Source organism: Amphibalanus amphitrite, unplaced genomic scaffold, assembly GCF_019059575.1.
Source record: "Amphibalanus amphitrite isolate SeventyFive unplaced genomic scaffold, NRLGWU_Aamphi_draft 000628F_arrow, whole genome shotgun sequence".
In the NCBI taxonomy this organism is placed as follows: Eukaryota; Metazoa; Arthropoda; class Thecostraca; order Balanomorpha; family Balanidae; genus Amphibalanus; species Amphibalanus amphitrite.
The window spans coordinates 2,207-144,906 of record NW_024882122.1 but is presented as its reverse complement, the minus strand read 5'-3'; the positions used below and the strand labels follow the sequence as shown (position 1 = coordinate 144,906).

Below are 142,700 nucleotides of genomic sequence, written 5' to 3'. Positions count from 1 at the left end.
CCAGAGCCCAAAATGTGAACAAGCCAAACTGATGAAATTAGGTTTCGTTCGACAGTTTTTCCGGGGGCTATCAATGCCTTTTGAATTTTGACGATCGGCCCAATAGTTTCAGAGTTAGCAGGGGGGGGCTATGAATAGCCCCCCCCCAGTAGGGCGCGTTATACACAGAACCCAGTGGGGCGCGGGTTAAGGCGCTTGGTCATTGGTTGACCTTCCAGGTCAGGTCAATGACTCGAAAGTCGGGACCTGTTAAAGCGTCGTAAAGTGTGGCTGGCGCTGCTATGGGGTTCTTCGGGCTGCTGACCACGGATATAATGCAACTTTTGATCCCAGATGATGTCTTCTCACCTTTGATGACCTTGGTTCACTTTTTCGAGTTTTACAGGGTGTCCCATAAGTTCGTTCTCACCTACATTTTACGTTTAGAGCCTCTCTTGCTTAAAAGCACGCCGAACTTTGTTCCTAACTGAGCTTATGTGGTTGCCATGGCTGGTAGCAATATGCTCCACACAACATACTCTGTTTTACATGCAAATATAATGTGAGAACGAACTTATGGGACACCCTGTACATGTTTCTAGGCTAGTTTTTGTAGCTCAATTTAGCAACTATTTGAGCATGAACGAAGTGGTTTTGATGCCTTCGTAACATGTTAAGAAGCTGTCAGAGGCGGTTGACACCAACTACCAATGCCCGGCAGGACCCCTACTGGTTGACTTGACCTGACCTGACCCGACCTGGTCTAAATACATGAAGACATCATCTGTGATCAACACTAGCAAGATATTCGTGTTCAGCACCCCGAAAACACCCATAGTAGCCACTACGACGTTCTCACTGGTCCCGATTTTCCCGACTTTTGGGTCATTGACCTGACCTTGAAGGTCAACCAATGATCTAAGACATTAAAATTGAATACCATCGGCTTCCTTTCGTCACGGGCAACGCGCTCGTTTTTTCCGCGAAACTCTAGCTCGATCGGGGGCGAAACGGCAAGGGGGTCCAACGGACCCTCCCCCTAACCCGCGCACCGACGGTGGGGGGGGGGGGGGGAACAATCGCCCCCCCCCCCGCGAAATTTCGAATGACTTTTCTCTCATCGATTTTACACATGGTGTGCAAGTTGAACCTCCTACCTTTTAAGGTCAGGTCACCAGGTCAATTCGAACGACCGAATCTCAAATCACTTATTTTTGCAACTTTGTCACCGTGTCAGAGCTACAGTAGATGTCGGAGGCCTTGGAATTTGAAAGTCCCAGGATGTTATAAGGTCATTAGTAGCTACAATTTGTATATCTCGGAATCTTGATATCGATGACCTAAGGTCAGATCAATTTCTTGACCTCCCCATTATAAGTCAATGAGGAGAAAATCAACGATCGTTTTTTTTTTCACTAAAACGCGTCGGAATGGGCCAATATACCAGGAATGATTTCATATAGGTACGATCAACCTTGAATACCTTGATATTTTTTTTTTGTTCTTGGGCAACTGTCAGGCCATGTGACGTCATCAAGAGTCACCAAATGTTTTTTTGATAATAACTTCTTACACTCAGGAACGAGATACAGCCGCGCAGATGGTTTCATTGTGTTCAGCTTGTCAAGGCGCATCGAATGATATACATGATGACCTTGAGGTCACGTGACCTGAGGTCAACCTTTGACCTTGACCTTTCGAGGTCATCACATAAATGATTCGATGTGGATTAACGAGTCGAGAGGATCACGATGGTGCCATTAGTTGATTCCAAAAAATATGGTTACTTTAACCCGCGCCCTGATGGGGTCTGCCGAGCAACACGGTCTGATGGGGGGGAGGGGCCATTTTGGCCCCCCTAAGATCTCGAGAACCAACATAGCGACAAGCGGTAAACGGCGTTGGATAGCCCCAACGGGGAACTACCTTGTGACTCAATTTCATTGACCTCGGTCAAACCGATGACGTCACAGGTCAGGTCAAAGGTCGAATTTTCACCGTTTACAGGCATTTCAAGAAATGCGTTGTAAAATCGAGTAAAATGCATTTCATTGAAAATCATCGATGGGGAAATGTTCTTCAAACACATATTTTGCTATTTGAGGTCACTGATACCAGGTTAGGTCACAGAGGTCAGGTCACTGGGGGGGGTCACAATATGAAAGTGTCGTGTGATACATGTTTTATGGTCCATTTTACATGACAAATGCGATTATGTGGGTCAGGCAGACTTTAGGGCCAGCTTAGGTCACGTTTTGGTCAAGGTCAGGTCAAGGTCGGGTCAAGGTCAGGTCAAATTAGGTCAAATTTCAAAGTTGCTATTTTTGCATAAAATGGGTATCGATTCGATGCAGTTCGTCACGAGGAGTTCAATGGTGGTCTCCGTTTTGCGCTACGAGGTCTAGAATTGCTAAAAAAAAAAATGAGTTCAAAAAGTTGACGTCATCAATTTTAACAGTTTTTTCGCTATAACTTGGCCAGTTTTTTTCCATTTATAACTTGGCAAAAAAAGAGGTATCGATCTAACATTTGGTATGTATATCAAAGAGCGCAGGGACTATCACATATATTCCGGTTTTTTCGAAATTCGAAAAAATGGAAATGTTTTGAGTTTTTCTAAAAAAAATCAATTTTTTATTGTTGGGGGTCAAAATCCCAAAATTTCGAAAATCCGAGATAGCAGTTTTGTAGCGCCGTCTTTTTCTACACAACCACACAAAGAACTTTAAAATTGCTTGTTAACTGTAGAATTGGTGAGCGTTTCAAGATGTCATCTTTTTTGCTCATTTTTACTCGAACATGACCTCAGTTTGACCTCAATAACTCCTGACCTGAGGTGACCTGTGACTTGAAATTTTGTGTGAAGGTGTCAAATTGATGCCCGGTAAGGTATGTACCCAAAATTTGGCGGCGCTGCGCGCCGCCGTTTTCTCGCTATTTAAGAAAAACCACAGGGAGCCAGGGGCCCCCATCAGGGCGCGGGATAACCCTCGCCGGCACAGGGGGGTTGATGCAGCCCCCGTAAGGTTTTTCGCGAATAACTCGCGTAAAAAGCGGCCGATTGCGGCGAAACTTTCAGTACCCTTGCATCGATCAATTTTACACCTACCCTGAAAATTTCATGACCCTGACCCAAATGACCTTTGACCTGTGACCTCTTTTCCGAGACCATGTTTGGCCGGAATCGGGATTCGGCGTATGTCGGCACGCATTAGCCGCGCGTTTGCAAGCTTTTCGTGGTTTCAAACGTTCAAACATGTGATTTGATGTTGCTCCCATACCTTAAGGTGGGTTTCAAGGTCACCTGAAGGTCAGGTCAGGTCATTGACCTTTGGTGACCTCGGGTGACCTCGGTTCACTTTTTCAAGTTTTACATGTTTCTAGGCTAGTTTTTGGAGCTGAATTCGAATTTAGCAACCATTTGAACATTTGCGACGTAGTTTTGGTGCCTTCGTAACATGTTACGAAGCTGTCAGAGGCGGTTGACACGTATTACGAATACCCGTCACAACCCCTACCGGTTGACCTGACCTGACCTGGCCCGACCTTGTCTAAATGCTTAAAGACATCATCTCTGATCAAAACTAACACGATATTCGTGATCGGCACCCCGGAAAACCACATAGCAGTCACACTTAACGACTTTCTAACTGGTCCCGATGTTCCCGGTTTTCGGGTCATTGACCTGACCTGGAAGGTCACCCGATGACATTGAACCTTAAAATTGGGTATCATCGGCTTCCTCTCGTGACGGGCAACACGCTCGTTTTTTCCGCGAAGCTCTAGCTCGATCAGGGGCCAAACGCGAGGGGGTCGTACCAACCCCCACTTGTGCCGTCGAAGGACGCCAAATGGCCTGTGCCGGCAAGGGTTAAAAGTTATTCGAGAAAAAAAAAACTATTCATTTCTAGCGCCTTCATTTTGACTGTTTTGACCCCTGTGACGTCACCTTTGACCTGACCTGAAAATTACCTGAGTATAAATTGCAGACCTTGTCCGTGCGTACCCCGTGCTGTTTACCGCTTGTAGCTATCTTGCTTCGTTTTCGAGCTCTCAGGGTCAACCGCCCCCCCCCCCCGTCGGTTTTAAGTCGGTGCGCTGGTTAAGGCGGGTTGACCTCGTATAATGCGGGACCTCGCACACTGGACCTCGCATGCGGGTTGCGAGTTTCTGGGTTTTCGGGTTTCTTCAAAATCAAATAATATAATCTAAGCTGAGTGACCCACACTACCATCTAACAATCGAGTCTGCTTGTTTTTAGCTTGCGAGCCCCTTGCATTGCATTCCAAAAGTTGATTTTGAATCAACTTTCGATTTTCCTCGCTGCGAGGTATGCGAGTTCTGCGAGGTTGGGGTTCTTCGTTGGAGTCCAGTTTCGGTTCGTTGCGCTGGTACACTGAAAACTTTTTTACACCTTTCCTGGGTGTAAACACCCGAGGAGGGTGTAGCTGAAATTCTGCGTTTTTTACCCTCGTCTGAGGTGTAATATTGACACTCAAATAAAGTGTAACAAGACACTCGCCCGGGGCGTTGACTTTGCACGTTTACACTCTCCAGGCGGATGAAGAAGGCGGGTACACTCGTGATTGACCTTTTACTGTAGTGTTACACCTAGAGCAGAGCACGCCTTCCGAGTGTATATATCGATCCGATTTCGGGTGTTGTTGATTCCAGATCCCCTTCCCCTTTCCTCCCCCTTTCCCCTGCGCCGGTCGCGCTCACGCTCTTTACGAAGAATAAACACCAGTATAATGTCAAAATATTTTAACGTTTATTGAACGTTGATCCGTGCAACAAGTACATGAAACGGCGAGTCCCCTGCAGGTATGAACCGGGGCTAGGCGTTCGAGTCCAGCGCCTTCGAGCGCGCTCGAAGAAGATAGCGATGTTCGTGATGTACAGCTCGTCCTGCATGTTCGCCATTTTGTTTGAAATTCGGCGATCTTCCCCCTTTCGACGCAAAGTGCGCCATCTGCGATGGTGGACGGTCCGTTCGTTGTCGCAGCGCGCCAAAAACGACCTGCTCCTCACGCATCTCGAGTAGAAGGTGTTCGAGTTCCTTCTCTGAAACACACATGGGAAGCGAAATGACTCATACTTGCCGCTGCCAGAAATTTTAACCCGCGCCCGGGTGGGCCTCTCAGCCAACTTCGCCATGGGGGGAGGGGGGCACACCAGGTTATCTAAGAAAGTACCTATATAGCTAAGACGCAGACAAAAGCAACAGATAGCTCGTTATAGATCGTTCAGAATCATTCAGATCATTTTTTTGATCAGGTCATTGCTGAGGTAACTGCAGGTCTCCAAACGTAAAAATTTCACGAAGTTCTAGTATTAAATAAGGATGAAGCAAAAACCAATAATCCTAGTGCCATAGATATCATAAAGAGAAGCAGAGCAGAGCCAGCACCACGGCGCGCCTCATTTTTCCCATCCCTGCATTACAAATTAGCTTTGGAAATCACGCACGTCCTAATTTTTCGAGAAAAAGTATAATCTCGAAAATGCTGTCATCTACTTACCCGTTCCGGAGCAGGTGGGTCTTCCTCAATGCTCAATAGTCACACCAGCTCAGCACACTAACAACCACGTTCGTTGAAGCACAATGGCGCACTGAAAGCCGCGTGGGTGCGAGCGGCGTCACGCGCATGCGCCTTTGCCGTCCGGTACATTACACTTCAGAGCAGTGTTGAGCCAAGACAAAAATGCGGCAATCGCAGATCAAGGATCCTTTGTCAATAACACAGCACACATGAAGCGCGATCATCTTCACTACAGGAAGGTGTTATTCGTAAATGAACAAAAGCTAGGTGTTAAAGTTCAGAATTGCACTTCCATAAGGTGTTGTATGGGTGTGATTTGCACACCAACGAGGTGTAATTTTGCTTTGATCAGTTTCTAAGCGTAATTGCCGTGTTATAGACCTGCGTATAGTGCTCAGTCTGCTATTTACACCTTTAGGTGGTGTTAATACGGCGATGTGAGCGTAAAAATGCTTTCAGTGTATTGTGACTTTATGTAATTTTCTGAAGGTGTACCGGCTTCACTGCCTTCATGAAGTCACCATAACGATACGGTCTAATCACTCTATGAATTAGTATTATGCCCGCAAACTCAAAACCCGCAAACCCGCAACCCGCATGCGAGATCCAGTGTGGGACGGCCTTTAACGTTCGCGGCTGGCAAAACACCAATACGGGGGTGAGGGTGAGGACCAATACTTGCAAGCTCTTATAGAGACCCATGTCAGGCAAGAATTGCGATTCGACGCATGCTGGTGCACATTACATTTCAGTAGAAGTGAATGTTAATGGCTTATTATAGCATTGTAAAACTGGTAGACACCATGCGTAAGAGAAAGCATGCGTTGGATATAATCACCTTATCAGTTTAAAAGGCCGCGAGAGTAAATCATCCTATCATCGTTTGAAACGAGACGTTGCATAACAGGCGGCTCTGGTTCCAAGCCAGATGCTCCTGCGACTGTTCCGTCTAATGAAAAAACCTGTTCAATTTCAGATGTTAAAATGTCACTTCAAATTCGAAGCATGCAAGGGTTTCAGTCATGGACAGTGACGTTCCGACTCTGAGTTATCTTGAGGCTTAACTTCTGGTCAGAAATCAAGCCAGATTATGTCAGGTCACGGAACTAACACATAATATGATGGGCCGGTTCCAACTACGATCACCTGTGGCCCAATCAGGCCAGATAATACCTAATCATCTCCAAAACGGGCAAGGCTTGAGGAGGCACACGGCCTGACGGCATTTAAATGCGAACCGAAACGCCTGATCCGGCCCGGGACCTCCTCTAAGGAATTTTCTCTGGTCGAGGGGGGGGGGGCAGAGGCTCAAGGAGCGAACTGTCAAATCCTGTTTTCTCATCGGATGTAGGCCACTTATTTTTCGTCGCAACACAAAACGATCATGTTTTGAAAATTCAAAAGAAATAAATAGAGAAATGGTAGACCACCTGAACCATGCTTTTATAAATATTAGGTTATCGCCCCCTCATGTTGCCACACCAAACGGGGAAAAAACTCCGAAAATACACGCTTTCAATCTTAATGTTATCTTGCGAAACATTTTGCGCTGAATCTGAATCCCCTTTTAGTACTTGGGTAGGACGTGTCAGCTCAGGTCAGGTCAACAAGTACGTGTCCCGCCGGCCAGCCAAAGTAGGTGTCAACCACCACTGAATGTTTCGTAACATGTCGCATTGGCACCAAAACTACTTCTTAAATGCTCATTGGGTTCTAAATTCGACATCATCTCAAAAAAACCTGGAGGGCTACCATAACGTTACATGTTTGCACGTTTTTTAGACTCAAAAAGTCTGGAAACGCATAGACGCAATGTGCGCTGACATATGTAAATATGTTATAGGTGCGCCACATCGCAATTCCGGCCATGGTCTCGAGAAGCAGGCCACAGGTGAACAGTCATGGGGTCAGGGTCATACAGTTTTCATGGAATGTGTATGCAATTATCTCGAGACTACTAAAAATTTCGCCACGATCGGCTACTTTTTACGCGAGTTATTTGCGAAAAGGAAGCGCTTGGTCTATACCGACCCCCAATAAGTACGAGCCCTACCCTCCGATCGCGCAATTCTGGTTCTATGGCAGAATTTGGGAGTCCAAAGTTTACCGTGCGCACATAGTCGCGCACGGCCGGTCCCCTCACTGACTTCGCCTGGCTACGGCCTGCCACCAACCGCAACCATACCTGTCAGGAGGCCCATAAATGTCAAGCGCCCGTCGCGCTTTGACCGGGAACGCGTGCTCTCACCACGCAGAGTCCAACGCTCTACCGACTGAGCTATGGGACCGGCACATGCTTGAATTATTTTGCATCGTACACACAATCCAAGACTCAAACGTGACAACTTGCGTTTAAAATCCACCATGCACCTGCAGGAATACGTATTGGGCTATTGCAAACAATTTTACGGTCGCTAGCTTAGCTTATTCTGAAATCGATGTTTAGATTTATTAGGTAGTTTGGTGCAGGAGGCCTCTGGAGGCTAAAACGCCAACATGTACGTAGTACCTACTAGCCGTTTTCACGACGGCTATCTGGTACATATTTGATGCAGATTAAGTGCAAAATTGATGAGGATTTGGTTCAAATCAGGTTCAATGAATTTCGTAGTAGCTATCGCCTATCAGCTAGGGTTGCACTAATTGCTCATATTGCCTTATTATTATTAATTGCCTTGTGATATCATCAGACATTGGCATCGATTAAAACCGTGAAATAAACTAATTATATGAAGGTATTCGTTATCAAAGAGATTAGGTGCAGATTTGGGGAGAATAAGAGCATTCGCCAGATAGCCCGTCGTGAAAACGGCTTATATTGGTCTATTACTACCCAATCAACCTGCCGTTTCATTCATGAAGCATCATCCTTCTTTACAACTTGGACATTTAGTAGCACCCACACATGCACAAATAGATGGGATATTGAATATTGATACAAATGTGACCGCACCTTATGAGATGCTGCGAACATCACAATCAATTAGGCTGTTCAGCTCGTAAGAAATTTATCCTTCGCCCTGGTGGGGGGGGGGCCATTTTGGCCCCCCCCCCTGTGGTTTTTCAGCGATAACTCAGAAACCACTTGAGTTAGCGCCCTGAAACTTTGTATAGCTGTTTATTCAACATTTTTACATCATGTCCTTTTTTTGGGGGTTCGGGTCAGGTCAGGTCAGGTCACAAGGTCACCAAAACTGACACCACCTCTAAAAAAGTTCAAAGCTCTCTCAAAGGCACAGCTTTTATCCGATCGATGTAAAATTTACAGTACTTGAAGATGTCACCCAGCTCTACAAAATGGCTATCTCGGATTTTTTATAAATGTGACCTAAGGTCAGGTCAGGTCATCGCTGCTCCCCATTATAAGTCAATGGGAGAATCGAAAAGTAGTTGTTTTTCAGCTAAATCGGGCGTGATTGTTCCTATATTTCGTTATTGAAGTGTCTTGGGTCAGCAAATCACAGCCCATGTGAAACCATTTGCTTGTGACCTCGCTGAGGTCACGCTAGGTCATCTCCCTGGTCACCAGAGGTCACCAGCGGTTTTTCTGCACTTACTTGTTATTGAATAGAGATAGAGACTCCGTTCGACGTTTATCGTGTTTGTCTCGTCAATGCGGATCGAATGATATGCAGCATGACCTATTTCGGTAAGGTCATGACCTTGACCTGAGGTCAAATTTTCAAAATGACCTTTCGAGGTCAAACTATATATCATTCGACGCGTCTCGACGAGCCAAGCACGATGGTGCATGAATCGTTTCTCTATTTTCTCGTGAATGCATGCTATAGTTAAAAACATTTTCAACGAAATTTGCCAAGTTGACCTTGCATGACCTCTGTAGGCCAAACCGTTGAGCTGAGGTCAAATCTGACGAACTTCGGCGAAAGAGCTTGAAAAGAGCTATCGATTGCTTTTTTCCGCGGCTCTCTAGCTCTTCTAGTTTCCGAGCTACAGCGGAATATGTCCGGCAACACCGAAAACACTGAAATTTGACCTATGATGACCTCTAGCGACCTCAATATTGACCTTAGCGAAAAAATGACCGAAATACTTTCGAACGTACTTGTTATGGGCTTTCGTTTGCTTTTTTCCGCGTCTTCCTAGCCCTCTTCGTTTTCGAGTTAGACGGGGGGGGGGTCATTTTGGCCCCCCCCCCCCCCCACCAGGGCGAAGGTGGCTCAGACCCACACCAGGGCGCGGGTTATAGCAGTTCGGTCACGAAGGAAGCGCAGTGGAGTTAAGTATATAAAGCACCACCCCTGCAGCATCTAGATTCCCGTAATGGTGCAAAAGGGGTCCCGTATATAAATGAGCCACCTACGTTAATGAAAAAGCTTGTCATGAGTCAAAAAGTGCTGGCCGTGTTACACACCAAAGACACTAATCTCAGCGGGCACGTAACGGCCCTCCCTTATTATATAACAAAGGATCCTAACGCCTGCACTGGGCAGCCTACACACTCTTTCGAGAGGACATTCGCCGTCGTCCCGACAGGCCAAAACCGTTGTTCAAAAATATGACGCCTGTTCTGGAGGGCTCTTCGCCGGCCTCTACAGAAAATCTCGCACTAGTGTCAGAGGACCACGCGCCACTCGGAAAGGGTCGCAGTGAACTAGCTAGGCTACAGTTCTGATCATCTGAGCATCAACTAAATACAACTTATGACATCAAAGGAGCATGATGTTTTTATAGAGCTATCCATTAACCCTTGCCCGTACCTATTGGTGCTTTGCCAGCGTCTAGCGCATAGTAGAGGGGGGTCTTAAAATTAAGTACCTATCATCGGCTTCCTCTCGTGACGGGCAACACGGTCGTTTTTTTTCTGCGAAGCTTTAGCTCGATCAGAGGCAAAACGGCAAGGGGCAAGGTTCAACGGACCCCCCCCCCCCCTATACGTTCGCGGCTGGAAAAACACCAATGCGGGCAAGGGTTAACCCGCGCACCGACCGGTGGCGGATATCCGCCCCTCCCCCTGAGGTTTTTCGCGAATAGCGGGAAAACCGCTATTCATCGTTCAAGGTTAAGTTTGGTACGACTGTTTTGTCATCAATATTCCACATGGTGTGCAAGTTTGAACCTTCTAACTTTAAAGGTCAGGTCACCGGGTCACTTTGAATGACCCAACCTCAAGTCACTTTTTTGCAACTTTGTCACCGTGTCAGAGCTACAGTAGATGACGGAGTAAAAGTCAGAGGATATTATAAGGTCATTGGTAGCTACAATTTGTATATCTCGGAATTTTGATATCGATGACCTAAGGTCAGCTCAATATCTCGACCTCCCCATTATACCTAAGTCAATGGGGGGGGGGGGAAATAAACTCCCTGTTTTTTTCCCCTAAAACGCATCAGAATGGCCCCATATGCCATACCTGACTTCATATACGATCAACCTTCACTACCTTGAGGCCTGTTTTGCTGTTGGGCAGCTGTAAGTAAGGTTATGTGACGTCATCAAAGGTCACCAAAGTTTTTTTTTGCCAAAAACTCCTTACGGGAACAAGATACAGCCGCGCGGGTGGTCTCATTGTATTCAACTCGTCAAGGCGCATCGAATGCTATACAATATACATGATGACCTCGAGGTCACGTGACCTGAGGTCAACCTTTGACCTTGACCTTTCGAGGTCAACATATATATGGTTTGATGCGGATTGACGAGAGGATCACGACGGTGCCCTTAGTTTGTTCCTAGCTTGACTAATTCGAAAGCTATTCGAGAAAAACTCCCTCCATATCTAGCGCCGCCATTTTGACTTGTTTGACCCCTGTGACGTCATCTTTGACCTGACCTGAAAATGACCTTTGTAAAAAATTGTTGACCTTGTCCGTGCGTACCCCATGCCATTTACCGCTTGTCGCTATGTCGGTGCGCGGGTTAGGATTAGTGTGTTACCCCCTCACATTGCCCCACCAGACAATGATAAACAGGGTAGCCTGGGGCAAGACGCCCGATAATCTATTTTGCTACATATCTCTTGTCCCACATCATCTGAAAGGTCAAATTTGTACTCAATGCGTTCTTTGGACATTTTACTTTAAATTCCACCCCTCAAATTCATTTACTTATGATTGGACTCCCAGCTAGGAAGTGATTTCTGAAACAACTGCAAATGGGGCATTTTGCCCCAACCCCAGGGCAAAACGCCCCACGGCCAGGGGCAAAAAGGCCCATACTCTAAATTAAAGGTTGAACATTAGTTGACGAGAGGTTCGTTAGTAGAGGTGGCAAAAGATGAAAATTTTGGGAACCAGACTCGAACCAGACCCGGCTGGACGTTTCTGGAACCAGTCGGACCCGGTCTTAGTTGGAATCGGAACCAGTTGGACCCGTTCCCCAAAACTCAATCAATACAAACTACTTGTAGGTATCATTAGTTGCATCATGTAAAACAGCCTATTTCCAATTGTTAATACTCATGAGCTACTCTGTGCGAAGAAACATTCACTTAATTCACTTCATATTTTGCAATAATGTGTAGTGTGCAAGATGTATAGTTTATGGTAGGACCCGGTTGGACCCGTCAGAAAATTTCCAGGAACCGGTCTGGACCCATATGGGTCCAGACTGGTTCTTTGGACCGGGTCCTCGGGTCCACATTTTGCCATCTCTATTCGTTAGACCTCTGGAGGCACGGCACTGAAGTTAGCACCTTCTATCCTATCAGGTGTTCATTTATGACGCTATTGTATGAGCAGGTTTTTCACCTGCCTCATATGGCCAAATAATAAATTATTGCAATGCAAATGTTAACAAAATACTTTCTTTGCCATCCAGTTGCTGAGAAAAAAATGCATATAAATGCAAAGAATATAAATATATATGTAAAGCATATCAATGCAGTTCGCCAGCTACCGAACATTAGAAAGTGGGTAGTCCGAACAACACGTGAGGTAAAACGCCCCATGGGGCTTTTTGCCCCGCGACCTTCTGGGGCGTTTTACCCCATTACGTAGTTCGGTCAGAGAACAACGCCTTGCGCTCAAGCAAGACATAATTTAACCCGCGCCCCACTGGGGGGGCTATTTATAGCCCCCCCCCTCCCGTTTTTCTGCAATAACTTCCAAACCGCTTGACGGATCGACGCCAAACTTTCAGTACCTTCGGCTGCATCAATTTGACACCTTGTGTCAAAATTTGAACTTCCTAGCTACCATAAGTCGGCCGGAAATGACGTCAGAGTTACGTCATGTTCGTCCGATTTCGACGCAAAACATTGAACCACGGCAATCGCTCCCAAGAGCTCAGTTTTTAAGCTGGATCCAATTTCTTTGCATGAAAGGACTCCGAATTGACGGCGCTATCAAACTGCTATCTCGGATTGTCAAAATTTTGAAAGTTTCGAAAAATATTTACATATATAAAAATCAAAATGTCTGTACGTATGTATGTATGTAACGCGTCAGTCACGCTTGGCGGGCTATTGCCCCGGAACGGTGCGGGCTGCGGGGGTGAAATTTTGGACTTAAGTCGGACGCGTGCATCTGTTTGTCGTATCAACTTTTCGAGGGGGTGCGCTCGCCGGTTTGCACGTGGCGGGCGCATCTTTGCGGGATTTTGGGCCGCGGCCGGCGCCGATCAGACGGCACGCGCCGTAGGCTCAGTTTCTTCGCTTGCTAAACTGAGCAAAATCAGAGCCGGCAGGTCACTGACCTTTGGCAATGAATACCGGAACAGGGCACCGCCGGCCAGGAGGAGACGCCAAATTTATTCTGGCCATAACTCGGCCGCTACTGGGCCGATTTTAAAGAAAATTAATTTATTACGCTGCGCGTAATGCTGTCCCTCTTTACGCTGCGCGTAATGCTGTCCCTCTAGTATATAATAATATTCAAAATTTATATTTTTATATTTTTTTCAAAAAGTTTTTGACTTTTCGAAAAAACCGGAATATATGTGACAGAACGCAAGATTATGACTAACTCTAGCAAGTTTTAGCTAAATATCTTCAAAAATGGCCAAGCTATACGCATTATTGCAAAAAATTCACAATTATTAATTTTTCAAATCAAATTTTCAGTACGTATTTGACATCGTACACCAATATAAATGGCACCATCGTGTTCCTGAGCTCAAGCTGCATCCAATAGACATCTTTTGTGTTGAAAAATTTTAACTTCAAAATTTGACCTTTTTTGACCTGAAAGTGACCTGACCTAAGCTAAATTCGACTCAAAATGACCTCGAATGACACAGACGACATCAAATTCGAAATCTATGGCCTAAATGGACCATAAAACATGTGTCACGTGACCGACGCATGATATAATATTTCCGTGACCTGTGATGACCTGACCCTGACCTGAAAATCAAAGTACAAGTTTGGTACCCTCAAGGTATCTAGCTAGAGCATCTGTTCACAAGTGTGGAAACCAAAAATGAGCCTGATCTGACTTGTAAGACGGCGGCCAGAGCCCAAAATGTGAACAAGCCAAAATGCTAATAATTTTTACTTTGACCTGACCTGTGACGTCATCGGTGACCTCGAGGTCAATGAAATTAGGTGTCGCTCGACAGTTTTTTTCGGGGCTATCAGACGCCGTTTGAATTTTGACGATCGGCCCAGTAGTTTCGGAGTTAGGAGGGGGGGGGCTATGGCTATGGCTATAGCTATGGGGGGGGGGCTATTCATAGCCCCCCCCCCCAGTACGGCGTGTTATACACAGACCCCAGTGGGGCGCGGGTTAACACGAACCAACCCGGCATTATAAGCGTTAGACAATAATTGTTCAAAATACATAAAAGTCGTTAACCTGATGTGGACCACAAAAGACATGAAAAACAACATGATGCATAATCAACAAAACATAAAAATCACTCTTAAAACACATTTTTGGCTATATATTCCAAAAGAGTTCACAATTTCTTTCCAGTCTGCTCAGATAATGATCATATAGTGCACGTTTTATTGAAGAGAGGATGTTTCCCTAGAACCTTGCCAGTTCCGAGAAACATCGGTGAGGCTTTTACCTCGGCGGGGCGACTTGCCCCGGTCTACCTTACCTACTTATCCGTGTTGGACGTTTGATTGAGTGTGGGGGGGGGAGGCAAACACGAGTTGGGTCACTGGCCAGCTGCTAATTGACAATTTGCTACTTGGCGCTCTCAACTCTGAAAATCACTAAACTCTGGCTTTTCTCGTAGCCATGAACAGTTTTTCAACAAATTATTTTATGTTTCTCGGTAAATCCATGTAAGACTTCTAACAAAAACGTATTGCAGAGAAGGTAACTTTGTGAGAAGTTCACGTTTTGACTGGGGGGGGCAAATGTTGGCCACTGGGGGGAGGGGGCAATCCGCTCGACTGGGGAGGCAATTGCCCCCCCCCCCCCCCCAGTTAACATGTTAGACGAGGCCCTGTTCGCTTACCAGTTTTTCTGTCGTGTTTATCATTGAACCGTGCCTTCTGTCTTTGATTTAATTAACGATTCTTTGAATTATCTTTTTTGGAGTTTCCCTCGGGTGCAATCCCTCAGACGTGCAGAAACATCTTTTTGTTTGCTTGACGGACTGGGTTAAATTATACAAATTACGCATTTTTACTTTTTGCTGCACTGTGTACATCATGAGCGATACATACAGACCAGACCAAAACAGAACAAAACTTCATAAAATTTTCAACCAACACGTGAAATTTCACGCGCAAATATGCAATCCTCTTCTCAAGAGAGATCAACTAAATAGGTCACACGGCTATGAATCACCCGGTATATATAATGTATCTACTGTTGCTACTTGCTATATAGCAAAACTGGGTATATAAACACCATTTCCGGCCCTTCCGACACTATCATGAAGCCAGCAAACGACAGGCAAGATTAAGTGGTTGTTTGTAAGTACATACGACAAATAGCGATATGTTTCCGTCGTGCCGTGCGAGATTTTTTTGACATCTTTGTACAATGTAGTGTACATATTAGTATGCAAGTGCAATTTTGACATTCGCTGCTTCGCACCCAACCAGTTCCAGACCAGCTTTCTCTTATATAATAATCTTGCCGGTCCGGGTGATCTGTTGTGCAGTGTTCAGCCACGGGTATGTGATGCATGTTGCATGTTTGTCAATACATACTTGCCAATTGCAGAAGCTATACAATCCCTCTAGGCAGGGGCGGATCCAGAAAATCTCCAAGGGAGGGGCCATTAGAAACCAGGAGGCCCCCCCCCATAATCCCACCTGTTGGAGGCCCCATCTTCCCACTTGTTGGGCCCCCCCAAAAAAAACTGCGTCTATTGAGCTTATCTAGCTGTTCAGGCAACATCTCAACATCTGTGCAGGCTTGGAGGCCCTCTGTGCAGGTTAGGAGGCCCTGTAAAAGTGGTCATCTCTGTGAGTATAAGAGACCTCCAAGTTATGAAAAGCTTTACTAATCTTCTAACAAAGAAGTCTTCTCAGCTAGTCTTTTAAGAAATAACTAAGTGGGTAGGTTAAAAAAACTCATCGGATTTCGGCCACTTTATTTTCAGGAGGCCCCCTTTTCAGCTTTTTAACTTTTTAACTTTTTATTTTATTTTTGAAAAAAATCGGCCAAGGGGGGGCCATGGCCCCATGGCCCCCCCCCCCCTTGTATCCGCGCCTGCCTCTAGGTCACCGCGCCGTGTCGCCACTGTACGGCGAGGCGGGCGCCTCTCGGCACATATATGCAGAATAAACTGAAGTTGGGGCCTCTGCAGACGTCAGCCGTCGCTTGTGCCCCGCGAACCGTGCAGAATCATACCGCCAGGTGAATCCATGAATGGCGCCCAATGCTGGCGGGTCGGCGCCCGCGCGGTCGCCAGCGCTGGGATGCGGCACACGAAATTATAGTTCGTTTTTTTTTCAAAAGGACTCTGGCTCCAAGTACGTTTTTCGAAAAAGCACGCGTTTTAGCGACCAAAACGAGCAAAAACTGAACCTGAGAAACTCGAACGTCGCCTTATTTTAACATGTGAAATATTCCCAATAATTTTCATACGTGCATTTTGGAACCAGATATGGGAACAGTGGTGACGTCATGCTGTCAAACTTGTATTGCAATGTAACGTATAACTATCATGGACGAAACTGCTTACTCGATTATAACCTCGGCAACAGTGAAAAACGAAGTTTCCCCCAAAACCGTCGAAACTTTGTCCCATCGTACGGGCATTGGGTGCCTGCTGCCGCCAGTGACGTCATCATAGTATGCTAATTTTTCAAGACACAATTTCCGGGTACTTACCGTGCACAATTTGAAATCGAATATTTTTTCGGTAAGAAATTCTTGGCCAGACGCTGAAGCTGCCAAAACTCACGTGAGAGGTTCGATGAGGAACTTGGAGCCAGCGTCCTTTTGAAAAAACGAACTTTTTATAGTTGCCAGTCGGCGGCTCACCCGACGAGGTGACGATGGTCAAGTTGTATCGTTAGCGCTGCTATCGCGGGTGTGTCAAGCCAAGTGGTTGACTGCTGAAATACTCTTGCTAAGCCAAAAAGTGAGCCAGTGTAGGTACTGACTAGCCGCCGCAGTAGCCTTCGACAGATCAGGAAGCCAAAAACAATTAACGATTACTCCACGAGCGAGGGTGTCTTTGATGCATTTTGTGAAATTTGAACACAAAAGTCGCGATACAGAGACGCTTCGTGCCTTTAGCAGGCCTTGCTCAAACAAATGCTTCTTGAAATCAAGCGCATTAATCGATAGCAAAATTCAAATAATCAAGATTGGTCCACTTCAGGACCGGTGTAAGTGTATATGTTACTATATGTTACATATCAGCTCCATTGCTCAATCTGACAAGACTACATAGAATAAATAAGCACAATGTTGTTTCTAGTGGCACACTAAATGCATGAAACAATATTTTGTAATAAATGAACACTACCTTTCTATGAAAATAGAGATAACATTGATATCAATGCGGGAACTGATATAGTGAAGTGAAGTGAGACTCCATCGACAGTGAGTAAAGAATGGAACAGAGGGATAAATTACTTGGCAAAATAAAGACGTGCCAGTCCGGTAAACTCGCATTCCCTCGTCGGTATATAGATTCGTGTTATGCATGGTGTATTGAAACGGCTGAAACGCGTGTTGCAGTGTTGGCCAGGCTAAGCGGCGATAAATTAGTTCGATAGACAGCTGTTTCAGAAACTAACGACAATCTTCCACATTTATCATGCCGTCAGCTTACCGCGGTGCAGAAGCAATGAATCGCTTTTCAATTTACTGCGCTTAATCGCAGTCCAAAAAGTTGTTTAAAACTTGTTTTATTTCACAATAGGTATGTCTAGAGTGATAAGTTGTATTTTTCTGCTGGCGCAATACATGCAATCCGTAATCCATCAGGTTAGAGCGATAATTGATATTTAATGAGCGATTAATTATTGAGTAATTAATTAGCACTGCAGCCTGGCAATAATCAAAGTTATTACAAGTACACAAGATGTCAATTGTATCTTGCTTATGAAACTTTGGTCAGTAATACCATGTGATATTGCGATTTTGACGTGCTTAATTACATATGTGCTGTATTTACCCGTGTATGTAGGTATAGGTATCATACATAGTTATCCTGACTATTCAATCTCTTAGTTATTCATATAGCCTATAAACAAGCACTTCTAGACCTTCTCGATATTATTTCATCATAAGCAGTCAACAAACGTCACAATCAGTTACAATCAGTCACTGTTCATGAGTATTGAGTACGTATTGCACATTTTGTTTGCCCTGCACCTTTAGGACGACTCTGGCACGAAATTCTGAACCTCGGATATCGGGAAATATATATTTTTTTTCTTCAATATTCCCCGGCGACGTGTCAGGTCACTGGGTCCACATACACCACTGCAGCGGCAGTCGCTCAGTTCCGGCTCCGATGCAGTTGGCGGCGGCCCGGACGGGTCTGTGACTCTGGTCGTTCGCCGGTGCTGGTGGGACCCGGTGGGACCAGCCATCGGGTATGGCGGGTGCGACGCGCCGCCCCCCGGCCGGCGGCGGCCGCCCAGTAATCCCTCCCCGGTCGACCAGCGGCCGGTACTGTGCGCTACATCTGCAGCGGGGACCTCCACCCGCCAGCAGACGGCTAGGCCAGGCCGCAGACTGTTGCACGGCATGTGAGAATGCAACACCAGAACGACTTTCTCTTATCGCTATCTGATCGTTAGAGAGTATATTTAACGGCGTCTCTAGACCACAAATTGATTGGCAGCATACGGGTATTGTGAAACTGCTAAATATCAAATAAACCGGTTATAACCTTCACCCGGTTTAATCCTCGCATTGCTACTGTGTTGCTTCGCTTTGAGGACCATATACGCACTATGCAGTGATATTATACATTTACAATTGGCATTGATATATGATTATTGAATATGTAGCAGGGGAGGATCGGGCACCGGCGCGGAGGGGAGGCTATGGGGTCTCCAGAGAATCATTTTGAACCTGAGGAGTGTAGCTCCCTCTCCTAACTTTATTCGGGAGTACGAAATGCATTGAAAGCCAGCGATACACCGTGAAAGCGCATACAAATAATTTTTTTTTTCAAAGTGTCATACACTGAAAACAAATCGACACAGTGAGGGCATGTTCTGTACTGGTAACACATCAGGCATGTGTTAATCACACCCAAAACACAATAATGCTGAGTATTCTCACGCTGGGCGGGACCTTCGACACGTTTGATAACACATAAAACAGAAAAATGACACAGTTTTCTCGTGCCAAGCACGCTGGACGAATGTAATGCATCAGTCACTGGCGGATCCAGGGGGGGGGGGCCACGGGGGCCATGGCCCCCCCAAAGGCCTAAAGTGGCCTGTTTGCCCCCCCCCCAAAACGTCAGAAAAATTGCTAAGAAAATATATCTTGATGGAGGTTTTTAGCACACTTGGTGAAGTAAAGCTTTCCACAGCATAATATGGAAGCAATATGGTAGCAGTGAGGGTCAGTCAAAAGTTGCGCGAGTGGAGTCGACCTTCAAAAAAGACTGTTGTTGGCACGTGTTTATGGCGCGGTAGCTGGGAGTTGGCGGTGTTTCGCGTGGTGAGGCATCACTGGCGGATCCGGGGGGGGGGGGCACGGGAGCCTGAGGTGCCCCTGACAGGCCCGTGGTGCCCTTGCTAGGTCTGTGGTGCCCCTGGACCCTGGCAGGCCTGTGGTGCCTCTGGTGGGCTTAGGGTGCCCCTGCTAGGCTGCTGATGCCCCTGGGACCTGACAGGACTGTGGTGCCCCTAACAAGCCTAAAGTGCCCCTAACAGACCCGTGATGCCCCCGACAGGCCCAAGGTGCCCCTGCGTGATGCCGTGTTGTCTGCGAGGCCGGTGGTGCCCCTGCGAGGCCGGTGGTGCCCCTGCTAGACCGGTGGTGCCCCTGGCAGGCCTGTGGTGCCCCTGCTAGGCCGCTGGTGCCCCTGGGCCCTGACAGGACTGTGGTGCCCCTGACAGGCCCAAGGTGCCCCTGCAAGGCCGGTGGTGCCCCTGTAAGGCCTGTGGTACTGGTACCCCTGCTAGGCCTCTGGTGCCCCTGACAGGCCCATGGTGCCCCTGCGAGGCTGGCGGCGCCCCTGGCAGGTCTCTGGTGTCCCTGACAGACCTGGGGTGCCCCTCACAGGCCCGTGGTGCCCTTGCTAGGCCTGTGGTGCCCCTGGCGGGCTGGTGGTGCCCCTGCTAGACCGGTGGTGCCCCTGACAGGCCTGTGGTGCCCCCGGGCACCAAGGGGGGGTCATGACCCATGTGGCCCCCCTTGGATCTGCCACTGATACATATCATATTGATTAATAATGGCGTTATGGCTTATGCAATATGCAATGGCAGGCACTAGGTATCCCTCACTTATCCCTCATTGGGGGCTCTGGCGGGCTCCTGAGGGCCCACGTCTATCTCCGGGAGCCCTAGACAGGCTCCTTTGGGTCCTTTCAGTCCACTATAGCATAAGAGGTCTCCATGCGAGTCCTATACATCTGAGGGCGTACCCTGACGTCTGAGGTACCCAACTGCAGCTCCAATGGTCTCTTATACTGGCGGATCCAGGGAGGGGGCATTTACGGCCATGCCCCCTTCCCAGAGGCCTAAAGTGGCCCGTTTGCCCCCTCCCCCAAGCGATAATGAAACATAGTTCAATCAGTGCCTGGCCCAGGAGCCGAGTTAGACAAGAGGTGTTTTACCACCTCCCGGCCCGCAAAGGGACCCAAGCACTGACTCGAAGCGGGTTAACTGGTCGACAAAAGCAATGGTAAGTGTTTACAAAGTAATATAAAGGCATGGGTCGGATGGGCTACCATTTATATATTTTTACTTTTAGTTTAAAAAAAAATATTCATAGTGTCAGGGCTGTGACGAAAAATAAGTGGCCTAAATCCGATGAGAAAACAGGATTTGGGGGTACCCTAGGTTTGGCTCCTGCATGAGTTGGCCCCCCCCCCAAAACGCAAGCCTGGATCCGCCAGTGGCATCAGTGTATCGAAATCATGTGTTGTCGGGGATGGTAGACGTGTACCCTTGCACAAATACACCGTGTCATCCACCAGTGAGCGACCTCTGAACCTTAACTTCAGATGGGGATAATAGAGGGCGTTTTTCGAGCACCGACTTTTATGCTGGGTTTTTGTAAAAATTTGCCAAAGTGTTTTAAGAAAGGTCAAAATGCACAATACAGCCGAGGGAGTCGATACATGATAAATTGTTTAGTGCAGAGATGCTACCTGAGCGGTACTTAGGTAAATGGGGCACGTGCTAATTACTGAACAGTGCTAATTAGTTTAGGTGCCATCCTATTGTTACTAACGGGCATTTAAGATGATTTGGTCATCGTTCTAATACATGTTTCACGAACGAGGAGTTTCTTCATGACCAAATCATCTTAAAAATGTAAACTTTTAGTAAAAGCCGGCTATTGATTCTTATGAGACAAAATGGTGATCGTGACCTGCTCAGTGCCGTCATGCGAATTTCGTAGTGACGATGTATCGGAAGCCCTAGCCATCGCCATCCTCACCAATCATGGCCTAGCTCACCAATCCAGATCGGAGACTGCTCGCGCGCCCGTCAGACAAGGACCAAAGCTCGAGCGCCCGAGAGTGGATGTTGGCGTCACCACCGAAGAATGGAACGTGTTTGTTCGGCGGTGGGATGTCTTCCGGACAGGGTCTGGGATAGATGACGCATCAGCGCCATCGCAACTCTTCCAATGTGCCAGTACCGAGCTTGGCGACAGCATGCTGAAAGCAAATGCTTCAGTCGTGAATGGGTCGCTGTCCGATGTGCTCGAGTGCATGCGGTGTCTAGCAGTGATCCCTGTCGCTCTTGGAGTCTTGCGCTCAGAACTGCTGCAACTGCGACAGGAGCGCGACGAACCTTTCAGATCGTTCGCTGCGAAGGTACGCGGTAAGGCTGAAACGTGTAACTTCAAGGCTGACTGCAAATGCGAGCGTCAGGTGGACTATACCGATCACGTGATCCGGGACGTCCTTCTGAACGGAATATCGGACTGCGACATTCGGCGCGAGGTGATAGGCGATCGCACAAATCACTCAATGGCCGTAAATGACGTCATCGCGCTGGTGGAAACCAAAGAAATGGCCCGCAACGCTCTTCCCCCGTCGATGTCAGCGGTATCGACCCTCCGACGGCAGCGCAGTGCCCCAGGGCCTCAGGTGTCGACACCTGTCCCATCTGCTGCAGATCGGACGAGACAGGTCAACTGTCCAGACTGCAACAAACGCTATTGCGTGTTCACTGAAGGCCCTCGTGGGTGGAACGCAAAACCTCACCCTCGTTGTCTGGATTGTTTCCGTGCAAAACGTCGAGATAAACGCTCACCGACGGCCCAGCCTCAGACTGAGCTTGCCGCACAGACGGTAGAGACCGACACGGTCTCTCAGATGACCACTGAAGAAGCCTGCTCAGTGGGCCGGGAAGCACAAAAAACAGGACGGAAGAAACCTTCACACCGGAAGAACACTGTCAATAGCGTCGTCCTGGACCACCATATCTTTAACAAAGGAGAATGGAAGAAAGCACGTTTCCGTGACCACCCCCGGGTCAACATAACGATCTCTGCTGACATGTCCGCCAAGCACCGACCTCGGGCTCCCCCGGATCCATCGGTCCGGGCTCAGGTATCTGCAGTAGCAGACACAGGTGCGCAGTCTGACTTGTGGTCTCTTAAAGAGTACTTGGCCCACGGGTTCTCTCGGGACAGTCTGTTCCGTGTCAAGCTCGGCATGTCCGCGGCCAACAGATCGCCTATCCCGATAGAGGGTGCGTTCTTCGCAAGGATAACTAGCCACACCTCTGGGGGAGAAGTCACCACCTGCCGCTCGATGATTTACGTCAGCAACGCTGTACATTCAATGTATCTCTCATATGAGACCATGCTAGAGCTTGGCATGCTGTCGGCGGACTTTCCTGCCGGGGGTGCTAAGTCAAAAGCCAGTGCAGAAAGAGGGACACTGGGCACTGAAAAGCAGGGCCTAGCCGCGCCGGACAGAGAGGACGGCATCTCAACTCCATCCCCCAGCACATTACGCTCGGTCAATGGTGGATGCAACGTGACAGAGACGGTCGGAGAAGCGCCCTGCTCGTGCCCACTACGTACGTCAGTACCGCCCCGACCAACCTCCCTACCGTTCGATTGCACACCAGACAACAACGAGCGGATGGCGGCCTGGTTACTGGATCGGTATAGCGCGTCCACTTTCAACACCTGTCCCCATCAGCCCATGCCATGCATGGAGGGCCCACCGCTAGAAATCCACATGGACCCAAACGCCACTCCACGGACGTGTCATACCGCGGCTAACATACCTCTGCACTGGCAGAAACAGGTCCATGAAGATCTACTCAGGGATGAAGCACTGGGTGTCATCGAACGTGTCCCCTACGGCGAACCAGTGTCATGGTGTCATCGGATGGTCATTACTCGGAAGCATGACGGATCTCCGCGACGAACGGTGGACTTGTCACCTCTGAACAAGTTCTGTCGTCGAGAAACGTTCTCTGCAGAGTCTCCGTTCCACCTAGCCAGGCGTGTCCCCGGTAACACGTGGAAGACAGTGACAGACGCATGGAATGGCTATCATAGCGTCCCACTTCGAGAGACCGATCGCCACCTCACCACGTTCATAACGCCGTTCGGCAGGTGGCGCTACACCCGTGCACCTCAGGGTTTCCTCTCGTCTGGAGATGGATACAACCGCCGTTTCGATGCAGTGTTGTCAACGTTCCAACGGAAGGAACGATGTGTCGATGACACCATCCACTACGATTCCAACCTGGAGGAGCACTGGTGGAGAACGATCGACTTCCTCACTCGTGTGGGAAAAGCTGGCATAGTCCTCAACCCAGAGAAGTTTCAGTTCGCCAAGCGGTCAGCTGACTTTGCAGGCTTCCACATCTCTGAAACGGACATCGAACCGCTACCAAAGTACCTCGATGCTATCCGGGACTTCCCAACGCCAACGTCAACCACTGACGTAAGAAGCTGGTTTGGTCTCGTGAACCAGGTAGCCAACTATGCGCAGCTGCGCGATGCCCTTGCATTGTTCAAGCCATTCCTCAGCCCACGCCACAAGTTTGTGTGGTCTCCGGAACTGGAAGAGGCGTTCCAAAAATCAAAAACAGTCATAGTTGATGCGATCAGACACGGCGTCAAGATCTTCGACGTGACAAAGAAGACGTGCCTGCGTCCTGATTGGTCCTGCCGAGGGATTGGGTACTTTCTCCTCCAGCAGCACTGCAGTTGTCGGTCAGACGAGCAATATGCGCTGATTACATTAAGGGCAAGCTGAAGCATAGCTAATTAACGTCTGCTTGGAGGAAGAAACTCCTCAGTCTATATAGGATATATTTGAAAAATCGGTGGCCGTAAGTTTTTCACACACAGGCTAAGGTGATCGTTGACTTGCTCCGGCAGTTAGCATTTCACGGGTTTGTTTGAGAGCTCTTCCTATATCTACCTACCCACCCACTTCAATCCAGTTTTTCCCTACTGTCCCAACCCTTGTACCCTCACTGCTCACACCCACATCCCATTTGCCCCATCATGGGGAAGCGGCGCCGTCAGCGCCCGCTTTCTGACTCCTACACCGACTCCGACTCTGACTCCCCTCCAATCTCTACTCCTGCTCCTGACCCAACTCCCGCCTCCATGGATACCGACTCCCACCCAATCGTCACCCCTCCCTCCTCTGCCCGCCCCTCGACTGATCTACCCGGTACCGACCCTCGCTCGTCCACTGACCACGCCTCTGACCTTCGCTCGACCTCTGACCCCGCCCGGCACTCTGACCCTCGCTCGTCTACCGACCTCGCCCGGAGCCATGACCCTCGCCCGTCCACCGACCACTCCCGGAGCTCTGACCCGCGCACGAACTTAGACAACGCACCTGCCTGTGATTCGGTTGATCGCGCTCCGCTCGAGCCTTACTTGCCTCTCCACGGTTCTTTTCTGGTCATCAAGCCCTGTGACGACGACGTTTCTTTCCGGAAGATGAACGTTTTTTGGCCTAGGAAGCAGATCGCTGCTATCACTGGTTCCATGGATCTGGCTATCGAGGCTCCGGCAAACGGCACTCTGATCGTAAAAACAAACTCCCGAAAAGAAACCAAACCGCTTCTGAAGACCACGACTTTCTGCGGCAAGAAGGTGACAGTCTCGCTCCACCAAAGCCGAAACTCTTCCAAGGGCACGATTTTTGCTCCGGAACTCCGTCATATGTCTGAGGATGAGATTCTGTCTGAGCTGAGGGGTGGTGGTGTAACACACATCCGCCGCCTGACCACCTTCCGCGATGGGCAACGGCGAGACACTAGTCTGCTAGTTCTCACCTTTGACACGACGACTCTGCCTGAGAAGATCATGATCGGCTGGGTTAGGAAGGACGTACGAGTGTTCATTCCCAACCCCCTCCGCTGCTTTAAGTGTCAGCGTTTCGGTCACGGTAGTTCTACTTGCCGCCAGTCCGCCAGATGCCAGAAGTGTGGAGAAGCTCCACACGAGGGCTCAGCATGCTCCACTACAGTCAAATGTCTGAGCTGTGACAGCACAGATCACTCTGTCTCGTCCTCACAGTGCCCTGTCTGGCAGAAGGAAAAACGCATCTGTGAAGTGAAAGCCAAAACCGCCTGTTCCTATCCCGACGCACGACGCCGGGTAGAAGCAGAGAACGCCACTCCGACTCCGGGCAAATCCTATGCAAAAGCCGCCAGCACTCAAACTGTCTCATGCAGCACTCAGACCGAGCCGATCGCTGCGCTCCCTCCCCTGGAGCTTCTCAAGCCTCTCGCTCCCAAACCGGCCGCATCCACAAGCACGACCCAAACCACCGAGGCTATCGAGATCGATGAGCCAGTGCCCTCGCCTGACTCTCAGCCAGCTGTCTCTCCTGAGATCGCCCAGAAAACGAAACCGACCCCAGGAACAAGCCGTACTACTGATTGGACCAGAGTACAGGGGCGCAGCGGTGCCCATCCCCAAGCCTCCTCTCCTCGCACAGGGGATCGCCAACCACGTCCACCGATTCGCGTCTCGATGGGTAGAAACCGCGCGTCGAGCTGGGCCTCGCCCAGCCGTGGAAACTTCTCTCGTCGACAACCATGAATACGCACACCATGCTACAATGGAACTGTCGAGGCCTGCTTTCTAAGTGGGCCGAACTAAAAAACTTTTTCTCTGTATTAACCAGGGGGATGTCGTCCCGGTTCTCCCCATGTATTATTCGCCAATCAGCTTAACACTACCAGTGACGTCACTGGTGGACTGCCAATCGGGGCCGGCCGGCCGGCCGGGCCCGTGGAAGGCCAAACGCAGACGTTTTCAGAAAAGCGTAAGCCGTATAGATACAGTCGTGGATGGAGTTTTGCTGTAATTCGGCTATCCAAGAGTGCGTCAGGGTACCAGGACCCGGATAAAGGTCATAGTGAACCGGCATCTGATAAAACCCGCTCACGGCTTAGCAGCCGACTTCGACCCTTCGCCCTCGTAAAGCACAAAGGCTTGCCGGTCATCAATCCACCTGCATCTCCTCATCTGCTTACTGCCTATATCGACCAGTTACTGCAGCCGTTTTGGAGCGGCTCACACCATTGAGTGCGCGTGGCCGACTGCCGCCCCGATGCCATCCCCGGCACCGACAACGGCGCGGCGAAGCTGACCCATGAGGGGGGGGGGGGACTGCTAATTAGTTGAGCCGGAATTGGGATAGAAGCCGGTATGGGATTGGGATAGCAACTCAGCGAGACTAAGGGATTGTGTTGTGCCTTCGGTAGGCCCCCAAAATCACCGGTGTAGTGCCCTCAGGGCCGCCGGTTATGAAGCCTTTGGAGGCACTGGTGTGGGCACTCACAGGTTGAGGTACCGGTGTGAGGCCCTCAGAGGCATTGGTGCGGGGCCCCCGAGGTGCAATGTAGGCCCTCTGAGGTGCTAGTGTGTGGCCCTCAGAGGCGCCGGTGAGGGTCCTCACAGTTGCCTTTGTGGGCCCTCAGAGACACTGCAGTGTGGGGTTATTACAATCGGGTGTGGGACCCTTAGAGCTGCTTGCTCGAACCCTTTATAAGCCGACAGGGGCTCTCAGAGACCGACAAGGGGCCCTCAAGAGGTCTGCGGTGTCTTCAGTAGCCCTGTGGAGTCCTCAGAGACCAGCAAGGTACTCTCAGACGCCGGTGGGGGCCCTCAGAGTCGTCGGTGTGGGGCCCTCAAAAGTCACCGGTGAGTGGCCACTGGCCGTCCGATGCGAAGGTCCCGTCTGGGGCCGTCAGAGGCTCCGGCGTTGAGCCCTCAGAGCCGCCGATATATGGCCTTAAGAAGCACTGCTTTGGGCCTTTAGGACTTCATTCAGGGGTGCCGGTTGAACTCAGAGGTGGCAGTGTGGGGCCCTCAGCTGGGCACCGTTTTGGGGCTTTCACAGCCGCCGGTGAGGGCCCTCGCAGGCGCCGTTGTGGGGGCCTTCAACCATTGGTTTATGGGGTCATCACAGGCGTGTGTGGAACCCTTAGAGCTGCTGGTCCCTGATAGGCCGGTAAGGGCCCTCAGAGGTCGCCAATGGGCCCTGAGAGGCCGGCAAGGGGCCCTCAAATGCCGACAAGGGACAATAAAAAGCCGGTGTGTGACTCTTATGGAGAGAAGTGTGGCTATTCGGAGCACATAAGGTGTTCTTTCGAGCCCTGTGGGGCCCTTCTGAGTCGAAAATGCCAGCGTGGACCCTCAGCCGCCAATTGGCGTTGCAGGGCTCCTCGGGCCCGAGAGGCCCCCTGATCCGATGGGGGCACGTGCCCCCTGCTCCCCCCCTCCGGGTGCAGATAGAGAATGCAATCGGCGGTGCGGGACACAACAACTGCAATCGTTCCTTCTCCCGTCGCGAGGTCGCCCATCCGACCCATATCCCCAGATTGTCAACCCTGGGGCTCGGGTCGGCAATGTATCGGCAAGGAAATCAGCTTTAGGTGGGTAAAAAAGTTATTAAGAGTCATTAGTTGTCGTTACGTTCAATAATAACAACGATAAAGTGCCAAATGTACCCGACATACGGCTTGGAGCCGGGCGCCGCGCGGTCTCCACCAGTGACGTCACGCTAATGCTTAGCGACCGGTCCATTGGAAATTGCGGGATGATTCTACCTCTCTTATACGGCCTTGGTATTAACACCTGTACTCATTGCTCTCCAGGAAACTTGGTTTTTACCAACTGATCAGTACAATTTCAATTTATCAAACTACACTTTATATATGTTACAGGGAGTATGCGATTTCAGTTAGTTTGCAACGACCCTAGGGTGGTTGTAACCTCCCTGAACGATCAGTTTGTTTGCAACGACCCTAGGGACGTTACAAAATAACTGCTCGTTCCGGGACGTTGTAACGAAACTAGGGTCGTTGCAACCTCCCTAGTTAGTATGCAACGAACCTAGGGTTGTTACAAAATAACTAGGGAGTTTAAGAATTCATCGAGTCTTGTTTCACAGGAGGGCCGTCAACAATCTTGACCAATGAAAATTTTGTTCAATCTACATAGTTCAGTTTAAAAGAAAAGGAGAACAAAATTTGAACATTCAGCCAAGGAGTATATGTGGTGCCCGGGACAAAGCACGTAACTGTGATAATTTTGGCTGCATTATATCGCCAGCATATGCTTACATGTAGAAAATATAGTTACTGGGGTAGGTGTGATGGATGTCCGTCGCTATCCGTTTGCGGGTTATCCCTCACACTTTTAGGGGTGCGGGTCGGATAAAACCCCTCGTTTTATTTCGCGATTATCTCGCGTTAAAAGCGGCCGATGGTGACGAAACTTTGAGTTTCCTCGAACTTATCTACGTTACTGGTTACACATTCCCTATACAGTTCATGATCCTGAAACCAATGGCATTTGATCTTTGATCTGATTTCTGAGACCATGGCAGACCGAAATTATTTGCCATATACATATGTTAGCGCACATAAAATTGCGTTTCCGGACTTCTATTGTGATTACATATAAACGTGCCAACATGTGAACTGATGGTTGTCCCATGCATCATGATGGGTTTCAAGTTGAATTGTCAGTTGTCGGCCAGGTCAAGGTCATTGACGTTTGGTGACTTCGGGTGACTGTTTCAAATTTTACGATTTTAAGGGAATTTTTTAGCTTATTTTGAATCCAGCATTCGTTGAGACATTTGAGAAGTACGTAGGTATAGTTGTAACGCCAATGCAACTTGCTACGAAGCTGTCGCTGGTGGTTTAGGTACACCTGCTAATATAAACAGGTTGTGCGGGTGGGACGCTTCTACTTGACCCAAACTTACCCAACCCAGCCTGGCTTTATCCTCGCCCCCCCCCCCCCCAAGTTTTTCTTCGCGATAGCTCCGAACACGCCAGCAACAGAGAGCTGAAACTACGCATACCTGACTTTGATTCAAGCCAGATCTCGTGATATCAACCAGATTTTCAGGTCAGGTCAGGTTACTGACCTATGACGTCATAAGTGGACGGTCCTCAGATGCCGCAACTTCGCAACGCCCTCAGTCCCAGAGGAGTTTTTACAGGGTGATGAAGCTTACAGTACCTGCATCTTCTAGAAGTCTCACATTGTACCTCTAGGATTTTTCCTAAAGATCACATGAGGTCAGGTCGGTCACGTGACCTCACCACTAAAAGTCCATTGAGAAAAATGAAAACTGCTATTCTGGCGCCGGGAACGATCTCAAACTATCTCAAGCACACGGATCGTGATTTAATGCACTCCTTGCAAGGTTAGATGCTTCAATTTTGCATTGTTGACGTTGCATGACGTCATTTATGACGTCACTAGGGTCATACGAGCTTTTCGTCAATAACTCCCGATCAAACTGAGCTAGCGAGACGGTTAAGCCACCGATGGACACAGGAAGACCTGCCGAATCGAATAATATGCAACATGACCTTTGACCAATTTCGCCACCTAGGGGTCTTTGCCCTGACCTTGACCCGAGGTCAACACCTCAAGTTGACCTCACCCGAACAAAAAGTATACCATTCGATGTGCGTAAGCAAGGCGAGCACGTTGATGCTAAAATCGCGCTCAGCGACTGTTTTTTAAGAAGTTATTAATCAAAAACCGAACCCGTGTCTTGGGTCACTTGACATGACGGTCACCGGTTGACCTGAGACCTTAAACTCGGGTACTAGTTGCTGTGTCTCCTAACGGCACACACGCTCGTTTTTTCCGCGACGCTCTAACTCCATCAGGGGTGAAAAACGACGAGAGGGTCGTACCAACCCTCCCCCCGGCCGGCGCGTATGTAGAAAACCAGGTCCTGCGGTGTTAACTCTCGCCCTTATTGGTGTTTTGCTAGCCGCAAACGCACAGGGCGGGGATAGGTTATGGGTTGACCTTCCAGGTCAGGTCAGTGACTCAAAAGTCGGGAAAATCGGGACCTGTTAAAACTTTGGAGAGTTAGGTTGTTACGAGTTTTTTCGGGGCGCTGATCACGAATTTCATATTAGCTTTGATCACCGATGATGTCTTGATGTTTTTAGGCCAGGTCGGGTCAGGTCAGGTCAGGTCAACCAGTAGATGTCTTGCTAGCTGTTTATTGTTTATTAGGCATTGTCAGCCACAGGCAAAACCCAATGACGGCTGAGGTCAAAGTAAAATATAAACACGCACACGCACACACGCACACACACAAGACACATACTATTTCATCACACCTGCCTACGCACATGCATATGCCTATACCCACCACAGACAAAAACCGCGGGACACTTTAAGACAGCAATAGCTCGTATAAAAGTGGCAAAAGGCCAAAACACTGAGATACAATAAAAAAGGAACAATAAAATGACACATGATCTGTAAAAAATGCAAAAGATAAAAGTAATGCAAACAATAGCAGCCTACGTGACTACGTCATACAAGTACCAAGGCCTCGTGCGTAGGCACGGATGCGCGCGGTGCAGTGGAGACTAGGCTGAAAGAAATCCTCGTCTGGATATTTGTTCAGGAACTCATTCACTAGTTTCGGGACTCGTACGCCGAGGCCGTTCTTCACCGTATCAACCCGTCCAAAAGGTACGTTGAACAAGCCCGTCTGCCTAGAGCGCCGGCCAGGAACACGCAGCGAAAACATAGTCACAAGTAGCCCACAGTCCAGTCGGCCGGCAAACACAGAGCGTATGAACTTCAGGTCGGTCTGAACAAGTCTAGCTTTGATGGACATACAGTGAAAATGTTGGAGGAGAGACTCATAGTCCATCGAGCACCGGCTATGTGTCTTGGCGCCTAACCACATCAGGTAACGGTGTTGCAGTCTCTCCAATCTCGCAAGGTGAGTAGGTGCTGCGCCACTCCAGACGACACTCGCGTATTCCACAACCGATCTGACATGGGCATTGTACGCCGCCATGACTGCCCGGTGATCGAAGTACGGCAGCCGGGTACGGTGTGAGACCTGCATGCTGCGCATAAGTAGACCTAGCATGCGGTTGGCCCTGCTCACACAGGCGTCAACATGCGCGCCAAATGTTAGCCTGGAGTCTAGGATCACACCCAGATCTCTGATCTCCGTACACCGCTCGAGTTCGTGACCATCTAAAAAGTATGATGATGCGATGGGAGATATACGTAAAGTAAAGGTGATGGTCTTGCATTTAGCCGGATTGAGCCTAAGATGCCATGTTTTTGACCAAGCTCTCCATAGTAGGTGTCAATCATCACTGGCAGCTTCGTGACATGGTACAGGGACCCGCAGTTGCTTCTGTACACACTAGTATTTCAGCGTATTCTTTGCCTGTGACACCGTTGGAGGCGAATTGGGAAATGATTGTGTGCTTATTAAACCCACCATCTGAAGGGCTTTAAACTGATGTGCTGCTCTCCTAATTCAGTGAACTTTTTATGGCTATATCAGCAAAACATTGTTTTCAGCGCTTTTTCCTGCCCCATTCCTTCTGAAACCTGGAACCGCTTATTCCATTTACTCCTGCCATCTGACGATGGTCGTGCTGACTACTAGTTCCGGCGCTAGTTACTGCTCCAGTTTTGCACCCGGCACAAACTCAGGCGGCACCGGGCCGTGGCTCGACCATGGGGAGGGTCGGACCGAGCCGACTGCCTGGGGCGCGGTTAGATCGGACGCCCTGCTGGGGAAGGGGACGGGAGTGAGGGGGAGTGGAGGAGGTGGTCACGTGGTCCGTCCAAGCTCGCAGACGACCTGACCTGTCCTGCGCCCAGCCATGTTCCGTGATCCAAAATGGCACGAGAGCTGTGGAATGCCTGGAGGAGACGCTTCGAAAGCGAACTTCAGCAGCACTAATTTACGATATTCTGTGGAGATAAATTAATAATATAATTATTTTAGGGACTTATAGGTTTCGTATACACAGTGAATTGTGTTACAATAAGCCGTTTCGCTGTTGTGGTTACTAACTGAAGAGTTATCCTTTTTTCTCACAGGGAATGACAATACAATAACAAATAACAATACGAATAAAACCAGACGTTTCGCACAAAAAAGTGCCTCCGTCAGTGGCAAGAAATAAGTAATTAGGAATACATGTTTTCTTTCGATAACACCGATGAAGTAGTTATCTTTATTTTTTTAAAGATATATTTTCAGCAGTTTTTTTAAGCACATCATGGAAGCTTATAAACATTTGTGTATTTTATCGGCAACCCGGTTGGCCAGACCGAGACGGTGCCGCATTTAGTTCTCATCGATGTTAAACCTATACACTCATTTTTCTCCACTGACGAAGGCACGTTGTTGTCCGAAACGTTTGGTTTTATTCGCATTGTTTTTTATATTGTCATTGTCCGTGAGAAAAACATACTCATATGGACTTGTCTCAGTTCATATAGAAATTATTGCACATTCATCAACACAGATAAAATGAATATTAGCCCTCACCACACATAGAAGTAGAGGTAGGTAAGTAGACCGCGCCCGCTGTTTTACACCAATAAATCGCGGCAAAGCGAAGGATTGCGACGATTCTTTGGTGCCCTGGAGTTAATCAATTTTACAACTTCCCGGAAAATTAAATAGCCCTTATCATTTTTGCATCTTGTCTGAGAATTTTAATCCCTAAAAATCCCTAAACCAAATTACCTTTAGGGGAGAGTGGGGCAATGGCGACACCATAAGCATTTTGCTCAATAGCTTAGCTATTTGAAGCTATTTTATGGTGATTTTGACTGTGGTTATAGCCAGAGGAATAGGCTTTCAGATAACACCCAGTTTTAGTATCTCAGATCACTGATGACAGATTCAGAGCCTACGCGAAAATGTGGTGAAAAATGGAGGTGCAAAAAAGCGAGGGGTAATGCCGGCCACTAAGTGCAATAGCACAAAAAGTCGAAATGTCGTCACTGGTATTCATCCTTAACCCGCGCCCGGCTGGGGGTCCTGGATTTCCACGCCCTGCTGGGGGGGGTGTTTGAACACCCCCCCCCCCCTTGTAACTCGGCTCCTGGGCTACGTAGCGATACGCGGAAGGCGGCGTTCGAAAGAGCGTCAAAAATAATGACGAAATCACCTCGGTCAATTTTTTGGTCAGGTCAAAGGTCAGGTCACCAGAGGTCATTGAAGGCAAAATTTCGCCGATTTCTATGTCGGTCGAATGTCGAAAATTTCCAAGAAGCCAACGCATAACTCGGGAACCAATAGAGCTACAGCGCCGCGGAAAAGCGCATTCGATAGCCCTATTAACGCCCTTTCTGAGTAATTCTCTCAGATTTGACCTAACGTCAACGGTTTTGCCTGCAGGGGGCAAAAACTGCAAAAATAGCCGATTTTTTCGAAAACAGTTTTTCTGCAATAACTTTTGACCCAAGCCTTGTACGAGCTTACTTTTACCGGCATCGTGTTCCTCTCGTCAAGACGCATCGAATGAACTATAACTTGACCTTAAAAGGTCAACTTGAAAATTTGACCTCAGGTCAAGGTCATGACCTGACCGGAAAGGGTCATGTTGCATATCAGTCGATCCGTATCGTCGAGCTGAACACATCTAAGGCGTTTTCATCGCTCTAGCATGCCTCTATCAAAAGTTATTTGCGAAAAACTGTTAGATACCATTCGTGACCTAAGATGACCTCAGGGCATAAACAAGGGTCACGGACACCATTTTCATGTTCAGTGTGTCTAAACCACTTGTAATTCGGTGGTTGGGAGTGTTTATAATGTCTTTCATCCAAAAGACGCGCATTTCAATTTTCTCCCATTGACTTATAATGGGGAGGTCGCAAAATTGACCTGACCTTAGGTCATCGATATCAAAATTCTAAGATAAACATTTTGTACATGCTATTGCTCTTAGCAATCGCTGAAAGTTTCAAAGCGATCGGTCACTCGGTGTAGCTATGACAGACATTGAAAGTTTTTATGAGGTGAGGTCACTTCAAGTGACCTGGTGACCTGACCTTGAATGACCTTGGTCTGAAATTTTCACAATATGTGTAGAATTGATGTATGATAAGGTGTACCAAAAACGGCGGCGCTCCGCGCCGCCGTTTTTGAGATATTCGCGAAAAACCACAAGGGGGGGGGGTGTTCAAACACCCCCCCCCCCAGCAGGGCGCGGGTTAAACCGTTCTTTCGATGGAAATTTAAGTGAGAATTAAGAAACGACAACTGTAATCAGCAGTTAACAGTGCACTGCACTGCAACACAGCATTGCACTCGCTGCAACACAACAGCGCGGCACCAACAGAGCAGCAAACTAACACAACCGTAAACAGCAAGCAAACTATAACACAGTTATATAACACAATTATAACACAGCCGTAAACACAGCAACCCGAAACGCTGAGCTTTAACGACAGAAGTCGCAAACAAAACCGCGTGGAGTCATTCCGGACACGTGTCCGGTATTACCCCGAGGTCAGCTTTATTTTGAAAGCAGGCAGCAGTCAAAGGCATTGCGTCGCAAACGCCTCACATCCAGCAGTCGCCTAAGAAAGGCTTAATTGAAGGTCATTGCAAAGCAGCACTTCTGAAAATGCGTTAACACATTTCACAGTCAGCAAATATATGCAACAAAAATTAAAAATCAGATACGAAAAACACATTTAACGCTATAAAAATGAAAATAATGGAGCTACCGTGACAAACTTGCACCACGTGCTAGAATGGCGCTCAACTGAAATGTAAACAACATCAGCTGATTTGTGATGGACAAAGTACTCACTAGAGATGGGTGGCCGGCATTACCCACCGTCCGCCATTGCCCCGCTCTCCCCTAACCTGTGATTATTTTTCTCAAGATCATGTCAGGCCAGAATAGCAATTGAAAGTCAGCGCACATCTTCTGTGTGTTTCCATAGTCGTTTCGTGATTAGCAGCGTGACAACAGGTGAAATATACTATCTAATGTTTGTCTCATTAATTGTTGTGGGTGCCAAGGTCACGTGAAACTCAGGTTAAGGTCATTTACTTGAAATGATCTCGGATAACTTCCTTAAATTTACACCTTTTTACTGTGGTTTTTAGGAAGTGTTGGTTGGAAATTTAGCACCCATTTTAGCATCTGAAAACTAGGCATACTTAGGTATCAGTTATAGTGCCTATGCAATATGTTGCAAGGCTGTAAGTGCTGGTTAACATTCTATATAGCCGGCAGAACGCCTAATGGGTGATCTGGCGTGACCCGTCCTACCCCAAATGCTTTGATACATCATCTTTGATCAAAGCAAGTGCAAATTCGGAGTCAGAAGCAAGCCAAGTCCCAGCAAACTTCACTTGTAGAAATTCTAGCAGGACCCAATTTTCCGTGCTTTTGGGTTATTAACCTGATCTGGGAGGTCAACCAGTGACCTAGGATCTCAGCATTGACCAGGACATAAAAATAATTGGTTTATTCTCGTCAGCGATGACCAGGATTTCAAATCATCGGATTTCTCTCGTCACGAGCAGCACGCTCTTTTTTATTTTTCAGCGAAGCTCTGGGTCTTTTTATCAAGGGCAGAATGGCTGAGGGTTTCTACGCCCCTCCGCTACATGTAAGACGCTGAAAAGAAATGCCTAAATAAGTGAGGGTTAAATATCGATTGCTTTTTAAGTGCCTAAGCCCGAAACACTTTACTTCGATAGCAGTTTTTAAGACCAACAAGCTCGAATAATATAACTTCTTGAACAATGTAAGCACCACATAAAATGAATCGTGAGAGAAGCGGCTCAAGATTAAGGAACTATGAGACACTTAATAAAAAACGGCATAGATTAGAAACTGCACCTAACTTGCACTGGTTTTTAAACCTTTTCGTTGCAGACTGGTAGATTAAATTTTAGGATTGATTTCAGCTGATGCTCAAATGGAGCTATTCATTCGTTCATTCATGCGACCATCCAATTCCATTCATAAAAGAAGCCAGTGACAAAATTGTTCATTTTAGATAAGTGTGAAATACAAACTCAATAAAAGTTAAATGATACGGCCAATTTGACAGCTTTTAATTTTTATAATGAACAGACAAATAGCTTTAACGAATCAAGGTTGCGAGCCCCAAATAGGGGAGAGTGAGGTATAGATGAGCCAAGGGGCAAGTTTAGCCACCCCATGTTTCTCAGCTCCTATGGCGCTGATTGACTTGAGCTTCCATGTGCCGTTCGCTTACGATGCTGCAGTCTTTCACGTGAGACGGCAACGTTCTCACGCTCAGCACCCGGTAAGATGTGGTATCGCCCCTGATAACTAAGACATGTTTTGCCTTTAAAATGAGATGGTTGTTATCTGCGGTGCATGGTTATTTTCCTTAGCGGGTGTCATTAATCGAAAATGGCCACGGGTGGGGCAAGATGAGCCATTTTCACCTGGGGGAAGATGAGCCGGATAAGCCATTGTTGTCTCCGCTGTCGAAAACCAAACTGAGCTGCGCTTGTTTCTGCTGAATAAACATGGTAGGAAATTGTTTTTCTTTGTTGATTACACAAGTTGTAAGTGATTTGCAGATTATCTGAAGGATAAAATGATTTCTTCCGTGATAGAAAACTTGACGAGTTATTGGAAGGCTTAAAACAGCTTAAAACATGGTCCTTTTTGATGGAGGAAAAAAACTTTGCCATAAGTATGTATGCCATGGAGTAAATAAAAGAGCCCACTCTTCCCCGGGCCTGGGAAAAGAAGAGGTTCGCTTTTTCCATCCATGCTCAACTTTCCCCACGACGTGTCTCAGCTTACCCCGCCCATGGGGTAAGATGAGCAACGTGCAAGATGATTTTTGACGTAGCCTTTCAGTACAAAAATAAGCGGTATGAAACATTTCTGGCCACCATTACATGCGCAATGACCACTCTGTCCGTCCAAACCGTAAACGCAGAAAAATGATCAGTAAGTTAGCCTGTAGCTTACGAAAAACAAAAGCGGCTCAACTTACCTCATTCTTCCCTTATACGTTACACAATTGAGGGCATTTTTTAGGCCATCACAGTATTTGTCAACAATTGTTGTTTGGGGGGCTGGGGAGGGTGGTTACTGGCTCATAAACTGTCCCCCCCCCCCCCAAATAAAAGAAAACGAAACCGATCATCCGCGAAAACAACTATTGAGCTCGAACCAAGGTGACGAATCGATTTATAGGTATGCAGTATGACTAACGATGCCACTTTTTGACTTCTTGTGTCAAATAAATTCCATCATCTGGATAGCACGTCAACATTCTATTTGACATTTTACAACACGCGACTAGCCTGATAAATGTTCTGAAACTAAAACCGTATCTTCGCAATTAACTTGGACCACGTCATCCCAGCTCATGCACGACAAAAATAAAATAATGCTTCAGGATCACTGGCCTGAATTCGAATGCTTAAAGTTTACTCAAAACCGGTGTGGCTGAGGCACTCTTCGCTACATCTCGTGACGGCCACCATTGTGTTGCATTTTTCGGTAAGCTATAAGTTAATAAGGAAAGGATTGGTGAGTGGGTTGAAAATAGCCCCCCTCCACCCCAGTGTCCCAAAATTATATTTTTGCTTGGGTGTCAGAGGGGAAAATTGCTGACCAAAAAGGGGACAAAAGTGAACAATTGTTGGTCAGATAAGACCCAAAAAGAGTGGCTAAGGACCAAAAACATAAATTTATCTACTAATTGTGGCAGATAGAGGATTCAAAACAACCATTTATGCAACCTGCTCTTTCTTGGTGGAATTGGGAGTGGAAAATTGGTCTTGAAAATTGGAGGTGAGAGTGGAGAATCATTTTCATTTGGATTTCGTTTCCCACCCAAATCAACAAATTTTGGGGCACTGCTCCACCCCCCCCCCCTCCTTCTTCTGGAAACATAAGTAATCGAAAGATCTGGCGATGGTTCATCCACCTCTTCTACCGCCGCGCTGCGAGGCCTCGATTCGTTCGGTATGTGGCTTCCTGAGCGGTCCTCCCCGGAGGCAAGGTGAAAGGTCATGGGCTGTATCAGAAATTTATACGTTGCTGAATATGTTTTATAGTTCTTCCAAGGCCTTGAACACCGTTTTATTATATCGGATAAACATTGCACTTCCTTGTCAATCAATACATTTAAAGAAAACTTGATCATAATCTTATACTGCGGCAATTGTAGTTCTGCTTACGGTTGCCTCTTTATGATACGGGCCACCACCACCTCCACTGCGCTGGAGCTCAGGCGTTCTACCCCTCCCCGCTACGGACCGGCCCTCGGGCTAGGTGTGTTAGTACTGAGCGCAAACCTGTAGTAGTCACGTGACTTTCATTTACGTAGCGGGAACGGCAGCTATAGGCGATACCAAGGACGGGCTCTGGGGAGGCAACCGGCGCGGAAAAATAGCACGATTGTAGTTTTGGAAGAATATCTGTTGCGGTAAGAGGAATTATACAAAACATACGTGCTAGGAGCAAACATGTGTTATTCCTCCATGCTTTGCGCTACATTTCCTTTCTCCAATGGCCAGCACTTAGCAAATAATAGCGCAATTCTAAATTGGTAATATATGTGTACAGTAGCAACTGCGGGTCCCTGTACGAAGGCGCCAAAATTACTTCTTTAATTCAAATGGGTGCTAAATTCGAAATCAGCTCCAAAAACTAGCCTAAAAATATATGAACCCAGAAAAAGTGAACTAAGGTCATCAATGGTCAATGACATTGACCTGACCTTCACGTGACCTTGACACCCACCATAATGCATGGGACCACCATCATTTCACATGTTTGAACGTTTATAATCACAAAAAGACTGGAAACGAGCGGATAATGGCCGTTTTTACGAAGGGCTTCCTGGCGAATGTCCATCTAATTTGCACAAAACTGCACCAACTGTGCACCTAATCTGCACAAAATGTGCACTAGATGGCCGTCGTGAAATGCTCCTAAGCTGAATGTTTAAGTTTTGTTCTCTTTTTCTTTTAGACTGAACTAGATTAGATTGAACAAGATTTTCATTGGTCAAGATTGTTGACGTCCCTCCTGTGAAACGAGACTCGATGAATTCTTAAACTCCCTAGTTATTTTGTAACAACCCTAGGTTCGTTGCATACTAACTAGGGAGGTTGCAACGACCCTAGTTTCGTTACAACGTCCCGGAACGAGCAGTTATTTTGTAACGTCCCTAGGGTCGTTGCAAACAAACTGATCGTTCAGGGAGGTTACAACCACCCTAGGGTCGTTGCAAACTAACTGAAATCGCATACTCCCTGTAACATATAGACACGACGAGCTTTACGGACAGCGCCGCCACGGTGGTGTGGCGCTATACGTACAGAATGATTACACACATAGCGAACTCGATATACACACAGATCTACAAGCCGTTGCGTGTACCATGTATATCAACGGTAGAGACATAGATGTATGTAGTATTTATATTCCTCCGGATTTCGATAATTCCGAACTTCTTCGACAGCTCAACCATCTCGTTCAGCAATTCCGACATCCATTTCTTCTTCTGGGTGATTTTAATGCCCACAGCCCAGCTTGGTGGGATGAACAGTTGTTAGACGGTAGAGGCAAAATAATCGAAGACTTTATTGACGTCCATAGGCTAGTTACCCTTAATCTTAACCAGCCGACACATTTCAATTTATCTCACAACACAGAGTCAGCCATTGACTTATCACTCTGTTCTCCGTGTCTCGCCCCTTGGTTTCTTTGGAGCGTTGATAGTGACATCCATGACAGTGATCATTACCCGATTTCTCTTAAATTTAGCTTTTCAGTTACCGGAATACCATCATTTGTTCCTCGTTGGAACCTTAACAAAGCCGACTGGGTGAAGTTCACCCAACTTTGTGAGGCTCAAATGCAGGATCGTTCTGCAAATCCAGAAGACGGAATATCTCACATTACAGAAACAATTATTTCAGCAGCCAAACAGAGCATTCCAATGACAAAAGCTTGTAAAAAAGGCAAAGCCAGGGGCGTAACTTTGTATACTTTTGGGGAGGCAGGTGCCCCCCCCCCCCCCCAACTTGAAATTTTGCCACCCCAACATTCCGTTTGCCCCCCCCCCCCCCAACCTTGGTGGGCGCCCCCAGGCCCGAAAGGCGCCCTCACGGGCCAGCGGCGTCATAGGAGCGCGTGCGCCATCTTTCAAGGGGGCGCCATCGCCTAATATGGAAATGGGATGCGTGAGAGGGGAACCTCTGAGGCCGTGGGGGCGCCTGCATGCGAAAGAGGGGCGCCCATGAAGTCCTCAGGGGCGCCTCAATGCAAAACACGGGCGCCTGAGATGGCCACAGGGGCGCCTGCATGCGAAAGAGGGGCACCTTATTGGTCTCTGAGGCCCTTCGGGGTGCCTCTGAGGTCTATAGTATAGGGGGCGCCCACATGAAAAAGGGGCGCCCATTAAGGCCATAATGGCGCCCCAATACGAAAGAGGGGAGACTGCATGCCAAATGGGGGCGCCTCCGAGGCCCATAGAAAGAGGAGCTCCAGTTGAAGCCCAAAGGGGCGCCTCAATGGGAATTAGAGACGCCTGTGAGGTCTATAGGCGCCCCGCCTCTGATGCCCATGTCGAGAGAGTCGTCAGTCGTTTGTGTAACGTTCCTCAGGGATGGTGCGCCGCTTGCGGCAAGTAAAAACTTAGCTAAATAGCGTGCCCCATTGGTTAAAAAGCGCCCCTCGAGCCAAAGTGGTGCCCCTCTGACAACACGCACGTCTTATGTCATCTGTTTTGCTAATAACTAATGCCCCCACATGCAGAGCGGCGCCCCATCCGTTTATCAATGTGACCCTTCAGGTGGATGAAGCGCCCCTCTGGCCAATACCTTATCATCATTGTTGCTAGAACAGCGCCCCCAGTCCGTAGACTGCCCCATTGGCTCCTGAAGGCGCCCCACGTGCCCGTTTTGGCGCCCCTCTGCACTGAGTAATGAAATGTATGTGGCCTACCAATTCTTAAGGGCGCTCCTTGAGTCATAATCATCGCTCCTCGGGGAGGGGGGGGGGGTAGGCTAGAGGGCCTAGATACCATAGCACGCTATAGTGTGTTATGGCATCCCTGCTGCTAAAACGGCACACTTAGCTAGGTTAGCGCCTCAACGGTTCATACAAGCGCCCCTCGAGCCGAAGTTCGCGCTCCTCTGACTTACATAATTTCCTTGCTAAGTACGACGCCCCTCGCTGGGCATGGGGTGGCGCCCCACCAGTTTACCAACGCGCCCCTTTAGCCACATGAAGCGCTCCTCTGGTCAATGCGGTCAATACCTTATTTCATCACTGCAGCTAGAGCGGCGCCCCTATTTCGGTGGCTGTTCCATCGGTTCCTGAAGGCACCCCTCGAGACAGTTTGGAGGCCATCTGCAGTGAGTATTAAAATTGATGTGGTTAAGAATGGCGCCCTCTGCACGGTGTCGCACCGATTCTAAAGGGCGCCCCTTGAGTCAATGTAATCGTCCCACAGGGCCTTGTGTGTTATGGTATCCCTGCTGTTAAAGCGCCACTCTTGCTTGGCGTAGCGTCCCAACGGTTCATAGCACCCATCGAGCCAATGTTAGCGCTCCTCTGACTATACTGGTATCCTACATCATCTTTTTTGTTCAAAGGGTGGCAAAATGTGGACCCGAGGACCCGGTCAAAAGAACCGGTCTGGACCCATATGGGTCCGGACCGGTTCCTGGAAATTTTCTGGCGGGTCCAACCGGGTCCTACCATAAACCATACATAGTGGACACTACGTATGATTGCAAAATATGAAGTGAATGGAAAGAAAACATTTGCTCATGTATGTTCCTTTGCACACTGTAGCTCATAAGTATTATCAGTGGGAAAAGGGCTGTTTTACACGATGCAATTAATGATTTCTACAAACAGTTTGTATTAATTGACTTTTGGGGAACGGGTCCAACTGGTTCCGATTCCAACTTAGACCGGGTCCGACTGGTTCCAGAAATGTCCAGCCGGGTCTGGTTCGAGTCTGGTTCCCAAAATTTTCACGTTTTGACACCTCTAGATCAAAGCAGGAGTAATTTGTATCATTTCGTGATAACTTGATATCACCTGGTGAGCCACAGACTTCTGCATGTCTCGGTATACAGAGGTATATGGGTGACCTAAGCTTGAACGCTCTCAGCCTGGGATTAACCCGCGCCGGGCTGGTGCTCCGCGACTTCCGCGCCGGGCGGTGAGGGGGGTGTCTGGTCTAACTCGGCTCCTGGGCCACGTAGCGACACGCAGTAAGCAGCATTCGAAAGAGCGTCAAAAATAATGACGGAAACACTTCGGTCATTTTTTGGGTCAGGTCAAAGGTCAGGTCGCCTGAGGTCATCAAAGGTCAAATGTAGGCCATTTCAACAATTTTGGAAACTGCAACGGCTAACTCGGGATCAATAGAGCTACAGCGCCGCGGAAAAGCGCATTCGATAGCCCTTTTACAGACCTTTCTGACCATTGTTCTCAGATTTGACCTAAGGTCAACGGTTTAGCCTCCAAAGGGCAAAAACTGTAAAATAGCAGTTTTCACGAAAACTGTTTTTCGGCAATAACTTTTGACTCAAGAGTGCCACGACATTACGTTTGGCAGCATCATGTTCCTCTCGTCGAGACGCGTCGAATGAACTATTTTTTTTACCTTGAAAGGTCATTTTTAAAATTTGACCTCAGGTCAAGGTCATAACCTGACCGAAAAGGGTCATGTTGCATATCAGTCGATCCGTATCGTCGAGTTGAATACATCTGAAGTGTTTTCATCGCTCTAGCACGCCTTTATCAAAAGTTACAGCCAAAAAACTGGTGGTGACCGTCTATGACCTGAGATGACCTCAAGGGCACACAGAGGGGTCACAGGTGCATTTTTTCCGATTCATTGTATCATGTTTACCTATGAAACGATGTTTGAGAGGGTTCTAAATACCATTCGTCCAAAAAAGGCTCATTTCAATTTTCTCCCATTGACTTATAATGGAGAGGTCGCAAAATTGACCTGACCATAGGTCACTGATATCAAAATTCCGAGATAAACATTTTAGACATACTGTTACTCTTATCAATCGCTGAAAGTTTCAAGGCGATCGTTCAGTTGGTGTAGCTATGACGAGGATTGCAACTTTTTTCTGAGGTGAGGTCTTTTGACGTGACCTGGTGACCTGACCTTGAGAGCTCTGGGTCTGAAATTTGCACATGTGTAAAAAAAAAGATGCATGAACAGGTGTGCCAAAAACGGCGGCGCGGAGTTTTGAGATATCTGCGAAAAACCGCAGGGGAGGTGTTCACTCCCCCCCCGGCCCGGCGCGGGCGGGGGGGGGGGGCAATTTTTTATTTTTTTCGATGAGTGCAAATTTTTGCCACTGGTTTGCTTCTAGAACACGTGCGGAAAAGATGCAGTATGAAGTGTGTTCTTAACTTAAAAGGGGAGGCGTAAAAACGTCCCTTGCTTCTGCGCTTCTGCGTGGGGTGAAGTTCTACAGATTTGTTTCTTTAATCTCGCCTTTTTATCAGTTGCTTTTTCTTTTCTTTTTGTCAATTCATCAGTTCGTCTCGTTTCGTGTCGGGTCGCGGCCGGCCGGCCGCGGACCATTTTCAGAAGTGGCGGGCAGACCGTGCGTCGAGTACTTGCTTTCTCGCGCGGCGGTACTGGGGTTCACTAGCATTGTTTAAAATATTTTCATTTGCCATGAACTAGAAATTATACACTGTAATTAACGATCATTTGTCAATTATTACAAGTTCTTCAAAATTCTTCTTTGAAAGCAAATGATTTCATTTCACTCAAGAATTGTCTTGTCCACCACTACAACCGCCACCCAGCCGCCATCCATTGGAAGAGATAGGCTCTGCGGCACAAAGTGTCGTTTTAAACTGGACTGGGAACCAATGTGTGATGACATTTCGAGCTAAATTTATGCTCATTGTGTACCTAGAAGCATTGGGAACAACGCTCTGACTGTACATTTTTAGATTTTTGCCTCTAAATGGAAATATTTACAATCAAGTACTTTGCGAGCGCAGTTTAGAAGCTCCCGTAATGTTAAATTCCTATCTCCTACAAGTATGTAAATACTGCTCTAGGGAACCAACAGTTCGCATCGTACTAGCTTTAAATTATATCCATATTGTTCCCAGTACTTTGCTGAACACTGTGGTGAGTGTACATTTTTCGTTTTTTGCTTTACAAGCGTAAAATTCGTCTGGTTTTACACCACTTCATTCGCCTCCATAGCCCGGTAACGGCGCCGCGCGGCGCGGCCGGCCGGCGCCTGCTGTAGTTTCAAACACTGCCCGATAGATGGCAGGCGCAGAAGTGGTCCCAGCCGTCCCGGTACGTCTTTAGAAGAACTACCATATGCGTTGTTTAATAAGGCGTCACTACCCTGGTCCCCAATTCCACTACCCGCCCCCGGTCTCTGGTCCCCAAAGTGCTTTCAAAATGTATTTGGTTACAAAATAATTCCGCGCTTTTGGCGCGCTATTTCAGAAAAAAACTGCAACATAACGTGCCAAAACACGACGGCACAAAAACAACGTGATATGGTAAAAAAAAAATGCTGCCGTAAACTGAAATAAGACTTATTTCTAGACAGTCACGGGGAGGCGCCCCCATGCCCTTAAAAAGGCGCCCCTGACAGCGTTGCCCCCCCAACGAAAACCAAAAAGTTACGCCCCTGGGCAAAGCAGTACCATGGTGGTCACCGGTTGTGCAGCAGGCCATCGCTAAGCGAAAGCGAGCCTTTCGTACATATTTAAGACTCCGAACGGATCAGGCCTTAATCTCACGAAATCAGGCGCGCGCAAACGCCAAGCGTATTATCAAGATCGCTAAGCGTGAGTCATGGCAACATTTTCTTTCTTCATTTACTTGTAGTACACCACTCAGTAAGATATGGGACTTGATCCGTAGAATGACTGGGAAGCAGACAAGTGCAACTTTCCCAGTTCTCCGTCTTCCAACGGGTCGTGTAGTTAGTGAACCAAAGGAAGTTGTCAACTCATTAGCATCACAAATTTCACACACTAGCTCCGATGCAAGATACTCTCCAGATTTTGTGGCTGCAGCACGTCGACGTTTTCAGGTTGATCATGCATCTTTTCACTCTAACAATGACGAAAGTTATAATGCTCCTTTCACTCTCCAAGAACTCAACAATGCCATAAGTGCCTCCGGGAACACCTCAGTCGGCCCGGACAAATTACATTACGCCTTCTTTCGCAATCTTTCAGAGCGTTCGAGACTTTTGGTTCTCAAAACGTTCAATTCACTTTTTGCCAATCATTTATTTCCTGAAGAATGGAAGACAAGTACAGTAGCAGCGTTATTAAAACCAGGGAAAGCGACACACAATCCTACCAGTTACCGACCTATAGCCATGACAAGCTGCTTAGGAAAACTTTTGGAGCGCATTGTTTCTAAGCGTCTCTCGTTCATTCTCGAGCAGCAGGACATGCTTTCAAGATTTCAATGTGGCTTCCGAAACAATCATAGTACAGTAGATCAATTAATTCGACTTGAAAGCGATATTCGCCTAGGCTACAAAAAGAAACAACACACTACAGCAATATTCCTAGACATTAAAAGTGCATACGATATGGTCTACAAGCCAGCCTTGATTTGGAAACTCAAGAAACTTGGAATTAAAGGAAATCTGGGCTATTACTTACTCAATTTCCTCACTGGTTCCAGACGTTTTCGAGTTAGGCGTCGTTCGATTTTTTCCGACTTCTTTGAAACTGAAAACGGTCTTCCGCAGGGCAGCTGTCTTTCTCCTCTGCTTTTTAACATTATGATTGATGACTTATTCCATGATATTCCTTCTGGAGTTAAGTTTTCTTTATTTGCGGATGATAGTGCCATATGGTGCACTACACCCGATTATGACGTAGGCATTCAAAGATTACAAGCTGCACTCGAAAATCTTGAAAGATGGTCTGATAGATACGGATTAGAATTTTCTCCAGAGAAATCTGCATTGATGATCTTTTCGAAGCATGTTTCTCTTCGACCTTCACGCCTTCCAACTTTGAAAAACAAAGATATTCCACTGGTACCTCACTTTAAGTTCTTAGGAGTCGTCCTTGACCCACGGTTGAATATGCACAAACACATAAAACACATACGAACAAAGTGCCAAAGAAGACTTAATTTATTCCGGTGTCTGCTTAGTACACCAGCTGGCGCAGATCGACTTACTTTACTGCGTCTTTACAAAGCACTTGTTCTTCCAGTGATAGAATATGGTTGTGCGATGTACGCTGGCGGTAGCCATGCAGCTCTGCAAAAGCTAGAGGTTGTGCAAAATAATTTCCTTAGGCTGGCATTAGGCGCCCTTAAAACCTCTCCAATACATTCTCTTCAAGTAGAAGCAAACATACTTCCCTTACACATTAGACGCATCGACCTTACCTTACGATATTATGCGTAGATTAAACAGTTTCCGGAGCATGCAGCATTCGCAGCTTTAGATGTGCTCCCTCGACTACATTTTAATTATCTCGGACGATGCGAAAAACGAACAGGCCTTACGATAGCATCTAGAGTTCGAAAATATGAAGAAGAATTGGGTTACAACATGCCTGCTGTTCTTCCACTAGCTCGTCCTGGGTTCGCACCATGGTTATTCCATCATCTCGCTATTTCTTTGCTTTTCACAACATCCAAAAAGTCTCTCTCGCCTGAAGAGGTCCAACAAACGTTTTTGAAATATCAGACAGAAAATGCAACATATCGTTTCATATACACAGATGGGTCGAAAGCTAACGACCTCACCGGTATAGGCATTTTCTCTCCAGATTTCATTAGGATGCGGAAGAGGCTCATCAATAACACGTCAATATATTCTGCTGAATTATATGCAATCTTAGTCGCACTCCAGCTGATCAAACAATATCGTGTCCAGAGAGCTTGCATTTGTTCCGACTCGAAGTCCGCTATTCAAAGCCTTCAGAATTTGAACACCTCACAACATACACACATAAGTATAGCCCAAATTCACCAGCACCTTTCGGAGATAGGTACCAAAGTACAGTTTTTATGGATACCTGGTCATGCTGGCATAATGGGAAACACCATGGCTGATCACTATGCCAAGAAAGCCTTGGAACTTCCACACATTTCTCAAGCACACTTCGATATTGATTCTATTCGCACTTCCATCAAATCTCGCTGCACTCATCTTTGGCAACTCAATTGGAATACCAACGGACCAGGCTCACATCTTTATCGAATCAAACCAAAGATCGGATGCTGGTCATCTTCTACTAGACATTCCAGAAAAGAAGAAAAGACGCTAGCTAGACTTCGCATCGGCCATACTTACCATACTCACTCATTCATTTTTGATCGTCGGCCTCGGCCCACCTGTCCCCGTTGCAGAGTGCCACTTAGTATTGAGCATATCCTCTTACACTGCCACAAATATGATAATGAAAGAAACGTTCTGCATCAATATTGTAGGCAGAATGCACTGCAACTTACGGTACCGGTTTTATTAGGAAATGATTATGAAGACCTCTTACATCTCTTATTTTCATATCTTACCGCAACAAATCTCATAAATCGTTTATAACATTCACATACTACAACACAACACACTAGACTTCACAATATATTAACCATGCTACGTATATAAGTATATCGTTGATCAACACAAACGGTGCGCAATGGTCCGCAAGGTCCGAAGCACCTATTCAACAAAAGAAAGAAAAGAAATGGCCGTAAGTTTATCCCGGATGTCTGGACAACTGTATTGTACAGTAGTCTTCCAATTTGGGGCATCGTCACTTGGCGCTCTGATTGAGCCGTCCACGTGACGCGATCACCCTTCGGCTGTGAAGTGGCCGACCCACAGTGATGCAAATGGGGTTCACGAGTGGCCATAAATACCGAAAAGGCCCAAATTTCAAGTTCACCTAATCGAATAAATCGTGATATGGCCAGTCAGACAAATTTTTGAGGTGTCTGAAAAAACATGATTTTCATGTTTTTGTCAAAACCGGCCTCGTGTATGATTGTCACAAGTCGTGACATTTTCTATGTCGTAAAATAACTGTCAGATATTCGCAACTTCAAACGCCGCTAGCGTGCGTTCATTTCATACAAATGGCAAAAATTATACATGGCCATGATCCCCAGAGTCTCCTGCTTCTAATGCAGGGTCACAAAAAGTCGTATCTCTTTTGGTTTGGCGTTGACATAACTATTTGTCATCATGTTGCAATCGCAGTTTTTTATTTAAAAATATTTGCTTTCGTTTCACCTACAGCAGTTTACACAGTGTGTGCCCATTAGTGCACCATACCATAGCATTCCCTAATCATTTCTGAGTCGCACTGTGAAAGAATGAAGGCGCTAGCACAGGGCTGACCGGCGCTACTAAAGTTTTCGTCCGTTGCGGTCGGGTGCCGCGGCGGGGTGGGCGGCCCGGGCGGCCGCGCCGCGGGCGGGCGGCCACAGCCGGGGTTCGTCGGTGCATCCCTCTGCTGTTCCTAAACGAAGTGTCCTAGCACCTCGCAACAAAAACCAACGGATTGCTCTTGACAAGATCTCGCGAGTGAGCATATTACTTTTTACTTAAGATCAATATTTGACCTACTTATAGCAGTTCAAAGTTAAACGTCTGTCGAAATTGCAATCCGCGGTGAAAGCAATCCGCCCTGACCGCGACACTCGACCGCTCCGGACAAAAACTTCAATAGCGCCGGTCTGCCCTGTGCTAGCGCCTTAATTCTTTCACGGTGTGACTCAGAAATGGTTAGGGAATGCTATGGTATGGTGCACTAACGAGCACACACCGTGTAAACTGCTGTAGGTGAAACGAAAGCAAATATTTATTAGTAAAAAACTGCGATTGCAATATGATGACAAATGATTAGATCACCGCCAAACCAAAAAAGATGCAGCTTTTTGTGACCCGGCATGAGAAGCAGCAGTCCTTAGGGATCATTGCCATATATAATTCTTGCAGTTTGTGTTAAATGAACGCACGCTAGCGGCGTTTGAACTTGCAAATATCTGGCAGTCATTTTACGACATAGAAAATGTCACGACTTCTGACAATCATACACGAAGCCGGTATTGACCAAAATATGAAAACTATATGATTTCAGATGCACCAAACATTTCTTTGTTTAGCCATATAGCGATTTACTCGGTTTGGTAAACTTGACTTTTTGGTATTTATGGCCACTCGTGAACCCCATTTGCATCACTGTGCGACCGGGCGCAGTTCCAGCTCGTGTATGGATCGGCGGCCTCGTATGGGTCGGCTGGCCGCGTGCTCAGCCCTGACCGCGCCCTGACCATATGGGTCGGCCGGCCGGGTGCTCAGTCCTGACCGCACCCGAGCGCCCGATTCCACTCGGGGCCCGGCTTTGGCAGTCAGCCTGTCCAGCCCAAGCCAAAGTCCCTTCAACTGCGCCCCGGCAACAAACTACATAGTACATAATCACCACGTGTTTCCTTCTTTCACTTGCGATTTGTGTTAAATTTAGTAACACATTTACCTTTTATTCTGCAAATGTATTCACACAAGCCTTATGTGTTGAAGACACAATGATATTGTGTTTAAGGACACAACACGACTGGGTTAACACATTTGTAAATTGACACGTCTGCGACGGGTCAAAAAATGCATGATGCAGGGTACACAAGAAAGCCTAGTTAACACGATCTGCCTGTGCGTTTTTAGTCGTTTTTTGTGTCATTTGGTTTTTCAGTGTACACTGAAAAAGTGCATCCGTAGGCATTGACGGTGGTTCAGAGGTATACCGGGCATGCCCCCCCCAAAAAAAAACTGAAGTCGGGCACTTTCTAAAAAAAAAGTCATTCAAACACCATAACGTTTTGGTGATATCGAAATCCAACATATTTTGATGCCATGGAGAGGTTTGGTTAAAATATGTTCTTGTGGTGTTTATCTTTTCTTAACTTTTACTAGGCGTTGCTTTTTGCTCCCTTGTGCAATACAAAAGAAATGATTCTTATACATAAAGACAGACGTGTCGTACCACGTGAGTTCGTTATTACAGACAAGACAGGGATTTTGATTAAATTCTTACTTATGACCTCGGGACTGGCGCGTTCAGGCAGCCCAATCGAGAGGGTGCACCATCAAAAGGTCATTGAAGCGAAAAACTTGGCCCAGAACATGTTTGGCATGGGAGCTTTAACATGAAAAGGCACCAACAATCAATAAAGTCTTATGTTTTATGTTTCGCGTGGCAATAAAAAAACTAACAAAAAACAAATATTTCGGCTTTATTGAGCTGCCTCGTTCACTGGTTAGAAATACGAAAACACAAATCACGATACAAAAGTGACGATATGCCAAACTGGTTCGCTTCGCACTATCAATGGCCTGTAACAGTAACGGCGGAACACCTTCAATTAAGGGGGGGGGGGGGGGAATGCCAACTTTTGGTCCCATTCTTTCCCTGCAACGCCCATAGGGCTAATGTTAAAATATCAAAATCAAAGGGGGGCACGGTGCCCCGGTGCCCTCCCCGTTCCGCCGCCTATGGCCTGTAACTGTATTTCAAACTCTGCTGCACAAGCAATCGATCGGTTCGCATCATCACAGCAACATCATCGTTGTTGAATTCGGTGACGTATCGCCCAGAATCGTGCAGTATCGCTATCATCGTCCTATGTCGTAAACGACAACTGGGGTCGTGCAGTTTTGCAAAAACAGCTTTTGATAAAGACGTTCTAGTTTTATAGAGCCATAAAAACAGCTTTAATGTATTCAGCTTGACGATACGGATCGACTGGTATATAGCATAGCCTCTTTCGGTCCAGTCATGACCTTGACCTAAAGCCAGAATTTCCCATATGAGCCTTTCAACTCGACTTCATGGATTTTGTGCATTATCTTGTGACATTGAGATTTGGCGCAGATTTGGCCAAGTTTGGTGCATTCGACAAATAACCTGCCGTAAGAACGGCTAATAACTTCATGAGACAGGTCTACATGTGCAACACCCTGCATAACGTAATAATACTGATCAGTGATCAGAGGCGTAAATTGACATTGCCGTGGCTCAGGACTCCCCTAAGATAACTCACGCCAGGGCGGATCATTGCCCGACCTAGCATACTGTACTCCAGAGTGGGGGCGTTTTCACTCTCCTTCCCACTAACTCGGCTATACTGTGCCGCACGTAGCAATACGCGGCAGGCAGCGTTGAAGAAGCGTCAAAAATAATAGATGTCAAAGCCTATGCGGTAATTTTTCAGCCAGGACAATGGTCAGTTCATCAGAGGACATCAAGGTCATATTTTCTCCATTTTGACTTTTTTTGTCGAGCTGGATCACAGCTCGTCACATATTATACCATACGTACGTAAAGCTAGAATATCACGGTCAGACATTCGACATATCTTTTACCCTCGCCGGCCGCGGGGAATGGGCGGGTTCCTCCTTCCCCCCCCCCCTCCCATTAGGGTCTTACTTTTCGCGATAGCTCGGAAAGCGATGGCCTCACAACTTGTATATCTCGGATTTTTTCTTAAAGGGACTATCCCACCTTCTAAAATGTTGTTAAAACCAGTTAAATTGTGCCCGACTTTATAGATTGGATGACCAGGAACACGGTTCTGGCATTTATTTTTCATTAAACATCTTAGGCTTCCCATATTCCAAACACAAACTTTCAAATATGTGACGTCACAGCCCAAAATTACCTCCTTCCCCAGGCCACATTACTGTCATAAAGCTGATTCTTTTTACTCTGTAGGCACCACAACAAAGTTCAGACCAAGTTTTAAGCGATTTTTCAACGAACAAACCCATTTAAATCAGAATGACTAAACGAGGTGACGTCACACTAAGGGTCGCTCCATGTTGAAGATAGGGCCTTGTACAAGGCCCATTTTCAAATGAAGGGAACGAATTTCTTCAACACCAAGAGGCCGCGGAGGTTGCAACCTAGATAGATAGTGGTTTCTGAACCTCGCCGCAAACTTGGCTATCTCAACTCAAACCCCATGTTAAAGGTGGGATAGTCCCTTTAAACTCACCTGAGGTCAGATCAGTCACAGGGGAGCTGGGCATGGAAAACACGATGGTGCCAAAATTGCGGCTTTGCGGCCATTTTTCGCGAAGTGATGTACCACAAACCCATCCCGTACCTTGGGGCACCTGACCTGAGGCCTTAAAATCGGGTACCAGTCGCTGCGTCTCGTAACGGGACACATGCTCGTTTTATCTGCGAAGCTCTAGCTCCATTAGGGGCGAAACGGCGATGGGGTCGTGCCCCCCCCCCCCCCCGGCCGGGACGTATAGCAGAAAACCAATAGGTCCTGTGGTGGTTAACCCGCGCCCTGATGGGGTCTGCCGAGCAGCGCGGTCTGATGGGGGGAACCATTTTGCCCCCCCCCCCCCCTAAGATCTCGAGAACCACGCAACATAGCGACAAGCCGCAAACGGCGTTGGATAGCCCCAACGAAGAACTATCTTGTTACCCAATTTCATTGACCTCGGTCAAACCGATGACGTCACTGGTCAGGTCAAAGGTCGAATTTTCACCGTTTACAGGCATTTCAAGAAATGCGTTGTAAAATCGAGTAAAATGCATTTCATTGAAAATCATCGATGGAGAAATGCTAGTAGGTAAAACACAAATTTTGCTATTTGAGGTCACTACCCAGCCAGCAATTCGCTTGGGCTGAACTGTGGCAAGCGTCGGGCAGCTTGGGCTTAGCTTGGGTTTGCCCACTTTGATCAAAACCAATGTATTTTTTACTAGGGCTGAGCTGGGGCATGCCGCAGCTATGCCCACGTGCGGATAGCAGTATAGCTCAGCCCGACATCTGCCCGCGCATCCAAAACAGGCTTAACTTGGGCGGAGCGCGGACTGATCAAGCTGGCTATGTCCTTCGGCTAACTGGAGTAAAGCCGGAGCTTAGCCATACTTGTTCGGCTGTTCGCGCATGCGCAGTTCTGCGCCAATCATGTGCAGCGTTTGTGACAGTCTGTGCGCTGTGCGACGAGACGACACACCGGTGTTGGGGCATTTGGTGGTTGATGTTTGGGCGCGTGTGACAGCGCGAAGAAGGGATAGTGCTCACTGCTCTTATCAAGTGGACTGGCATGGAGTTTTACAGTAGGTAAGTGTATTGAATGGTGCGCTTGATCGTATGTAAACGTCATGATTTTGACTGAGTTTGACGCCATCAAACATGAAGCTGAATAGCTGTTCAGCCTGGCGACTTATACCCTCGCTCAGAAAAGCTGCATTCCGTGCCTTTATATCTTTTTGAAATAACAGCACTTCTGACCCAGGAAAATGAAATATAAAACACAAATATTTATCTACTTATCACCGAGCACGCTCATTCTCTGTCCGCATTTAAAATCAAATGAACATTTTATACGGATCAATGAGAAGTGTTTTTACAGTATTAATGCATCAATAAGTTATTTTTCAAGCAAACATGCAATGTAAATTAAACCAACTAATCTCTTTTTCAGGTACGTACCATTAGAGCAAATGTTTCCAAAAATGGAATAGTTATACAAACCAGGACCGGGTGGACGCCGCAGTCGCCCTCGCCAAGTGGTTTAGCGGAAACTGCCTGCTTATAATTAAGTAGGTATACCTACATATACGGAAACTGCGCCGAAAGCTGGCCGACCACCTACTGCAGATGTGTGTGTGTGGAGGAGCCAGACGCCTCCAAAGCTCCCATTCACCAGAGTGAAGTTCCTTATAAACGATTGTTTGCTTATTGCTTTATGTCTTATGAGCGATTACTTGCTGTCCTTACTTTATGCTTTCAGTTGAGTGTTTAACCAAGTATTATGAACGGGGAGGGAGGCTAGCGGGCCTTGTGATTGTTTTATAGTTTTGATGGCGTTTTTCATGACTCATGCCATGTTACTGCTGCAGTTTGCAGTCCACTGTTTCATGTATTTGTGTTTCTGTGTCAGAAGTGGTATGATTATTGAAGTGCGTGAAATTATTCCACGCGGAAATAATTGTACGTGCAAATTTGTTTGGAGAATTTTGTGAATAAACGAGAGACTTTTGGGCGCTACTGGTGTTCGGTTGTTTAAATTCTATTACAAGCTATTTCGGCCTTATCTCGGTCTAGTTACGGTATTGTATTATAACGGAAAATTCGGCAGGGAAGATAAAGAAAGCTAAAAATGGTGAAGAGGCGAGGCACGACAACGAACCAACGATCGATTCGATTTTGTCCAGTTTGGATACCGGTGCTGGAGTCCGGTGATGGTAACCGGCGATGGAGCCCGGTGATGGAGACCGGTGATGGAGCCCGGTGGTGGAGCCCGGTGATGGAGCCCGGTGGTGGAGCCCGGTGCTGGAGACCGCGGTTATGGAGCCCGGTGATGGTGACTGGTCGTGGAGCCCGGTGCTGTAGACCGGTGCTGGAGGAGCCCGGTGATGGAGCCCGGTGATGGAGCCCGGTGCTGGAGACCGGTGCTGGAGACCGGCGATGGTGCCCGGTGATGGTGCCTGGGTGGTGAGCGGCGAGTGCTCCGGTTTGTTGACCGATTAAGGTGCACGGTTTGGCCGCGGTTTTATGACCGAAGATAATGTTTTTGATATTTTGTGTGTGTGCGTTTTAGTGATCTTGAAGATCAGAGGGGCGTGTGTCAGAAGTGGTATGATTATTGAAGTGCGTGAAATTATTCCACGCGGAAATAATTGTACGTGCAAATTTGTTTGGAGAATTTTGTGAATAAACGAGAGACTTTTGGGCGCTACTGGTGTTCGGTTGTTTAAATTCTATTACAGTTTCATTTGACGTGTCTGTAGTCGTTTGAAATATACATTCAGTCAAAGTCAACCACTACTTTCCTTTTGCAATGCTCGAGCCTCGATGACCGGTTAACAGAGCATGAGTGACCGTAACAATTTTAAATATGCATTGAAACCGCACAACCTGCTGAAAGTGCATTGGCTGCTCCTTGCTACTTGATCCAGTGTGAAGCAAAAGCAAGATGAAGTCAAGTCGAGACTTGAGAAAACAGGAGCCATCACTCGAGCCGAACCCGAGCAAAGCCACAGCAGTTTGCAATGTATAAACTCCATTCACTTCTATGGCTTAAGTCGGGATAGACAGGGCACACAGAGTGGGCTTGCCGGAGTTCAGCCCGCTCGGGCCCAGAGTAATCTCCATTATATAAATGGATTCACTGCTCGGGCTTAAATCGGGCTAACGCCAATCGTCGCTCAACTAGGGCTAAACTACGGCTGTCCGGAGGTCGCAGAGCGGGCATACCTCCGGCAGAGCATGGGCTTTAGTCGGCGTATTTGTGTCATACGCCGACTTTAGCCCAAGCCCTAGCCGACTTTAGCCCGACTAAAAATCTCGGGCAATCCGCACTTGAGCCTGCTTGGGCCCGGAGCAAAATTGCTGGCTGGGTAATACCAGGTCAGGTCACAGAGGTCAGTTCACTGAGGGTCACAAATTAAAAATATCATGTGATGCATGTTTATGGTCCATTTTATATGCCAAATGCGTATATGTGGGACAGGCAGCCCTTGGGGTCAGTTGAGATTATGTTTTGGTGAAGGTCAGGTCAAGGTCAGGTCAAATTAGGTCAAATTTCAAAGTTGATATTTTTGCACAAAATGGGCATCGATTCGGTGCAGCTCGTCACGGGGAGTTCAATGATGGTCGTTGTTTTGCGTTACGAGGTCTAGAATTGCCAAAAATTGAGTTCAAAAATTTGACGTCATCAATTTTTAACAGTTTTTTCCCTATAACTTGGCCAAAAAAAAGAGGTATCGATCTAAAATTTGGTATGTATATCGAAGAGCGGAGGGACTATCACATATATTCCGGTTTTTTCGAAATTAAAAAAAAAATGTTGGAAATTTTATAAGTTTTTTTTTAAATCTTTTTTGGGGGGGTCAAAATCCCAAAATTTCGAAAATCCGAGATAACAGTTTTGTAGCGCCGTTTTTTCTCTACACAACCACATAAAGAACTTTTAAATTGCTTGTTAACTGTAGAACTGGTGAGCGTTTCAAGATGTCATGTTTTTGCTCATTTTTATTCGAACATGACCTCAGTTTGACCTCAATAACTCCTGACCCGAGGTGACCCGTGACTTGAAATTTTGTGTGAAGGTGTCAACTTGATACCCGGTAATGTAGGTACCTAAAATTTGGCGGCGCTGCGCGCCCGCCGTTTTCTCGCTATTTAAGAAAAACCACAGGGGGGCCCAAAATGCCCCCCATCAGGGCGCGGGTTAAACCTGTCTCGCACGCCATGTCTCATATTTGACCCTCAGGTAAACCGATGGCCTCCTGAGAGCAAAAACGATGAAGACTGACGATTTTGTCAGAGTTATGCGCGATGAATGTTAACCCGACAGTCGCTGGGGTATTTCACCACCCAACACTTTCGGAGGAATGTTCAGTATTGGTAGACATATTTATGAAATCTGGTGGCCAAGAGATTTCACTTTCTGAGGAGAGACGTTATACAGCCTCAGCCGATAACTCGAGAACCAACAACTGTAGAGGGACGAGCCAGTGTTTGGTGTCGGCGACGGGAGGCTGTGTTTGAGCTCGGCACTTAAAATGCATGCAATGGCATTAACGTAGCCGTAGGTACGTAGGTTTCAGCTTTTACATGGATATTCAAATAAAAGTACAGGCATCAACAACATCTTTATTTATGCATCTGTTTGCAATGTCACACCTTGCAACATGCAAATCTTGGACAAAACTCGATATGATCGGGCGATTTAAATATGAAAAAATGAACATGAGGCGCAGTCGTAATGATCTGCAGAGTCATAGGCACCACGACATATTGTACAACTTTTCAGAAAACAATGTGGCACACCAGTTCTCAGCGAAGAATTCAGCACATCGGCAAATGGCACACCGAACGGCACACGTAAAACTGGGTGTGATTGAGTGACTCAAATATCAAAAAGATGAACATGACGCGCGTAACATCGTAACGTTCTGCACAATGCAGCCTGACAAGCGAGCAAGCTCTTGAGCCCGCGACCTAACGATCAATTATTTAAAAAATCACCGTGGCAAAGGGCACAGCGTTTAACGTCGTCCGGTGTCGCACCGAGACCTTTCAGCGCCGTCCGGTGTCGCGCTGAGGCCTTCAGCGTCCGCCTCGTTTGGTGATGGCCCGTCCGAGACGCTGGGGCGGCGGCGGCGGCGCGGAGGGCGCGGACTGGCGACCGCCCAGATCCGCCGGCCGCCGCGGGCAGTATTTGACGGTGTGTGCGTTGTCCCCGTTAGCGCCGCACGTGGGGCAGGTGTAGACGCGCAGTATGGGGCAGCTGATGCGCCCCCGGTCGTCCTGCCGAGGGGAGGGGGAGGGGAGTTCGGTATACAGACCTGCGCTGATTGGCGATATGGCACCTCCGGCGGGGACAATTTATTGCCCGCTCTCGGTATTGTGGGCCACTTTGTTTGTAAGCTCAATGCAGAAGGCTCACCGATTGCGAAGGGCTTTATGTAAATATCAGCATATGATCCTCACTTGCTAGGTTCCGTGCGTCTGATGTTAATTGTTTGACCGCTTATCCCGCTTAAGATTTACGCATTGTCTGCACCAGTGTCACGTATATGTTTGAAACTTTACATACTTGTTATTTAACATAATTATAATGTACCAAATAACATTTCAAACCATCAAAGCCCAAATCTAGCCACTTATCTATCCAACACAAAACTCAAACGGATTTGAGAGCGGTAGCAACTGTGCTAGCGGCCGACTCAGCAGTATGTCCCATCCCTCACCTTCAGGATGTGGCTGCGGTAGACGCACGGCAGCTCGTTGTTGTTCTTGCAAAACACACAGTGGTTGGGCTGCTTGGAGCGTTTGCGTGCCGCTGACCTGCCGCCGCGCGGGGGCCGGTGCGGCGGGAGGTCGGGCCGCTCGCCGAGAGCTGATCGGGCGAGCCCCTCGCCGCGACCGTTGATCGCTGGCCGACCGTCGCTCGCCGGCGGGCCGCCGTGGTGAGCCGACTCGCCGCACACACGGTCGGCCGGGCGGTAGGTGGCGCCACTGTTGTAGGTGGCGCTGTAGTCGCGGCACACCTGCCAGTACCGGGACCAGAGGACGCCTCGGAGCTCCCAATCGGGGCGCGCTGGCTGGCGGTGTGGAGATAATGACACCAAGTCCGGAGGCTCTTCCAGAGGCGAGTCTCGGCCGTTGGCACGAAACTCGTCCATGATCCGACAAAAGTCCGCGACTGGAGGCAGACACATCGAACCATTAACGAATATAATTCCCCGTGCCAAACTCGGGCAATTTTCATTCGTGCACTGTTCGTACCGGGAGTTCCTAAATAAACAGTCGAATTATTTTTGCTTCTAGTGGCGTCAACTAACAAAATCACAACAATCAAATTGCACGTGATGATAGCACGTGCAATGCCATTTTATTTCATACCAAAATCAATCACTTTCTATCATGCAGCCGTATAGTACAGACATAAAAACAAAAATAGTACATTTCTATTTTGAGACAAAGTCAATCGTTGCAACACAACGTAAGCTACGCCGACACTTAAAAAGGACCCAAGTGCCATCAAGAACCGTCATTTTAAGTATAGTTGAGAAGTTTTTGGCAAGAGGTAGTGTGGAGAACGTAAAAAAGGGCAAATGTGGCCGAAAAAGAACCAAGAGGACGCCTTTAAACGCCCAAAAGGCACGAGAAGCCCTCCAGAGGAGCCCACAAAAGTCGCTCAGACGGCTGGGCCAGGAACTGGGCTGTAGCAAAACCACCGCTCACCGTTTGGCCAGAAACGACGTTCAGCTGTTCCCGTATAAGGTCTCCGTTCACCAAGCACTGTCGAAAGTCGACAAACAGTCACGGCTTCTTTACAGCGGCTGGTTTTTGAGAAATTGCGAGCAGGACAATGAGTTCCTTCACCGAATCTGGTTCAGCGACGAAGCCCATTTTCATATGGATGGCCGCGTGAACTCCCAGAATTTTCGATTCTGGTCGACGGAGCCACCCGATTTGGTCGCGGAAGCCCCTCTGCACAGTGTGAAGTGCACAGCCTGGTGTGCAATGAGCAGCAGTGGCATAATCGGACCTTTCTGGTTTGAGAACGACGCTGGGGAGTCTGTCACCGTCAACGCTCAGCGCTACCGGCAAGTCCTAGCCAAGTTCTGGACTGCGCTGAACAGGCGGCTGGGTGGAGACAGGCAGCTGATGGACCAACAATGGTTCCAACAAGACGGAGCCTCGGCGCACACGGCCGTTGCGACTCGAGAATGGCTGCGGAACCGATTCGGTTCGCGGGTTATCTCCCGCAGAGAGGTGCGGACCTGGCCCCCGCACTCTCCGGATCTGACCCCACTTGACTTCTTTCTCTGGGGTCACCTGAAGTCACAGGTCTACAAAAGCAACCCCAGAACCACAGATGACCTCAAGAGGGCCGTGTCGTCCGCGGTGCGCCGAGTGCGGCCGGAGATCTGCCGGGCTGCGGTGGAGTCCGCTCGGCGACGCGCAGAGCTGTGTGTGGAGCGAGAGGGGGCTCATCTGGAACACGTCCTCTGTGGCCGCAAATGAAGAGACAGCAAAAAGAAGATGGTATCACGTGAAATGGCATCGACTATTGTGTATGTTAGAAAGTGATTCGTTTTTGTCATGCCTTCCATGCTGATAATATACAGCTTTTACATACGACTGTTTATTTAGGAACTCCCGGTACTAACAGGTTTACGGGGTCGGAGTCGAAGTCGCGGCCAGACTACGTGGGAGTGAACAATATAGTCCGTTTTTCTTATCTTTAGACTTCACTCCAAGATGTGCAGATAACTTAGCACGTGACGTCACACAATTTGATAATAAAAATCAAGCGTCACGCTCATTGCCACTGGCTCTAAAAGCGAACACACCATATGTCTGCTGTGTATCAAGGAAATCTGAGACTTTTATATATCTTTTGAAATTTATATCCATTCGTATACAATAATATGCAATGCTCTCAAAACTTCGGCAAGGAAAACCGATCGGTGCACAAGCGAGACAAGTGGTTTATAATGTTTACCAATATTTTATTCGAAAGAAAGATGAATACCTCAAGCAAGGTGATGAGAGTGCAGCGGCTAGCATTAACGTAGCGAAGGAGACCAGCTCTGCTACTGGAGTGTCGATTGCCTCTGTTAATGCATTCAAGAGTGGAATAGAGACACATGGATGCCAGTCTCCAGCCCGCCAGCGCCCTAACAGGGGGCCACGCGAGTACTTCGACGAGTTTGACCAGTGTGCGTTCAGAAGAATGGTGCATGCCATGTACCTGGAAGGGAAAAAGGTCACTTTGGACACCATTAGAGCGGCAGTTCAGGACAAGTTCGAGCAGACTATCTCACGCTCAACCATACGAAAGCAGCTGTTCCAAATAGGATTCAAGTTCCGACAAGTGAACAACCGAAAGCTGCTGGTTGAAAAACCTCAGGTGGTGGCAGCCCGGAACGCGTTCCTGAGACGCATTCGGAAGATTAGAAGCTCCGACCCAGAGCGCACTATAGTGTACTTGGACGAGACCTGGTATAACCAGTTTGATATGCGAACGGTCGCGTGGTTGGACAGTGACGACGTGGCCGGCCATAAGCCAGTGACAGGGAAGGGCAAGCGCCTAATCATAGTCGATGCTGGCTCGGACAGCGGCTTCACCCCAGGAGCATTCATGTGTATGAGGACGGACGGCAAGTCTGCCGACTATCACACGTCTATGAACGCGAGCTGTTTCGAGGACTGGTTTCGACCCCAACTTCTGCCGAACCTGCCAGCGAATAGCGTGATCATTATGGATAACGCCTCGTATCATTCAAGATGTGCTAACAAGGCACCTACAGCTAGCTGGAGGAAGGAAGCGATCCAAGAATGGCTGCGGGTACATGATGTCAATCCTGATCCGGACTTGCGGAAGGTCGAGCTTCTTGAGCTGGTTCGCCCTCTGAAACAGACACGCGAGTATGTGTTGGACAAGGTGGCACAGGAGGCCGGTCATGAAGTACCTACTGAGGTTGCCCCCATATCATTGCGACCTCAATCCGATTGAAATGGTTTGGGCAAACATGAAGACGCACGTCCGCCAGTTCAACAACACTGGGCATCTGAATGACGTGGAAAGGCTGCTGCTGGATAGCCGAGACGCCGCGCCACCGGACTTGTGGCGAAACTGCTGCCGCCACGTGCGAGAACTGGAAGAGGTGTACTGGCGAGCAGATGGTATGATGGAGGACATCGAGCCAGTGATCGTGTCACTTCAGGATTCGAGCAGTGACGACAGTGACAGTGAAAGTGATTGAGGGCGCATGGGACCTACGATGGCTTCGGTGAACCAAACATACCCAATATACGAGTACGACTCCTGTGTTTCCTGTCTTTTGTAATTTGTATTACGAGTTACTGGTGGTAGATTTGTAGACACTAGCGGGTAATACGAGCAAAACATGTCATCACATTGAAATAGTATGTATATTTGTTAATTTCGATCAATGCTGCATTCATCGCTAAACACACGCTCATATAGCCAACTCGTGTTGGTAGCCTGCGCCGCTGAACACGCATGTCCTGCGGGTTGCCTACCTCCACAGGCATAATTCATCTCCGCCTCTCGTCACGCAGTCTAACCCGTCCACATGATACTTCGTGAGGATTACAACGTCACAGTCAATACTATCGAAAACGCGTTCACTCAAATGTCTGCGATAGCGAACCACAAACCAAGTGCTTCACGACAGTCGCCAGAACTTGTTACGAGCCACACGCCGAGCTCCTTCAAGAATTTCCTTGCATTGGTTCCGCACTCGCAGTCGCACGCACCTGCGGTTTCAAAAAACTTCGGCTGGAACCAAGCCCTATAGGTCTTGAACTAAAGTCACTGATGATGACTTGTGTCCATTTGCAGAATAGTTCATTTCCAAGTGATATTCGCTTTTATAGGTACCCTTTAATTCATCGGATCGATAGTTCGGTTAGCATACCAAACTTTATCCAACTTAATTTTTGTAGCAGGTAGGTATAAGTACCTACCTATTTATGTAATACACATTTGTGAGACTACAAATCTGCACTTGCCGCACCCAAGAGCGCCACTCTCCAGGCTTCCAGGCTTCAAGGCAATATTTTCTGTTTCCGAAGGGCTTGATTTTTTCTAAGCCATGCTTTGTCTCGTGCATATCTTGCGAAACATCTTGGAGTGAAGTCTAAAGATAAGAAAAACGGACTTATAGCCGTTTTCACGACGGCCATCTGGCACACATTTGGTGCACATCTGGTGCAAATCAGGTGGAGATTTGGTCAAATCAGGTTCAGTATAGCCGTTTCACGACGGCCATCTGGTACACATTTGATGCACATCTGGTGCAAATCAGGTGGAGATTTGGTCAAATCAGGTTCAGTGTGTCTCTTAGTAGCTATCAGCTAGGGTTAAACTAATTGCTGATATGCCTGCTTTGTTGTATTATTAGAGAGCATCATCGATTATGACACTGAAATAAATTCATAAAATGAAGATGTTTGCTGTAAAAAAGATTAGGTGCAGCTTTGGTCAAATAAGGTGCACACGCCGGAGAGACCGTCGTGAAAACGGCTAATATTGTCCGGAGTTTAAATATGAGCCACCAAAAATCTTACCCACTGCATAGCTCAGTCATGCCCTTCACCTAGCTTGAAAATAGCGTCCCTCGTAACCTTTCGATGCCGAGGCTTAGGCATCCCGCTAAAAGTTAGGCATATGCTATTTAAAAATTATGAAACACATTTGCGGTGTAAGCTAGCAGGATTGCATCAAGAAAGATTAAAGGATATCAGACATGAACTTCACTTTAAAGGTAGTGTGCCACCTTCCAATGATTTCCCATTTTATTTTTCCTCGTTAGGCGGCACGGGCGGACATCGATAGCAGCGCCTCTATCGGTCACTAGGGAAAGCTTGGCTGTAGGCGACGAAATACCGGCTGAGTTGTCACACGTTGAATAAGTTTATAGACATCCGTCTTGTGAAAAAGTTGAACTTTTGCCTTCAATATTTCTACAGGCAATTTTAGAAGTGTCTTCACATAGATTACAAAACCATTTAGATTATTGTATTCACTTCAAGCCTTTCCTATTGTTCTTGACGATGATGCGGGAACTATTTCTAATTAGTGTTTCTAGCTTAGTAAAAGAAAATATTAAGCAAACGATGAAAAAAGCATAAATGGTAGATTTTATATGCAGTTTCCTCTAACAATTGATGGTAAATTATCTACATATCAAGGAAAAGATGCATGCTAACTGATAAATTAAAGTTCCTGGGGCCAGTTGTTTTCCTCTTTTCTTTCGTCGCCCCAATGGCCGCGAATACACTTGTGATAACGCCTATCGTAGGATAAGAAGCTTCTGTTTTTACCTAATATTGCAAAACAAAATAAAAATGGGCCTGGAATAGTGCCTTTTTCGCCTAAAAGTTTATCGGTTTTTCGATACCTATGTATAACAACTGTAGTGGGCTGACCTGCAAACAGGCGTCGGCAACAATCGCGAATGCGACGCACATGTGACAATAAGCAAAGGTCATTATAGAGTTACGACGTACGGGAATGAGTTATCAGCTGTCTAATCGTAGACAACACAATGTCGAACCTTAAACTGTAAGCCTGTATTGGTATTGTTTCTTTTATTTGGCTGTCGAACATTATTTATGGTTTGAAATATGATTTTATGTAAAATAATTGATATGAAAAAGCCGTCTCTTAAGTTATGACCCCATTTCACCACACGCAAGTGGCAGAAATGACAATGATCAGCTGACGCATTTTTCTTGGCCGAAGTCAGAGCGCGCGGCCCGACGCACCACCACCGCACCACAAAGTATGAGCAGAAGCCGCGCCCAAAGCCAGGGCCCCGGTAACCTGAGGTAGCCGAGTCGGGGCAGCGTGCGCTGACCCAAGCCGGGGCCGCGGCTTTGGGCGCGGTCTACCGCATCCCCGGGCAGCCCCGGGCTATCACATGACACCGGGAGGACGCGCGGCCCCGGCTTGGGCCAGCGCACGCTGCCCCGACTCGGCTACCTCACGTTACCGGGGCCCTGGCTTTGGGCGCGGTCTACCGCACCACCTAACAGGCGTGTTCGAAACCGCAGGAGATGATGATGAACGGGTTTATCGAAACTTGATTGGATGAGCCTATCGGTAATAGCGATTTCAGTGTGTGCATTTATTGTTCATAGTGGTGTGAAATGTGGTTGGGGTACGACCGACAACCCGTCGGGGCGAATTTCGCACTGGGGTACTCAAAATTTGAAGAATTTAAGACGTTTCCATGAGTTTTGAAGGTATGGATAAGTTCTAAAAATCCGGTTCTCCTTATCTGGGCCATTAACTCCATACGGTCCAGGAAAGCTGGCACACTACCTTTAACCCGGCAGGCGGTGGGCCTCCCGGCCACCTTCCGCGCGGGGGGGGGGGCATTTTTTGCCCCCCCCCCCCGTATCTCCGAAACTACTAAACGGATCCGGAAAATTCAAACGGCGTTCGATAGCCCTGTCAAATTTATGAAGGGAAACCAAATTTCATTGACCTCGGGTCACCGATGACATCACAGGTCAGGTCAAAGATAAAATGTTTCACCGTTCACGGGGCTTCTAGGGAAAGCGTTATAACACCGAGTAAAACGCATTTTGTCGAAAATCAGCGATAGAGCGTCAGTTGTCTAGTACATATGTTGCTATTAGAGGTCACTGGTCATACCAGGTCAGGTCACAGGTCAGGTCACCAAAGGTCACCAAGGGACCACATGAACACAACTTTACTAAGGTTGTGCGATGCATGTTTTATGGCCAGTTTTTCATTTCCAACTCAATGGTGTTGGTTATAAGACCATCAGGTACGGTTTAGGTCACTTTCTGGTGAAGGTCAGGTCAAGGTCAGGTCAAAAAAGGTCAAATTTCAAAATTGATATTTTTTCATAAAATGGGTATTGATTCGATGCAGCTCGTCACGGGGAGTCTAATGGTGGTCTTTGTTTTGCGCTACGAGGTCTAGAATTGCTAAAAATTGAGTTTGAAAATTTGACGTCATTAATTCTGAAGTTTTTTTGCTATAACTTGGCCAAAAAAAAAGAGGTATCGATCTCAAATTTGGTATGGAGATAGAAAGCGTAGGGACTATCACATATATTCCGTTTTTTTCGAAATTTAAAAAACTTTTTGGATTTTTCGGCTATGATATTCAAAAAAATCTATTTTTGATTTTTGGGGGGTCATAGTCCAAAAAATTCGAAAAAACGAAATAGCAGTTTTGTGGCCTTCTTGAGTCCACACCTTTTATGTTTGAAACATTTTTCTGTATCTCTAAAGCTGTAGGCCTGACAGCTCTTCCCGCGAAACCTTTTTTTGGTCGAAAATGGCGGAAATGACGTCACTATGACGTCATTAGTGGCCAACCTATCATAGCCTTTGGAAATATTTTTGGTCACCATGTGCGCTAGCTATTCCCGGGAGGGTACTGAAAGTTTGGTGACGATCGGCGCAGCGGTTCTCGAGATATATCGAAAAACTAAAGGGGGGGGGCAAAAAATGCCCCCCCCCCACCGCCTGGAAGATTAATGACATAGGGTTCGTTATCTTAATTAACAGGTTGGCTCATAAAAAGTTCGTGAACGTTGTTCGTTTATTTGAAAGTTCACAAATTCTTCCACCCAAAGTCATCTGTTCCCGAACCATTGTCTGTTCACGAGCAGTTCGTGAACAAGTCATCATTTATTATATTTTTGCATCAGAATTTTGATGGTCACATATACACGGTTGCAGGACTGTTCTTTTGTGGAAAATGCACTAATCCCATCTCAAGAATCTAATCCCTGCAAGATTCGACACTGAAATTCTGCTTTTTTTACGCTGAATGACGTCATGACCCTATACCCATACTTGCTTGGATCTACACCTAGCCCTCGCCCGTAATGGTGTTTTTCCAGCCGCAAACGTATAAGGAGGGGGGGGGGGGGGTCCGTTGAACCCCCTTGCCAGGGTTGTGCTTGACTCATGAGTCGAGTCAGAAATTTGACTCAACTCTGACTCAAATGAGTCAGATTTGAGTCGAGTCGGATAAAATGCTGAGCTGTTGAGTTGAGTCAGAGTTGAGTCAGGAAAATAACTTTTTTATGTCAAACATTAGGAACATGAGTTAGCTGACTCAACTTTCTAGAAACAAGCTTTTCATTCTCCCCCCCCCCCCCCCCCGGTTAACAACTTCGCCCTGGCCCTGCTGCCGGATTTTTTGCACCCCTCCCCCGCTCAACAACTTTTTTATCTGAGTCAATTTTGAGTCAACTCACTTGACTCAACAAAAAATTTGAGTCAAGTTTGAGTCGACTCATATTTTCATTGAGCCGCTTGAGTCATGAGTCGAGTCAAGGGAAAAATTCAGCTCCTTGTTTGAGTCAGAGTTTAGTCAGGGCTTTCTAAAGTTGAATGATGAGTCGAGTCGGCAATTTTTTTTAGTCGAGCACAACCCTGCCCCTTGCCGTTTCGCCCGTGATCGAGCTAGAGCTTCGCGGAAAAACGAGCGTGTTGCCCGTGACGAGAGGAAGCCGATGATAACCAATTTTAAGGTCCTAGGTCATTGGTTGACCTTCCAGGTCAGGTCAGTGACCCAAAAGTCGGGAAAATCGGGACCAGTTAGAACGTCGTTAAGTGCAGCTGCTATGTAATGGAGTTTTGTAATGCCCACTTTAATTTTACCGTCTTCATCCGCTTGTAATGTCAATGTTATTTTACCGCCTCTTTTTCGTTTTCATATCGTATTGCCATGTCTCTCGTTCAGCGCCGGCCGCGCGGGGCCGACTTTGCCGACTTTGCCGACTCTCCCGAGCTCCGGCTGAGCTGCGCCAACTCCGCGTGCCGCGCCGCCGCCCAAGGCACGTCAGTCACGATGACACGCATGCCCATTGCCCATCTTAGGAGGATTTAGCGGCGCGCGCTATTCATCTATCTCGACTCCGGCTGTTACTGTACAAAGCCTTAGATCTACCGTTTATATACTTGTAGTTGTCCATCATAGTTTAGTCACACTTATCTAATGCCAGGTGCGCCTCGGGCAGTAATCGGTGTAAACTCCGCCCCGTACCCATTTTTCTAGCCACTAGCGTACTGTAACGTTTCATTTCCGTCCATCGCTAACCACTAAGATCGTAGTGCGTGGGATGCCCGAGGCTAGCTCGGGACATTCCCGGGAGTGCAGAGGCAGTCTCCGGCTGGCTCTCAAACTGTGCACTTCCAGTGAAACTCAACTCTTGTGACCAGTGCACTGGTCACAAGAGTTGAGTTGGTGGCCCATGGGAGGAGCTTTTCCAGGAAAGTTGGTGGGGCAAAAAGATGTCAAACCTACAACGTCCGATTGTTAAGTTAGATAAAATACAACAATGAATCAATTCTTTTCATTACAGATATCATATTTTGCATTAAACAGACACTTCAAAGCTCCTGAATGCGAAAAACGTTGGTTTGCTAAGCAGCAAAGTCCTGCAAATCGGCTAAGTTAGTGGGACAAAACGCTTACTGGTGGGGCAAAATGGCAAGTTGGTGGGGCAGCCGCCCCAGTCCCCACCAAGTGAATAGGAAGCTCCGCCCCTGCAGTGGCCCAGTGACTGTTTACTGCTCTTCAACCTGATCTTCGCTCTGCTCTGCTGTCGACAAGAAAATACAAGAAAATATAACTCTCATCAACGTTTTTTCTTCGCGGGTCAAACACACGTCGGCCGAGCCCGACCCAGCACGATAAAACGGCCGCCGTTACAGTTTTCGGGGTGCTGATCACGAATGTCACGTTTGATTTGATCACAGTGATGTCTTCATGCATTTAGGCCAGATCGGGTAAGGTCAGGTCAGATCAACCAGTAGGGCCCCTACTGGTTGATCTGACCTGACCTTACCCTGTCGGGTATTCGTTATAAGTGCCAATCGCCTCTGGCAGCTTCGTAACATGTTACGAAGGCACCAAAACTACTTTGTAAATGTTTAAATGAAATGGTTGTTAAATTCGATTGCAGCTCCAAAAAAACAAACCTAGAATCATGAAAAAAGCTAAAAAAAAGTGAACCGAGGTCATCAAAGGTGACCTGATCATCAGGTGACCTTGACACCCACCCTAATGCATGGGACCAACATCATATCACATGTTTGAGCGCTTGAAACCACGAAAAGACTGCAAACGCGCAGCTAATGCGAGCCGACATACGCCGAATCGCGATGCCGGCCAAACACGGTCTCGAGAAATAGGTCACGGGTCGAAGGTCTTTGGGTCAGGATCATGAAACGTTTCAGGTAGGCATAAAATTGATTAACTCGAGGGTAATGAAAGTTTCGTCGCGATCGGTCGCGTTTTACGCGATTTATTCACGAAATACCGAGGGAGGTCCGTTGGACCCCTCGTTCGACGTCGAGGTCGTCGGGGACGACCCCGATGGGCGAGAGCTCCAAAAAACAGCTCCAAACACGGTCTCGAGATGTCACAATGAAAATGACGTACGTCACAGCCCCCAGGGGTAAAAATTTTCGAAAATCGGAATAGTGGCGTTAGAAGCCATGAGTTTTTTTTTGCGAATACTTTCTAAACTTATGAAGCTAGAGCAAAACGAACACACCATTGATATCCACTTGTCAATCCGCAATAAAATGCATATGCTTCAACCTCGAAAGATCTAGGTCAAAATCTGACCTGATGAGAACACGTGAGCCCAACGTCAATAAGCATCACGAGTCTTGACGATCTGACCACAATGAAGACCATTCGCGCGGCTGTGCTTCTTTTCTGTAAGGACTTGAGTCATCAGCAAAAACATTTTGGTTAGATTTGGTGACCCTTGATGACGTCACGTGACCTTGTCAATTTACAGTGAACAAGGCATCAATGTAGTCAAGTTGGATTGTGAAATGTGAACGATGTCATTCATGGTAGAATTGGCCATTACAACGCGATTTTTTTAGAAAATAAGGCATATTGCTTTCCCTCATTGGATATATAAAGGGGAGGTAAAGAAATTGACCCGACCTTAGGTCTTTGATTGAAAAATCCGATATATTTATGCAAGCTGTAGGTACGTACTACGTACCTAGGGCCTCATTAAATCCGTGGAAAGAAGACCCAAACCGGCTTTCGGTGCACATGCTACACGATTTTTATGCTGAAAACGAAGGCTGAGACAGATGCGACAAACACCGGGATAAGGGAAGCAGTAAAAGGTAGCGTGTGCAGGGGCGGAGCTTCCTATACAGTTGGTGGGGCGACTGCCCCACCATTTTGCCCCACCAACTTTAGCTGATTTCCAAGACTTCGTTGCTTGGCAAATTAATCTTTTTTGCATTGAAGAGCTTTGGAATGTCTGTTTGATGCAAAATATCATCTCTGTAACGATGGGAATTGATTTAATGTGGCATTTTATTCAACTTCATAATCGGACATGTGGACTTGACTTCTTGCCCCACCACCATCCCTGGAAAAGCTCCACCCATGAGCGTGTGGGCTCCCCAAGCCCCATTGTCACCGGAAGTTTCCTATTCCAAACTTCCATGAGCACCCAACATACTGTCATGTAACGTGTTACGGAGTTTGTGTCTTGAAGCGGCCGCCTGACGAAACGCGGCATGCAGGTGGCTTTTTTGCAGATGACTTTTTTTGCAACATGAATTCGGAACAAATATCCATACCTTTTTACCTGATGGGCGGGCGACGCGTGGCTCCTAGGTTGCGATTAACTGATGAAAAAATATATATTAGCGAGTCGCAACCCCTTCATTATTTCTAAACACAGCAGTCACTGGCGGATCCCGTGAACATTTAAACTTTAAAGCTAACCTGAACCCCGCAGCGTCCAACATCGACGAAAATAATCATGTTCAATGAAATGGTAAGGGGCGCATCCGCAGCCTGCAACGGATCGCCTCTCTGGATCTACTACTTTAAGACAGCAGTCAGCCTACCCACTTTAACCCTCGCCCGTATACGACCTTTTTACAGCATCTAACACAAGCATGTGATAGATGCTGTATGTAAGTTTAATGTTAACGTTAACGTTGGATGCTGCAAGTTTAAGTTTAACGGACCCTCTCCCCATGGGGAGAGGGTCCGTAGGACCATCGCCATGCCGTTCGGCCCCTGATCAAGCTATACCTTAGCGGAAAAAACGAGCGTGTTGCCCGTGACGAGAGGAAGCCGATGCTACCCTATTTTAATATTGCATGTCATTAATTGACCTTCCAGGTCAGGTCAATGGCCCAGAAGTCGGGGAAATCGGGACCTGCTGGAACTCCATAAAACTAGGCTGTTATTTTTTCGGGGTGCTGACCACGAATGTCATGTTAGTTTTTCTCCCAGATGAGTCTTCACGCATTTCGACTAGGTTGAGTTGGGTCAGGTCAGGTCAGGTCATCTAGTAAGCGTCCTGCCGGCTGTCCGTTGTAGGAGTGAAGTCACCACTGACGGCGTCGTTACATGTTACGAATGCACTAAAACCACGGTATTGGTAAGGCTGACTTCGCACGAGCAGGCATATGAAACTACTCCGTAAATGTTCAAGTGAAGGCTACTTTCGAAATCAGCTTCAAAAACGACCCTAGCAACATGTAACTCGAAAGAGTTAACCAAGGTCATCAAAAGTAAATGACCTTCAACCTGACCATATAAGAATGCCGTTTGCATTACTAATCAGGCTTGTCTACTCGAACGCTTTCCAACGCCGCCTTGCATGCTTGGCTCCGATCAGCCGTTCACGAGCTATCCGTCAAGGGGCAATCCCCCCACGCACCCCCCCCCCCCAGCACCCTGATGATAATTTGCATTACTAATTAGGATTGTCTACTCGAACGCTTTCAACGCCGCATTGCAAGCCTGGCTCCGATCAGCCGTTCCCAAGCTATCGGTCAGGGGGCAACCCCCCTCCCCCCACGCATCCCACCAGTATATCCCCCCACGCATCCCCCCCCCCCAATGATAGTCTGCATTACCAAGGCTTGTCTACTCGACCGCTTTCCAACGTCGCTTTGCAAGCCTGGCTCCGATCAGCCGTTCCCGAGCTATCGGTCGAGGGGCAATCCCCCCTCCCACGCACCCCCTCCCCCCAGTATCCGATGATGACTCGCATTACTAATTAGCCATTAGGCTTGTCTACTCGAACGCTTTCCAACGCGGCCTTGCAAGCCTGAATTCGATCAGGCGTTCCCGGGAAACAAGTTGTCTGTTGTCCCCCCCCCCCCGAAAAAAACTTACTCCGTTTTTGAAATCACCGTTATGTTATTATCCTATACAGCGAATTGGTAGAAATATCTCTAGACCTGATGAATCTAGAGACTTTTCCCAAACCGGTGGCAGCATGTGGAAACGGCAGCAGACTGGAAACGCGCAGACGGTTGGCGCAGACATGAGCTTGAGCTAACACGCGACGCCGAATCGCGATTCCGGCCAAACATGGTCTCGGAAAGTAGGTCACAACTCACAGGTCAAAGGTCATTTGGGTCAGGGTCAATAAGTTTTCAGGGTAGGTGTACAATTGATCAATGCGAGGGTACTGAAAGTTTCGTTGTGATCGGCCGCTTTTTACGCGAGTTATCCGCGAAAAACCCTAGGAGGGGTTGCATGAACCCCCACCCCCACCCCTGTGCCGGCGAGGGTTAAATTTTCAGGATGGATGTAGAGTTCATCAACTCGAGGCCCGATGGTACCTAACGTTTCGCCACGATCAGCCGCTTTAAGCGCGTTTTTTGCAACAAAAAAAAAACTGGGTCCACCGTCCATGCGATAATAACAATGTACAATGTATGTAACAATGTATGTAGGCTTGTACTCACGAAATGCGCTGTCCATCATGAGGAACGTCAGCCAACACTATCCTCCGCAACACATCACACCACTCCCAGTCCAAATCAAAACTGACCGGTATCGGCAGGAAGCTGCGAGATGCGCGCTCCGTCCCTCCGTCCCCTCATGAGAACCAAAATATTCCCACGCTGCCGGTCGACACGGCAGCCAATCAGCGCGCGGCACGGCTGACGCCTGGATGCGCTGATTGGCTGGCGCCCCGGCGACTTGGTGTTGCACAGCATCGCGAAACGGAGCCGCCTGGTGTGAATCACCGAAGGGGAGGAGAAGGTCTCACGGCTCACCAACTTTTTTTCAGTGTTTTGACATTGAACATTTGGATAGATGAAGAGAGGTCAAAATGCAGCTTGTGCTGCATGCCGCAATTGCGATATGCTGAGTCCTGACCACCGGCTTTGCGTCCGTCCGTATTTTCCGTATTTCCTATTCGGTTGAATGAGGTCGATAACAGGTTACTATGCCTTCAGTTCTTGAGCCTTGAGGTCATGGAATTACGCCATCAAACGAAACGATCATCTGGTGAATGTTACATCATCATTCGCAGCCCAGGTAGTTATATGTAACTAATGGCGATTAGGTATTTCACTTCACTCGTATTTGACTTGCCACAATCTATTTGTAGAACATAGATCAGATATCCCGACCCCGTGCCCTCTGCAGCATTGCTGTCATGCAGCCATGCACACCGCCCCTCTATCCACTAAATAATTATTTATTACTGGCACCAAGCATTGGTGCCCCCCCCCCCCTCCTATCCCACATACACACCAGCTTGTCCACTCCTAAGACCTATGAACGAAACCATCGACCCTGCGTAGACCACCAAACAAAAGGCATGGTTAGATCCACTTGACAACACGTTTTACGATCCGCTAAACCTCATATGTCACAGCTAAAGCTTCGGATAAGATAGGGCCGGCTGGAGTGATTGTCTCTGTGGCTGAGGGCCAAGGCCAGCGCCCAGCCAGCGCCAAACAGTGGCTCATGTGTCAGTTGTGAATGTGAGCCGGTAAGTGCCGCCTGCAACAGGACACCTCTCTCCCTGCCTCTCCGGCCCTCTACCCGCTCTGTCCTGCTCGGTGCTCCAGTCAGCTGTTACCTGACACCTATCCGACTCGTGGGAATCGACCGGCCAGACGGACCGCTGGAGTCGGACTCCGGACTCTGCCCGACTGACACCAGTCTCTGTCTGTGAGCTGTGTGACTTGAGACTCTTGTGTGACTCCGGACTCGGCCCGGCTGACACTGCAGTCTGCCTGTGAGCTGGGTGACTTCAGACTCTGTGTGGACGACTACGGACTCTGCCCGACTGACACTGCAGTCTGCCTGTGAGCTGTGCGATTCCAGACTCTGTCTAGGTGACTCCGGACTCTGCCCGACTGACACTGCAGTCTCTGCCTGTGTGCTGTGTGACTCTGGCCGATGTGTGACCCCGACCTCTATCCGACTGACTCCGGCCTCTGCTCATGTGCGACTGTGGCCTATGGCCCTGACCTCTGCACACCGGACCTCACCCCTGATATCTGTGATCTGATCTAGTATTTCTCTGACCTCTGACCTCGCTCTATGTACCCTGACCTTTGACCTTTGACCTCAAATCTCTGACCTCCAGGCAGTGCACTAGCGGACACCATGGCTCTGCAGGTGGGGATCCTGGCGCTGGTGGAAGGCCGCCGTCTGCGCCGGATGGGCCTCCAGGAGTCGGGCTGGAACAGGCTGTTCCTCCGACAGCAGGGCACCGGCCTGCTGGTCTACTCGCTGGTCATAGACTCGCAGCGTCGCCTGGAGCCGGAGCATGTGCGCAGTGCGCTGGCCGCCCTGCAGAGGTGCGTACTGCGTACAATTACCACTGACTGATGTCAGGAAGGAGGCGCGGGCTGCAGTGGGGGGGGGGGGGGGCAGAAGGGACGGTGCGGTGAGCGGGAAGGTCTTGAGATGATAAATAAGGAAACGTCTTCGAAACGCCGTGCTTCGATTTTCGATACTTTATCCATTTGTGAACGGCTGATGTCCTTCAGTTTGTGCCGACGGCTGCGGCCGTTCCGACACAAGCTGCGTACTGCGTATCGTATTTAAAGCACAATCAGCAAATAAGTAAATGATTACCACTCGGTCGACGGGAACTCTGCACGTCAGGTTTCAACGACTCGCTCTCTGCCGTGGTCTCCCGACGGCCTTCTTAGCTTCCGTCAGCTAGGGGAAGTTGGGGGAACGCCGAATACTTTTTTTCTGACGCCCGTAGCACGCAAGGTAGACAACATAAGCTATTCTTGTTGGCGTCATTCGAGAGGCCAGTCTTTTGCCTTTCAAACATACCAGACGCATTTAATGAATTCGCATACCGTTAAGCGCACAAACTAAAAATATCAAAGAAGTGACTTTTTCGGCGTTGCCCCGGACTGCGGGGAAAGCCGAAAATGGGAGAATGATCTACGGGGAATGCCGACATTGATGTTTTGCCACTTTATCCCAAACTTTATCCAGAATTTATCAAAGCTGACACGCGTTTTAAGAGCTTGAGGACGCTTGGTGCACACTGGAAGTTATAATTGTGTGATATAATAAGAGAATGCCAGGTAAATAATTCCTTATAGGTAACAGGCCGTTGTGTCGGTTGAAAGTGTAATTTGTGTGACTAAAAATTCGCGTTGCTATTCTACAGCAGTAAAGTCCACGTAGCGTGCTTTAACGTGCGTAATTGCACGTTTTCGGCATTACCCCAGCCAGCCATACTTTCATTTGCAGGCCCATAACTTTTCAACGTGCCGTATAAATTTCAAATAGGCAGCACACTTATGCAAAGACATGCTGAAGATTACTTGACCGAATTGGCCAGACAAACGGTAGCATAATGAGTAAGAAATGCAGCTTCAAAGGCGCATGTACATAGTACAAGGAACGCGTACCTTGAAAACGCTCTTGGCGCCCTCACAGCCGAAGTATTCCGAATGACGACTTGTAACAAACATGCGATAATTGTAGTCACTTAAGCTTCAGAGCATCACTGCATAGGCGGCGGAACGAGGGGGGGGGCACCGGGGCACCGTGCCCCCCCCTTGAATTCTGCAAGGGGGGCACCAATAGCAAGGTGCCCCCCCCCCCTTAAATTTGATGTATTAGTACCAGGGGCGGATTCGGGAAAACTCTAAGGGGAGGTTCATGAATCGAAGTGGTGCCCCTACCTATGCCCAAAATTAAAACCTCAACGGATTTCGGCCACTTTATTTTGGTGGTGCCCTATTTTCAGTTTTTTTTTTCTTTATTTTTGGTTAGTCATGTGATGACTGGTGCCCCTGCTAAGCCGCTGGTGCCCCTGGAAAGACTGTGGTACCTACCTACCCTGCCCCCTGACAAGCTTACGGTGGGCCCTGACATGACTTAGGTGCCCATGGGCCCTGACAGGCCCGTGGTGCCCCTGACAGGCCTGTGGTGTCCTTGCTAGGCCTGTGGTGTCCCTGGGCCTTGGCAGGTTTGTGGTGCCCCTGTTAGAACGCAGGTGCCCTTGACAGGTTTGTGGTGCCTCTGACAATCCTAAATTGCCAACGACAGGCTTGTGGTGCCCTTGACAGGCCCATGGTGCCCTTGCGAAGCCGGTGGTTCCCCTGCGAAGCCGATAGTGTCCCTGACAGGCCTCTGGTGCCCCTGGCAGGTCTGTGGTGCCCCTGGAAGACCTGTAGTGCTTTTGCTAGGCCGATGGTGCTCCTGGCAGGCCTGTGGTGCCACTGACAGGCCCGTGGTGCCCCTGCTAGGCCTTTGGCACCCCTGGCGGGCCTGTGGTGCTCCTGGCAGGCATGTGGTGACCCCAGGCCCTAAGTCATGACCCATGTGACCTCCACCCTGGGATTCGCCACTGATTAGTACTGCGATGGCTTCTTGGGAATTATACATGTAGGATAAATGGAATTTATCAAACGACAATAAGGAAGAGACAAACACATAGGTACTTGAGGATCAGCTTAAAGTTAACCACACATACGGGCAGGGGTGTAATTTTCCTAAAATGATTGTGGGTGCCCAGCTGTAGGGGCACCCGGCGCCAGGCCGTTTTGGGGCGCGATAGATATTCTTTATGTGGGAGCCTAAATTAACACCGAATTTGATAACATTGCTAGCCGAATGGCGCTTCAAGTGACGTGTCTGACTAAGCAAATACACGCTTAAAAGTGGAAACTGACCGGAAGGACGTAAAAAATATGTAGAGAGGCGCCATCACCTATCCGTGCTTCTATCCTCAGGAAACTGAAATCCTTCTCCCCCACGCCACAACCCCCTTCCGGGCTGGACAGGCAACTTTATCTCATGCGGGCTGCTCCCTTGGAGCGGCACCGCTGCTCCCGAGGGAGCGCACCCCGTAGCCGGGTGCAGTCAGTGCTTTGGGGCTGGGTGGCCTGTCCTCTGGACGGGCTCAGCCCCGGCGACTCACTAGGGTGCCTGCCCAGACCAATGTCTCCCCCTAAATCCTATCATCCTTCCGGCTCTGCAATGGTCTTGTCGACCGAAAGGGCCTAACCCAACAAAACAAACAAACAAAAGAGGCGCCATCCAGTAGGAGGGGCACCGAATGTGGAGGCGCCAGACGGTTACGACTTACGAGGGCGCCGTGAGACGATGAAAAGGGCGCCATTCTCCTAGGAGGGCGCCGAGTGATTGAAAACGCTATGTGGTCCAAGGGCGCTAAAAGGCCAGAAGGGCGCCGCACAGTCAGTAGTGCTACGTTGGTGGGGACGTGGGGGCGCCAGATGGTTACGAGGGCGCCTTGAGATCATGAAAAGGGCGCCATTCTCGTAAAAGGGTGCCGAGTGATTGAAAACGCTATATGTGGTTCAGGGGCGCTGAGAGCCCAGAAGGGCGCCGAATAGTCGAGGGATGCACGGTGAACAGAGACCTAAGGACGCGAGACGGTCAGGAGGGCGCCGTTAGACCATGAGAATGGCGCGGTGCTGTCAAAAGTGCGCCATTCTCCCAGAAGGGCGCCGAGTGATTAAAAACGCTATCCATGAACGCGAGACGGTCAGGAGGAGGCCGTTAGAGCATGCGAAGGGCACCGTGCTTTCGAAAGGACGCTTGCAGCCTTGTAAAAGACTTGTGGGTGCTTTTTCATCATTGTGGGGGCATAATTCAGGATTGTGGGTGGCTGCATATGCCCCCACAAAGAGATATAAAATTAGGTACACCCCTGCATACGGGGGTGAACTGCCATTTTCGTTTAGTAAAAAAAAAAAATAATAAAAAATCATCGTGTCAGGGCTGTGACGAAAAATAAGTGGCCTAAATCCGATGAGAAAACAGGATTTGGGGGTACCCTAGGTTTGGCTCCTTGAGCCATGGTGCCCCCCCTTGTCTCAAATCGTTCCGCCGCCTATGCATCACTGACAGGTGGCATCCATGTCTTACGGTTTTAGAAATATCTCGAATTTCGGCTTTGCCCCAACTCCGGCATTGCCCCAACTTCCCCTATCGTTTCCGCTTTCGTTTTCAGCACAAAAAATTGGGACATCGCATGCGCACTCACGCACAGTGCTTGCTCGTTTCTAGCCTCGTTTGAGTCCCTGTGAATTTCCCTGACTTATGGAAGACAGGAAGATTTGTCCTGGTGGCTATTCATTAGCCGTTTTCATCAACGGTTATCTTGCAAATAACTTGCTTCCTTGAACAAATCCAACCAAATGTCTTTAAAGGAAAAGGGCCACCTTTAACATGGGGATTGAAACTGAGATAGCCATCTTGTAGCCCGTGTCCGAAAACCTATCTGTCTACCTCCTTACGGCCGATTTCGGCCTCCATTCGTAGTTATCGGCAATTCTAAAAGAAAATACGCCAGGAATGCGTCCTTATCCCAGGAATGCGTTCTTATCCGACAATACAGCCACCCGCGGCGAGGCTTTGGTTTTTTGCCAATCAGCTCCAACCAGCTCAGCTTTAACCAATCAGCTTATCTGACACAATCCGACGAGTCTGTCTTCTGAACGCTGATTGGCTTGAGTGTGACGTCATCGCTATGCCATCATACAGTAGGTGCCGTAGAGAGTATCAACATAGTACCAATATGTTAAATAGTTTTAAATACTTTTACCGCGAATTGTGCACTTCTGGCCAGGGGCGCCGCCACGGATTTTTGACTGGGGGGGACGGACTGACCGACTGAAAACCCAAAAGTAGGCATTCTTACCGTGGCTTTTTCGGCCCGCTGCATTCAAAGTTTAAAGCAAATATGCCACTTTTAACATTGGGTTTTGAACTGAAGTAACAGTTTTGTAGCCTGAGCTGAGACAAGAACAAATCAGGAGCTTTTATGGCCCAACGATCACCCTAGCCAAAGATATCGGTATCGATTTTAGGTTTGAAGACTTAGGTTTTGAAGACCCTTGCCGAGGAATCCATTCTCTTACGGAAAAATACCAGCCAATCAGCATTCAGCTGGTTTGAACTACGTTATATGATTGGCCAACGCGTAATCAGCTTCCGCTGCAATATCAGGCCTCTACGAAAGACGGTAATTGGTTCTTAACTTCTTATGAAAAATAAAACCCTTTTGCAAATATTCATTATGTTATTTCCTGACCATTTTAAGCATAAAGACTCATAAACCTGTGGCAAAACAACTGGTTTGAGGAAAGTAGTTTAGGTATTTCCTTTAACCCGAGACCGAATTCCCACCGAGTACCTACCTATATACACATCTGATGTCCGATTCAATTTTGACACGGCAAAGCCTCTAGTGTTCTATCAGGGTAAAATTGCTGATGTATGCCACTAATCTGATCGGTAATGCATATTGCATAGGATGCATACCCGCGTGGGGGAGGAGGCGTTGTATAGTTACAATCTCTCTTTCTGGCTTGTGCATGAATCGGCGCGAAGCGCCGCGAAAATTGGCAAAAAAACATCAGGCAAAACTGCTCCAAAATACGAATTTTGCAGCCCGTTTAACAAGTTTGATACCAGAAAACTTTAGGTCAGGTCACCAAGTCAAGTAGTCAAGTCGCCTCAAAGTTTTGTGGTCCTGTCAACGGTAGGTATAGCTTATTTCTTAGAAGCTGAAAATTTAGTGTAGTGTGACTGCAGAACTGTGGGGTCGGAGCCGGAATTAGTCGGAGTGAAAGTTTTGGCCAGAGTCGGAGTTGAAGTCTTCGAAATTGTTCGGATTTTGACTCCGAGGTCGGATTGGTTTAAAATCATGCTCTTGGCTAGTTAGACGAAATATATTATGCCCGTTTTCTGCCAGTCGTGTTATGCGACACACGTTGATCACGATATCAAAAATCGGCAGTTCCGCGATGACGGGTCGGATAAGAGCTGGAGATTTTGTTGGCCGAGGTGGCAGGGGTCAGACCAATGCATGTAGGCCCATACCCCATATACTGAGTATCTAAACCTCCTGGACCCTCTCAGATTCGGCACCGTTCCATCTCTTCCATCCTCAGGACAGTCAAATCCTTCTCCTCCACGCCGCGATCCACTGCTCCGGGCTGGACGGGCAACTTTATCCCATGCGGGAATGGCTCCACTGGAGCTATAGTCCTTTGCCGGGTGCAGTGAGTGCCAGTGGGCTGGGCTGCCTGTTCAATTGGTCGGGTTCAGCCCAAGTGGCTCACTGGCGTGGCTGCCCAGACCAATGTCTCCCACTGATTCTTTCATCCTCCCGCTCTGAAATGGTCTCATTGGACCGAAGGGCCTAATCAAATTTCGAGTAGGAAAACAACCAGTAAAACGCCTTTTGGGGCGACCAACGGAGCGAGCGAGGGGTGGGCCTTGCACGTACGAAATTGCGAGGGGGTACCTCCAACCAACTTGTGCACTGCACCCTACTAACCGGTCCCTACTCCCTAACCATGTGTCAACTTTCAGCATAATCGGTTCAGCCGTTCTCGAGATCTGGAATCAACCCCTGCATGTGCAAGCAACCCCCAACTGTGGCACATGGTCAAGGATATGCATTGCCTAGTGGGTGCCTACCTACATGCCAACTTTCAGCGCAATCGGCCCAGTATGTTACCGAGATATTATAATTGTTACAAAACTGACCTCTTCGTTTTTCACGTGGCAGGTGCATAATGGGTCACCCACATGCATCGAGAATAGTTCAATGCTTGTTAGAAGGAATGAAGCTACCCTTCAAAAATTACGGCATGTAAATCAGTCAAGTGGTTCCTGAGATATAAGTCTCGCAAAAGCATGACCACGGCCGGCCGCTCATACTCAAAATTCAGAAATTTCCCGAAAGACTACGCTCGCTTCGCTCGCTCCGTAATGAGTTTGGGGGGGACGTCCCCCTTCCATTCTGAGAGTGGGGGGACGCGTCCCCCCCGTCCCCCCCCCCCGGTGGCGGCGCCCATGCTTCTGGCACCAGTTTTAAAAAGAAAATGAAAAATAATAATGTCAAAATGAAAAACAACGATATCTTCATATTTCACGAAGGTGGCCCTTTTCCTTTAACGGCAAGCATCTTCGTTGCAGGATGTTTTTCAGAATTAAAATATAAAAAAATGTTGATGAGTTGATAAGTTAGACAGATAAGCACTGCTAAGCAACTAACAAACTTCTAAGAATCATTGACGAAATGGCACCAAATGTGACTAAATGTGTGCAAGGTAACCGTCGTGAATATGCGTATGAGCAGACAGATAGCATGCGGTTACATTTGCACCATATATCCGCTCACGGCTCATGTCTTTGAAACTTTCAAAGTGCCGGTGTTCACTTCAGGCTACGTAATTGCTTGTGTCAACAGCTCTTCTATCAGCGAGACGAGACTTGGCAATGTTTTCAATCTAACCTATCATTCTCGTCCGATAAGAATTGTTCAGAAATGCTAAATTGAACGTCTAATGACAGTTAAGCTAACGGCCGGTACTGACTCGGGGTGTGAATGTGATGGATTATCACAAAGACAGTGACCACGTTTCCATGGGCATCACTGATCCGGATCAGTGAAAATGGATTAGCTAATCCAGTAAAGTTGGACACTATATGAAAATCAAAATAAGGGATTAACTGCTTATAGTTATAAGCCTAATCCACTTTGAATTCTACCCTGTAGCGAAGAGTTCGAGAAATAAAATGCGGTTTAAATTTGCTGATCCGGATGTGATACCCATGGAAACGTGGTCGGTGTGGAGAAGGACCGCGCAATTACAGTCAGAGCCCCGATGACCCCTCTGATGTCTACTCGGGTGTCCCCTTTCCCAGGCAGTACCCGCTGCTGCGCGCGCGCGTGGAGCGGGTGGACGGCGCCGAGCACCTGGTGGCCGGGCCGTGTCCGGACGTGCCGCTGGCGGTACTTCCCCCGGCCCGTCACTGGCTGGCCGAACACCACCGCCAGCTGCGGCACGTGCACATCGACCCGGCCGCCGAGCCGCTCTGGAAGGCGGCGCTGCTGCACGAGCCGGCCGGCCTGGCGGCCGCGCCGACGGCGGCGCCGCACCGGGCCGTGCTCTACTTCTGCATCTGCCATAGCATCACGGACGGATCCAGCAACGGCCTGCTGCTGGGCCGCTTCCTGGAGAACCTGGACCGGCTGGCGGCCGGCGGCCAGCCGGACGTCTCTCAGACGGCCCCGCTGCCAGCCCCGGTCGAGGAGCTCGCCAAGAAGCAGCCGCGGCCGCCGCTGAGCCTGGCGCTGGTGCGCGCCGCGCTGCGCACAATGCGTGTATGGTACGGCCGCGATCAGCACCCGTTCCTGGACCGGTTCGTGGCGCCGCTGGACCCGGACCGGCCGCTGGAGAGCTACTGGAACCAGATGCTGCCGCAGGTGATGTCGCAGCCCGAGTCGGAGCGGCTGCGCGCTCTGTGCCGCCAGCACGGGGTGACAATGAACGCGGCCGTGTCGGCGGCCGTCAGTCTGGCGGCGGCGCGCCTGCTGGCGGCCCCCGGCGCGCCGGCCGGCGCCGTGTCGCCGCCCGTCTCGCTGCCCACTCTCTGGATGGTCAACATGCGCCGCTACCTGCCGGAGGCGCGTGGCGTGCCCATGGCCGGCGCCGGCCTCCTGTTCGACTCTGTGCGCGTGTCTCGCACGGACGGCGACCACTTCTGGCAGCTGGCTGCTCAGGTGCGCGACCAACTGAACGACCACCTCGACAGCCGTCTGCTGCTGAAAACCATCGAGCCGTTCTACCGCGGCCTCAGCCCTCCCGAGAAGCCGCCGCCGCCGCCGACCGCGCCTGTACCGCCGCGCAGCAAAATCCTGTACGGCATCAACAACATCGGCTCGCTGGACACCGTGTTTCCGCGCACGGTGCACGTGCGAGCCGCCGAGCTGCACCGCACGTACCGCGACCACGCTACCACCAGCGCGTTCGGCAGCCACTGCTTCCAGACGGTGGCTGGCCGGCTCTGCTACGACCTGAACTTTGTGAACGGCCGCGCCGGGCCGCAGCACGCCGAGCGCTTCTCTCGGGAGGTGATGCAGGTGCTCAGGGAGGTGGTCGGCGACGGGCAGGGCGGACAGTGAGGGAGGAGATACAACGGAATACGCCAGGCAAGGTAGACAGTGAGGGAGGGGAAACACCGGAATACGCCGGGCAGGGCAGGGCAGTGAGGGAGGGGATACACCGGAATACGCCGGGCAGGGCAGGGCAGTGAGGGAGGGGATACACCGGAATACGCCGGGCAGGGCAGGGCAGTGAGGGAGGGGTACACCAGAAAGAACTGAGGAAGGGGATACACCGGATAGAACTGAGGGGGGGGGGGGGGTACTAGGGAGGGGGTACACCGGATAGAACCGAGGTAGGGGATACTCTAGGCAGGGCAGAGATTGAGGGACGGGGGACGGCGCCGGGTGGGGATACCACAGGGATGACGCACAAGGATCGGACCACGTGGATCGGATGGGAACTGGGAAACTTTTAGCTGCAGTCTGAGCCCAGACTGAGACCAAGTTCACACTATAATGTGAATAGTGTTTCCGCTATAGCGGAAAAGGAAGTAAATAAATAATTGTGCTCTACATGCAGTGTACCATTGCATGCCTTCAAAATATATTTGACAGCTAGGACTTGGAGTCTACCCAGAAAAGCTGTTTAACCCTCGCCGGCACAGGCCATTTTGCGTCCTTCGACGGCACAAGGGGGGGGGGGGTTGGTACGACCCCCCTCGCGTTTGGCCCCTGATCGAGCTAAAGCTTCGCGGAAAAAAACGAGCGTGTTGCCCGTCACGAGAGGAAGCCGATGATACCCAATTTTAACCCTCGCCCGCACATGGGGGGGGGGGTGGTTGCCACCCCCCCAGGTAGTCTTTCTGTTCTGCACTCAACATTTTTAGAGCTAGAAGGCTGATTTTTCGTATAGCTGCTCCTCTATCCTTTCTTGATGTCCACTAAAAATTTCAAGTTTCTGTGATTTTTGGTTTCGGAGATATGACCTTGTTTTTCAGGTCATGTCATGACCCAAATGGCCAATTCTCAACATCTTGCGTTTGCCATGGGCCTTATGAGCTTTTGACACCCTGATTTCGGCCTTTTTTGCCAGTCTTACCTCCTAACTATCATGGAACATGTTGTTTGACGATGTACAGGGGTCAAGGTCAGGGTCAAGGTCAACCTAGGTCACCTAAGATAATTGCGTTTCAGGCAAGCTGAATTTACTTTTTTTGAAGTTTTTTGACTGCATTTTTGGTAAAAGCTTCTCAGATCATGATTTCATGTAATATGGACCCAAAAACAATCGGTGCACACATCAGTATACACACAGACACACACAGACATACAAACACATATAATTGACCTTGACCTAACTTGACCTGAAATGACCTCAGCAGCAAAATTCTGGTCGGGTAGTGTGACAAAGAGGTTCTAGCTGGCTTGGCACCAGAAAACAGCATCGTCATCGGTATTTGATAAGCAGCACACTTGATATCCAACGGTGACCCAAAACAGCAACATTTTTTAGTTTGACCTGACCTGGAAGGTCAATGACTGACCTGAGAAGGTAAAACTGGGTATCATTGGATTCGTCTCTTCCCAAAGAATCTTTTTGGCCTTTACTGCTAAGCTCTATCTCCAACAGGAACGAAATGGCGCGGGGGGGGGTGGCAACCACCCCCCCCCCCCCCATGTGCGTTCTAGGATGGGAAAATGGCATGTGCGGGCGAGGGTTAAGGTCCTAGGTCATCGGGTGACCTTCCAGGTCAGGTCAATGACCCGAAACCGGGAAAATCGGGACCTGTTAGAAAGTCGTAAAGTGTGGCTGCTATGTTGTTTTCCGGGGTGCTGATCACGAATATCGTGTTAGTTTTGATCAGAGATGATGTTTTTAAGCATTTAGACCAGGTTGGGTCAGGTCAGGTCAGGTCAACCGGTAGGGGTTGTGACGGGTATTCGTAATACGTGTCAACCGCCTCTGACAGCTTCGTAACATGTTACGAAGGCACCAAAACTACTTCGTAAATGTTCAAATTGTTGCTAAATTCGAATTCAGCTCCAAAAACTAGCCTAGAAACATGTAAAACTCGAAAAAGTGAACCGAGGTCACCCGAGGTCACCAAAGGTCAATGACCTGACCTGACCTTCAGGTGACCTTGACACCCACCCTTATGTATGGGAGCAACATCAAATCACATGTTTGAACGTTTAAAACCACGAAAAGCTTGCAAACGCGCGGCTAATGCGAGCCGACATACGCCGAATCGCGATTTCGGCCAAACATGGTCACGGAAAAGAGGTCACAGGTCAAAGGTCATTGGGGTCAGGGTCATGAAATTTTCAGGGAACGTGTAAAGTTGATCAATGCGAGGGTACTGAAAGTTTCGTCGCGATCGGCCGCTTTTTACGCGAGTTATTCGCGAAAAACCTTAGGGGGGGTTGCATCACCCCCCCCCCCCTGTGCCGGCGAGGGGTAAGGCAGGTTAAGCTAGGTCAAGAAGCCTCTAAAATGACTGTAAATAAATTAAAATGAAAGTAACTATATTTTTGGTGCACAGGACTCGCTGTTTTCTGTTATCATGTAGGTACTGTGCCTAGTGGTAAACAGTCATTGATGGTATTGCGAATATGCGACATGCATAATATGTTACTGTACTTCACACAGTAAGTACGTAAAGTTGTGTAATAATAGTGCACAACGTATCGAATGTTTTATAGCTCAATTGCGTTTTTCTTTCTATTCCCGGATAGTATCGGTAGTTTTTAGACAATGAACTCGCTCTGATGGAGTTAAGTGCTTGTGCGAGGAACATTGTAATAGTTGTAGATATATTGGACAGGTATGTAGTAAAGAGCAAGTAGCATACGAATATATTCAAGTAGCAATTACATCAGCAAAAAAGCTGAAGATGAGAGAGAGAGAGAGAGAGAGAGAGAGAGAGAGAGAGAGAGAGAGAGAGAGAGAGAGAGAGAGAGAGAGAGAGAGAGAGAGAGAGAGAGAGAGAGAGAGAGAGAGAGAGAGAGACAGAGAGAGAGAGAGAGAGACAGAGAGAGAGAGAGAGAGAGAGAGACAGAGAGAGAGAGAGAGAGAGAGAGAGAGAGAGAGAGAGAGAGAGAGAGAGAGAGAGAGAGAGAGAGAGAGAGAGAGAGAGAGAGAGAGAGAGAGAGAGAGAGAGAAATGAAATAGATTTCTATACACCGTCAAACATGTTTAACTTTTAGGCATTTACTGATGTATCGAACGTTGATGTTTGGTGTAGGAGCATAATCACCGAAATATTATGATAGATTGTGAGTGTTTTTAGGTAGTAGGTGCCCTACTCAGCAATGCTTATTATTTTCTAACTGAATCCGATTTTATTTCAAACGATTGTCACTGTGCTAGTTTTCTTGTTATACGTTTTTGAAAAAGCGCTGAAGAAGTCTTTCATAGACGAAACCGGTCCGCGTATTTATATGTAATTGCTACTTGAATATATTCGTATGCTACTTGCTCTTTACTACATTGTAATAGTTATTTGAAAATATATAAGCATGACCTTTCCTCGATATTGAATAAAAAAGTGCCGAAAAATATACTTTATTGACAGAAAATATGTGATATTTCGGCCACTGGCCTTTGTCGAACATATATAATCAAGATAAACAAAACCACGAAAAGCTTGCAAACGCGCGGCTAATGCGAGCCGACATACGCCGAATCGCGATTTCGGCCAAACATAGTCACGGAAAAGAGGTCACAGGTCAAAGGTCATTGGGGTCAGGGTCATGAAATTTTCAGGGAACGTGTAAAGTTGATCAATGCGAGGGTACTGAAAGTTTCGTCGCGTTGTTTATCTTGATTATACCGGGTGGCCCAGAAAAAAACGTTCCGAACTTTGGAGGCCTATATATCAAATTCGAGTGCAAATAACGAGACAAAATTTTCAGCAAGTTTGCGTTATTTCTTTGCGCATTGGTATGCTAAATTATAACACTATACCATCATTTTCAAGCTGGCAATCTTGAGTTGAATTAAGCAAGACGTTTTTGCTTTTTTTGCCGATGTCAAACGATAGTGATGATTGGGTTAGACGCCCCATGTTATAAAAAAGAATAGAAAAATAGAGCATGTGAATGAAACCAACACGTATGTTCTTATTTTAAATATTTGTGTCTCACTTATGTGCCAAATATTCAAATACTGAGCCAAAATGGTGCTCATGGATGCCATTCGTTTTAACACCAAATCATGATTCGTGGCACGGTGCATGGATTACTGCTGATTACCCTCCTTTCAGTAGATCAAACAGTAAATCGACCGGATAAGGAAAACAAACTAAAACAGACTAGTTCCTGTGCCAGAAGACCACATAACATTTTATGAAAAACAACATTGCCAGCAGATGACAAAAAAGAAAACTGGTTGAAAAGCTACCTTTTCCCAGGCATGTCAGCCAGGAAAGCATTTGAGCCACAAGATGGTTAGAAAACTGGAAACTTCTTCCGATGCCACTGGCACAGAGCCATCGTGGTTGCCTGATGGAATGTGTCATCCTGAGACCCGAACCATCAATGAGACTAGCTGCCAGTAGCAGCCATGGCTCTAGGCCGTGGTGCCGAGGGGTGAAAGTGACCTGTTCACTCACATTTTTGAGTAAACATCGGAGCAAAAAAGTAATTTTTACATGGCATGCTTGAAACACGAACCGTTTAAAAAGTAATTTACCGAACACCATGAAAATCACACCATTTACTGAAAATGTGTGCCGCATTAACTATTCGAAGTTTCAATGTTGTATCTTTATCACTTTCTGAGAAATATTGATTTAAAGTTGGGAACGTTTTTTCTGGGCCACCCGGTATATGTTCGACAAAGGCCAGTGGCCGAAATATCACATATTTTCTGTCAATAAAGTACATTTTTTCGGCACTTTTTTATTCAATATCGAGGAAAGGTCATGCTTATATATTTTCAAATAACAATGAACTCGCTCCATGAACAGACGTGAGTGACTGATGTTAGGTAAACGTAAAGTTGTGTAATAATAGTGCACAACGTATCGAATGTTTTATAGCTCAATAGCGTTTTTCTTACTGTTCCCGGATAGTATCGGTAGTTTTCAGATAATGAGCTCGGTCTACATGAACAGAAGTGAACTGAAGTGAGTGAACTGATGTGAGGTTAACGTTAAAGGGACCCTCCCACCTTAACCCTCGCCCCGTTGGGGGGGGGGGCCATTTTGGCCCCCCCGTGGTTTTTCCTAAATAGCAAGAAAACGGCGGCGCGCAGCGCCGCCAAATTTTCAGTACCTTCCCGGGCATCAATTTGACACCTTCACACCAAATTTCAAGTCTTAGGTCACCTTAGGTCAGGAGTTATTGAGGTCAAACTGAGGTCATGTTCGAGCGAAAATGAGCAAAAAACATGCAATCTTGAAACGCTCACCAAATCTACAGTTATCAAGCAATTTCAAAGTTCTTTATATGGCCTAATAGACAAAAAGCGGCGCTACAAAACTGCTATCTCGGATTTTCAAAATTTTTTGTTTTTGACCAAAAAAAATCAAAAAATTAATTTTTTTAGAAAAACTTTAAAAAAATCCAAAATTTTTCCGAATTAAAAAAAAAAAACGGAATATATGTGATAGTCCTAACGCTCTTCTATATACATACCAAATTTCAGATCGATATCTCGTTTTTTGGCCAAGGTATAGCGAAAAAACTGTTCAAAAATGATGACGTCAAATTTTTGAACTCAATTTTTAGCGATTCTAGACCACGTACGGCAAAACAAAGACCACCATTGAACTCCCCGTGACGAGCTGCATCGATTCGATACCCATTATATGCAAAAATATTAACTTTGAAATTTGACCTAATTTGACCTGACCTTGACCTGACCTTGACCTGACCTTGACCAAAACGTGACCTAAGCTGGCCCCAAAGGCTGCCTGACCCACATAATCGCATTTGTCATGTAAAATGGACCATAAAACATGTATCACACGACACTTTCATATTGTGACCCCCCCGTGACCTGACCTCTGTGACCTGACCTGGTATCAGTGACCTCAAATAGCAAAATATGTGTTTGAAGAACATTTCCCCATCGATGATTTTCAATGAAATGCATTTTACTCGATTTTACAACGCATTTCTTGAAATGCCTGTAAACGGTGAAAATTGGACCTTTGACCTGACCTGTGACGTCATCGGTTTGACCTAGGTCAATAAAATTGGGTCACAAGGTAGTTCCCCTTTGGGGCTATCCAACGCCTTTTACCGCTCGTCGCTATGTTGCGTGGTTCTCGAGATCTTAGGGGGGGCCAAAATGGCCCCCCCCAACCGGGCGCGTTGCTCGGCAGAGCCCAACGGGGCGCGGGTTAACATTAGATTTGAGTTGAGATAGCCAAAATGGGGTCCCTGGCTCACAATTGCCGGTTTCGGCACTCACAACATCGAGAAATGCCTTAAAGGGACTATCCCACCTTCTAAAATGTTGTTAAAACCAGTTAAATTGTGCCCGACTTTATAGATTGGATGACCAGGAACACGGTTCTGGCATTTATTTTTCATTAAACATCTTAGGCTTCCCATATTCCAAACACAAACTTTCAAATATGTGACGTCACAGCCCAAAATTACCTCCTTCCCCAGGCCACATTACTGTCATAAAGCCGATTCTTTTTACTCTGTAGGCACCACAACAAAGTTCAGACCAAGTTTTAAGCGATTTTTCAACGAACAAACCCATTTAAATCAGAATGACTAAACGAGGTGACGTCACACTAACGGTCGCTCCATGTTGAAGATAGGGCCTTGTACAAGGCCCATTTTCAAATGAAAGGAACGAATTTCTTCAACACCAAGAGGCCGCGGGGGTTGCAACCTAGATAGATAGTGGTTTCTGAACCTCGCCGCAAACTTGGCTATCTCAACTCAAACCCCATGTTAAAGGTGGGATAGTCCCTTTAAATCGGAAATATTGAATTTCAAAATTGCAGCATTTTGATTCAGAGGGGCTAATGTTTAGGAATACCCCTCTGAATGTGTGACGTCAGCGCAAATATCTAACGATTTTTAAATGTTTGACTAAAACGTTTTGTACCACGCGGTGGTATATGCTATTTGCGCGCAACATCTGCCGCAAACGCCGCACTTCTCAAATAAAGTCGCTAGAAACAGCGGAGATCCCAAAAAAAGTAAACAAAAGTAAAAGCCTAATATTTTGAAAACCGGTGAATATTTTTCGGTGAAATTTGGTAGAAATTCGTTTTCGCTCTTTCTGAACCAAGCGACATCACTTTCATACCAATTCATAAACTTTTTTGAAGGTGGGAGGGTCCCTTTAAGTTGTGTAATAACAGTGCACAACGTACCTATCGAATGTTTTATAGCTCAATAGCGTTTTTCTTACTATACCCGGATAGTATCGGTAGTTTTCAGACAATGAACTCGCTCTATACATGAACAGAAGTGAGTGAACTGATGCGAGGTAAACGCAAAGTTGTGTAATAATAGTGCACAACGTACCTACCTATCGAATGTTTTATAGCTCAATAGCGTTTTTCTTACTCTTCCCGGATAGTATCGGTAGTTTTCAGACAATGAACTCGCTCTACATGAACAGAAGTGAGTGAACTGATGTGAGGTATAAACGTAAAGTTGTGTAATAATAGTGCACAACGTACCTTTCGAATGTTTTATAGCTCAATAGCGTTTTTCTTACTATTCCCGGATAGTATCGGTAGTTTTCAGACATTGAACTCGCTCTACATGAACAGAAGTGAGTGAACTGATGTGAAGTAAATGGTGACAGTTCTGGCCTGCGCCAGTGGCCTGAAAACTAAGCTGAGAGGTTTGAACGAAGGGACTGCTCACACCGGACTCGAGCCTCACATTTTCGCTGCTCATTTGCGCTTTCGTTTTCGAAAAGATTTACTTTTCTCTTACTTATCTGTTTAATGTCACAAACCTTAATTTCAACAATTTGCCGACCTCGTTGAACCATAAAAATGCACGAGTAGAGAGTTCGTTTGTATAGACAGATAGAGACAAACAATGCATCGGCAGATAACGGTGACTCGAGAGGCTCACCGAAGGATATTTATTATTTATCCAGGCCATATAAAACGACATAAACCATCTCATTGCTGATGATATGTACATAGTAACAATATCGACTGCCGTGCTCCCTCTTTCTATGCCATAGTTTGCACTTACATCCACTTCATGCAGATGAGCAGTTGCAGTCGCTGCCGCTAACATCGTACCCTGAACCGCAGCCTAGGTCATGACCGCGCCACGGCTGCCGGCCCGCTCCGAACCAGCCCTCGTTCGCTGCCCTGCCCTGCCCTGACCATCCCACGGCGCCCGGCCCTAGTAGCTGAAGTCGCCGCTGCCGCTGCCTGTCCGCTCTATGACACACCTTGTATGCTGCCCTGCCCCGGACATCCTATCCTACCAGGCCCGCCCTAGAAGAAGAAGTCTCCGCTGCCGCTGCCGCTGCCCTGGTCGATGTCAGGTTCAGAGTCGAGGTCGAGCGGCAGCAGGTCACCGATGACAGACAGGTCCTCGGCGCGCTCCGGCTGGGTGTACAGCAGCCGCTCCATCATCGCGATGCTCAGCTCCAGACGTGGCTGCAGGCTCCGGTACATGTCGAGCAGCGTGCGGATCAGCATCTGGAGGCCGCTGCCGCGCCGCCGACCGCTATGGTGCAGGATGCGCGCCTCCTGCTGCAGCATCGGCGCCTCCTGCTGCAGGATCGGCGGCTCCTGGAGCGGGATCAGCGACTCCTGTTGCAGGACTGGCGGCTCCTGAAGTGAGATTGCAGGCTCCGAGGTGGTGTGGGGACTGGCTTCAGCGGGCCGCGGCGCCACAGCGGCACCCAGCAGACACGCCAGCACCGACAGACAGACGGACCGCATGGCGGCAAAGCTGAGACGAGTGGATGGCGACCGGATGGCGGCGACTGGTTTTATAGGACGGACGGTTTCCGCAGCCAGGAGGGCGCCGGAGGGTAGGAAGGACGACGGTCCTGCGGCAGAGGGGCGGAGGGTGGGTAGGGAATACGGCAGAGCGGCAGAGTGTGAGGAAGTTACTACGACAGGACGGAGGGTGGAGAGGGTTTTGGCAGAGAAGCAGAAGAACGAAAAAGGACAACACAAGAAGGAATATGTTTAATCTGGCGAATGACACTGGAGATGCACTCGACATGCAGAATTAACCCGCGCCCCGCTGGGCTATTCAGCCATACGCGCCCTGCTGCGGGGGGGGGGCAGATTCTGCCACCCCCCTGTCTAACTTCCGAACCGATGGTCGTAGAAAGACGGGGGAAACGGCAATCGAAAGCTCTTAACAAGGCGGATCTTAAGAGCCGATTTTTTTGTGCTTAAGTAGGTCAGAGGTCAGGTCAAGGTCAGGTCAAGGGTACAAAGGCAAGTTTCTACATAATCGGCCTTGCACCGTAGTTGCCGAAGAATGGACTGAGACTGATTGACCAAAACGTGTTCATAGGCTACCAGGACAATATTCGTTGCATACAATATTATGCAAAGGTAAAGGTCAAGGTCAGGTCAGGTCAGGTCACCAAAAACCAAATATAGAAAAGGGCATGTGCGACACATGTTTTATGGGCCATTTTATTCATATGGCCTATTGAATTCTATAGAATTCAATAGGCACACTCAATAAGTGATATGAACCACATCTGTATGAAATTCAGGTCGAGGCCAGGTCAAGGTTACTACCAATAGGCTGAGACTATTTATAGGTTACTGCCGAGGTGACTTACAGGTTACTATTACAGTAACTTACTGGTTTTCTTTTATGTAACCAATGGTTCCATAAAAGGCACGTTTTCATTGCTTATGCTGAATGTATGAAGTTCAGCGGTTCCGATCGATGAGTGAGGTAACTTAACTGTTTCTTCGTGCTTACTTCTATACATTACTCGATGTTTCCGTGACGAAACCAATAATCAATTCCGTGACTCACCCGTGACCCACACGTGACCTGCCCCGAGATCCGCCGTGACCCACGATCGGTCATTGATCGCTCACCCATCGGACGCCGATCGTATCGATCAATGATCGGTCATCATTGATCGCTCACCCATCGGACGCCGATCGCCCACAGCCTATCACCACGCGTTTAAATCCCCGCTGCAGTTGTTTTGTACCTACCTGTTATACGTCTCACGCAATGCCGTGACCGGACCGATAGACGCCGTGGCGGTCAGTACCGGGCGTGTCGTGATGCGGGCGTGATTGCTGGATGGCCCTCTCGGTCACACACGATTCGCCGTTTGTTATGATGAGGATAACTAACTACAGTTGGCGCTAAAGTGTCGCTGTGATAAGTGTTGTCTTCCTGGCAAAACAGCGAAGATCGTATAAACAAAACGGCCTAGATGCGTCCTGCCGCTGAACGCACATGAAAAGGCTTGAGATAAAGTGGAATATTGATGTCAGTAAATATGATTTTTAGATGGCTTGGCGCCTATTTGAGCTTAGGCTGGGCCTTTCATCATACGAACTTCATTCTTTGTCCTCTACAGTAGTAGAGCTCTACTGTAGTCCGTTTCGCTCGGCCGTTGTGCCCGATACCTATGGTTTTATTTCGTGGGAGATTTGGTGAACAAAGTCAGAACATACATATATTCAGGAACGATTTTATTCGGAAATTTTTTATTACAGACTTTGCACACTCAGATAATGCTTAGCATTACCACCCATGCGATAATGACGACGTGTTCAGGGCAGAGGGTAGTTGGCGTCGGTGGCCACGCCGCACTGGTTGCCGGCGTTCCTGCTCATCTTGATGTAGCCGTCCATACCCCAGCTGGCGCCCCACGAGTTCTTGACGAGCCAGTAGTCCTGGCCGTTCTCGGTGCCGTAGCCGGCGGCCAGCACGCCGTGGTCCAGCTCGTTGTAGCCGTTCATGCAGCGAGGCTCGTCGTACACGCCGCTCGAGTACAGCTGGAACGAAAAGTGCGAGGCGTCGATGGCGATGGCGATGGGTCCGATGTTGGAGACGGCGTCCTCCAGCTCGGACTCGTCGCCCTCGGAGATCTGCACCCAGGAGGAGATCTTGGCGGCCGCCTTGGCCGGGTCGTAGTTGCAGTGCAGGTGCGACGACATGGTGTAGGGGTAGTCGTCCTCAGACATGATGCCGCCCTCGTCCTGGATGTACTGGAAGGCCTCAGACTCGAAGCCACCGTTGCAGGCCAGGTTTCCGTAGCTGCCGGCCAGCGTTGAGGCAAAGTCAGACGAACGTATCGTGCAGGGATATGGAATGATCTATGTCAAAGAGCAATAAATGAAAATAGTCTGATTACCTCGATCTAACTGAAGCAAAAAGCAATTAAATTTTCCACTTTCCAGTAATACAGCCGTGCTTGCGCTAAACCAGCTTTACTAACAAAGGTGAAGGCGGATGGGTCAACTCGGAATCAGGAGATCAAGAGATGCGAGCATAGGTAACTGGACATCAAAATGCATCGGAACTACATGCATGTCAGAAGATTTTTGGCCTATGTAATATTTTACACAAGCCTATCTTAGATCCTACATTAGAACAGAGAAACACAGAGCAGAAACGAGAATAGTGGTAGGAGATGGGATGTTGTCCTCAGACAACAAAAGCTTGATATTAACATGAGGTATCGTGGAGGTGCGCTCAAGCAGATGACTTGCCTGTAGGAGCAGTCCATGAGCTGCTGCTCGCTGAGCGCAATCAGCGGGTTTCCAGCCAGGGCCCACATGCCCTCCACAGCGCCGGTGGTCGAGAAGGCCCAGCACGAGCCGCACTGGCCCTGGTCCTTGACGGCGGTGACGGCGCCAGCCTCACGCCAGTCCTTGGTGGCCTCAGTGACGCCCCTCTTCATGTGCTTGACGGACGCCTTCAGGCCGCGCCTCTCGGCCGCCCTGTGGCCGAGCAGCTGGCGGTACTCGGCGTTGGTGAGGTCGGCGAACTTGTTGACGCCCAGCTTGAAGGAGTGGTTGCCGGCGTTGTGCTCGGCGATCAGGCGCTGGTTGTCCTTGAAGATGGCCAGACGGGCGGCCTCCTCGGCGGGGTGCGAGTATGCCTTGCCATGGGTGCTCTGAGGAGGATGCATGTGCTCGCTAAAAGCGCTGTCTGAATTTATTTTTTATTAACCCTCACCCGTACAAGGAGGGAAAGTCAAATGGACCCCCTCGGTGCTTCGCAAATAACTCACGTAAAAAGCGGCCGATCGCAGCAAAACTTTGAGTACCCTCGAGTCAATAAATTGTACACCTACCCTTAAAATTTCCTGACCTTGACCCAAATGACCTTTGACCTGTGACCTATTTCTCGAGACCATGTTCGGCCGGAATTACGATTCCGCGTATGTCTGCTCGCATTAGCCGCGCGTTTGCAGTCTTTTTGCGGTTTCAAGCGTTCGGACATGTGATTTGATGTTGGTCCCATGCATTATGGTGAATGTCAAGGTCACCTGAAGGTCAGGTCAGGTCATTAACTTTTCATGACCTCGGTTCACTTTTTCGACTTTTACATGTTTTTAGGCTAGTTCTTGGAGCTGATTTCGAATTTAGCAACCATTTGAACATTTACGAAATAGTTTTGGTGCCTTCGTAACATGTTATGAAGCTGTCAGTAGCAGTTGACATGTAGGTACTATAAATGCCTGGCAAAACACCTACTGGTTGACCTGATCTGACCTGACCCGACCTGGCCTAAATGCGTGAAGACATCATATGTGATCAAAATTTACATGAAATTCGTGATCAGCAACCCGAAAAACCCCGCGGTTACCTCGCTTTACGACGTTCTAACAGGTCCAGATTTTCGTGACTTTTGGGTTATTGGCCTGACCCGGAAAGTCAACCAATGACCTAGGACCTTAAAATTGGGCAGCACCAGCCTCCTCTCGTCACGGACAACACGCTCATTTTTTCCACTAAGCTTAATCTCGATCAGGGCCAAACGACAAGGGGGTCCAACGGACCCCCCCCCCCCCTTCGAGGTTGGCGAAACACCAATACGGGCGAGGGTTAAGGGATAGTCGCGAATTGATTTATCCTCGCGGAATACAATTTAAAGAATTAGTTCATTTAATAAGGATGCATTGAGTACTGATCATATTTAAAGGGACCCTCCCACCTTAACATTAGATTTGAGTTGAGATAGCCAAATTGGGGTCCCTGGCTCACAATTACCGGTTTCGGCACTCACAACATCGAGAAATGCCTTAAATCTGAAATATTGAATTTCAAAATTGCAGCATTTTGATTCAGAGGGGCTAATGCTTAGGAATACCCCTCTGAATGTGTGACGTCAGCGCAGATATCTAACGATTTTTAAATGTTTGACTAAAACGTTTTGTAGCACGCGGTGGTATATGCTATTTGCGCGCAACATCTGCCGCAAACGCCGCACTTCTAAAATGAAGTCGCTAGAAACAGCGAGATCGCAAAAAAGTAAACAAAAGTAAAAGTCTAATATCTTGAAAACCGGTGAATATTTTTCGGTGAAATTTGGTAGATATTCGTTTTCGCTCTTTCTGAACCGAGCGACATCACTTTCATGCCAATTCATCTTTTTTGAAGGTGGGAGGGTCCCTTTAAACTTGAAGAACGCTTACATCAGTAATTCATCGGGAATTCATATCGTTAAATCCTACTCAGAGTTTGCGCAAGAGGAAATCTTTTTTCTTGTTTTTTTTTTTTTGAAGAGTGAAAGGTGCCAGTTGCAGTGCTAAGAATTGATACATTTATTGAGTGCATTGACAACTTTAACTCTCGCCGGCACAGGGGGGTTGATGCAATCCCCCTAAGGTTTTTTCGCGAATAACTCGCGTAAAAAGCGGCTGATCGCGACGAAACTTTCAGTTCCCTCTCATTTATCAATTTTACACCTAATCTGAAAATTTCACGACCCAAATGACCTTTGACCTGTGACTTACTTTCCGAGACCATGTTTGGCCGGAATCGCGATTGGGCGTATGTCGGCTCGCATTAGCCGCGCATTTGCAAGCTTTTCGTGGTTTCAAACGTTCAAACATGTGATTTGATGTTGCTCCCATGCATAAGGGTGGATGTCAAGGTCACCTGAAGGTCAGGTCAGGTCATTGACCTTTGGTGACCTTGGCTCTCTTTTTTGACTTTTACATGTTTCTAGGCTAGTTTTTGGAGCTGATTTCGAATTTAGCAACCATTTGAACATTTACGAAGTAGTTTTGGTGTCTTCGTAACATGTTACGAAGCTGTCAGACGCGGTTGACACGTATTACGAATACCCGTCACGACCACTACCGGTTGACCTGACCTGACCTGACCCGACCTGGTCTAAATGCTTAAAGACATCATCTCTGATCAATACTAACACGATATTCGTGATCAGCACCCCGGAAAACCCCATAGCAGCCACGCTTTACGACTTTCTAACAGGTCCCGATTTTCCCGATTTTCGGGTCATTGACCTGACCTGGAAGGTCATCCGATGACCTAGGACCTTAACATTGGATATCATCGGCTTCCTCTCGTGACGGGCAACACACTCGTTTTTACCGCGAAGCTCTAGCTCGATCAGGGGCCAAACGCGAGGGGGGGGGGGTCGTACCAACCAACCCCCCTTGTGCCGTCGAAGGACGCAAAATGGCCTGTGCCGGCGAAGGTTGAGACTTAAGATTGGTATTTGGTATGAATATTGAATATTCTTGCAATTTGAGATAGCTGCATCATTCATGGTCAGTAAGAGGAATGAACTTGATCCACAACAGCCGTGAAATTCAAATTGAGTTGAGTTGATGCCCGACACTCCAAACGCCCTTTGCAAGTAGCGGGCCATGGTCTACAGTCGGCCCTCCCAAGGTCAGCCACCTGACCTGAAGCATGCCCAACACGGAGCCTTGATATGACCTTGGTGGTAGGTAGTACTGACCTTGAAGGCGACCCAGTCGGGGTCGGTCAGCTCAAAGCCGACGGCCAGCTGAGCCAAAGCGATCACCAGCAGCACCTTCATGATTCCGGGTCTCTGCGGGGCATCGCCAAAGTTGAGCATTTACGCATAAACACAGAAGGGGAGCGAAACAGCACTATGTAATATAGATACAGGCCCCTTATTTGTGCGTAGCACAGGATGATATGACTACAGTCTGACATTTTCGGATATACATGCATGTTACAGCTGATACGATACACAGCCGAAGAAATTGTCACGCTCGCACCAATTACTGACTGCAGGTTAACGAAAAATGTATTGAGAAGCTGGTCAACAATGTACGCACAAAAGCCATATGCTGAAAATAGCAAATGCGAGGAAATGCTCAATCAAATCAATTCTGGTCTCACGTATTATACAAGAATTACGCGGAAAAAGGCATAAAATCCGTACCACAGTACGGATTTGTAACACGGTACGGATTTCAAGACCACCTTCTTAGACTGCAGTGTACAGTTCGACTTCGCCACTGCACGGTCCGACTATATCCTACCCTGAGAAGAACTGGCAGAAGCGATATTCACTGGCTGTGGCCCACATATATACCGCGACTCTGTCTCAGATATCATGGGCGACACATGGGTAGGTGAATATTGTTCCCACCGTCACGAGCGCACCGAATGTAGGAGCGTACCGCTTTGGGGGGGGGGGGGGACTGATAGCACGTCCGGTGTACGTGGGAACTGGGTGCGGTGTGCTGCCGCCTGTCCTTGCAGCGCGGGCAGCGTGACGCAGCAGCCACAGACACCTGGAATATTCCGAGGGACTGGTTAGGTAAATACCTGGAATAATCCACAGGACTGTTGAGTGTTTATTGCTGCTGACAACGTGTAACAGACACAGGGAGTGGTAGGTGACGAAGTTCTCCGCGCTGAGCCAGCGCAACTGGCACAGAAAATCGGAAACATGATCGTACCTTTTTCGGCCGAAAATGGCTTTAGCTGCGTATTTAAATGTTAAAGACATCACAGATGATGTCTTCATGTATTTAGGCCAGGTCGGGTCAGGTCAGGTCAGGTCAACCAGTAAGGGTACCTATTCGTAGTAGGTGGCAACCGCCTCTGACAGCTTCGTAACATGTTACGAAGGCACCAAAACTACTTCGTAAATGTTCATATGGTTGCTAAATTCGAATTCAGCTCCAAAAACTGGCCTAGAAACATATAAAACTCGAAAAAGTGAACCGAGGTCATCAAAGGTCAATGACCTGACCTGACCTTCAGGTGACCTTGACACCCACCCTAATGCATGGGGGCACATCATATCACATGTTTGAACGCTTGAAACCACGAAAAGACTGCAAACGCGCGGCTAATGCGAGCCGACATACGCCGAATCGCGATTCCAGCCAAACATGGTCTCGAAAAGTAGGTCACAGGTCAAAGGTCATTTGGGTCAGGGTCATGAAATTTTCAGGGTAGGTGTGAAATTGATGAACGCGAGGGTACTGGAAGTTTCGTCGCGATCAGCCGCTTTTTACGCGAGTTATTCGTGAAAAACCATGGAGGGGCCGTTTGACCCCCCCCCCCTATACGGGCGAGGGTTAAGTAGGTCAGAGGTCAGATCAAGGTCAGGTCAAGGGTACAAAATGCAAGTTTCTACAGTATCGGCCTTGCACCGTACCTAGTTGCCGAAGAATGGACTGAGACTGATTGCCCAAAACGTGTTCTTAGACTACCAAGACAGACAATATTCGTTGCATACAATGTCATTCAAAGGTCAAGGTCAAGGTCAGGTCAGGTCAGGTCAGGTCACCAAAAATAGAATATAGAAAAGGGCATGTGCGACACATGTTTTATGGGTCATTTTACTCATAGAATTCAATAGGCACACTCACTAAGTGATATGGACCACCTCTGGATGAATATCAGGTCGAGGTCAGGTCAAGGTCAGGTCAAGTGAGGTCAAATTTTGAAGTTGGTTGTTAAGGCCTAAAAAGGTGTCTACCTGATGCAGTTTTTCACGGCGAATCGAATGGTCCCAGCTAACAGGAAACGTTACTACAACGTTGTCACAACGTCGTGTTTCGGTAAGTTGCGAAATTACGTTTTAATTACGTTGTAGCAACGTTCTGAACGTTGTGAAGCCATAATTTGGTCCGAAAGTCGTGGTAAAACGTCGTGACAACGTTTTATTGGTACGTTGCAGCAACCGCGCACTTGCAGCATTATATTTTGATAATGCATGGTGACATATATGGCCATATAATGCATTTCCTTTGACTTTCAATGCGCATATTCAGTTTTCATCGTTAAATTTGACATATTTTAACACTTGGACTGTTCACGTTGTCAGCTGGTGGTCGCCAACACGTTGTTAAAAAGGTTTTTCACAACCTTGACATTATAGGTACTGAATAATTAGCGGTGTTTTTACAAGTAAATTCTGATACCTTTCTCTCCCTATCTCTCTCTAATATATATATATAGAAGCTTTTTCTCTTATATATATATATATATATATATATATATATATATATATATATATATATATATATATATATATATATATATATATATATATATATATATATATATATATATATATATATATATATATATATATATATATATATATATATATATATATATATATATATATATATATATATATATATATATATATATATACCTAACATGTGTAAATTGCAAAGCGTCATTGGCATGTTTTGCAACATCACAGGCGGAGCTAGAGGCTTGCAACTATCCCTATGTAAACGCGGCTGTTATCCGCGGCTGCCAGCAAGCCACGCGGGCCGCCACTCAGGCGAACGGTGGCTCGCGCCCTGACCTCGCCTGAGGGGCCGTGACGTCAGTGTCACCGGCCGGCGTTCAGAGGCCAGTTTTACCAACAGAAAAATAGCAGCCCGGCGCAATTTTTCTGTAAAAAACCAGCCGACGAGTTTCACCAACCAGGCGAAAAAATATCCGCCGGCGTGAAAAAATATCAGCCAGAAAAATAGCCAATGAGTTTCACCAACGACAAATGCGGCATTAATGGAGTGTTATTTTGCGCCATTATTTGTAGAAAAACAGCCCAAAAAATAGACGGGGGACCCCGTCTATTTTTTTGATGTCGTGTTGGAATAATTGGCCTCATTTGTTACTAATTATCGTGATTTGCGCTTCCCAGTTGATATAATAATTTAGTATCATTCATGGCCAATTTGTAAAGCATCTGGGCTTCAAGATTAGAAGAGGAATACTGATGATATTGCGTAAAGAAAGAGCCTTTGTCACCAGTCCTGACTAAAAGGAACCAACAAGACTGGTGTTTGGTGTTGTGGTGTTAGTTTTTTCGTTTATATTATCTTTTTGCTACAAGCACCCAACAGCAAGATGATAGCACATTATTAACTAGTGGTCAGCTTACAAGTTCATTGCTCGTGCGAGTCGCACGGAAGTGGAAAATAATGATGGAAGATCATTTTCGAAAATTGAAGGTGCTTGAACAAATGCTGGAAGGAGAGGCAGAGAGGGTAGGCTCATTGGACTCAAGATTTTAAATAAATATGTCACTGTTTTCACATATTCAGCTACATTTGACAATGCAAGGCGCCAACTACTGATACCACTACTACTTTTGGGTGGAACTTACTTGAGCTGTGCGGAATAGGGAAGGTGCAATTGACATGGCTAAGACCAAAATGGCAAGATTTTCAAGATGAATGACAGTAAATTAAAAAAAAATGAATAGCATGAAAGAAATGTATAAAGGCTTGTTTTTGAAGCCAAACATGCAAAGTTTGCATGGTTGCGAACCCGAACAAACTTGCTGTCATAAGATTGTGCCACTGAGCTCAGCAAGTCATGCTGCCAATATTGAAGGAAAAGAAAATAATGTAATGTTGTAAAATGTAAATGAATCCATAACTGTTGTGTGTGCACTGTGCTGATATTGAATGCATGTGTATCTTGCATGCATGAGTCATGCAGGGATCATGTTAAAACTGGCTGTAAGTATTGTGAGTAGTTTTGCAAAATTGTGGAGGCACCAGGCAAATTGTGGCCGAAATGTTACTTGTTCACCTCAGCGCTGAAATTTCTGCTCACAGAGTTTTCAGATCATGCGCCGAAATGTTCATGCAGCCCATCCGTTACACTGGTCATGTTGACAGTGACAAGGATTTTTTCCCAGTCTCATGCTGAAATACAATAATAATTCACTTAGCTTGATTTTAGCTTATGTTTTTCATGCCAGTTCCTAGAATAAAGCAGCCAATATTTTCTGTCATGTGAGAAATATAATAACAATATGCACAATTGCAGTCTGTGGCATGTTGTGAGGTTTTCCCTTGTTTATTGCTGAGGTTTTTCCAGTCTCTGCTGCAAAAACGGTGATGAATCCACCATCGTCCGACGGTTTCGATGACGCCAATCATCGGCGAGTGTTGCTGTGATGGCCGACCTGACTGAGCGCACAGCGGCAGCCGCCGTCGCCAATAACGACAGTGAGGACACCTCCGAGTCGGACGGAGACGCCGCCGCTGACGACTTCACCGTGCTGGACGAGGTGGAGCGCTCGAGCCGACAGACCGTGCACCGCGTGCGCTGCCCGACTGGCTGGCGCACCTGCAGCCGATTGGCGACCGGCGGCCGGCGCCGGCCAATCTGCCGGCGCTCTGCCCCGAGCTGCGCGCCCGGCTGGCCGCCGAGGGCATCGAACAGGTGTTCCTGGTGCAGGTGACCGTGCTGCCCGAGCTGCTGGCGGCCGCAGAGTCGCCACTGCCACCGGCCGACCTCTGAGTCGGCGCCGGCCGGCCGCTCGGTGCCCGCCGTGTTCCGCCAGTACGACGCCGACACGCCGCTCTGCGTCCAGCTGCTGGGTGGAGACACAGTGGCACGAGGGGGCGCCAACTGGTGGCGGTGGGGCCGCGCGGCCCGGCCTCCCTGGCTGATCGTGGTGAGCACTCCCGGCTGGCTGATGGATCACATAACCAGCGCCGAGGGCTTCTCGCTACCGCACCTGCGCTACCTGGTGATCGACGAAGCCGACCGGGTGATCGAGATGGCCGAGACGGGCTGGCTGAAAGCGGTGGAGCGGGTGGCGGCGGCCACGGCCCGCCGCCCTGCATCGCCGGCCGGCTGACGGCCGCCGCCGTCTGCGCGCCTCACCGCCGCCGTCGCACTGCCCGGTCAGTTCGTCGGCAGGTTCACCACGCCGGCCGAGCTGAGCGAGTCGTTCAACGTGGTGGCGCCGCAGCCGCTGAAGCCGCTGCTGATGCACCATTTGCTCCGACAGCCCGACTGGCGACGCTCGCTCGTGTTGGTCAACTGGAACGAGGTGGCGCACCAGCTGGAGCTACCGCTGTCTGTGCTGGGCGCGCGCGTGACTGAGTTCTGTGGGGTAGTGCCGGCGTGCCGGCGGCGGCGCGCGCTAGCTGAGATGGCCGCGCTGGTGTGCTCGAGGCTATAGCGCGCGGTATTGACGTGGACGCCGTGGACGCGGTCGTGTCGTACGACATCCCGGCGCTGTTGAAGACGTACACTGCGTGCGTCGGACGGCGCGCATCCGCCGGGCCGGCCAGGCGGTCAAGCTAATGTTGGAGCGGCAGCGCAGCAATTTCCAGCGGCTGATGGTGCAGGCGGGCGGCCGCGTGCGGGAGACGCTGGCGCTGCTGGACGAGCTACGAGCTGCGCCAGTACGAGGCGACCTACGTCAGTGCATTTCCACACTAGCTTCTAGTGGATCGCTGTTGTTTTTTATGCTCATTGCTCATGATTTATTTACATTTTAGAAATATTGCAATGAAATAGATGTATGCCTTGTCATCAGCCTGGAAAACTTAAAGTAAGTAAAGCGTTTTAGTTGCATAATGTATGTTTGTTCATGAACATGGATTTAACATGTCCTAACTCCCAAACATTTCGATATTAGACCCGAGTTACAAACCAATCGAAAGGCTTAGACGATCATTTGGGGCGTAGCCAGACGGCTCGGCTGGGTGTGAAAGCCGGCGACCAAGGTGGTGACCACCCGATCATAATGCACAGCGGTCTCCGTCGGACGATTGTGTCCGCGCGCAACGAATGATCTGGGCACACGCAGAGGAGTTCGGCAGGACTCTCCACTGAGCGGTACTGGGCGCAGTCGAACGACGGTCGACGACGCTAGCGCAGGTATTGTTAATTTGTTACGAGTTACGAGCCGGACCAGTGTAGCGGGCCCGGAGCAAATATTCTTTGCTGTGTGGCGTTCCTTCTTCTCGACCGGGCCCGGCAAACGGGGCCTGCATATCGGCTAAAACCACCTAGCCGGGCAGTCTGACCTCCACCTCGCCGAAGCGGAGCGAACGACGTACCCTCAGCCCTGCAACGACCGCGGTGCAGCAGTTAATCTGGGTAGGTATTTTCTAAGGTAAGACAGTCGCCTTTGCACAATGCTTTACATATATAGGCCTTGGCGAGTTCGTTAGCCCTCTTACTCCCGCTAGAAGGTGCTAATGCAGTGCACGCGAATCCGCCTCGTAGCACCGCACTTCAACTTCAATCGCTCGGCAGCGGAACTGTCCGTCGTCCGTCCAGCTTCAGGTGGCGTCTCTGGGAGCAATGCTGACCGCTTATTTGCCGCTCTTTTGAAAGCTAGGAAAGAGGTGCGGCTCCCGGATCTGTCGGGAGCGGGACTCATAGGCGGCGGAACGGGTAGGGCACCGGGGCACCGTGCCCCCTTTGATTTTTACATTTTAATATTAGCCCTATGGGCGTTGCATGGAAAGAATGGGACCAAAAGTCGGTAGTGCCCCCTTAATTGAAGGTGTTCCGCTGCCACTGGAGTGGGTCTCATCTAGTCCCCACCTCATAGCTGGAGGTCCACACATTGCGTTCTCGGTCTACACGATGATTTTCTACAAGGTGCGACTAAAAACAGACAAAAAGGTACATAACAAGTTGAAGGTATTGTAAAAATTAATATAATAGGCTGACAGGAAAAAAGATCCATCTTAAATTTGCCTTAAATGCAAGCTTCCTTACGTCACCTTTATGAATGACGTGCCTACGTTTACAATTTGGTAGTTTTGTGTTGTATTGGCTTTTCCTGGGCACCAGAATGTTAATATAGATATGAAAGTTTATAATGCTCTACTTTGCTGTTATTACTCTTGAAAATAATGTAATAATTTACGATTATAATATTTCTAAATGTATATAGCATTTGCATTAGAAATCACGCTTCAATTTGATTGAAAACATGCTTTAAATGATTTATTAATCTCCTTGACATATCGTAATTTGATATCGTAACAGAATATCAGCTGACTACCGGCGACAAATAATTTCCGTCCGAAGTTGGCTGGAATTTTTTGTTGGTGAAACTCGTGGCTGTGTGGCGTCTATTTTTTCGGCTGGATATTTTATTTCGGCGGCCGGCTGGTATTTTTTGGTAAAACTGGCCTCAGAGCCAGCCGGCCGAGCCGCAGTCTACGCGGCGCGAGCGAGCAGTGAGGGCCGGCGGCGGGCGCGGCTGAGATAGCTGGAAGATGAAAGATAGCGCCAGTTGTCTGCGTTTGATGCGATTGTTGTTTTGACTGGTAAGTCAAAGTACCATTTACGAGTAGCATTTGCAAGATTGTGCCTTGTAATATCGTGCGGTCTAGGCTATAGTTCATTGTAGCTCTAGCCTCTAAGGTGTTGACATGTTTCATTTTGATCTAGCCGGTCGCACTGTTACGGGAAAGTGGTGCAGGTATTTTTGTGATTTTTTCATGAATTGAATGTCTGATTTTCCCTCATGTCTTCCCGCAGACGTCCTGCAACTCGTCAGCGCGCCTTGCGGCAGGCCTACTGTCGGCAATGCGGTAGCGAAGTGGCTGTCCGGAAGCTGCGACCGGAACGGGGGTGCGCAGACCGTCTAGTCAGGCACTGCCAGCTGCCTAGGGACATCGAGGCCGCAAATGAGCCGGTGCCTAACGGTCCGCCGAGTGATCCTCCCAGCGAGGGTTAGTAAAGAAGTGAACTTCCACCAGTTCTGGCGTGCTAGCGGCTAGCGTCAGAGCCGGTAGAACCCAATTCCGTCCCACGCTCCCATGGGGGCGCCCCTGGGCCCCATGCCCCATCACCGATGCCGCCGCCGTCGTTTTGTTTGTTTGTTGTAAATTGACCTGTATGATGTATTGAAATATACACTTCTTACATGCCTTTTTTACAAGTCTAGAGAACGGGAAGAGAGCGTCGGAAACACATTCTGAGTATGTTGCGAACACGTTGAGAGGGCGTTGCGAAAATGTTTAGGACGTTTACTCAGGGTCGCAGGGACGGCAATGCGAAGTAGCGACAACGTGGTGCCCACGTGATAAAAACGTCGCAGAGACGTTGCCAAAGCGTTCTATACTCCTTGTAGTCACGTTGCGGAAACGTGGTGACAACGTTCCAGAAACACTGTTGGTACGTTACAGAAAACATTTCATAACGTTGGCGGGACGTTGTAAGAACAGTTTTGGGACGTCACGGCCACGTTACAGAAACGTTGTGATGACATTCAAATGCATGGTCGGATGACGTTGTCACGCCGTTGTCTGGAGTCTACAAAATTACGTTGTCACAACGATAAATCGGGACGTTGTGGTAACCATTTGACAACGTTTAAACGACGTTGTAACAACGGCAAATTGTTAGCTGGGGTGCTATGTTTGTTTCCGTATAAGGTCTAGAACTCCCCAAAAAAATCATTTTTCAAAATTTTTGTGTGTCGTGACGTAATAAAATTTTGAATAACTCCCACATTTTTGAACCGATTCTTCTAGAAATTGGTATGTAAGTGCACATAGACCACTTCTCTGACATATATTCTGTTTTTTTCGATACACTCAAAATTTTGGATTTTATAATTATTTTCCCTTTTTTTAGAAAAAAATTGGGCCAAAATCCAAAATTTTCAAAAAAAAAACCGAGATAGCCATTTGATAGAGAAAGTAGAATCAAGTATAACCTTTTTGTTACGTCTTGATTCCTTTAAAAATGAAGATATTAGCGACGTTTGAAATTTTGCCGTTTTTGAGGCGAAAATGGCGAACATGACGTCACTAAAACGTCAATTTCTCAAAAAAATTACGACGGATTTCGCTCAACTTTTCAGGGAACGTGTCAAATTAATGTATGATAAGGTACTGAAAGTTTGACGTTGCTGGCGTAACGCGTTTACAAGTTATTGGCGAAAAACGGGAGGGGGGAGGGCAGATTCTGCCCCCCCAGCGGGGCGCGGGTTAAACGTTACGATCCTTTCATAACATTCGTATAAATGTTAGGGTTGTATGTTATAACATTAACAGTGCAACATATCTCAGTTTTTAGCTAAAAACCCCTAAAATATCATTTTTGCTCTATAACTTGAACAATAATTTTTTTGTTAGCTTTAACTTTTACGCTGGCGTTACCTCAGCTGCCACGCTGAAAAGTGAAAGGACAAACAAACACTCTAAAATTTTATTATGAATAATTTAGCCGGAAACGGGGCGGCCGGGCTTCCCCCGCGCCCGGGGTCCCCCCGGCTTCCCCTACCCTGACCTGACGCTGCCGGCCATGGTATATTAAAAAGGTGCATACGGCAAATCGTTTGGTGGCTTTATCGTCTCGATCGGCCTGGTAGTTCCTGAGTTCCTGATTCGAGAAGACAGCAATAGAATGGCTGCAGCCTGCAATAGGCAAAATCATCAAGTTGACCTTTTGAGAACACCGAGGTCAACTGAGGTCATGATACTCAGAACGCCTGGTAAAGTTGCTTATTGTAAAGGAAATGAGGCTATTTTCATCTACATTAATTCAGGGGTTCTTCTTCAGTTTATTGAATAGCTGCAAAGGCTGCGGCCTAGTAGCGTTGTTCCTTACAAATAGCGAACCTTGCTCAAGAATTCACCTGTGAATCTGACGCTCTGAGACGTTTGTCACGCGACGCGGTTTGCGTTCCTTTTCTTTCTCTCATCTTGCTATAGGTAATTTTATTCATTTTCATCGGTTTGATGCAGGCTTTGTATCCTCAATATTTTGACAATTGCCTAATGTTAAAGAAAACATCATAATTTGAACTTGTCAATGTTATTTATGACTGAAACTGACCCTGCTGGTAGAGGGGTTAACTCACGAGTTAACTTTGACTTCAGCCTTATGACTTGGACTAGAAGTCTTAAAATATTTAGTTGTTATTTTTGTTTCTGATGGTGTGTTACTGAGTTTCATTTAGTTCAGATTTATTAAGTAAATCAGTAATTCAGGCAGTTAAAGTTGTTGCTTGTATGGTTTTGCAGCTTGTATGACATTGCTGAACTCGTTATTTATCTACAACTATCAGTACCTACCAGTTTGCCATTTGGGTGTGGCTGAATTTATCCTTCGGTTTTCGGTTTTACATGATTTATTATGTTATTATTCCATTCCAATATGTTATTATCCAAAAGGCTCATCAAATCAAGATATATTTCATAAAAAAGTGTACAACTGTTTCACTGTGCACTCAACATTTGTCATGAGGTATAATTGGAATTATGGCACCATTTAGGGTCAAAAATAGCGCAAGTCAAAAGTATGTCAAATGTGACTAAATTGAAATAACAGCATAAACATTGCATGCTGATTGTGGGATCTCAAGCACTAGAATAAGAAGCAAATCATGCATAAAATATTGGCAAACATGGACCTGTTCCTGTGAAATAATCTCATCAAGTAACTGAGTTACAATACTAAGTAATTTTATTGGCATGCTGCAGTTTCTCAGGTTTTCTTTGGTGGAATTTGGGTGGTCTCTGGTAATACTAATGAGGTTCTGTGATATGCTGGCAGCTATAGTTTGTTTTTATTCCAAAGGGATTTGGCTCTAAGTTAATTATTGAGGTCTGGTGAGTTTTGCAAATTCAGCATCTGGCCAAATTTTTTTATCTCTCAAAACAGTAGGCGGAACTATGGTCATGAGTACCCAAATATAGGAACGTTCCCATTTTTGGGAACGGAGTTCCCAAATATGGGAACGGGCGTTCCCATTAATGGGAACGGAAGGTAATTTTTCGGTCGTTCACCCACTAAAACTCATAAGTGCATCACGTCTCAAAAAAGTGCACGCTAATTTAAGTATCTACTAAGTCTCTATAAAATTATCTTTAATCTGACCGTTGCACAAGGAAATTGACCGTCGAATGATATTTTTAATGATTTTTTGAAATGACGGATTGGTGAAAACATGGGTTATACTACATTTAACTTGCAATTTTAAGGAAAATGAAGCGTTTTTTACATTTTGAGGTCAAGTATAATAATTTTCGCCTGGTTATGAAGTTTCATACTAGCGACACCAGATGCTGACATATGCAAGCGAACACGCGGACAGTCCGGGGGTAATATTGGTGACATTTGGTGTCGGGGCGCACGACCGCATGGAACGTCAGTGATTTTACCGAACTACTGTTGTAAACTCAGTTTCAGTGGTTTTAAATTATTCAGCTGTATTATATCATCCCAGATAGACATATTTTATTTGGATGCTAGCTGTTTCGAGTTTTTTATGAGGAGCGTCATGAGCGTGGTTTTTGTCTTCTGTGTTTCTAAGCGTGATCGTTTTGGGGGAATTTCTCTTATATAGGTCGCTCTGTGTGGCTTATTTATAATTTTTATGCTGATTTCGATCATTCCTCGTGCCCATCCTACCAGGCCTTTTGCCACTTACACTCATCAAGAAAGGAAAAAACTAGATTTTCATTGGGACTAGGTGTTTTGAGGGTGTAACATATTCAGCGTTCCCATTTTTGGATACTTCCTTGTGCTCGTCAACTATCGGTGATAAACAGACAGGTGCTTGACATGTCTCCACCCTCGGCGCGGACGGTGGATATAGGTATGGAAGACCTTGTTGAACATCGCTGAGCGTTGTGAATTACGTAATCCTGCAGAGGGGGGCGTGCCCGCTGCGAGATCGACGGGAATAAAAGCGCAGAAGACCGGGCGAAACATGCGACGGTCTTGCCGGAAAGGTCATCTGATGATTGTTGCGTTAACAATAATTTGCGGCGTTGGACGTGATGCTTGTTAATGAAAAGAGCCCCTGAAAGGCGTCGGTGAAATCGTTCCCAATTTTGGGTACGCCGTTCCCATAATAAGGAACGCTTGCAGCGCTAGTGTATGAGAGCGTTCCCAAATTTGGGCTCGCGGCCCGGATGATGGACTGCTTTAGAAATAGGGGAACGATTTGAAACTACGATGGGCCTTACAATATCAAACTCGTTCCCAACAATATTGAGACAAATATCAGGTGGTTCACGATCGTTTTATATTTTTTGGACGTCATTTAACGGTTCTTTTTCTTGTTTTAAATAATGCCTACATGGCGTTCCCATATTTGGGTTTATCGTTCCCAAACATGGGAACGAAAATGCGTTCCCGAAAATGGGTACGCTTGACCATAGTTCCGCCTACTGAAAAATTCAATTTCAAAATGTGCTAGGAAATTTCATAGAAATGGACATTGGACAATGGTTGCTTTAGAAATGAGCATACTATGATGATGTCAGTTGTGGCAGCTGGCACAAAATATCTGTATGATGGCATGAATTGCCAACAAATTCTAGGAAAACTTCATTTTTCTTTGTTACCTTGGTTAGAATCGAGTAAGCAGTTCTGTCCGTGGTAGTTACATTACAATGCTGTGCAAGTTTTACAGCATTACATCACTAGTATCTAATTCCAAAAGGCTTATATGGAATTTATCGGGAATCAGCAGACTGCTTATTAAATAAACAGTGAATGAATATCACACTCAGTACAACAAAGTGAACAATCTTTTTAAAATGTGCTCTTAAAATCGCATCACTAGTTAAAGGAAATATACCACTTTCATCTAAGTATTTCTTTCTACAGTTTTATGATTATGCTTTAGGTGAAAAAATAAAATGTACAAAAAATGTTGAAATATTTTCATATAAGAAGAACTATATTATACCTTTGGTAGAAGCTTAATTCCCACTCCCTTGTTTAAAAAAAAAAAAACATTTATTGTTTAATCTTTGCCCAAATGCTTAACATTGACATCTGGATCCCTGAATGTGCAATTTGGAGTACCTAGCTGCTGTTTGCACCATTTTTCCTAAACATTTTCTACCATTTAAAATGGAATTTTGAAGACCTCTGTCATCTGTGTACCTGACCAATGTTGAAATGATGTATGATGGCCTTTCGTGCATCGCTATGAACTATGAAGTATGAAGTCACTTCACACGTCACTTTTATCTCTTTGCCAAGGTGAAAACGCCCGCTTGCGAGTAAGGATCGGACAACGACCCGGGCGCCGGTTGACGGCCATGTATTGAGCTTATAGTCTTGGAGCCTTGGAGGTTACTTGTACTGTCAGCAACTCAATGTGATGTAAATTTCCCTACGCCTCCTGCACGGTTGTTTACAGATAGGACGGAACAATGAGCAGCTCCGAGGAGGTATCGTGGATCTCGTGGTTCTGCGGCCTGCGCGGCAATGAGTTCTTCTGCGAGGTGGACGAAGACTACATCCAGGACAAGTTCAACCTGACGGGCCTCAACGAGCAGGTGCCGCACTACCGGCAGGCGCTCGACATGATCCTCGACCTGGAGCCCGGTGAGTGGGCCGCCGCCGGTGGTAGTACGACCGAGACCGCCGCCGCCGCGGGTGCTGTGTAGATGGTGGCAGGGTGACTGTCGTAGCTCCAGGCACTAGTGATAAACTCTGCCGGTTTATTTCATGTAGTGACCAACAGTCCTATAACGTAAAGTTGACATCAATATTTTTTTATTCACTAATGGCATGAAATGACCCCCTTTCATCCGTTAGAAATATTTGTGACAACAATGATTCATTACCCAAGTTGTACAAACGCATTTGAGCCCTGACGCTGCGGCCCCTGACGCTTCGGCCTGTGACGCCTTTACCCGGACGCTGAGTCCATCATGCTCCGGCCCCTGACACTCTGATCCTGCCGCTCCGACCCCTGGCGCCTTTACCCTGACGCTGCGGCCCCTGACGCCGACAGACGATGAGCTGGAGGAGAACCCGAACCAGTCGGACCTCATTGAGCAGGCCGCAGAGATGCTCTACGGCCTGATCCACGCGCGCTACATCCTCACCAACCGCGGCATCGCCCAGATGATTGAGAAGTACCAGTCGGGAGAGTTTGGCTACTGCCCGCGCGTCTACTGCGAGAATCACCCCATGCTGCCCATTGGTGAGTCGGTTACCGGTCAGAGAACCACCCCATGCTGCTCATTGGTGAGTATTATTGCCCAAGGAACTGTTAGTGAGTAGATTACTACTCAAAGAAGCACCCCATGTTGTCAGTTGTCCATTGTTCAGTGCGGGCCAGGAACGAAGCTGACCGTGGAGAGCACTGTTTTCAAGTACGGCTGAACGCCTGTGTGATCTAGTGCCGTTGCTGCTCGCACCGATGCTGCTGGTGCCGCCGCCAACTGACTATTAGCTCCTGCTATGTGTTTTAAGAATGCAGACTTTCGTCTGCCTCACACCTTGATTGGATGGGCGCAAAATGACCTCGCAGTCGGCGCGCCCCTAATCCCCAACAAACAAAACACCTTGATTGGCCGGTTGTTTTCTGCTTTGACGCGTCGCAGCGTGTTTTCTTATTTGACGCCGCTGCACTGGGTGTTTCCTTGTGGTCTGACGCTGCACTGCAGCTGCGTGTTTTCTGCTCTGACGCCTTTACTCGTTCGTCAGGTCTGTCTGACGTGCCCGGCGAGGCGATGGTGAAGCTCTACTGCCCCAAGTGCATGGACGTCTACACGCCCAAGTCGTCGCGGCACCACCATATCGACGGTGCCTACTTCGGCACCGGTTTCCCTCACATGCTGTTCATGGTGCACCCGGAGTACCGGCCCAAGAAGCCCACCAACCAGTTTGTGCCCAGGTGAGTCGGCCGTCAGGCCTCAGTCGGGTCGCCGGTGATAGGTTTCAGGTCGCCGGCGCCAGGTCTCGGGTCGCTGGTGGGGTTGCAGGTCGCCGGTGATAGGTCTCGGGTCGCTGGTGGCGTTGCAGGTCGCCGGTGAGGTCGCGGGTCGCTGGCGCCGGGCCTCAGGTTGCTGGCGATTTGTCAGTCGGATCGCCGGCGCCAGGCCTCAGTGGCTCAGTTAGGTCGCCGACGCTAGGTCTCAACTCTGGCGCCAGGCGCAATCGTTTGTTGGAAGCGGATAACTATTGCCTGCTGCTGAGTGGAATTACAAAGACGGGATTATAAAGACACACGAAAATACCAGTAAAACGCCTTTTGGGCGAAGAACGAGCGAGCGAGATAGTGAGCCCTGCACGTGCGGAAGGGCGAGAGGGTGCTTCCAACGGGCTTGCGCAAAGCACCCTTCTAAGTTCTAACCGGTCGCTAGCGGTGTGCCAAATTTGAACGCAATCGGCCCAGCCGTTCCTGAGATCTGGAAGTGGCATTCTGCACGTGCGCACGTGCAAACGGGGTCCAAAATGACTTTTGCACGGCACCCTACTAACTGGTCCCCAACCGTGTACCAAATTTGAGCGCAATCGGCCCAGCCGTTCTCGAGATCTGGAAACGCCCCCTGCACGTGCGCACGTGCAGTAGCACCCTAACCGCAACACATGGAATGCATTGCCTGGTGGGTGCCTACCTGTATGCCAAGTTTCAGCGAAATCGCCCCAGTAATTACCGAGTTACTGAGATGGGAGCAAATTTGGCACCTCTTATTGTTGTATTTTGCACGTGCACTGGGGGTGACCCACATGCTTCGAGAGTATCCTATTTTGGGTAGGAGGGATGCTGCTACCCTACAAAAAATTACCGGAAGTCAATCGCCAAAACGGCTGCTGAGATATGAGCCTATCAAAATCACTACTTTTGCAAAACAGCTTGAACACCCTTGACTTTTCACGTGGCACGTGCCACGACGGTCACTGAGATGTATCAAAAGTAGTCAATTACGGGGTAGAAGGGATTGGGCTACCCAACAAAAAAGACCGCAGGCCAATCGGTCCAGCGGTTGCTGAGATATAAGCCTCTCAAAAGCGTTACAGGCCGGGCCGGGCCGGGCCGGGCCGCTCATACTGAGATTTTTCCGTTATATTGAATAGACTCACTTCGTTCGCTGCGCTCGCTCGCTCGTAACAAGAGCCATGAATGACAGTATTGATTGACATTGTGGCTGCTATCTAATGGCTGAAACAGACTCTTCCCGCGTTCAGGAAATCGCATGCGAGAGCCTATTCAAATACATTATAATTCTTCCCGCATCAATCGCATCCGGGAGGTATTGTATTGTATTACACATCATGAAGCACTTCCACACAGTTATGTGGCTATTCCGTGCCCCGTTGTCAATATGATTAAACGAATGATCATTGTGGTCATCACAAGCACGCACACGAGCACACACAATCACACACACGCATACATGCACGCTTTGCAGTCATACACAGGTAAGATATGCAAGCTCAAATGACCAGCCAGATTCTCTACATTTCTAGCCTATTCCACTCCGTTGCCTCCCTAGCAGATGTAGCCGCAGCTCCTTTTTAAACTGGGCTCCTGTTCGACATCGTATCGCGGCTGGCAAATCGTTGTATGCGACTACAATATGGTACAGGAAGCGGCGCCTGCCCGACTCGGACCGAATCGCCGGCGTGATAAGGTGGTCGGCGTTACGGGTGATACGCTGGTGGACGTCCCTGCGTGTGACCAGGCCACCAGCAATACATTCGGGTTGCGATGACAGCAGCATCCGTTTCAGCAGGGCGAGGCCGTGATAGAGGTACATGTTCTCGGCAGTAAGCCAGTCCAGTTGATAAAGTACATCGCTAATGTGCGCAGATTTCCTCCGTCCCGATAAAACGCGTGCGGCAAAGTTTAACACTTTTTGAATACGCTTCATCTGACTGCTGCCGCACACACCATAAACCACCAGACAGTATAAAAGGCGTGAGATGACGAGGCCCTGAATGAGTGTCAGCAGGGTGGACTGAGGCAGACTGTGCCTGCTGTGGCTCAGTCCGCACAACATTCCGGTACATCGCTGCACTACATTGTCCACATGAGGGGTAAAAGTCATGTGCTGGTCAAATGTGACACCCAGGTTGAGGACAGTGGCGGAAGCGGCGACATCGGCATCCATGAATTTAATGTTGACTGGTCCGAGACGTTGAATATTTTGACGCGAGCCAAGAATGATAAACTGTGTTTTCTGTGCATTGATTTTGATGCCATTTTTGCTGAACCACCGAGAGAGCAAAGCCAGGTTGTGTTCCATTTGCTGCACCAGGGAGCCGATGTCGCCGATCCCACCAGAGACCGCCACCTGAGTGTCGTCCGCATATTGCACCACGTGCGCGCCGTCCGTGTACAGAGGTAAATCGTTCGCGTAAATCGAGAATAGCAGAGGCCCGAGCGCGGAACCCTGATACGTACCACGTGCGATTGATACGTACCAGGTGCGTGCGATTGATGCGAGCGTGCTTCCATGTATTTGAATAGGCTCTCGCATGCGATTTCCTGACTGCGGAAAGAGTCTGTTTCAGGCATAAGCGTTATGTTGAGGCAGTGGTTTACGAAGATAAACGAAGCGTTTCTTGTGTTTCGGCAGCAGACTTGACATGCATCGTTTTTGCCGTGCTATCAGTTTATAGAGTTGAATTCCGTCACCCGGTGGTATCAGGCTCGGTAGGCGCGATAGCGGGACGTTTTAGGTGCCTGGGAGTCAGATATTGCGAGGCAGGTGGTGACGTTTGCTACCTGTCTGGTAAACTAAGCTGGGAAAACTGCAGTTCTGGGATACTTTACCAATGTGGCAGCGGCGTCTACCATTAGTTACATTTCTTACATACTGCTTGGTTAAGCTGCCTTAAGCTGGTATGAAGCTTATAAAACTAAAGATAAGGGAGAAACTAAGGGAGAAGATAAAGGATAAGGATTAAAGGGACCCTCCCACCTTAACATTAGATTTGAGTTGAGATAGCCAAAATGGGGTCCCTGGCTCACAATTACCGGTTTCGGCACTCACAACATCAAGAAATGCCTTAAATCGGAAATATTGAATTTCAAAATTGCAGCATTTTGATTCAGAGGGGCTAATGCATAAGAATACCCCTCTGAATGTGTGACGTCAGCGCAGATATCTAACGATTTTTAAATGTTTGACTAAAACGTTTTGTAGCACGCGGTGGTATATGCTGCTTTGCGCGCAACAAATGCCGCACTTTCAAATAAAGTCGCTGGGAACAGCGGAGATCCCAAAAAGTAAACAAAAGTAAAAGTCTAATATCTTGAAAACCGGTGAATATTTTTCGATGAAATTTGGTAGATATTTGTTTTTGCTCTTTTTGAACCGAGCGACATCACTTTCATGCCAATTCATTAACTTTTTTGAAGGTGGGAGGGTCCCTTTAAAGGGATTAAAGATAAATGATAAGGGAGAAACTAAAGATAAGCGACTATCTTTAGTTTCTACCGACTCTAGTCCTATTCGTTCAGCGTTATTCACTTTGTGTTATCCCCTGTGCGTCAAGCGTCCCTCTATCCATCTCCTGGCGTCTCGCCTCGCTGCGTTTCTACCCGGGATGGCCAGACCCGTGCCGTGTTTCCGGCCGCCGCTGCCGTGAAGACACGGGCTGGCCACGGACCGTTTTTCCTGACGGCTGGCCGCTCACACGATGACCAAATATGGACGTGCACCGGTTTAATAGCGGTGGGTGGCGAAGGCCGGTTTAGCAGCTGTGTTTTCCTCAATGATCGCAGATTTGACACCTAGTTAACTGCTAGGCTATTTGGGCGGATTGTTGAATGGTTGAGTGCACCTACCCGAAACTTTTTTTTTTAGATTATTGACCGTCGAAACATCGTGTTTTATGTGGTAAGTTGTGATTCGTGTGGGTGTCACACTGTAAGACTGACATTGTTATTTGTTTCTTCGACAGGCTCTATGGGTTCAAGATTCATCCCATGGCTTACATTATCCAGCAGCAGGCGGCCTGTAACTACAAGGCCCCGCTACGCGCCATCAACTACAACGGCAAACGGCCATAGAGCGGCGTGTCCTGCCTCTTTCCGCGGCCGGCGAACGGTTCGCCGCCGCTTCCGCTCCACCCGGTGAGTCGCCCGCCGCCCGCCACCGACTCAGAACCGGCTAGAAAGACTGGGAACACAGCTGTATCACGGGGCAATCAGCGTGCCACGCGGCAACCGCGTCAGTGGCGCCAACTGACGGCATTTTCTGTAAGTAGCAGTGCGCGCGCCGTCCGCCGCGTGGCGCTGCTGGTCGGGAGGTGCGGCTGGGTGGGCGGATGGTGGGGTTTCTAGGCTGGTGAGCTGGTGGTGGATGTTTGAGTGTGTGTCGGGGGCGTGCAGCCCTGTTAGGAGGTGGATGAGATGAACCTTCGCTCGGGACGGGCACTGTAGGACGTCAGGTTCCATTAAGCCGAATCGCATATCGTTCAATGACAGAAGCTTCTCGGCTGGAGCAAGATGTCTATTCCACACCGTTCAGATATCGATTCCCGTAGTTAGTAAATCGTCTTTCGAACTGATTCAACTTCTAACCACTCCGATTGGTATGACCCGGCTACAAATCAGCAGCGGCCGAACTCTACCCCGCCGCCGCGGTTCGTTTAGTGTATAATGTTTCGGAGGGGACCCAGGTATGCTTGGCTGCTGTTCCGTGTACGCTGAGGGCGGTTATCCGAACGCCGTTGGGTCTGCTGTGTACCTCCAGCGCGCGCGATGTAGGTGCGTCTGTGTGTCGTGTCGGGTCCGTCTCGGGTTCACGGGCCCCGGCCGGGTGCCTGGCTCGCTCGGCGCGTGGCGAACAATGTGTTACGGCTGTTTGTGTGCGTGTGCGGGGATGTAAGCGCGCCAGTGCGTCTGTAGCGTGTGAGTGTGTGTACATGACCTCAGAGCTGATGTGTGCCCTCGTTTCTGATCTGCTGTTCCGTTTTGTCCGGTGTCTTCTAACAGTTACTGATTAAGTTTAAGAAATTGAATGATATAGCAGAGTTTATGATTGAAATTCAATAATGTTCCATTAATATTCAATCAGTATTTCAGTTACTGATAAATATGTTTCTTCAGCTGTTGATACTTCAGCAGTGTCACGGGCGATTCGAGCACGATGATAACTGCCAACCCCGTGTTAGGTCTCACATGTAACAAAGCGGTACCTACCGTGTCTCTCTCCCAGCCGAAATTAATGATATTGTGACTGCGCCCGCGTTACTCTTCGCGCCAAACACGTTCCCAACTGCGCGCCAATAAAACGACTCGTGATCAAATCGTGTTTCGCTATTCTCTAGCACACCCAAAAAAGTGACCGCGTACGCAACGATAATCACCCCTCACACGCTAAATAAATAAAAACCTTTCGGCTTGCGACACGTGATTGCATGAATGTATAATTCACCCTACGCGCGTCGCGCGTGGTCGCCAAGTCACGGTGACCTCGTTGACCTTCCGGCGACCTCGGTGACCTCGGCGACGCGCGCTGTGACGGCGGCGGCACAGGTGGCGCCCGTCCCTGCCCCTCCCCGACCGGCGTGGGTCGGAGGGGGAGGGACTTAGGCAGATGGCACCGGCACTGAGGGTCACACAGGGGCGTAGCAATGTGTTACGCTGCGCAGTGCACACAGACGCGGTGATGTGATACTTTGCTGTATATACGACACAGCACAGCGCTGGTACACTGTATACAGACACGACACAGCGCTGACAACGACTTAGTCACTTAATGACTTGGAAACATTTATATAAAAAACACATGGGAGCTTAGAACATGCATGGTGCGTTTATCATTCAGAATAGTGCTTTCTATGGAGCACACTGTAACTGTATACCTTTGTCCTTTCCATCTGGATGTTTGAATCCACGTATTCTAACTCAGTGGGCGCAAAAGGACGTTAGTAGTCGTCGCGCCCAAAAGCCCCAATAAACAACAGCGTAGCCTCACACTAACCTACCTCAACTGATAAAGCCGTATCCCTCCCTTCCGCTCGTGTTTGACCCGCATTCTGCAGCTTTCTGTAACTCTCCCCTACCTGTGCCCTCCCCCCACACCCCCACCCTGGTGCTCCTTACCGGGTTCCTGGACGAGCGGCGAGGGCGCGCACTGGCACAGCACGCAGTCGCCGTCGTGGCGCACAAAACCGCAATCCATCGGGCACTCGGTCACTCCGCATACCCTCGTGTCGTAGTCTGGGGGGAGGCCGGAGGCGATCAGGGTTCGATGAGTGAAAATACTGCGGTGAAACTGGGGTTACAGGGGATGGGGAGATGATACTGGCTCACGGACAAGCTGCCTTTCATAACTTTAGATTGTGTTGGGATTGTTTCCTGGTTATGAAGCATGTCCGGCTTTCAATATGTCTCTATGTACGGACAGAAGTTGTAAAGGTATGCATATCTTGGATTTGTTCACGGTGTTGTATGAGCGAGATCGCGAAATTGATTAGCGAATAATTATTGAACATGGTGGTTAAAAAATTTGGTACCTAATTGTCAACCGTCCTGATCGTGAACTTGAACTTCAGATTAGTGCATGAGCAAATACTCCCAAACTACACAGATGATGCCTCGTTCAGTTAGGAAGTGGTAGTCTACACATACCCAAAGTTTCGGAGATGTTGACGGTAGATAGGGTGAGGGATCCACTGGTGTCATTCTCGGACTAAAGGAGCGGTGGAAAGGTCACTTTGTACGCGTCGTCTTCTGCAAAAACATTCAGCACTAAATCAGTGCACAATGCACATTCAGGGCATGGATTAATGCAAAAGCCTATGGTAAATTGCTGCACTCACCAAACAGATTTTGACATTTGCATTTGAAACTTGTGAAGGAGATGCAGTGTTTGAAACGGCAACGACCCTCCTCAAGACCGACATCACACTGTGTCGTATAAAACAACGAAGAATTGAAGCAGCTGCTGAATTAGTCATTCTCTAACCTTCGCAGAACCGGATGCACTCGTCAATGGTCTCAAAGTTGTTGGCGTTGCCTCCGCAGCCTCCGTAGAGGAACACCTGGCAGACTCCGAACTCAGCGTTGAAGTAGAACCGCATCTCGGACGCTCGGCAGGGGCCGATGACCTTCGGTTGGAGGCACATCTCCACTGCAGGATGGATTGGAGGGGGAGGATGTGGAGAATGATTGGGTTAGGATAAGAACGGATTGGGTACCTATTGGCTACTGCTTTCCTCAGTTATGAATAAAATCACCAATCTCTTTTGACTTGTTTGCCATTAAGATTTGTGCTGAGAAAGTCTTTTGGTTTGAGAGTCAGGATCATCGAATAGGATGGTAGCATCGAGCCAAGAAACCGACTGACTGATTTGGAAGATGGTTGTCACGACATTTCATATTAATATTCGGTGGATATGCCTTTTGCCTACTTTTGGTAAACATGCTTGAAAACAATGTTGGCCTTAGCTCTGAAGTCAGATTTACGACTATAACACCTAACCAGCACGCATCAGCACTCGCCCACTCTCTTTCCCGTTCGCTCTCACCGTCGTTGTCCCCCGGCTGCTCCGTCTGGTTGACATCCTGCTGCTCCTGCTGAGTGGCCTCGCTGGTGGCCTCCTGCAGGCCGGGCTCTCCCGTGCTGTTGTGCTCGCCGGAGCCGCAGTGCTCCTCACACTCCTCAACGCTGCTGTAGCGGTTGCCGTTGCCGCCGCAGCCGCCGTAGACGAACTTCTCGCAGGATCCGGTGGAGGGGTTGAAGGCGTAGCGCTCCATGTATGCCATGCAGAGGCCGCCGTCGGGAGCTGAGCTGCAGTCTGAGGTGTTGGTGCTGCCGGCCCCGGCTGGCGGGGGGAGAGGGGGGGGGGCTGGTTACGGCGAGTAGTGTGGGACAGCAGGAGCTGAAAAGGTTCTGGTTATGCTAGGAATTGATCAAAGTTAGAGACTTTCAGCTGTTAACTGTTACCTTTTTAGGTCTGACAATCAAACATTCCAGGCGTTACTGAATGTCGGCATCCCTGCAACACAGGTGCCGTACCTTTTTCCGTGGTGCACATTTTCTCGCAGTCGTGCAGCGTCTCGAAGTTGTTGCCGTTGCCGCCGCAGCCGCTGTAGTTGAACTCCATGCAGGTTGACCTCTCCGTGTTATAGAAGTAGCGAGGGATCACGCCCCGGCAGTCGCCAGCTTTGACCGGTAGTGAACAGATGGCAGCACTGTCCTCGTGACCTGCACACGGCGGATGGTGTGACACCATCATTGGACGGAAAGCACAGCCATGGACTTCACCACTTATGACCAGTATGAGAGGAATAGTGAAAAACAGAGGCATTGCAAAAACAGTACTGAATTGACCCTGACAGAAAATGAATCTAAATAAACAAAAAAATAAATGAAGAGGAATAAATGCTCCAAAGGCTTTTTCTGCGTGAATTGCTTTAAGAATTTAAAATAAAAGTCGCATTTTAAATTAAGCAAATTAAAAGAAAATATCGATTTCAGACAACGCTCATTTGACAAACGATTTTATGTTTTAGGGCCTTGCGATTTAATGTCATTGAACTTAGATTGTTTTGCCAAAAATCGAGACGAAACGTCTCACAGCACCTCTCAAAAGCGAAATAATACGATACCTACTAGAAAAATTAAATCTCTCTCTCGCTCTCTTTCCCCTCCCCCCCTCTCTCTCTCTCTCTCTCTCTCTCTCTCTCTCTCTCTCTCTCTCTCTCTCTCTCGCTCTCTCGCATATGCTTGCTCATATGTACAATTACTCACGGTCATCCTTATCTGGGCTGCTCTCTTCAACTCCGCAGTGAGAGTTGCACTCTTCCATCGTCTCAAAGTTGTTGGCATTGCCCTGGCACCCGCCGTACAGGAAGAACTCGCATGCGGCACTCTCTGTGTTGAAGAAGTACCGTGGTTTGCCTCCTCGGCACGGTCCGATGGTTTTGGGCAGAGAACAGGCAACTCCTGTGGCAAAATCGCGGTGATCGTTTCGTTTCTCCATCTCAGTCATGCTCTGCGGCTCATAAATGAAGTGTTTTCAAACTCGAATTCATCTAAGCGTATCCGCGTGTTCTCTCTACTCGTATCTAAAATCCAGGTGCAGTTGTTAGTGGTATATGGCGCATGACATTATTTTCGCTTTGTGTCTCCTGTTTTACAGCAATTCAATGCAAAACGTAAACTTGGGATAACGAGCACTCGCCACCCTATCCTTATGACTCACGCTGTGCGAGCTGGCGTTCGCTGGAGCTCTCTGCCGGGCCTCCGCAGCGGTCTGTGCACTCCTCGATTGTCTCAAAGTTGTTGGCGTTCCCCTTACATCCACCGTAGAGGAAGGACTGGCAGGCGCCGCTCTCTGTGCTGTAGAAGAACCGCGGCATAGCTCCGCGACACGGGCCGATCGTCTTCGGAAGAGAGCACTCAACTCCTGGGAATGGATTTCAGGATTAGAAACCAAAGATAAAGAAGTTGAAAACCGGGATGGTAGCAACTCATTTTCACGATGATTGAAAACCTTGAATAAATTTACCTTGTGGTAGCATTCATTCTTATAGCATTGTTTATTGAAATATACATTTAACTTCCAATCATATATCCGTAGTGCAATGTTTGATGTCAATTAGGTATACGAGTTCATGCTAAACTGAACGCAAAATCCTATGTCCATGAGTCATTCCTTTGCAAATTAGTCCCAAACACATTGGGCCGTACTCTGTTCCGTCTGTCTCTCCCCGGCTCCAGCGGCCGGGCCTCCGCAGCGACCGGTGCACTCGTCCAGCGTCTCGAAGTTGTTGCCGTTGCCATGGCAACCTCCGTAGAGGAACGTCTCGCACGCGCCCGTCTGGGTGCTGAAGAAGTAGCGTGGCATGGCGCCCCGGCACGGGCCGATGTCACGGGGCAGTGAACAGACATCCTCTGCGGAATAGATGGGGTGTGGCGATGATGGTTATTAGTCTGGACTCTGGAGGTCCTACTGACGTCGGAGTGCTTTGATGTTAGTGATGCATGTTGCACATGATATGCTCATACAATATACGATCAACGATAGGATACATTCTTCCATAGGTATCCTTTGAATGAAGCGCCGTTTTACACACATTTACTGTTATTTAAATTATAACCGTGATAAGAGTGCAGACATCTCAGTGGTTTTTGTGGCTGTTCTCCAGACTCCGGAATTCCCGCACCCACCGTCACCGTCGATCCGGATGACGCCGGCTCCGTGCTCCTCCTTGCCGAACATGCGGTCCATCCAGTCGGCCCTGCCGGTGCCCTCGCCCGCCTTGGGCACGGCCATCCAGGCCAGCAGCGCGATGGCCAGCAGGAGGGGTAGCAGCAGGGCCACCATCAGCAGGGTCCGCTGCATTCGGGACCTCCCCGCCGGCCCCGCCGGCTGCTTTGTCACCGTGGCCACGTATGGCGCCGTCATCTCAGCGGCTGGGGGTGCAGAGGGGGGGGGGGGGTTAGTAAGTGAGTGTGTGTGTGGGGGGGAAGTGAGTTTAGTTGAGTTGATGAGTGAGTGAGCGAGCGCGGATACAGGAGTGGGAGGAAACGAAACGAAACGGTTATATGCCGACCGGCGAGCACGAGCAACAGAAGCTTCAAGCTGGCATATTTGGTCAGTGGTCACTGCTATTTCCGATTGCTATATATGCATACGTATTTAGGCATACTTCTTCATTTTTGGTTGGTGGTGAAATGAAATGTTAACATTTTTTTTGTGAAACGTGCAAGGCATCCAAGGAACATTTATGGTAAAATGAGGCGACGCTGCTTGAAGAGACTGTATGCTCTTGTGTCCTCTTTTGTACACCAACTTTTGTTCGCTACAAAGAACAGCAAACATGACGTCATCCGGAACAGATGCTGGCTCTTCAGTGGAATGACTGGGAATATTCAGAGACAGAGACGAATTTGACGTTCAGCAGGACGCGGGTGTTCCACAGGTGTTCGGGTGTCGGTCGGACGCGGCTTCTGCCATTGTCGGTGCGGGTTTTCCGCTATTGTACTGACGTGGCAGAGCTCGGCGGCGGAGCGGTGCGTCATACATGCTGCGTGCAGCGTTGTGCACAACGTCGAATGTAAATTGTAGATACACGAGGCATAGAGGCATAAGGATGTTCAGAGTCGGTGTGGTCGTGGAGTAGCATTAAACGTAATCAGCAGTTACAATCAGATACCTACACGGAAAGTGTTAACTGCAGATGATAGGACATTTAACAGGAAGTGCGAAACTCTCCAAACCAATCGTAATCACACTTCTGGTTCTAGGTATGAGTGCCTTAGGGAGAGGATTTCTCTTAGAACGCTTGCATTTGGTAATTGTAAGCGTAGTTGGTAGGTTGATGATTAACCCTCGTAGTTGTGTTGGGGGGGGGGCGCAATTTGCCCCCCCTGTGTTATTTCCTGAATAGCAAGAAAACGGCGGCGCAAATTTTCAGTACCTTCCCGGGCATCAATTTGGCACCTTCACACCAAATTCAAGTCTTAGGTCATCTTAGGATAGGAGTTATTGAGGTCAAACTGAGGTCATGTTCGAGCAAAAATGAGCAAAAAAACACGCAATCTTGAAACGCTCACCAAATCTACAGTTACCAAGCAATTTCAAAGTTCTTTATATGGTCTAGTAGACAAAAAGCGGTGCTAGAAAACTGCTATCTCGGATTTTCAAAATTTTGGGTTTTTGACCCCCCAAAATAATTTTTTTTTTAGAAAAACTAAAAAAAATCCCAAATTTTTTCCGAATTTCGCAAAAACGGTATATATGTCATAGTCCCTGCGCTCTTCTATATACATACCAAATTTCAGATCGATATCTCGTTTTCTGGCCAAGTTATAGCGAAAAAAACATGTCCAAAAATGATGACGTCAAATTTTTTAACTAAATTTTTAGCGATTCTAGACCACGTAGGGCAAAACAAAGACCACCATTGAACTCCCCGTGACGAGCTGCATCGAATCGATACCCATTTTATGTAAAAATATCAACTTTGAAATTTGACCTAATTTGACCTGACCTTGACCTGACCTTGACCTGACCTTCACCAGAACATAATCTTAAGTGACCCCAAAGGCTGCCTGACCCACATAATCGTATTTGACATAAAATGGACCATAATGCATGCATCACATGATATTTTCATATTGTGACCCTCAGTGATCTGATCTCTGTGACCTGACCTGGTTTCAGTGACCTCAAATAGCAAAATATGTGTTTGAAGAACATTTCCCCATCGATGATTTTCAATGAAATGCATTTTACTCGATTTTACAACGCATTTCTTGAAATGCCTGTAAACGGTGAAAATTCGACCTTTGACCTGACCTGTGACGTCATCGGTTTGACCTAGGTCAATAAAATTGGGTCACAAGGTAGTTCCCTGATAGGGCTATCCAACACCGTTTGCCGCTTGTCGCTAGGTTGCGTGGTTCTCGAGATCTTAGGGGGGGCAAATTGCCCCCCCCCCCCAACAGAGCGCGTTGCTCGGCAGAGCCCAACTCAATTTTTAGGCGGGTTAATATCACGACACACTAGAAGATATCGGAAAGATCTCGGAACACTCACGATATACGAGTATGATCAGGTGCAACAGTAAGGTGATGCCAGTAAAGCAAATCATCCAAATGATCTGCCCGACCAGAGTCTATCTGCAATAGGTACAATTATGTTTCGCATGCCTATATTTAGCAAAAGAAGCGTTCTTTTACTTCCTTTCATCCATTGCGAACAATTTAAACTTTTCGGTTAATTTGTAAACTTGAAGCAGCGACAAAGCCATGGGGCTACTTAAAAGTGCAGCGCATCCGAGCATAACCAGAGCATAGTGAAATATATACTGAAACCGTATATATGATTCTGCAACCACTAGATATACACTTTGAGGACGTGTTACAAAGTTACGTGATTGTGTACAAAACGTTACTTTTGTGTCCTAGCTAAAAATATAATTGACGGACGAGACTAAATTACCTATTACAGTAGGGCCCAGATAGTACCACTGTAGGCCCTCAAAGACGGGGGAATATCGTACTCACGCACCGTGGCAGGCCATCTTCCCTGAGTCAGTGAGTGGCATGCGGCATTGTCGCAGTCGCCGTGTGTAACCTTGGCTTTCCCTCGATGAAAGCTACATGGCACGCTAAGACTCTATCGATCACCCGTATCGCCTTGTGGCGCGATCAATTCAGAATACAATTACCGTATTTGATCGAAGGAAATGGATGACAGTAATGTGTTTATGTTAACAAATATTAACGAGATATATGATTCAATGGTGTGTAATTTGAGAACTGTAGTTTCATAGTTATGAAATAATAACATGACTTCTTGTGATGGACAATGCTTTTAAAATTGATAGATAAATTGATCCCGTACTCAATTTGGGCTTAGAGATAGGGCTCTGTTTTACAGAATACTAGCACAGCACGCTGTCAAACTTAACGACTCACCTTTGTTTCCTCTTCTTCTCTCCACTATAACTCTTCTGTTGATGCAAAATTACACCACTCTTCTCCTCTGCTTCACCTCCCAGCTCTCTCTCTCTCTCGCTGTTCGTCTGTATGCTGTGTGTGTCTGGCCCGGTCTGCCGAGCGAGGCCGGCCGTGGCGCCGCGCCGGTAGCTGGGAGCGGGGAGGGGGGGGGGGGGCACAGGTGTGGGCCGTCGCCCTCCTTTGATAGACCACAATACCGGACACCTGTACACACGCTGCCGCTGTCGTCCGTGCCCTGTCACTAATGGTGCGGCCGTGCAGCGGTGGCAGAGAGGCCGGCGGCGCAGCAACCGAGACCGAGAGAGTTCGGGACGGTACGCCGCATATATCCGGCTCCCCACGCGCGCCGGATCGGTACGGGACGGGACGGGACGGTGCATTTATGCGGCCCTCTACGCAACCCTGACACGGCGCGGCATGGTACGCAGTGTCACGGCTACGATACGCAATACGCATGTCGTCGGACAAATAACCGATACAATCGGCTGGTATCGAAAGAGCCCAATAGGTGTGTACCTACATTGTAAGTACACCTCTTCTTTTGACGTCCAATGGCTGCTGTTATGGTGAAGCGTATAACTTTGAGAGATAAAAAGTGCAATATGTTTCAATATCTTCTATTCATTTTCACAAAAGAATCACTCCCAGCCCCACACTCCCAAATGATAACTAACATTCTCAACCCGTTATCACGATCGAGCAGTCGACAACGGGCCATGCGGTGCAGCATAACTTCAGGCGCATATCGTCCTGCCACCTATCGGACAGTACGAGCAGCTCAAGTATCGTCCGCCTCCAGTAGAGACTCGACTCTGCCGATTGCCGAAGCCCGGGATAACTATCGGTCTATACAAATCTGTTTCTGACTTCTGTATTATCCATTAGGCATTTTCGCCATTGCACATGGATTCTGTATGAGAGCATGACGACCTTAGGTCAATTTCAATATGTGTCATGTCATTTGCGGATGAGTAGGTAGGTAGGTATACCTATTTGGCTGTGCTGAGTGCTGACCCCTGACGTACGTACAGCCCACCGCTAAAGTAATGTAGGGTTTTACCAATCTCAACGGTTGGCTTTGACTGGCGATTGTTTAACCCTCGCACGACCAGGCCATTTCTCATAACACGAACGACCGGGGGGGGGGGTTGTTACGACCCCCCCTGGCGTTTCGAAACGGAAGGTCGTAGAGCTTAGCGGAAAAAACCAACGGATTGCTCTCAACGAGATCTCGCGATTGGTGGTATATTTTTTGGTCCTAGGTCAACATTTGACCTACTTATGACCGGTCAAAGGTCAAATTTTCCGAAAAAATCAAACTTTTTCAACTTTCCGCGGCGATTGCAGCAAAACGGTGGGAGATATCGACTTGAAACCTTCACTATCGTATTCCTTGATCAATTCTCTATCGTTTGGTATGTATTTCGTTTCCCTAGCTCTAGAAATGGCGCGTTGGGAGCGCCGGAAGTCGGCAAGGTCACAGTCGGCGGCAGAAATTCGAAAAATCAAAATTTAAATTTTTGAAATCTGATTGTATTTTTGGATTTGGGAGGTCCATTTGCTCCCTATAGAAGCTAATATTGCTGCATATTCCCATTGAGGTGACAAGAATTAGCAAAATAGTGGTTCGGGCGCTTTTCAAAAATAGTACCGGACGCTGTTCCTCTTGTGACGTCATAGCTCCGTGACCTGATCTGACCCGGTCAATTTTCTTGCACCACACGATAGCCAATGCTTGCCCCAACATGCATGGGAAGTTTCATCATGATCCATCAAACAATGTGGGTATCACCGGCAGAAAACCTAGGGATTCGGCGCACACGTTTGGTAACTGTCGGCCGGAGGCTGTACCTCTTATGACGTCATAACTCCGTGACCTGACATGACCCGATCATTTTTTTTTTCGGCAAAAGATGCGCAAAGGTTGACCCAGAGGGTATTGAAAATTTCAGCCCGCTACGACAAGCCGTTTAGCGTGCACTTCGAAAAAACCTCAGGGGGGGGGGGTTGATACAACCCCCCCCCCTAGGCGTTCTAGGGTTAATGCAGAGTGATCGAAAAGAAGATGTCAATAGATAAAGTTGCAGCTGCAAGGGTGACGATACATATAAGCTACATTCAAAGTTTCATTGTAGTCTGGCTAATCGTTCCTAAGCTTCAGAAGAAGAACATACCCATGACTGAAACCACACATTACTTCTGCTGTGGACTGTACCTATCAACGAACTTGGAATACCGAACAGAGGAGCCGGAGCAGTCTGATATTTCGTGCCTTACGATCAATTTATGTTAACAATACATCATTAAACATTAACCCCTCATTTGACCTATTGTTCCAACTTCAACCCCTCATACTCGTATCGCATGTGAGAAATGAGCGAAGAATATGTCTTCTGTCATATAGGAACCTTGGCCTCCTGCTCATTACAGTAAGGCGAGCTGGTTTCTTTACCATATGGAAAAAAGGCATAGGAATAGAAAGAGTAATAAATAAGCAAAACTCATATATTTATGGTACAAGTTATTTGCTCACAATGTCTACTTGCAGGTTCATTCCACCAAAACACATCCCTATGTATATCTGGCTGCAATTTTCATGGTCTCGATACTGTTTTCAGCGGACCACTGCTGGCCATGTTGAAGCAGGTCTGATATTCCCCTCCCTTCAACTGGCCGTCTCCGGCGCTGTGCCGCCGCCGAGCAAGGTTCGTCTCACTGGCCTGATTGCCTGCGGCGCCCGGCGACCCCTGAGACGTTCCTGGCGCAGCCGCGGCCTGATTAAGCCGCGGCCGGGTGCGCCGCAATCTGCCGCAGACGCGCTGCATATGCCGCTAACCGTGTTAGCGTGGCAGCCGGGCCGCCGGCGGTGGGCGGCAGGTGATACATGCTCCCACCGGGAGCGGCCGCGAGCTCGACTCGGGACGTGGGCTGAGACGGCTGCAGCCCTGCAGGAGAGTGCTGCAGCCCGGCAGCCAGCTGCAGCCAGCTGCAGAAGCCCAGCGGCTCAACACCGCAGCTCGGCGGTCGACCGTTGGCTATCACAGCAGCCATGTGTGGGCAGTAATCGCCACGCCATGTGTGGATCGCCCATGATCGTAAATACATAGGTACATACATACAATCCATTGCAATGATGATAGTGAACGTTTTTCTCTTATATTTCTTATTGCATTTTAATATGAAAACTCTAGTATTTTACTAGCGAGTATTTTATTTGTGATACACGATTGAAAAATGTCCTAAATAAAATCTAGTGAATTTTACTTGTGTTGGAAGGAAATAAAGAAGTTGACACGCTACTCTCAAAGGTGGCGTAAATTTCATGCATATTGATGAAACTATATACACCATCCAGTAGGTATTTGTTAGTTGTTTGAGGTAACCTCAGATGATAACTTTAAACATCGTTCCTTTCTTCTTAGGAACCAAGCAACAAAATCTGCATCACCTAATTTCCAACATTGAACTGTCAATCTGACATACCTTTTTCAGCTTATTGCCAACTTTCAATTGCTGCTCGACGAGTGAATAAACGATAACTCAAGTTCTAAGCCCCTGATGTCGATATTGTTACCTACTCGTTAACTTTTGCCACAGTTATACACTACACACAACTGTAAACAAAACTTGGAAATAACAGCTTGCTCTCCGACTACATATAACTTCGGGTCACTAATTCATTTTTTAACGTGGACAGCTAATTACTCATATCACTGAACCCATCCATTTTTCAAGTTCAGTGCATCGACCTCATACTAAACGCAGCCCCAGCGAACCCCTCGCCGTGCTTTGTTTCCATGAAAGGGAGCCGGGCGGGTTTTATTATCACCGCCGATACGAGGGTGACATGGCGTCGGTTGGTGGTGACAGGAGGGCTCCCACAGCGGCCTGCGACACCCTCCATCCCTTCCTGTAGGGATTGTTTGCTGTTCGTGCCCCCTTTTCCTCCGCTTTATGCCGCGCTCTGCTCGGCAGTCGGTCACTCAGTGCGATAATGTCGAATGTCCGTATAACATACAAAAGATAACATGAATAGGGATCAGATAAAAGAGGGAGATAGTTTTAGTCGATGGTGCAGTAATGCGCTGCCATGTGACGGCACTATTGACATGTGCCTGCAGTCGACAAGTCATTGGCAAGGCAACAAGTCCAAGGCATCTTGCTGTTCTGTTATTTTCTTATTTATTGTCTTCGTAATGATTGGGATTGCTGATCAGCTGGGCTGGGCTGCAGCATTCGTTCATTTCACTCTCCTCACCATCCTCCTCACTCATCATCACCATCACATCATCATCTCATCATCATCACCTGCCTGCACAGTGCACCCTCTCTCCGTAGTCCGTACTATCTGTGTTAGTGCTCACCATCAATGTCCATCGTCCTTTTCCCGCTCGTGTCTGTCAGCCGCCGTCGGTACACCGTTACACCACCCATCCCGACTGCCTGCTCTGCTAGCGGCAATAGAAACGCTGAGCGCCCATCGGCCGCGCGGCGTGCCCTCATCGGACGCATTTGCACATAATCCAATCGGGAGCGAGCCGCTCGATCCGAACATGATTGGCGACCGTGACTAGCGTGTCTGGGTCGCCGTCCCGCCGCCGTCCCGCCGCTGTCCCACCGCTCCGGCACCGCTCTCAATGCCCGCCCGTCCGCTCCCAAAGGAACTGCGGGAGCTCCCGCCCGTCCAACACAAAGCGCAATGGATTTAAATACACGGCCGGTATCGGCTGTGCGCCAATCATTTCGGCCATTAGGGCTACAATGGGCCAGGACGGGGGATCATATGACGGCGGCCTCGCGGCGAGGGGAGAGAGAGACAGTGGCGGCGCGCTGCGGCGAGCGGCGGCGCGGCGGCGACAGACGTGGCGCCACCTCCGAGCCGAAAGGACCAGCTGCAGAGGACCGGGGCGAGTGAGAGTGAGAGGAGAGCGCCGGTTAAAGGGAGAAGGTGAGAGTGAGGGAGGAGACCACCAGTGTCAACATTGGAGACGGCGCAACAAATCTGTCAATCGAGTGATCCGCTGCGGACTGAAGAACACCATCATTTGTCGAAAAAGGAGCATATCTCATCAAAAACACAACTTCAGCACATATAAAGGTGAGTACATACCATAGTCGAACGTTGCGGCCCCCTCATAAGTTTTATGTTTACATTTTATCGTGAATTGGAGGAAGACCTTTCGGGTTTCAAAATAGGATTTGTTTCCGCCGTGTATATTTAGCGTGAGCGGAACTATACCGTCTCAATATAGCCGACCAGACAGGTTCCGAGGACGGTTCAGTCCCCCGAAGAAGGGGCTCAGGGACTCTAACAGGATGTCATTAGCTTTCAGTAGGCCGGCATCGGTGATGCTTTTCAGTTCTGCTCCTTATCTATTTTAGGAAGCGATTCTTTCTTACGCAGATATTTTATGTGATCGTTCGGGGCTGGTTTGTTCGGTTCGCTTGGATTTCTTGAACATCCTTGTCTTTCCGATTTATTACTGTCGGGGAAGTGTTGAGTAGCTTCAATACTTCTGAACCTAATCGAATACCTTTTATCACTACACTTGACTGTCCTGCAGCCCCTAAGGTCTACAGCTGTCATCAGTGTGCCAAATGCCTTATATACCCACCTTTGTCAGCGGAAATTAGTTCACGGCATGTTGGGTCCTTTGGCAAACGGTATGTGATATCACAATTGTATCGCTCATCTTTCTCAAACGAGACTGATTCTGATTCTGCGGATCCCACACGGATCCATTTCAGGGATCCTCTCCCGGACACCGCTGCTGGCTGATCTCGGATCGTCGGCAGTGCGTCGGTATCGTCGGCAGTGCGTCGGTGTCGTCGCGTCGGCGCCGCCCCGCGAGCCCGTCCCTCCGCGGTGGGCGGTCCGACAGCAGTTCGCGCAGTGGCCGCAGCGCGGCGCTACCGTCGCAGCCGGCCGGTATCTGCCCTGAGTTGTCCTCCGGCTGGGGAAGGGCGCTGGTCCAGGCCGCTTTATCTGGTCACAGCCGGGATGGCTGCCCAGCGCCTGGAGTCGGAGGGTAGCCTGCTGGCCACGGAGGCTCCCAACGTGCTGTGCACGCGGCTGCCGGGCCACTGGCGCTCCAACAAGACGCTACCGACGTGTTTCCGCGTGGTGTCACTAGATGGCATTAGTGACGGCACGGAGGTCATCCTGCGGGCTGGCAATGAGGACAATCCGTGTGCCGAGGTCCGTAACAACCGGGCCGTCATGAAGGGTCAGGTGGCCAAGTTCTCCGACCTGAGGTTCGTCGGCAGAAGCGGTAGAGGTGAGTGGAAATATTAAGTGCGGGACTTTCAGCTAATCGTAGTGTCACATCCTCAGCCCAATTCATTAGTGATGGCGAGCGAGATAGTCACACGGTTAATGAGATTTCGACAAATCAAATATCGACATCGACGAACAATTTCGACAAATCAAAATGGTTCCTCTATTTTTATAAAACAACTCGTTATGATGCAAGCAGGGTCAAAAGGATTTACCCTATGAAGTATAAGTAAAACTTAACGCCACGAACAGCGGCGCAATGCGTTGCAGTGCAGATATCACTTCTTACCGCAGTGGCTGTGTTGTGCCTTGTTATGAAGAAGTACCTACCTTTAATTTGGAATGAAATGTTTTGAATTAGATGCGCAATGAATACTCCAGTTCTATTAATGACGTTCGAGTAAATTATTCATGCATTTATACGACAACAAGATGCTTAAACATTTCACCTTAGGCAGAGGTCTGATGGTTATTAATTCAAAGCAACCCCTAATAATGGCCGAATGTCCTGCAGCTTTTAAACGCTGTCCCTTGCCCCTTATGTCGGCCATAATGACAAATAAATACACTCATCAGAAACATCCACATACTAGCTACATACTCGGCATATGGTTTACAACGATAGCAGCATCACCATGTCGTGCTTGACCAATTAAATGAGTCATTAGGATCAGTTAGGCCGCTGCAATGCACTAATCATCTTCTACAGTTTCTATTGCAAGGTGACTTGGTGACTACATGGTTATGAATTACGGCGTGCATGTTGATACTTTGTGGCGCTTAATATGCAGTGATAACTGCCATTGGGTCTCGTTGAAGGAGCGTCCAATGTCCCACGTAATGCATTGGTTGAAAGCGATGCAGTTTGACTGGGGTGGCGTATTATTATACTCATATCTCAGTAGTGATGTAGTCCACTTAGGCATGAATATTGGCCCCATTGTATTTTTCTACAAAGCAATTACTCATAATTTTGAAGCAGGACATGTCAGGTATCTTTTACCGTATTGTTATTGTTATGTAACACTGATTGACTTTCACATGATGATAGTGCTTTAGATCCAGTAAAAAAAGAAACTTGATGATACATTTTTAGTTCAAGAGTCAATGAGCTTTCTTATAAATGGCCGCCAAAAATTATCTCCCTTATAATCTTGCTTATATTTGTTTATGTTTTGTATATGAAGGTGCTTACATTTGCTGATGTTTTTGCCCCTGTCACGGTGCCCGCGCCCGCGCCGTGGCAGGGCGAATGAATGAATGTATGGAAACGAGTGGCGGTGACATAATGATACACTCTCCACACTCACTTAAAAAAAAAAATAGTCTAAGGCCATTCAAGGTAAGATCGCCAGGTCACGTCAAGTGAACCAAACAGAAAAGCTCGCTATAGTTTAACCAACTCAACGGTTTTTTTTTTAAACTTCCAGTGCCTATTTGATGAGGATCAGCAAATACATCAAACGAAGAGATAGGATTTGTATACCACTGAAATAAGTCCGACTTATTTTTCCGCACTCTCAATCACAAGTCAAGTTATCTAGAATGCATTTAATTACTTACTAGCTTAATAGCATCTCATATTTTACATTTAGCCTTGACCCGGTTCAGGATGATTCCATCTCATATGCTCTAAGAAAGTTCTTCCTTGACCATTTGTCAGTAAGCATGGAGTTTGGCAGCAAAAATGTAAATTTGTAATGTTGCATGTAAATATGTAAATATGCATGTATTCAACTGCTCTTTTAACCCTTGCCGACAGAGGGGGGGGGGGGGCTCAGGTCTGTCAGGTCTGTCCGTCTCACCATTACATATAAGTCAATGAGAAATCACGGAAACTGCTAACTATTTTGGCGCCGGGAATGATTTAAAACTACCTCAAACATATGAAATCATGATTACATGCGCTCTTTGCAAAGTCCCATGTTTCACTTTTGCATCTTTGACCTTGCATGACGTCATAACTGACGCCATGCAAAGACACCATGACGTCATGTGACGTCATCTATTACGTAACAAAGGTCATACGTGTTTTGTGTCAATAACTCCTGATCAAATTGTTCTAGCAAATCAGAAAAGTCATCATGGTCTCGAGAAGACTCGCCAAATCAAATGGTATGCTATAATATGATCCCCTTCAAGGCCAACTTTGTGACCTGAATGGCACTGACCCAGCCTTCACCTAGGGTCAACACCTTAACTTGACCTCATCCGAACAAAAGGCATTCAAGCATGAAGAACACGATGGTGCGAAAATGCGGCTCTGCAACGATTTTTGACGAAGATATTTACCAAAAACCAAACTTCCACCTTGGGGCACCTGACCTGACCTCAGAGGTCAGGTCTGATCTGAAACCTTACATAAGCTTGGGTACCAGTAACTGCGTCTCGTAACTGCGCACGCGCTGCTTTTTGCACAAGGCACTAACTCAATTGGAAGCGAAACGGTGAGGGGGCCATACCCCTCTCCACCCTCGACCGGCGCGCATATGTATAGAAAACCGATTGTTTCGGCGAGTGTTTGAGAAATTGCTTGAATATTTTTGTTTTCAAACAAAAACACGGTAGATAACTATGTTCTTAGTTTTGCGCTTCCCTAGCCAGGGGCGGCGGATTCGGGGGGGCAGGGGGGGCAGCTGCCCCCCTGGCAAATTCGTGGGGGGGGGGCAAAAGTATCTTTTTGCCCCCCCCCCATAATTTGTGACAAAGCCAAGAAAAGAAACCATATACCTGATTATGCTGTTCGATCATCTGAAGATGTAACCAGATGCCCATATACTTTATCATACGTTGCCTTTCTTAAATGGCAAGCGTTCGCGTTCAATTGAAGTTTTCCTCTCTTCAACCTAGTTTTGGAGGCATTATAAGCGTCAGCGTGACGCAGCAGCAACCCAGGCCTTCAGTGACCGTTTACAGGGGCGACGGATACGGGGTGGCAGAGGAGGCATCGTCCCCTAAGAAACTTTTGGAGGAGGGGCAAACGCATATTCTTGCCCCTCCATAATTTGTGCCTTAAACATGAGGAAAATTTCCATAACCTGATATTGCAGCTATGCGCTCCTACAGTTTGTCCAACGGTGCCTTTTGAATATGTGTAAATGCTAACCATTTCCGCTTTATATCATTTTTTTTTTGTCTTTTCAGGTTCGATTTAGAGATATTTTAAGCGTGCAAGAGACGCAACTCATACCTTCAGTGGTCGTTTGCCGCTATTTTGTCCCTACATAAATGCCGAATCGCAAGCGAGCGGAGACTGAAGGGCTCTAGCCATTCGCTTGCGGGTAGTTAGGACTAATGAGCGCTCATAATAAGCCACTCCCCTGATTTTTTTCGAGCGCAAGTTTCCAGCGCATAAAATGGTAAACGCTGAGGTCGTACACATTGACCGCATTGACCAATGCACGGTATGGTATGACACCCAAAGGCCAGTCATCAGAGATCTGCTTTGGGCATTCGGAGGCTTGTGTGGGGCCAGTGTAAAAACTGGATGTTCACAGTTCAGTATCCGCTTTATTTCGATTTCACTATTAAAAAATTAAATATTAATGTTGGAAACTTTTGAGGGTTAGGGCACTGATCATTAGTGGGCCCCCCTCTGTCTAAAGGCTGGCTATAGAATAAAGAGCATCAAACACGAACAGTAGCGGCGGAACACCTTCAATTAAAGGGGGGGGGGGGCACTGCCGACTTTTGGTCCCTTTCTTTCCTTGCAACGCCCATATCGCTAACGTTAAAATGCCAAAATCAAAGGGGGCACGGTGCCCCGGTGCCCTCCCCGTTCCGCCGCCTATGAATACGAAAGCAAAATCTAAGGCATTTGGGAAAAATGAGTATGCCCCGCAGCGTTCGATAACAACCACCTTCCAGTGGGTCAAGCCAACGGGGCCCAAGTCATATACCTAATGGCACTTAACGACAGCACTAACCTTGTCTCACTTTTCGTTGAAGTCTGTTCCGAATGGTTTCGGCCACAGACTGGCTGCACTGAGGTCATTTGGTATGTGCAACTGTAATTAAAGCCACCTAAGGCGCCCTGACCAGGCTGAAGCTGGGTTGGAAATGCTTCGTCTTTGCAGATACCACTGGCCGCTAATTCTCGAGTGCCTGAACCGGTAGATGTCGTGGCAAGATTTGGTGTGATAAGTTGAACCTTTTACCGCAGTCAGCGCACCCTAAAGCCCTAAGAAAGAAACGCCCCACCCAGAGCTTCTGGATTCTCGTTCCAGGCCACCGTTCCTTCACCCCAGCTCGCCGCCGCGCTCCCTCACCTCAGCCCTCCGTTCCCAGCTTGACGAGCGTTTGGGCCTTATTAAGCCTTGCTGTAGGCTTCCTGTATAAACCCATCGAGACAGCCCGTCTCGGTGAGCTTAGTTGGCAAACTACTGCCATTGGGGAGGGTTTCTGGCGGATCACTGTCCCAATAGGTTTAGATGCGACCGACTGTGTCTGAATGTTTGAGCGGTCTCCTCCCGCTGTGAGCTAGTTTCAGTTGATATCTGTCTCAGAAATACTTTTTAAAGGAAGGTTAAACGGAAATAGAACGTAAAATGAACAGAGGAAATGGTAACGAGTTACCTCATTGAAGAATAGCGCTCGCCTACTTCAAAAGGGTTGGCACCGTTCTTCAACATCTGATATGCGATCGGGGTATGGCATAATTTTTCCCATTGGAGCTTTTTTCTAATACAGCAACAAGAAAAGCGTTTCATCGTCCACTGGCGGATCCAGGGAGCGGGCATTTAAAGCAAATATTTACTCCCCCTCCCCCTGGCCCCTGCATCGCCCGAAATAGACAAAACGTACCTTCCTTATGTTTCCTAATAATAACACTTTTATCAGGATTTTTTTTTTGTTTTATACTGTTCAGCAGTAGGTCCGTAAGGAATCGAAATCCGAGGAGTTTTTGGATTTTGGACACTTTTTTTTTGGGGGGGGTATGTCCCATACAGCGTCGAAAACGCCTTTCTGGATCCGCCTATGACATCATCTCGACTGGGATCTTGCCCCCCCACGCCAAAATCGAATCCGCCGCCACTGTCCCTAGCCATACCTCATTGATGCAGGATGCTAGAGCCATTGTCATTGCCGAAAATGTTTGGGTATTTTACATAGGCAATGCAATACAATAGTGAACCGTATTCAATAGGCTTAGGTCACGAGCAACAAAAATCAAAAGTTGTATGACCCGAGTCGCTCAGCGTTCGCGACTCAGCCCATCGTTCTAAGATCGGTCGTGACGTCATCCAGCGTCGAGTCAACCCCTCCCAGGGGACTGCCCCGGGATCCCACTGTGTCAGCCAGCTGCCTCTCGAGCTCCTGCTGGCTGGTGGGCCGCCGCCGGCGCTGCTTCTCCCTGCTGCCTCTGTCCCTGTGCGTACACGCGTGAACGGGGAGCGGTCGCCGGCGGCGGGCCCACTCTGCCCGGCGTGTAATTAGAATTACCTTCAACGGCTGCCGGCGGGCAGACAGCGGGGAGTCGCCGGTCGGCGGGGGCGGGCCCGGCAGCGGGATGTTCGAACTCGGCCTCCGCGCCGTGTCGGTCCGGCCGCAATTATCCGGCGCCGGTAGCGCGCGCCGACCTGCCAAACGGCAGAGAAACGACCGGCCGCACGACTAATTTGCATTGCACAGGTGTTGATGCAGCAGTATGGCACACCTAGGGGGCCGGCACCGGTGGCAGCCGGCGTGAAATATGGCCCGTGCGGCCGCATCGCTCACCGCACGGGGGCCGTGTGTGGCCGCGGCAGGCCGCTGGCGTGACCGGCGGCAGTGGCCCGGACCGAGCGGGGCGCATCCCGGGGCCCCACCTGCAGCCGCCCCCGCCCCCGCCCCCGCCGCAGACCGCCGCCGAACCACGCACCGCAGCTCGACACTGCGTAATTCATAAATCTTGTATACTGCGCCGATGTGACTAGGCAATTTGCTCTATGGTCAGCGTAATGACGGCCTTTGTTGGCGGCAATGATTGGCCGAGAGGGTAACGAATTGCACGGCGCCACCCGTTACTCAAATATTCAACGCCCGAGTTGAGTCACCGGCAATAGACAACTTTTGCAGAATTTAGAAAAAATGACGATATTGGGAAAGTTTGTGAATGGAGACGGGCTGAGGTGCGCTTTAGTGCTTTAGTTTGGCAGCGCGCATGGCTGGATTGAGTTGTAATACATTTTTATGTGTAAATGATACCATTCAACCCCATTAGCACGCATTAAATGATCCATAACGCCGACGAAGGCTCTACGTCGCCCCATGGTAGCGGCGTGATAGATAGTGAACCGCACTCATCCATCCCGGTTACGACATCTGAAAGGGCTGTTCCAGTCCTAACAGCACATGCTAGACCAATTAGCAACACGAAAATTACGGACCGCGCGCGGCGCTCTACAGTCCGGCCATGGTCCGCCCCCAGCCGCAGCGGGCCGCGGGTCTGACTGGACCCACGGTCCACCTCTGCCGCACAGTACGGACAGACAGGGCCACCACCGGCGGGCCGTGCGCGGTTCCGTGTCAGCGGCCGGGCGCATCCTTCCGGCTGGCCGGCACAGAGGCACACGCGCCGTCTGCAAATAGCACCCGCATTACCGGCCCTAAAATGGGCAAATTGTCGTTGGAGCGCGTTCGTCGTGCTCCTAATGGTGATGGATAATCAGGTGATTAGCATATGAGCCGGTGTTTTACCCCGCTAAGCGGCGTGTCCAGCGCCCGGCCCATGGTAATTAAATTAGCGTGCAGGTGGCCGCGAGAGGTAGCGGCGGGCAGAGATGACCGGTGGGCTGACTGTGGGCCGCGTAGGACCAGATTCGGCGGCCGGTAAATACACGTCGGGTTAGGACACAGTGGTCGATTGGGAACTACCTGGTTGAACCAAACATATGGCGAGGGGGCTATCGCCCAGGTGTTGTTATTTTACAGAACATACGGACGTACACAACCCAGCGATTATTCAATTACTCATTATTCAAATTGCAGTTTGTATGCTGATAACGCGCGGTTCAAGGCTTGGTAAATTGCGTTCATCACACCTTGTTTCCGTTTAAAAATGACCATGATGATAACCTGCATATCACATTTGATACTGTTCTTCGTAAGAAAACTGGTGTGCTCCACAAACATCAATCATCTAATATTCTTTTAAGGCTCGTTGTATGTAAGGCATTTGATGATATCGTTTTTTTTTTTGTTTTACTTTAATGACCTCCTTACAATGATAATGAAACTTTCATCTCAATTCGTTTATTTTTTATATGAATTTTCGGCCACGGGCCATGATCACATATACATATAGTCAAAAGCAAAGTCAAAAGCAAGTTTTGACTTTGCTTTTGACTATATGTATATGTGATCATGGCCCGTGGCCGAAAATTCATATAAAAAATAAACGAATTGAGATGAAAGTTTCATTATCATTGTAAGGAGGTCATTAAAGTAAAACAAAAAAACGAAATCATCTAATATGGTAAATTATATTCGTGATTAATGTGCCGTGATGACTATTACATAAACAATGAGGCTACACAGAAATAAATTTTATCCCCATTTTCAGAACACTATTTGAAAAGTCTAACTTAACGGTGAAACAGCTCAAAATGATGTTACAAAGCATTAAAATCTAGAAATGTATACAATGTTGCAGGATTTATTGACTTCCATAATATGTACGACTACATAATAATATGTACATTCCATAATATGTACTATATGTACACGAGTACATATAGTTAGCCATGTAGAATATTGCAGTCCTTTCGATTGAGATTTTCGAATTTATGCCCGTATATAACAAAAAACAAGTTTTTGAGCGTATTCTCAGCCCTGGACTTGAGAATAACAGCCCTGAATCGCGATCATAAACGTGTTGCATTCAGCGAAATACATAAACTAAAAGGAAGAAGAAGAAATAAACGAAACAAAATGCGGTAGCTGAAAAAAAAAATTGTCGGTGGCGTGTGCGAGTGCCCCGTGTAACCTTCTCTTTACCTGTGTGTGTGTGTGTTGCAGGGAAGCAGCTCAACGTGAGCATCACGCTGATTACCAAGCCGATGCAGGTGGTGATGATCGGCAGGGCGATCAAGGTCACCGTGGACGGACCCAGGGACCCGCGCAACAAGTCACGTGAGTTTAACAGGACACGGGTAGTTGACCCAGGGCGACGCGGAACAAAGTCACATGAGTTGAGCGGAACCCACGAAGCTTGCTCTTACCCTATCGGGTGTTCTCCCAAAATCAATGACATGATCTCGCAGTTTTAACCTTACTGATCTAAGTTGAGACTAGTTTGCTGTACTCTTGATGTCGTCCTCCCCCCCCGGCCCCCCCCCAACCTAACCTGACCCCTCTTCTGTTCCAGGTTGCGACTTCTACCCTGGCCTGGGCTTCCCGAACCCGTGGCTGGAACATCGTCTGGCAGGTCACCTGCCCCCGCTGGCTGCCGCCTGGTTACCTGGCTTCCCGGGCCACCCGGCGGCCGACCCACGCCTCAGCGAGGCTCTCCTGCACGGCCTGAACGGTGAGCTAGACGGTGGGCCGCGGGTTGGATGGGGAGAGTCAAGAATTTGTTGTTTGGTGCGAGGTAGAAGAGTGGATGGTGTGAATGCGTCATGAGGGGAACATTTGTTTTGAGTCTGTATAAGGGGCTTTTCGAATAAGTATGAGGTTCGATCTAGTGTGTAAAGGGAGAGCTTGAGGGTTTCACTTTACGAGACTATAGGAGGAAAATGATAGCGTATTCAGTTCTGATTTCTTGTCGTCAGTGAGAATCTCTGTCACCATCTCAAACTGTCCGTCCCCAGCCTGACCCCTCCCACACTTACCAACACCCCGTTTCTGTTTCAGGTGGTCTGGCCCGCTCGCCGCTGACCTGCCTGTCCAGCCGGGCGCCGCTGCTGACCAGCGCCCCACTCCCTCCCCCCGCCGGGGGATACGGGGCGCCGGGGCCGCGGTCCGCCTTCCACGCCGTGGCGCGGCCGGCCGCCGAGCCGGGATGGTCGCCGCTGGGCGCTCTGCTGGGTGCCATGTCCGCCCAGCGGCTGCTGGCCAGCAGTGGGGGGCGCGGCGGGTCAGCAGGGGGGTCGGAGGGGGCCGACTCGCCCTGTGCCGCCAGCCCGCGGTCACCGCCGACGGCTGAGGTGACGGACGGGGACGGCAGCCCGACCAAACTCTGGAGGCCGCATGTGGACTGAAAGGGGAGGGGAGGGTCCAGGAGGGAATAGATCTCATTGTGAGGCGTGTGTTGGAGTGATATTGTACTGCAGACGGTGTTATAATAAATGTGCTTATTTATAAATAGTTTTTTGTCATTAAAATAAAGCTTATCCGTATCACAATCTAGTACCGTCGGTGCGTAAATATTAAGTGCAATGCGACGCAATATCATTAAACTTATGGAAAGCGTAGTTCTGCTGACAATCGTACTCATATTTGGACTAATCTCACCTGAAGCCTGCCACACGCTGTCCTGCATTCAGTAATATGTTTCATTCCAGCGTCAGCCGGTGTAACATACAATCAGCCTAAGTTGCGGGGCTGGTTTAATAAAACGAATGCCACCGCTTTCTCGGTTGCCACCTTTCTCACAGCCTGCTTTTACATTCCACGTTCAGCCAACGACAGCCATGCAAATTACATCCCTTTTCAGCCACGCGGATTTTCCCGTCCAGTGAAACACAATACGAATGAATTAAAACTCTTGATTGGTATTTAGATTGGGAAGCCTGAAGCGCGCGTGCTGGGGGAAATTTGACGGGTTTCCAGGGCGAAAATGTCACCAAATATGCAGCCCTGGTGGAGACGATAGCGTGGATTAGACGGCGAATGGCCGCCAGTGGAGTGGCGAAGAGAAGCGAGGGAGGAGAAGAGGAAGGAAATAGACTGCGTGCAATATAAACACGAACCGAGATTAGAAGGGTGTGACATATATTATTTTCGGGACTACGAATTTGGATATCAGCGGCGTTCTTACATATTAGCCCACAGCTGACTATGCTGACCGCTCGTAGACATCATCCACTAGATTTGGGGCCTCTTGACAAATGATATCAGTCAAATGATAATCCTAGGCTAACGTTATAGCTTACCTTAGAGCTTTCAAAGCGTCGATTTACTAAGAAATGCATTTGAAAATTGAAAATTTATCATGAAACTTGACGAGCCGTATCTACCTACATAGTTCTTATGAGGCGCCTTTCATATGGTGAAAAATTTGAAATTGAAACATTTGATTTCACACAGTGTGTGCAGGAATACAGATTAATTTTGCAATTCACCTTTGCATTTTCTAGTTTCGTTTTAAAGGTTGCTACATGCTTCGCAGCTGACTAGTCAGGTGAGGTGTATTTATGTGGCGATACCATTCTCGTGAAATCATACGGGTTATATTTAAAAAATCGTCGTGTTCTGTGCGTCGGATGTGCATACTCTTCACATCTAAACTGCACCTGGAAAATACTGCGTCAAAACAGCAAAATAGAACAAAGAACACCATGTCCCATTATGTGTTTTGGGCCTCGACTGTTGATGAAACACTTTTTGGGGAGATCCTTTAAGCCT

The 142,700-nt window shown here is 48.1% G+C and overlaps 7 protein-coding genes across 9 annotated transcripts; 3 read left to right on the top strand and 4 right to left on the bottom strand.

The window, feature by feature from the left end:
* Positions 1-56,961: 56,961 nt before the first annotated feature.
* On the bottom strand, positions 56,962-72,236 carry LOC122363575. Its single transcript, XM_043333030.1, has 3 exons — positions 72,205-72,236; positions 58,075-58,529; positions 56,962-57,631 (listed from the first exon to the last, which is right to left on the bottom strand). Exons 2-3 carry the CDS (start codon positions 58,507-58,509, stop codon positions 57,431-57,433), a joined length of 636 nt encoding a protein of 211 aa, XP_043188965.1. The 5' UTR covers positions 58,510-58,529; positions 72,205-72,236; the 3' UTR covers positions 56,962-57,430.
* Positions 72,237-73,766: 1,530 nt separating this feature from the next.
* On the top strand, positions 73,767-82,661 carry LOC122363573. Its single transcript, XM_043333027.1, has 2 exons — positions 73,767-73,975; positions 81,339-82,661. The coding sequence occupies exons 1-2, from the start codon at positions 73,782-73,784 to the stop codon at positions 82,597-82,599; spliced, it is 1,455 nt and encodes a 484-aa protein (XP_043188962.1). The 5' UTR covers positions 73,767-73,781; the 3' UTR covers positions 82,600-82,661.
* A 10,483-nt stretch (positions 82,662-93,144) lies between these two features.
* Positions 93,145-97,985, bottom strand: LOC122363572 (procathepsin L-like). The gene is made up of 4 exons (XM_043333026.1): positions 97,967-97,985; positions 97,414-97,506; positions 94,185-94,591; positions 93,145-93,729 (listed from the first exon to the last, which is right to left on the bottom strand). The coding sequence occupies exons 2-4, from the start codon at positions 97,492-97,494 to the stop codon at positions 93,243-93,245; spliced, it is 975 nt and encodes a 324-aa protein (XP_043188961.1). The 5' UTR covers positions 97,495-97,506; positions 97,967-97,985; the 3' UTR covers positions 93,145-93,242.
* A 9,190-nt stretch (positions 97,986-107,175) lies between these two features.
* LOC122363571 (casein kinase II subunit beta) lies at positions 107,176-117,704 on the top strand. 3 transcript variants are annotated; one of them, XM_043333025.1, is made up of 5 exons: positions 107,176-107,398; positions 110,848-111,035; positions 111,448-111,639; positions 112,146-112,335; positions 116,355-117,704. In XM_043333025.1, the coding sequence occupies exons 2-5, from the start codon at positions 110,861-110,863 to the stop codon at positions 116,461-116,463; spliced, it is 666 nt and encodes a 221-aa protein (XP_043188960.1). In that variant the 5' UTR covers positions 107,176-107,398; positions 110,848-110,860; the 3' UTR covers positions 116,464-117,704. The 3 variants fall into 3 exon arrangements, with proteins under 3 accessions (XP_043188960.1, XP_043188959.1, XP_043188958.1); XM_043333024.1 differs by lacking the exon at positions 107,176-107,398 and adding an exon at positions 107,406-107,436; XM_043333023.1 differs by lacking the exon at positions 107,176-107,398 and adding an exon at positions 110,577-110,687.
* LOC122363570 (carboxypeptidase inhibitor SmCI-like) lies at positions 117,697-120,910 on the bottom strand. The gene is made up of 6 exons (XM_043333022.1): positions 120,422-120,910; positions 119,931-120,227; positions 119,369-119,533; positions 119,032-119,133; positions 118,504-118,620; positions 117,697-118,006 (listed from the first exon to the last, which is right to left on the bottom strand). The coding sequence occupies exons 1-4, from the start codon at positions 120,711-120,713 to the stop codon at positions 119,093-119,095; spliced, it is 795 nt and encodes a 264-aa protein (XP_043188957.1). The 5' UTR covers positions 120,714-120,910; the 3' UTR covers positions 117,697-118,006; positions 118,504-118,620; positions 119,032-119,092.
* A 238-nt stretch (positions 120,911-121,148) lies between these two features.
* Positions 121,149-125,989, bottom strand: LOC122363588 (carboxypeptidase inhibitor SmCI-like). Its single transcript, XM_043333049.1, has 5 exons — positions 125,837-125,989; positions 122,579-122,824; positions 122,099-122,302; positions 121,611-121,814; positions 121,149-121,351 (listed from the first exon to the last, which is right to left on the bottom strand). The coding sequence occupies exons 2-5, from the start codon at positions 122,814-122,816 to the stop codon at positions 121,149-121,151; spliced, it is 849 nt and encodes a 282-aa protein (XP_043188984.1). The 5' UTR covers positions 122,817-122,824; positions 125,837-125,989.
* A 4,844-nt stretch (positions 125,990-130,833) lies between these two features.
* LOC122363593 (segmentation protein Runt-like) lies at positions 130,834-141,339 on the top strand. Its single transcript, XM_043333054.1, has 5 exons — positions 130,834-130,976; positions 131,627-132,156; positions 140,154-140,267; positions 140,503-140,661; positions 140,988-141,339. Exons 2-5 carry the CDS (start codon positions 131,880-131,882, stop codon positions 141,332-141,334), a joined length of 897 nt encoding a protein of 298 aa, XP_043188989.1. The 5' UTR covers positions 130,834-130,976; positions 131,627-131,879; the 3' UTR covers positions 141,335-141,339.
* The last annotated feature ends 1,361 nt before the right edge of the window (positions 141,340-142,700 follow it).

Bases quoted from the DNA above. Each gene is read 5' to 3' on its own strand.
- LOC122363575 (XM_043333030.1), bottom strand. From the start codon at position 58,509: ATGGACGAGTTTCGTGCCAACGGCCGAGACTCGCCTCTGGAAGAGCCT. The intron at 57,632-58,074 runs GTGAGGGATGGG...TCCCCTCGGCAG, and splicing joins ACCGCAGCCACATCCTGAAG to GACGACCGGGGGCGCATCAG.
- LOC122363573 (XM_043333027.1), top strand. From the start codon at position 73,782: ATGGCTCTGCAGGTGGGGATCCTGGCGCTGGTGGAAGGCCGCCGTCTG. The intron at 73,976-81,338 runs GTGCGTACTGCG...CCCCTTTCCCAG, and splicing joins GCGCTGGCCGCCCTGCAGAG to GCAGTACCCGCTGCTGCGCG.
- LOC122363572 (XM_043333026.1), bottom strand. From the start codon at position 97,494: ATGAAGGTGCTGCTGGTGATCGCTTTGGCTCAGCTGGCCGTCGGCTTT. The intron at 94,592-97,413 runs GTCAGTACTACC...CATCCTCCTCAG, and splicing joins CCGACTGGGTCGCCTTCAAG to AGCACCCATGGCAAGGCATA. The intron at 93,730-94,184 runs GCAAGTCATCTG...GCTGGCCGGCAG, and splicing joins CTCATGGACTGCTCCTACAG to CTACGGAAACCTGGCCTGCA.
- LOC122363571 (XM_043333025.1), top strand. From the start codon at position 110,861: ATGAGCAGCTCCGAGGAGGTATCGTGGATCTCGTGGTTCTGCGGCCTG. The intron at 111,036-111,447 runs GTGAGTGGGCCG...TGACGCCGACAG, and splicing joins GATCCTCGACCTGGAGCCCG to ACGATGAGCTGGAGGAGAAC. The intron at 112,336-116,354 runs GTGAGTCGGCCG...TTTCTTCGACAG, and splicing joins ACCAACCAGTTTGTGCCCAG to GCTCTATGGGTTCAAGATTC.
- LOC122363570 (XM_043333022.1), bottom strand. From the start codon at position 120,713: ATGCCTCTGTTTTTCACTATTCCTCTCATACTGGTCATAAGTGGTGAA. The intron at 120,228-120,421 runs GTACGGCACCTG...TCCCCCCGCCAG, and splicing joins AATGTGCACCACGGAAAAAG to CCGGGGCCGGCAGCACCAAC. The intron at 119,534-119,930 runs GTGAGAGCGAAC...TCCATCCTGCAG, and splicing joins GCAGCCGGGGGACAACGACG to TGGAGATGTGCCTCCAACCG.
- LOC122363588 (XM_043333049.1), bottom strand. From the start codon at position 122,816: ATGACGGCGCCATACGTGGCCACGGTGACAAAGCAGCCGGCGGGGCCG. The intron at 122,303-122,578 runs GTGGGTGCGGGA...TCTATTCCGCAG, and splicing joins CATCCGGATCGACGGTGACG to AGGATGTCTGTTCACTGCCC. The intron at 121,352-121,610 runs GTGAGTCATAAG...ATTTTGCCACAG, and splicing joins CGAACGCCAGCTCGCACAGC to GAGTTGCCTGTTCTCTGCCC.
- LOC122363593 (XM_043333054.1), top strand. From the start codon at position 131,880: ATGGCTGCCCAGCGCCTGGAGTCGGAGGGTAGCCTGCTGGCCACGGAG. The intron at 132,157-140,153 runs GTGAGTGGAAAT...TGTGTGTTGCAG, and splicing joins CGTCGGCAGAAGCGGTAGAG to GGAAGCAGCTCAACGTGAGC. The intron at 140,662-140,987 runs GTGAGCTAGACG...TTTCTGTTTCAG, and splicing joins TCTCCTGCACGGCCTGAACG to GTGGTCTGGCCCGCTCGCCG.